Source organism: Prionailurus viverrinus, chromosome D3, assembly GCF_022837055.1.
Source record: "Prionailurus viverrinus isolate Anna chromosome D3, UM_Priviv_1.0, whole genome shotgun sequence".
Classification (NCBI taxonomy): Eukaryota; Metazoa; Chordata; class Mammalia; order Carnivora; family Felidae; genus Prionailurus; species Prionailurus viverrinus.
The window spans coordinates 19,854,958-19,957,420 of NC_062572.1; the positions used below are offsets into that span (position 1 = coordinate 19,854,958).

General features: G+C 54.3%; 3 protein-coding genes and 1 long non-coding RNA gene across 9 annotated transcripts; 1 reads left to right on the plus strand and 3 right to left on the minus strand.

The window, feature by feature from the left end:
• Positions 1-336: 336 nt before the first annotated feature.
• RAB36 (RAB36, member RAS oncogene family) lies at positions 337-17,093 on the minus strand. Of its 6 annotated transcripts, none has more exons than XM_047828778.1 (11): positions 16,908-17,093; positions 16,047-16,129; positions 12,930-13,021; positions 10,989-11,054; positions 10,458-10,559; positions 7,987-8,051; positions 6,336-6,387; positions 5,206-5,287; positions 4,788-4,878; positions 3,127-3,224; positions 337-2,602 (listed from the first exon to the last, which is right to left on the minus strand). In XM_047828778.1, exons 2-11 carry the CDS (start codon positions 16,113-16,115, stop codon positions 2,465-2,467), a joined length of 855 nt encoding a protein of 284 aa, XP_047684734.1. In that variant the 5' UTR covers positions 16,116-16,129; positions 16,908-17,093; the 3' UTR covers positions 337-2,464. The 6 variants fall into 6 exon arrangements, with proteins under 6 accessions (XP_047684734.1, XP_047684731.1, XP_047684732.1 ...); XM_047828775.1 differs by having other exon boundaries at positions 7,747-8,051; XM_047828776.1 differs by having other exon boundaries at positions 3,105-3,224; positions 7,747-8,051.
• A 3,233-nt stretch (positions 17,094-20,326) lies between these two features.
• On the minus strand, positions 20,327-21,121 carry LOC125148626 (uncharacterized). The gene is made up of 2 exons (XR_007145670.1): positions 20,850-21,121; positions 20,327-20,440 (listed from the first exon to the last, which is right to left on the minus strand). It is a non-coding gene; the product is annotated as an uncharacterized LOC125148626 (long non-coding RNA).
• Positions 21,122-21,188: 67 nt separating this feature from the next.
• On the plus strand, positions 21,189-101,095 carry RSPH14 (radial spoke head 14 homolog). The gene is made up of 7 exons (XM_047828836.1): positions 21,189-21,237; positions 23,163-23,420; positions 24,490-24,592; positions 28,050-28,168; positions 96,326-96,551; positions 98,408-98,544; positions 100,832-101,095. The coding sequence occupies exons 2-7, from the start codon at positions 23,222-23,224 to the stop codon at positions 101,068-101,070; spliced, it is 1,023 nt and encodes a 340-aa protein (XP_047684792.1). The 5' UTR covers positions 21,189-21,237; positions 23,163-23,221; the 3' UTR covers positions 101,071-101,095.
• On the minus strand, positions 36,023-89,458 carry GNAZ (G protein subunit alpha z). Its single transcript, XM_047828834.1, has 3 exons — positions 89,298-89,458; positions 65,307-66,485; positions 36,023-37,940 (listed from the first exon to the last, which is right to left on the minus strand). The coding sequence occupies exons 2-3, from the start codon at positions 66,027-66,029 to the stop codon at positions 37,596-37,598; spliced, it is 1,068 nt and encodes a 355-aa protein (XP_047684790.1). The 5' UTR covers positions 66,030-66,485; positions 89,298-89,458; the 3' UTR covers positions 36,023-37,595.
• Positions 101,096-102,463: the final 1,368 nt, after the last annotated feature.

The window sequence follows — 102,463 nt, forward strand, 5'->3', positions numbered from 1 at the left end:
TCCTGGCTCTGCTGGGGACCCTGAGGAGGGCTGGGTGCAGTTGAGGACATGCGAATAAACCCCTTTTAGGGGTCACAACCCTGGGCAACAGGGCACTGGGACCACCTGACTGGGGGACCCATGTAAGGGACACAGCATCCCAAAGCTGAGGCTGCTTGGCAGGGAAATGGGGCTGAGGGACAAGCGATTTCTGAACCACTTGTGTATGGTCCTGTTTCTGCCCCAGAAATTACAGCCAAGTCTTGAGGTGTTTGAAGAGAATGTCTTTGTCAGCTTGTCAAGTGATTCTGACAGAGGAGACTCTGAATCAACCAGTGGGAAACAACCAAGCACACAGTGGGCAGCATGGGGAACGTTTAATAAAGGGCCACTTACAGAGAGTGGGCACACACAACATACTGTGGTTGGTTCTAGCTCAGGAGCTAGCAACAGGACACTATTATTGTCGCCGCCCCCCCCCCCCAACCCTGGGGCCTGAAGGGGTGAGGGGAGGGAGCCATTGGAGAGCGCCAGCCACTGTGACCAGGCTCCTCCGTCTTGTGACGCTTTCTGTTGTGTGTCACAGCCCTGGTCCTAATGTGACCTGCCTGCCCCCCAAGATTGTGTCTAGGTGGACTAAGCTGGGGACCCACGCCACAGAAGGGCCAGCAAGTCCTCTTTGGGAATCCTGAGTGTGCGAAGCTACATCTATAAGATGGTCACTGAAGCACCTTCGGTAAAAGCTAAAACATGGACACAAACCAAATGTCTCCCTCAGGGGGCAGGGCACTTGGGACTCTGGTCCATCACGGGAAGGAAAACGGCAGCTGCTAAAGAACAAGTAGGTTCGGGGTGTGGAGAGGGCTCCTGCAGGTTGACAAGAATGCAGGCTGCCAGGCAGCATGTGTGGTGGAAGCTCATTCTGGTTAAACAAACAAGCCCACAACCATGGTTGTGCTGCCCAGGAATAGTCTGAGAGGATTCCCACAGCCATTAACAATGCTTACTTCCAGGGACAGGAGGGGGAGTTTCAGTCTATATACAAAGCTTTGTAGTGTCTTGTTTTGGCTTATCACAAGTGTGTACATAATTCCTTTGTGTGATTTATATAAAGAAGTATTTTATAGCTATAAAAAAAAGACAGCTAAAATGTGAAGGGAGAATGAACAGAAAAAAGATGCCAGGTTCTTCCCCAACCAGCATTTGGCAGTCACTATCAGCCGATGAATGCCACTGGGCACTTGCAGTGTGCCAGGCACTGTATGGGGTACTGTTCAGGGCACTAACCAGAACAGCTGTTTGCAAAATGCTCACCTGAGAAGCAGGTGGGAAGTGCCCAGATGTGCCCACCTGCTTGTGGCATGGGGTGGGCATGGATGAGCAGGCACCCACCCAGGGCCACGGAGTGTGGGGTGGGTGGGGGTAGTCAATAGCTCCCACAGAAGAGTAAGATGAGGGTATAGAGAGAGCGGGCACTCCGGGAAGGAGCTGGGGAAGGGGTGCCTGGGTTGTTCCTTCTGGTTCTGGATGTGCAGGACGGGGTGGTGTAGGTGAGGAGCTTGCTAGACTCTGGAGGGCCTCTGATATCCTCGAAAGATACGTGGATGCCACCACAAAGGTCCTGAGAGGCACACACCCAGCATTTTCTTGTTTTCCAGGCCCTTCCTGTATAGGCCGGAGGGAGAGAGGGATGGCAGGGCAACCGTGGACACCAGCTCAGCAGTGTCTGGGTGACCATTGCTGGTAACAGCAGGGCAGTGCCATGCACATTGGATGTAGTAGGAATTTACCTCAGGGGCAGCTGGGAAGCCTTCTTCCCATAGCACAGCTAGGGAAACTCATTGTCCAGGTGGGCCGGAGGGGCACGAATAGCCTATTCTGCATATTCTCACCCACTGACCAATAGGACAGGATCCCAGGGATCAAAGGCGAGCCAAAGATGACCCCTTGGCCAAAAGGGGCCTGAGAGACCATCTTGTCCATCCTCCTTCAGAGGGGCAAGGCTGCTGAGGGATCCCATAAGTCTGTGGCAGAGGGACAGTGGACGATGAAGCCTGGGGCTCCGAGGCCCAGAACTTCAAGTCCTGTTGAGAACAGAAAAGTCCCAAGCAGGGATGACAGGTGGATTTTCCCTCATATGCTGACTTTGACAAGTCCTGCGTGCCTGGATCACTTAGATGAGAAGGATTCTGAGGCCAACCCAGGAAAGCTGGGAGAGTGCCTACATGGGCAGCTGATGTGTGCCGAGGGTAAGAGATAGTGGGGCACAAGTGTCTCATATCTGTAGTCCTGAGGCCTCTCAAGCCCAGGTGAATCTATAGGAGGGACTGGCCTTCCAGATGATCACCACAGTATACCCACAGCTGGGCAGTGAGAGGCTCCTGGGCAGCCAGAGCAGGTCTTTCCTGGCTCCTGACCTGCTAACGACAAGTGGCTGAGCTCTGGGGCTCAGCATGGTGCGTGGGCAGACACGGATGGCTTCCTATCACCCCTCCACGGTCATGGAAGGCACTGTCCATGCATGTGCAGGGAGTAGAGGCTTCGGATGCAGGCCCCAGCTAACAGCAACCCAGGCTGGAGGATGTCTTGCTCTCCTGGGTCTCGGGTGGACTCTCCTCCATTCCTGTAAGGTTGGAAAAAGTCACATGGCCTCAACTAAGCACCTGTAGCTGACACTGGGCAGCCTCCCTCCCCTGCCGCTGGTACCCTCTGGTGACTCCACTGGTCCCAGCTGAGCTTGACCTCCTGGGCCTCTCAATCAAGGCCCTGATTACCTGGCACAGGCTGAGAGGCCTAGGATGTATTCTAGGTGGCGGAACAGCACGGGCAGAGACACAGACTAGAAGAGCCAAAGCCCGGACACATCCATGCAGCCAGGGATGCCCAGCCTGGCTCATGAGGAAGCTGCTGGAAGGGCAAGGAGAGCCAGGGAGGGAGTCTGAGCTGGCAGGCAGGGTCAGGGAGGCTGTGGGCCTGAGGTCCGAGTAATAGCAAAAAGGATAGCCCAGAGAGGACAGCACAGGGGGACGAGTTAAGGGAATGGGCTCTTGGGACAGGGGGATGGTGGACATAGATTTTAGGCTGCAAGCCTGCTCCCCAGTCCCCACCCTGCTGTCTGTACGCACGGATGAGGTCTCCGTCGCCGACCTGGAGCTGGGCACTGCTCCTCCTCTCCAAGTCCTGCAGAACCGACTGCTCGAATGCCAGGGCAGCTACGCGGCTGAAGAATGCCTTCACATTCTCCCCTGTGGGCCCAAGAGACAGCCCTGACCCTGTCACCTCTCCCCTCACCCACAGATGAATTTGTGAGCCAACAGGTGCGGGAGCCAGGGTGGCCCGCCTGTGGGGCTTCCTGAGGCGGCACAGTGCAAGGGATGGGGCGGGCTGGCCCGGCCTCCCACCTCAGGGGGTTCTGGGGCCCCCTGCCCTGGCAGCTCCCTCAAATCTGAGGCTTGGTTTCCCAGCATCTACTCTTCCAATTATTCGCCACTGAACATCTCCTGTGGGCCAGGCACTGGGATGTGTGGAGATCAGAGGGTGTCTGCTCTCTTGTCACTTTTGAGCACCTGTCCAGTGAGCAGTTGTAAAGATTAATGTTCTGTCAACTTCCACACGGAGCCTTTGTGCATCCTCCTCCAGGTGGAGGAGGCCACCCACCTGGGCACAGGGCTAGATTCCAACTCCTGACATGCACATGACCCTTGTGCAGCTAACAACCTATACAACTGCTCAGGGCAATCCTGCTTGGCCCATAGGAGAATTCTCAACGAATGTGCTATTACTCTAAGAGGGTGGGTTCTCATACGCACGGTGGATGTTGTCAGGAAGGGGCAGAGGGAACTGGGCATGGCCATTGCCACACTCATCTGTGTCAGGCTGGAAGTTGTGCTTCCACCCGTGGTGCCTATCCCACCATTACCTCACCAAGTCCCTGGCCAGATGTTTACCGCAGCCCCTCACCCAGGGCAAGGACTACAAGGCATAATGCCTGAGTCCCCAGAGCCGCTGGGGCCTTCTATGAGCCATGCAATAACTGCATGTTATTTCATTTCATCCCTGGCAACAACCTGTGTTTTTAAAGTGTGTCCTTTGCTTCTCTGCATTTTCTAACTTTTCCACCATGAATACACATGGCTTTTATAATTTAAGACAACATGTTTTTACAGTAAAAATAAGATGAGATAGAAAGCATCACCCATTTCTCAGATGAGGACACTGAGGCTGAGAGATGTTAGGCATCTTGCCAGGGCCAAAGTAAACAGTGGCTCATGGGTGAAGGTGGCACAGGGACCGAGGGCTCACTGTGGCTGGGGCCCAGTGTGGCTGGAGGACAGATGGGTGGGATGTGGATGAGGGCCAGGGGGCCATGAGCAATGTTGCAGTGTCTTTCACGATGACACCCGGGGAAGGGGTGGGAGCCCCCAGTTACTGGACCCTTCTATGTGCCAGGAGGTACCTCTTACCCGGCTACCTCAGGTGAGGGGTGAGCAGAATGGTACAGTGGTTACAGGTGAGGGCTATATTCCAATCCCAGCCCTGCTACTTCCTCCCTATGGCCCTGGACATGACCCACAGAGATAAAATGGATCTGACTCAAGGAGGGAGGGGGTTGCATTACAGAACACAAGCATAGGGCCAGGTGTCGCTATTCCTGTTGCCCATGGGGGAGGGCTCCTAGTCTGCCTTTAGGGATGGGAGACTCCTCTCAAGCAATGGAAGGCCCTGCATCATCACCAGCACAGCTGGCTGTGACTCAAGCATTCCATAGAGACACAGAAGGAAGCTCTGCACGCATTGTGGCAACTCACCTGTCTTAGCTGACACCGACCAGTACTCCGCCCGCATCTCGCTGGCCAGGCGCACAGCCTCCACTTCTGCCTGCTCACATGCAGCCCCTGACTGGGAGAAGCAGCCCTCCTGACCCAGCTTTCCAGGCCCTCCCTGTGGGGAGGCACTTCCTACTGGGCCTCCTCCCTCCCCATGTCACCCTGGGATGGGCAGCCTCAGTGCACGGGTGGGGGTACACATCCCCAGGGGTGAGACCCCAGTGATCCCTCAGACAAGACAAAACAGGAACAGGGAACTCAGGTGCCCCTAACTTTCAGCTCCTGGCCTCCAAATCCCCATCTAGGCATGTCAGCACCACCCTCCATTCTCCGAGCTTAGGCTGAAAGTGGATGCATTTTCCCGGGCGCCATCCTAAGCCTCTAGCTCTGGCGTGCTCACCAGAAGGTCCTTCTTGGTTCCCACGAGGAACACGAAGCAGGAGCCCGGCTCGTTCTCCCTTAGCGCATCCTCCAGCCACTGCCTGGAATGCACAGAAGGAAGACAGGCTGAGGAGGGCATCCGTCTCCCTAGAGACGTCTGAAGAAGACCAGGGAATGGAGGGTGCAGACCTGGGTCCACCCCAGAGCTGGGAGCATTGAGCCTCCAGTTGCAGGGAGGGCACCTAGACCCAGCTGGTTGAGTGGGGCGCTGGTCCTGCCACCAGCTGGACTGAAGGTGGGTGGGGATGCAAAAGCACTTGTCAGGGGAGGTGAAGACCCTGGCAGCGCCCTCACCCTGTGTCAGCTTGGGTGAGTGCTGTCCTTTCATCAACTTAAACAATCACCCCAGCCTCCCTCACGGGGTTTGGGAGAAGCTGGATATGAATGCCCCAAGCCCAAGTGAGGTGAAAGGACTTTGGTCAATTCCCAATTCCCAGCAGAAGCAGATGGCCTCCCAGAATTGGTCATGTTACCAGGTCTCCTGACTGATCTCTACCCAAGACAGCAAATACTATCCCTTCAGACAGGACTGGATATACGTCATTTGTAGGACCCAGGGCAAAGTGAAAATGTGAGGCCCCTCCTCCAGGAATTATTAAAGCTTTCAAGATGGTGACAGCAGAGCATTAAAGCAAATGCAGGCTCAGGGCGCCTGGTGGGGCTCAGTCAATTAAACGTCCGACTTCAGCTCAGGTCATGCTTTCATGGTTCGTGAGTTCGAGCCCGCATCAGTCTCCCTGCTGTCAGTGCAGAGCCCCCTCCAGAAACTCTGTCTCCCTCTCTCTCTGCCCTTCCTCCATGCACACAAAATAAATAAGCATTAAAAAAAAAAAAAAAGAAAAGCAAAGGCAGGACCTTGTGAGTGTTGGCCCCAGTATGACTGGGCTGCCCGTGTATCCTGAACTGGCCCTGCCTTCAGCAGATGGATGCAAATTTTAAAGGATAATTTGGCAAATTGGACAGTAAGTGGCCTGTGGGCAGTCAGTTCTGACAAGTGAGCCTGGTCATGTGCACCCACCAATGGGGGCCCAGCTCGTGGGTGTTCCCAAACCCAAGAGGACCACAGGGGCCACAGAGTCCCAGACTTGCCTGGTGTGCTCCAGAGTCTGCACATCAGTGAGGTCAAAGGCTGTGATGATCACTGTACACACAGGGAGAAGCCAAGAGCAGGTCAGCAACAGGTGAGGCCAACATGGTGTGACCAGGAAGGGCTCCCCTCATGCAGCAACCTGCTCCCCAGGAGAAACCCAGAGAGGAGCCTGGCTCCCACACAACTGCCAGAGTGGTCCCCCAGGCAGTCGGCTCTGGTCCCCACTATGGGGGCTGGGGAAGAGACACTTCCTAGCGGCCCCTTGGGACCTACCTACCCACCACCCTTTCCAACCCATATCCAGAGGTCCAGCCCCAGGGGTTATCCAGGGAGGCAAGATGAGCTCATAGGCTCCTGTGTTCAAAATTCTCTTCTGCCACTTACAGCTGAGGGAGCTCAGATGAGGGTTTTAACAGCTGAGAGCCTCAGTTTCCCCATCTGTGAAGCAGTGAGAATGATATCTCAGGCTATCAGGGTTGCCATGAGGATTAAACAAGAACAGCTATTTTACAAGCTCTTGATCTAGGGCCTGATGCAGGGATTTTGACCAATGGCAGCTATGGCTATGAGGATAATTAGCAACAACCAGCTTTAGGAAAACAATTTCTGAGGAGCAAGGTAGACAGAAAATTGGGAGATGCAGCCGCTGCCCCCTAGGTGCCTCTCCTCAATGGCTCCGCCCTGGACCTGTTTTGTCCAGGGTGTCCAGGAGCCCGTTGGGAGTCCTGAGGGAAGCCCCATGTGGAGGACATTCCAGAGTGGCCCTGGGGAAGTGAGCGGGGCTGGGCAGAACCTTCCTCTGCACCTTGGCTGAAGGTTGTAGGAGGCTGCCTGAGGCAGAAAAGAATGGAAATGAAGGAGGATACTTAGGACCTTGATGGTGGTGGGCCAGGGTGCAGTTCCCAGAGGTGTCCCGGTGCCTCACACCTCATCCTCAGGGTGTGTCATGCCCTGAGAAGACGTGCCAGTGCAGGAACTCCAACCCACAGCCAAAGTGCTCATGGTTTGTTTCCTGTTTCTGCTTTTCTCAAATTGCAAATGGAAACTTATAATTTCTTTACACCAGTACTGAGTAGACATAATTGTGCCTCAAAACTTGAGCCTGGTTCTGGAGCCTGTGAGCGGTTCTCATGTCTCCCATTGAAACCCCTTCTTCCTGGGAAGCTGGGGTTGGAGTGGGGAGCTTATGCTGCTGCCTGCTGCCTGGGAGGCCTGCCCAGTGCCCGGGCCACCCCCACTGCCCCCCATCCGCAGGTGCAGTCCTCCTGTGGCCCTGCCACTCCTCCCCTCCAGCCTAGCCTCCCTGCACCTCCTCCAGGAGTCGACTATGCTCTTTTCTTTTTAGGGGGTTTCTAGACATGCATCTCCCTCTCTGAGCATCCTTCTGAGCTGAAACTGGCTAAGACTCACAGGGAGCAGCCACCAGCACAGGGTCCCTGAAGGATGTGACTGCGGAGGCCAACCACAGGCCGGGCTGGCTGGAAGGCAGTTTCTTCATCCCAGAGGACTGGCCAGGAATTTTCTCAGTGGTTCTCAGAGGACAGATTTGGTGTCTGCGTGGAGGACCTGGACTTCTTGTTATAAGCCCAGTGGGAGCCTCCTGCTGTACGTGGTTGAGGGCCCCACCATTGCCATCACCCATATGCTCACCCTGGGCACCCCGGTAGTAGGCAGATGCAATGCACTTGAACTTCTCCTGCCCTGCTGTGTCCCAGCTGTGTGGTGGCAGAGACAGAAAGGGAAACAGAGAGGTGGCAGATTAAGCAATTGCAGTGGTCTGAGCCAGCAGATTAAGCAATTGTGGGTGGGCAGGCCTGAGGGCCCGTCCCAGCTACCAGTCAGTAGTCCCCGCCCACCAATTACTCATGATCTCTTCCTAAGGTGCCCCATGGGGGAGCTTCCTGGCTGGATTCACCATGCCAATGGAGGAGGGGGCATGGCCCAAGTAGTTCTACTGCCTGGATAAATGGAGTTGTAGCTTAGTCCCTTTGGACGATGCCATTAAAAAAGAGTATGTTCCCTGATATGCTTGCTCTGAAGATGTGGAAATCCACCTGCAGGGGAGGCCCTGTGAATGGGAATGGGGCTCCAGGCTAGGCTGCCAGCTATGGATCTGCCCTTGCTCATGTGTGGCTGGGCCATGGCTTCAACATTCTGTACTGCAGCAGAGGGTATGCTCAGGTTTCTGGGTTGGGGGGGGTGGGAGTATATAACAGGGACATGGTTTGCATCTCCTGGGTGACTCTGAGCTCTGGCTCTCTGGAGGGGCACAGCCCTGACTTTATGGAAAAGAATGCAACAATCGATTAATGATGTCTGCCATGAGCACACTACAGGAGAGGGGGACACCCATGCTGAGATCTACTTGCTCTGGTTTAGAACCAGGCAGGTAATCAATATGCAGGCCTAAACCTGAAAATCCATTCCCTTTTAAAAATAATAGATTGGGGTGCCTGGGTGGCTCAGTCGGTTGAGCATCCGACTTCGGCTCGGGTCATGATCTCACAGTTCATGGGTTCAAGCCCTGCACTAGGCTCTGTGCTGACAGCTCAGAGCCTGAAGCCTGCTTCGGATTCTGTGTGTGTGTGTCCCTGTCTGCCCCTCTCCTGCTCATGCTCTGTCTCACTCTGTCTCTCAAAAATAAATAAATGTTAAAAAAAAAAATAAATAGATCAGAATTTAACTCTTCAGCAAATGGAAAAGTAGACAAGCCATGAATATGACCTCAAAAGTCTGAAATGTTTTCATGTGATTCAGCATGACGCAGAACATTTTGACTCTATTCTTTCATTAATTCATTCATATTGTCTTTCATTTCTGAAGATGACTCTGGATGGGAAGCTGGAGGGTGGCCTGGAGGTGGGGCCAGATGGATAGCTAGCAGTGGCTTCAATGTAGGACAATAAGAAGCCAAGCCAGGACAGTATCTGTTCTAGTTAGATGTGGCCAGTGGCCACAACGGGGAGCCCAGCACAGGCCATTCTCTGCACGGCTCCACCTAGGCTGCCCCATCAGCTCTGTGCTCCTCAGCTCTCCTGGCTCCAGAGCCCCTTGATCCCACAGCCCTGCATTTTCACAGCCTCTTCTGCTCTGGTCTGGCCCTGTACTCTCCCTTGTGCAAGATTCAGCAGTGCCACCTGTATCACTAGGACTGCACTGGGGCTGTCCTCAGGGAAGCAGACATTATCATGACAGTTAGGAGCTGAGGTCTATGAGAGGGTGACCTCCATCTTGATGACCATAGATTCCCCGGCTAAGCCCAAGCAGGACATAGAGGATGGAGAAATGAAACCAGAGGAGCAGGGGTGAACCCCAGGGAGAGAGAAAAGAGAAGGGGACCAGGACAGAGGCAGTAGGCAAGAGGAGGTATAGGAGCAGCTGGGCAGAGAGCATAGAATGTGCCATGCAGGGCAGCCTGGAAGGGGGGAGGAAGCCACACATGAGAGGGTAGGGCTGGTGACACAGAGAGGCCTGCAGTATCCTCCAGGTGCCAGAGGAGAAGGAAGGTAAGGTCCAGAGCTCTAGTGGGAAAGTGTGAGGCTGGGGAAAAGACTCTGGGCTGTTCTGAGGGAAACTGGAGGGAGAGGCTGAAGCCAGTGGGTCACTGAGAGGCAGAGACATGGGGTCTGGCAGGGAAGCAGACAGACAGAAGGAGATGGAGCAGAGCGAGGGCAGAGGGTGGGGGTGGGGGTGGTACATCAGGCCTGAGGAAGGCACATGGACTAGGTGCCTTTTGGCTCCATTTTCCAGATGAGAACAGATGCTCACAGGCCTGAGATGACTGGGATCACCAGGGGCCAGGCAGACCTGGACCCAGAGCCAGAACCTGAGGGGTGGGCATTAAGAGAGAATGAGGGTGAGTAGGCTCATTGGTCTGTGAGGCCTTTCCCAGGTCTGATGACCAATGTGAGACACCCATGGGGACTGAGGGAGTATACAGGGCCTTGGGGAACTGGAGAAGTCCAGTTTCACATAACTGTTCCTGTTTGTCCAGACAGGTCCTCACTGGGCACCACAGGACACAGTCAACAAGGAGCTTACCAAGGCTTTCCCCAAGGGTCTCCTCCGCAGAGCCCACCCATGAGCCACACAGGAAATGCTGTGACATGATGGCGACTTACATTTGGAGGCTATAGGGAATCCCAGCAATCTCAAAGCGCTCGATTTCAAAGTCTACCCCGATGGTGGCCTTGTAGTCACGGTCAAAAACATTCTTGCAAAACCTGCGGGAGTTGAGGGAGTCATCAGAGAGGCTGTGTGTGGAAGCTTTGCTCACGACAGCCAAAGTCTGCAGGCAACGAAAAATTAACCCTGTAGGGAATATAAGGAAATGATGGTCCACAGGGATAGACCCTAGATGGATGGAGCTGTCAACAAGAGCTTTGTGGGGGTGGAGCAGCAGCCTGGAAGGCAAACACTGCAGGTCAGGGCCAATGAGGTATGAGCCCGTGGTCCCAGGGTATGGTGTCATGAATGCCAGGCTCCTGGGATGCTGCGCCCTCCTCCTCCTGACCTGCCACTCCCTGGTTCCCTGTACCCCCTCTGGAGACATGGTTCCCATCAGCCAAGCAGTTTTGACTACGACAAAGTTATATGGGCCTCCCAGGCAAAAGTGTGACAACCGGTGCTGGGAGGTGTGGCGGCAGGCATACCTGTGGATGAGGCTGGTCTTGCCCACGTAGAGATCGCCAACGACAACCACCTTGGAGAGTCTGAGCCTGTGAGGGATATGGGTGTGTTGCTCTCAAGCTTGGCCACAGAGCATCTTCATACATATGGGCCCTTCCTTCCCTGAGCTCCCCACTCATGAACCACCCCTCAATCCTTGACAGGGGACAGGCCACCTTCTGAGACACTCTGGGATGTCTAGCCCCATCCCTGGTATTCAAAGGGGAGGGCAGGAGGGCCTGCATTTGTTCTGGGGACTCTGCCGTTTCTGGGGCCATACCCTTGTGCCACTAGGCGAGGCTCTGTCATGAGGATAAGAATTGGGCATGATGAGAGGCTGAGTCTTGGGCTGACGGGGTGGAGGGAGGAGTCCTAGGTGGTGTGATTTACAAGCTGGGGGTGCAGTAAGGAACCGGGAGCCACTGATGCAGACATAACACCCATGTGCAGGGAATAAAGGCATGGGGGAAGAGAGCCCCTGCATGCTCATACCCACCCCTGGGGCTGCATGGGCTCTTGCTCTTTGCAAGCAGGTGCTCCCTGACCAGGACACCATGGCCACCAACTGCCTTGGAGGTATCTGCAAGGTCCAGGTAGGCCCCAAGAGGTGAGGAGTGGACAGGAGTCAGACCAGGACACGGCACCAGGCTGTGGCTTGAGGCCAACCGGCTCTGAAGTTCTTGGGCTCCCCAGGGACCCTGCTCACTGAGAATAGCCACAGCATCACCCTGTGCGTGTCCTGCACTCCCTGCGGCAGCATGCCTGGGACTCCTGGTGATACTTTTAAGTTTCTGCAGCTCGAGCCACAGGAGCTCAATGGGCAAACATCTGACCAGGCACTCCCTCTGCCGGCAGACTGCGAGAAGGCACTTGTGTCACCTGGTGACCCGGTGCAGCTCCCCTGGTCATGTCCGAGAGTGCAGTGGCTGTGTCTTCTCTGCTCCCAGCTGGCTTCTAGTTCTGGAGCAGGCCGGCCCTGACTCCACTTCCCAGATGAAGGAGTAAAGGTACTGCTGAGGTACTGTGGGGGTACCCACCGTGCCTCAGTTTCTGCACGTCCCAGAGCTGTTGTTAAGGGTCAGAGAGGTCATCTGCGTGAAGCACCTTATAAGGTACCAGTACGTCCTAACTGGTGGCCAATGCTCTCAGCCCATGACCATGGCTGCTTTGGCTATTCTGACCTGAGTGAAGCCTCACCTTGTGCCACCTTGGGAACCTCAGTGCTGGGTGTCCGCTGCCACCTCACTACACCGTGCGACACCTGTGAGCTCAGCGGACTGCCTGAGCAGACTGTGAGCTCCTCAGGAGGAGAGGCAGAAGCAGGCCCTGGTCCTTGTGTGTCAAGAAGAGTAACTGCTAACTCCCTGTGCTGGCAGAGCTGGCTGCTGCCAAGGCAGGAACGAGGCGGTGCCAGGCGCTACAGGAATGAGGTGGTACCAGGTGCTGCCGAGGAGGGAACAGGACAGACATGGCCCATGCCCTCACAGGCTAGGTCTCGTGAGGAATCCAGATAGACAAACTCGGAATTCTGTGAGCTAAGTCCTTGGGACCCAGAAGCACACAGGCAGGGCACCCCACCCAGCCCAGGCTGGGGAGCAGGGGTGATGGGGGACTCCCCTGACACTAGACTGTGAGCTGAAAGAGTAGGAAAGAAATTCCAGACAGAGCAAGCAGACATACACGGAGAGAGACCTCAGGCTGAAAAGTCATGGCGCAACTTACTGAGAAAAGGCAAAGCTGTTCTCTATGGCAGAGGTGGGTCAAGCAAAGCCAGATCAAAATCCCCATCAGCTCCAGGCCTGTACTGGGCTGCACAGGTGTCATCTCTGTGTTTCATTTGTTCGTTCATACATTTATCCATGTATTCATTCCTTCTTGCCACCTCCTCACACATCCTGCACCCCCTGGCATGTGGGGTCACTCACCCGACGGTCCCCGTGTTCCTGCTCTGGCAGGTGCTGCTGACCTGCCCGTGAAAGTGCTCCTTGAGCTGCAGGCAGGCGTCAGGGGTGTACCACTGGAGAAAGACAGACAAACAGGTGGGCACTGTACCCTGTGAAGCCACGGCTCCATCACCAAGCAGGGCAGCGAGGTGGTGACTTGTTTCCCAGCATTCTCTCCTGCCCCAGCCTCGAAGCTCCAGCTTCATTAGCTTTCTCTGATCCCTCTGTCACATCTGTCTTCTATCCCATCAGTGGCCCTGAGGCTCCAGGGTCTTGTGAGTCCTGAGGAGCAACAGCAGAGGCCAGGCCAGACCAAAGGACCCGGGTGGTGACTTGGAGAGCTGGGTCTAGCCTGGGGCAGGTGTGCCTTTGCTGTGGGCATTTGGCAGATCTCTGTCCTCTCAGGGCCCCTCAGGATGAGATGAGGGGTGGGCTGTGAGGGCCCTTTTAGCCTCCAAGGTCCTTCCATACTTTCTACAGATCTTGGGTGCCATTTTTCTTTAAAAATATGCATATGTGCACATGGGAAATGTCCTGGAGGGCTCTTTTTATCTTCCACATTTCTTGGAAGGCAAAACTGGGCTATGGTTTAAGAGTACAATCTCTCTTAAACAGGAAGAAGAGGACCTGTGTCCACTCTTAGCTGCTGTGTGATCCCAGACAGCTGTCTAATGTCTCTGAACTTTAATTTCCCCATCTGTTAAGACCTCAGAAGCCTGGAGCCATAGAATAAAATAATGTTGTAGCCATCAGGGCAGACCCAGCCTGGCACATATTAAGCGCTCAGCAAATGTTCACAGCTATCAAGAGGTCATGACACATGTTGAGTGCACTTTTGTTTTATAATTGGAAAAGACGATATTAAACAAGCTGAAGGTGACTGTTATGTTTTACTCTCAGATTGGCGGAGGCTAAGGATGGAGCGTGGTAAGGACACGGGGAGAAGGGCATCGTTGGAAGCTGTTGGTGTTCTCTGCCATGATATGGCAGTAGTCCCCTGGGCCGCCCTCTGTGTCCTTCAGAGGGGCACTGCTTGGACCCACAGCTCCCCTATGGCAAGAGTTCCACCTCCTCCCTTAGCCCTAGTATTTCTTCTGCATTCCCAGGCACTGAGATGGGCTCTTCCCTGGCCCATGTGCCCCCACAGCTCCATGTGGGACAGAGGAAGCAGGGACAGTGGAAGGAGCTTTACAAAAGGGTAAGTCACAACATCTCAGTAGGCCCATTTCCTCATCTGTAAAGTGGGAATACTCATAACAGCAGCTCTTCATATGGTTGTTGAAGGATCAAAGGGGTAATGCAGGTGAACAGCTTAGCCCTGTGGCCCACACTCATGTGGAACAGTGTCAGCTACTTTAGGACAAAGCTGGCTGCTTTTTCTTGTCGACTTCCATGTCGCCTTCAAAACAGGGGCCAGCCTGGCCAAAGTGGTCATTAGAGGAATCCCACCATTTTGGATGCACTGAAGAAATGTAATAAGGAAGACTGGGCAGGAAGCGTGGGCTGATTTTGGATACAGGGAAACTGAGGCACAGAGTAACAGGAGTTACTGACCATGAATTTCTCAGGTGTGAAATGGTGTGGCCCTGGGATACAAGATGAAATGCCACAGATGGGAGTGGGGAGAATATTACCCTCTGTGAAAACACGATGGATGCCCCAGGGTAGGGGAAGGTTGGAGCTCTGGAGTCAGACCCACATCAAGTCCTGGCTCTGCCACACCCAGCTGTGTGATGCCAGGCAGCTCTCCCTACCTCTCTGAACCTTGTTGGTCTTCTCTGTAAATGGGGTCCTCTGTCCCTGAACTGTTTTGTGCCCATCACACTTCCCTTCCTTTTGCCTCATGAAACATCTGTGTCCATCATCCCTGGTTACCACTGTCAAGCTTTCTAGGGAAGCAATTGCCTGGGCTTCTGTTGAGATGGAAAATTCTGGGGGAATTGTCCACAGATCTGAGGCACCACAGCTTTCTCTGTGGGTGTGTAGAGGAAGAAAAGGTGAGAAGATATGGTTGCAGACCCAAATTACCCAAAGTCCTACAGCCATCTCCTTCTTCCTTCCCAGTCTGGGCACAGAAGTCAAGAAAAGAGGTCACTCTACAGGGAGGATTTTTCCCTCCATGCCTGTCCCAAGTCACATGGAGGCAACCACTGACAGCAGCATCTCATGTGTCCTTCCAGAGGTATTTTTGGCATGTACAAACACATACATTTGTTTTCTCCCCTCTCCTTTTTTCCACCCATGGAAGTACACTACACACTGTTCCCTTCCTTGCATTTTACTTAATTGACTTTAGCCATTACTGCACATCAGCTCCTGAAGGGAAGGAAGCCTCATTCTTCCTCACGTCTGTTAGGAAGTAGCATTTTGCTGTTGAAGCAGCCCCCTCTGGAGGACATTTACATTGTGTCTGACCTGTTTTACAAATTGCTTCAATGCCTGGCCTTGAATGGCTGGATCAGAAGGCAGGGGCAGCACAAAGGTGGGAAATACTGTCTCACTGCCCCCTATAGGGGTTGTACTGATTTGCATCCCCTGATGCAATTAATACTGGATTTTAATACACATGGCAGAGAGCTGTGGGTTTTCAGCAGGAACCAAGCCGAATGGTAAAGAGGGACACCCCCGGATTTGGTTTCAGGAAACTAGAATACTATTTTGATAACAGTAGTAATAATGAGAAAGGCAGAAATACCCACAACGTGGGTAAGGGAGCTCCCATTTACCAAGAGCCAGGCACCCAGTGTGAGAGGAGTTATCCTTATGTATCAGCAGCTGAGAGGTTGAGTGACGTGCCTACAGTCACACAGTCAAATGACAGAGTCAGGATTCACACCCAGGACTGTCTGACAGCAAAGTCTGTGCCTTTAACCTCCATGCCACCCTGTCTCCTGGTGTCACCCTTAACTTGCTGGTCCACTTTGGGAGAGTCAACATCAAATCTCCCTGCTTCTCTAAACTCTGGTAAGTTCCCAGGGTCTGTTAGTGAGGGACTGACCTCCTAGGCTCCTGAGCTTTGTTTCCAGTGATGAATGCAGGTGGGGAAATGTGGATTTGGACATGAAACACACATAAAGGGCTGGCCTAACGACTCTCTACCTTAGGGAAGCTGGTGATGATGCGGTCCCGGCTCACAGGTGGCCCCAAAGGCGTCAGGGAGGACCTCATCCTTCCAGAATGTCCTGTGGACCCAACCAGGGGAGAGTTAGGGAGCTGTGCAAAACCCTGGGGACTCAGCCTCAAGTTTATGTTTAACTTCTCAGCCGCTTTAAACATTGATCCTGGCCTTCTCAGTCAGGGATACTGGCCAGAGGTCATCTCTTTCCATCTGCAGAAGTATGGTTGGGGTGGGGGTGGAGGGGACCAGGCTTTCCTAATCCTGCCTGGGAGTCAGGAAGACCTGGGTCTCCTTCTGCCAGGTATCCAACCAGGAGAGGAGAGGCTGCTCTCTGAACTTATCACTGGGGTGCGAGTGAGGCATTGCACAAACGCTGAGCTGTGCATCATAGCCCAGGTGGAGGAAGTGGAATTGGGGTGAGGAGGGGTGGTCCCTTGCTCCTAGTCTCTAAGGGATTAAGGTTTGGGTCGGGGGGGGGGTGCTTAGGTTTCAGCCCACAGGCGTTTCCCTGTACCCCCTCACCATGCCCAGCACCTGGCCCCTCAGGCCTATTCAACAGTCCTGCATCTTCTGTCTTCCCCCTTTCCCCACGAGGGTGGCCTTGGCCAAGGCCTTAACCAGGCCTATCGTCCTCCCGGATCTGATCTGACTCTCCTTCAGGACCAACACGGGCCTGGCCCGAGGTGGGCGCTCAGGGAATGAGGCCCCGGGGGCTGCAGGCCTCGGCTTTAAGGTTACCTCGGTGAGAGGTGGGCGGAGACGCGGAGCCCTCCCAAATAGGGCCTCCGGGACAAGCCCATACGGGGGCGAACGAGGTTGGGGCAAGGGTATGGCGGACTCACCCACGGAGGTTGCGAAGGCTCCAGAAGCTTGGTGACCTGGTCAGGCTGGGCCCCGGGCAGCGATCACCATGGCAACGAGCACCACGCGAGGCCCGCCGGTTTCTGACGAATCCAGGGCGTCGGGGACGGGGTCTGGGCGGGGCTCACAGCGGAAAGAGTCCCACACGCAGATAGCGCAGTCGGTCACCGTAGCAACCGCAGCCTCTTGGGGAACGGCGGAACCCTCCAGGACACCGCAAAGGCGCCCACGATCACCTTGGTAACAAGGGCCGGAACTGGCAGGCAGGCTGTGGGAGGGCGGCAGGGCGGGTTCAGGGGCGGGGCCGAGGCCCTAGGGGTGGGGCTGAGCGTGGAGAGACTCGCGCACCCGCCTCCGTGGGATAGGTGGTGGCTCAAAGGAACGGATAGAGATTATGTGAAGTATTTAAATATTTATTTTCAGAATATTAAATATGATTTTTTATGGTTATCTAATTTTTTTGTTTTTCTTTATATATTGGTATGAAGGGATCTCCAAGATCCCTTGACTTCTTGTTCTCACAACCCATATCTGACATCGGTACATCCAGTAGGTTCTACCCTGAAAATTTGTCCAGTATCCTCTTAACTCTCTTCCACTTCCACTAGTATTGCCCATGTCCCAGCCATCAACTTCTCTCCCTGCAGCTGGTCGCCTTGCCTTCACCCTTGCCTCTGACCTATTCCCAGTTCAGCAACCCCAGGGATCCTCCTGTTAAAACAGATCAGATCATGGCAATCTTCCAATGCCTCCTCATCTCTTCAGAGTAATAAAGTCTTTACAATGGTCCAAGAGGCTTCACGTAATTTGCTCTGGCCTTATTTCCTCTCTTTTCTTCTTCTTCTTCTTCTTCTTCTTCTTCTTCTTTAATTTATTTTATTTTAGGCACACCTGGGTGGCTCAGTCAGTTAAGCCACCAACTTCAGTTCAGGTCATGATCTCATGGTTCATGAATTGGAGCCCCATGTGGAGCTCTGTGCTGACAGCTCAGAGCCTGGAGCCTACTTGGGATTCTGTGCCTCCCTCTCTCTATGCCCCTCACCTGCTCATACTTTGTCTCTCTCTGTCTCTCAAAAATGAATAGATATTAAAAATTTTTTTAATAAAATAATTTTTTATTAATTTTTTTTTAATTTTAGAGAGAGAGAGAGCACATCGGGGAGAGAGGCAGAGGGAGAGAGAGAGAGAATTTTAAGCAGGTGCCACTCGGAGCCCAATGTGAGGCTTGATCCCATGACCCTGGGATCATGACCTGGGCTGAAATCAAGAGTCAGATGCTCAACCAACTGAGTCACCCAGGAGACCCTCCTCTTTTATCTTCTACTGTTTACTCCCCAACCCCCCATCCCACACAGGCTCCACTGGCCTTGTTGCTGTTCCTGCAGTGCACCAGGCACTGGGGTATTTGCACACTGGCTGTTCCCTAGGTCTGGAATGCTCTTTCCCCAGATATTCACATTGCTCCCCTTCTTCAGCTTCTTCAAGTTTGCTCAGATAACACCTCTAGATGAGGCCTCCCCAAAGCAGCCTATTTACAATGGCAGTATTCTCCCAACCCCTTAATTCTGCTCTGTTTCCCCCAAGCACTTACCATTTTCTAACATATTATATAATTTATTGTTTATGTTGATTGCCTATCTCCCTCCACTGGCAGCAGTGAGAGCAGGGGTGTTTGTTTATTTCATCCATGTATTGCATTGGCTAAACAGTGTGCCTGGACAGAGCAGACATGAGTGTTAAGTGAGTAAATGAATATTAAATTAAAAAAAAAAAAAAGAAGGTGGAGAACACTGTTTGAATCATATTTACTTGTATAAGTTTAGCTGAGCTCTGGAAAGCTACCAGTGGTTGTTACAAGTGAAGACAACCAGTTGGCTGGGGGTTGAGAAAGGAGGGAGACATTTTACTTTCATACTTTCTAGATTTTCCTCTATGTGCATATATTGCCTATTCAATAAATAACTCAAATGAAAATAAACAATTTGGGACACAGAGAACAAATAAGATCCCCCATCTCTGGCCCTGAAAAGTCAGCCTTGATTATTTTGGTGTGCTTCCCTCCTTCAAGTCTTTCCCCCAGACACCTCCTCTCTGCAATCAGGGCATAAGAACTCTTGCTGTAGCATTGGCATTTAATTGGAGTCCAGCCCCCTGCAGTGGCCTACCATTTATTGACCTTAATCTGCATAGTTCTGAATCTAATGATGCCTGAATATCATATGGCTGGCTTCTGGAGCTCATTTTATAATTAATTTCTGTAATTAATGGCTGTTTATAAGCTGACCTGAGTCACTGAGCTCCTGTAAGCTAATTTCTGTTTGAAGAGTGAGGCATGTGGGCTAGATGGCCTCCAGAGGCACTTGTAAGACTGTGTAATCACAAAATGAGAGAGTAGTTAGCTTTGGAGAGGAGGATGGGGTATGTGATAGGGAAGGATGCAGGCATTGATAATGTCTGGTGGTGAATTCATAGATCGTTGTTACATTTTTATGCCTCATAAATTAACATATATATAGCATAATGTTATGTGTATCTTTAAGAACATAACAAAAAGAGATTGAAAAATGATAAAATACAAGGATAATTAAAAAAAAAAGCAAAAAAGACTCCAGGGGCGCCTGGGTGGCTCAGTCGGTTGAGTGTCCAACTTGGGCTCAGGTCATGATCTCATAGTTCGTGAGTTCGAGCCCCATGTGGGGCTCTGTGCTGACAGCTCAGAGCCTGGAGCCTACTTCAGATTCTGTGTGTGTGTGTGTGTCTCTCTCTCTCTGCCCCTCCCCTGCTCACACTCTGTCTCTCTCTCTCTCTCAAAAATAAATGAACATTAGCAAAAAAACTCTTAAAAAAAAAAGACTCTGTAACCAGATTCTGAGAGGCCTAGGGTACCCAGTTTTGAGAATCTACTTGATTTAGCTTCCTGATTTCACAGATAAGGAATCTTAAGCTCAAAAAATCAAAATAATTTGCCTAGTGAGTTAGAACTATAATTGGAACCCAGATTTTCTGAACTCCTAGCCCAGTGCTCTCTACACCACCTTCCTAAAAAAGCTAAGAGGCTCTGGCTTAGAGAGATCTTTTATGATTAGGTCCTTGGAAGGACAGCAGTAGGGGGCAGATCTCCACATCACCATATGGGATCCTTGGCCACAACAGATTAGGTCGTGGTTAGTTATCTTCATTTCAAAGCTAAATGTGCTGGAGGCTGATGCTTGGTGCCTTTGTTAAATTTCAGTGCTGAAGACTCAGGCTTAGTGGGTGGACTTATGTGAGTTGCTCTACCTCCTCCTATGCCTCAGTTTACCCAGCTATAAAATGGACCTGACCCTGTACTTCAAGGGTTTGTGGTGAGGATCACACAAGATGGTGAAGGTGCTTTGTAGATTATAAATCTTGATTCAAGCCCATTAACCATTCATTTATTCTACATTTACTGAAAGCCTTCTAGTATATTCCTGGCACTGGAAAGACAAGTAAACAGGATTGACATGGTCTCCACCCTCAGGGAAGTTGGAGTCTGCAGGAGGAAACAGAAATAAGTAGAGAATTAGAGGAGAAAGTTTGCCAATGGGATAATTAAGCTGTGGGAACATTTACTAATTTGGAATTGGGGAGAGGATAGGCTTCATCGAGGAAGTGTATACCAAGCTGTGTCCCGAAGGACAAAGAGGTGGTCAGTGTTACAAGTAGCTCAGGCTGCAGAAAAGAGTTGACCATTTGGGAAATTAGAATCCAGCATGACTGAAGGAGGCCCATGACCCCGGGCCTTAAGTGGCAGGCTAGGAGTTTGGAATCTATCCTGAGACCAGTGGGGAGCCACAGGAGGGTTTTATGCAGGTGATGGCTGGGTCTGGCTTGCTTTCAAGAACAATTACTCCAGCCAGCAATGTGTTGCATCCACTTCAGGAGCCTATCTGTGTCATTACCAGGTAGTCGGCAAGTAGATAGGGAACATGGGCCAGGGCTAGACGGTCCCGGGATCAGGCCTGTGTGGTTTGAAGGAAGGTACTAAACCTCCCCGAAGTTTCTGTCTGTGAACTGGAGTTTGCTCTGAGGATTAAAGGCATGCAATGCTCAATTCAGAGCGTACAATCGCTTCCTTTCCCTTCGCCTCCTTTTTGTACCATGAACAAAATTGAGCTGCCTTTGTTCTTCACAGTAACCCTGTAAAGTATCTTTATCCCCATTTCACAGCTTGTCCCAGCCCGGGGCCGTTCGCGCCTGCGCGTTGGGCACTGAGGACGCCACGGGGGTAGCTTGGCAACCTGGTCGCCTGGCAACGGCGTGCGCTTCCGGGACCACGCGCTGAGGCAGGTGAGCCAGCGGCCGCCAAAGGGAACAGGGGGTCCCCAGACCCATCCAGTAGGGTTCACATTGGGCTCATGTCCTCTTATTCCAAGGTTCTCTCACCTGGCTGGACTCCCTAACCCATGCTCCTTAGAGGAGGGCAGGCCCCTGTCCCCAGCACCCATTGTTCCTTGCCGGGGGAGTCCAGAAATGGCCACGTTCCTTCCATCTATGCCCCTTCCCCTCTTTCCCTGTGGTTTGGTACCCAGAATCAGAGTCTGGCTCATCTCTTTTACGGGAGTTGACCATTCCTACTGGACTAATCGCAGTAACCACCACCACTATAATAGTAACCCCAGAGGACATATCCCGAGCCTGGTGTGCCAGGCCCACGAGTAGCAGTTCATATGACAACTCCAGTAGGGAGGGAGGGAGGTGCTATTATCACCTCTCTTCTGCAGCTGTAGAAAGACACAGACAGAAGTAACTTGTCAAGGGCCACCTATGGCCTAAGTCTGGAGTCTGTTCTTAACTACAGTTGAACCTTTGAACTACCTAGGGGTTAGGAGTGCCAACGCTACCCTTTCCTCACAGTCAAAAACCCATGTATAACTTCTGACTCCCTCCTTAACTACTAGTATGCCCACTGTTGACCAGAAGCCTTAGCAATAACATAAACAGTCAATTAACATGTATGTTATATTTATTATATATTATATTCTTACAATAAAGGAAGCTGGAGGAAAGGAAATGTTATTAAGAAAAGCGTAAGGGGGGGTGCCTGGGTGGCTAATTCGGTTAAGCATCCGACTCTTGATTTCTGCTCAGGTCATGATCTCATAGTTCATGAGATTGAGCCTCATGTTGGGCTCTGCAGTGCAAAGCCTGCATGGGATTCTCTCTCTCCCCCTCTCTCTCGCTCTCAAAGTAAATAAACATTTTTTAAAAAAGAAAAACATAGGGGCACCTGGATAGCTCAGTCGGATGCTTTACCAATCTCAGCTCCGGTCATAATCTCACGGTTGGTGAGTTCCTGACCCGTTTTGGGCTCCACACTGACAATGAGGAGCCTGCTTGGAATTCTCTCTCTCTTCCCCTCTCTCTGCCTCTCCCCAACTTGTGTGCGCAGGTGTGTGCTCACTCTCTTTCAAAATAAATGAACTAAAAAAAAAAAAAAAAAGAAAGAAAGCATAAGGGAGGGAAAATACATTATTTATATAAAAAAGTATTTATGCAAAAGTGTATTATGTAAAAAAGTACTATATTATAAAAAATCCACGTGTAAGTGGACCCGTGAAGTTCAAACCTGTGTTGTTCAGGGGTCAGCTGTACTAGCCACACTGCTTATAGTCGCTCAAATTATGTATGTGTGTAATAAAAATAAATCACACTTTAACCTTAATTCCTTTTTTGTGGATGTGTCAGGAGCATCTGGATATGGGTCCCTGATGGATGAATGAGGTAGACCTGGATTTGAACATTGGCTACTGGCCTTATCAGTTCTGTGACCTGAAGCAAACTCCCAACCTTAAGCCTCAACTACTTCCTTTGTAAAATTGGGATAACGCAAGTCCCCTCCTTCTGGAGTAGTTGAGTTAGATACTAGATATTGCTGGCTGAAGATAACTACTACACGTGGTGACCATATTAATGTTCGCTTTTTTGGTTTGTTTTGTGTCTTTGGTGCCTTTACAGGCCCCAGCCTATAAAGTACTGGTGGTTTCCTCTGTCATTATGGGTGGGAAAACCCTGGAGTTTGCAATGTGGGCTACTATTTACCTTTACTGTGACCTTGAGCAGATTCCTTCATTGTTCTCAGCCTCAGTTTGCTCATCTGTAAAATGGAAGCAAAAATATCCCCCTGGCTGCCCTTACAGTTTTGAGAATCAAATGAGAAGTAGCTTCTAAATCACAGTAGCAGTAACAACAACTTTTTGGATTCTCTTAATCAGTGGTTTCTGCAGAGCTTTGTTTTGGAAGCTAGAGAGTTGCCCTCTGCAGGCGTGGAAAGATGGCCCATGCCCGGATCTCCATGTACCTGCCCCCCGACATCAACCCCACCCAGGCTGCCATTGCCTATGGCTGTCGGGCCCTGCCCAAGCTGAACGAGGAGCTGCAGTCAGAGGACCTGCTGACGAGGCAGAAAGCCCTCATGGCTCTGTGCGACCTTATGCACGACCCTGAGCATGTCTACGTGGCCATTGACACAGGTGAGAGTGTCACAGCCCAGGTAACCACGACTAGGATGGACGGACAGTGGCTCAAGGTGGGAGGTGCTGCGGCGACCTGGCCCCTTTACCGCATCCGTCCTGGCTGGTCAGTCAGTCCTTGCCCAGACACCACTGGTGTCCCACCCAGAGCCACAAATCAGCCCTCTCTGGTGTGGCTCAACCAGGTGGCCACAAATCCACCAAACGGTTCTGTTTATGTATCTAATTCACAAAGCTGTCACAAAAGATAGGCACACACCTTATGAAAACCACACGTATATCTGGGAGCTCTATGTCCCTTGTGTCCCACTCTTTTAATTCTCAAAATAAGACTTGAGGTGACTTTCATGGCATGGTCACACCTTTCCCAGATCAGGCACATGATGGATGAACTGCTTCTTCTCCCTCCAGCCTTAGTGGAAGGGCTAGTTAATTCCAGCTTTGCCTGAGGTTCCTAGAACCAGGGGCCAGGACACTGGGTGGAGCTTCAGTAATAAGGGTTGCTATTTAATAAGCCTGACCCTGGGCCGGCATCACCCCAGTGCAGAGCCTGTGTTATCTTAATCCTAATAGCACCTGCCTTGGGAGGGAAGATTAGAAAACTGACAAATAAAAATCAGAGACTCAGAGGAGGGGAATGAGGCTAGGGTTGCCAGATAAATAAATAAAGCAGGATTTTTATTTGTTCAACCTGGCATCTCTAGGTGTAACCTATTCACAGGTAGGACTACTTTGGGCCTGGAATGAGAATTTGACCCCTCAGTCTCTCTAAAGGCAAAGGCCATTTTCTTAATCCTGCAGTAGACTGTGAGAGGAGGCATTGGTGGGAAGCCTGCAGGGCTTTAGATAAAACGCCCCCCCCCCCCCCCCCGCACCATGTGAGCCTTTGTAGCACACAGAGACCCCTTTGGTGAATCTGAAATATTTTGTAACTGACATGATTCCCTGAGGCCCGAAAGCAGCAGAGCCTCTGGTAGTCTCTTGCTGCCCAACGTTGGCTCACCTGTTGACTTCTAGGTTCATTGATTTCTGAGAATGGTAAATGTTCAAAGGTTTTTGTGCCTTGCAGGCTGCCTGGAGAGCCTGAAAGCTTTGCTGAAGGATAACAATGACATGGTGCGGATAAAGACCACTGAGGTGCTCTACATCATGGCGACCCATAATGTGGGCAGGTGGGCAGCTGTCTCTGGAAACCAATGTCATGCTTTGGAGCCACATCACTCCCCTTGGGTGGCATGCCCTTGGATGACCTTGAGCACTCTGAATTTTGGTTTATCAGTTTGTGTGTATCCGGGGGAGGGAGGGGGTGCTTTCCCATATCAGTTCAGTTCACCCTCTTGACCTGGGATCACTAGGTTTACCTGGTATTGAAAACAGAACCAAGGGGGTGGCTCAGTCAGTTAAGCATCTGACTCTTAATTTCGGCTCAGGTCATGATCTTGTGGTTGTGAGATTGAGCCCCACATCAGGCTCTCTGTGCTGGGTGTGAAGCCTGCTTAAGATTCTCTCTCCCTCTGCTGCTCCCCTGCTCGCTTGTGCGCTCTCTCAGAAAGAAAGAAAGAAAGAAAGAAAGAAAGAAAGAAAGAAAGAAAGAAAGAAAACAGACCTGAGAATCACAAGCAGCTCTCAAGCCCTGCCCAGGCACTGATGCCCAGTGTGCACATGTCCAAAAAGAAGGAATAGAAGGGCAGGGTGCTCAGTGTCTCCCGGCTTGTTTGATGTAAACAACAGATGGTCCTTTACAGAAGCTTGAAATCTTTTCAGCGGTGTCAGGGCATCTTACAAAACTCAAGGTTGCTCAGTCCTGCCTCTTCCCAAGCTCTCTGTGCCTCAGTGTCCTCATCTGCAACTGCTCATTGGGGCAAGGAGTCAAATGAGGTAGTGCACATAAATTTTTCCGTGCAGCGACATCTGCCTCACATTGGCCTAGGTGGCCACCCTGTGCTCCTCTCTTTAGGGACTGCTGCCTCCTTCTCCCTGCAGATAGTCTCTGTGAACTCACGTACCCACTTGCTCAGGGCCATCCCCAGATGATGGTGGCCTCAGTCTCTCAGTTTCCCTGACCTCTGGGTTCTAATTTCAGGTCCCCAGAAAGAGATGTGATTAGCACGATCCATGAGCAGCCCTGGCCTGACAGGTCACCAAGAACAAATGGGGTGCATATGGGGAAGTGGTACCACAGTGAGAGCCCCAATTCATATGCTTTGCACTGAGAAGAGTGGATAGATAAGGGGGACAGAGGAGTGTATGTAGGAGGCAGGAGCCCTGGTTATCTGGGGACCCCAACCTTTCCTGTCATGACCTTGGAGTCTCACTGTGCTTATCTGAGATAGATCCAGGGAAAGTGCTTTAACACTTAGAGGCAAGGGGGGTGAAGCACCTCTCATTCTTCCTGCTCCTTTGTTCTGTTTCTGGACTGCCATGGACATTGGGTAGTAACCCCCAAAAAGGGCTGACAGATGCTGTGAGGACAGGTGCTTGGAACCTGGGCAAGTACAAGGAAACTGTGAGCATAGCGAGGGTGCCTATAGGTTTGTTTAGTGGCAGTGGGAGATTGGGGAGGTTGTGTGGGATTCCTGGATATGGCCACATTAGTAGGGGTGGGGAAAGGGGACACACAGTGAAGAAACTGTCACTGATCAAGGACCTGCTATGGGCTGGCCCACATACTCCTTCAGCGTCCACTATCCCTCACACTGCCACCTCCAGGCATGGGGAGGAGAACCGAGTGACCAGGGTACAGGATTCTAACACACTGGCTCGCTCCACCACACCACAATGGACAGAGAATGCAAAGGGCCAAAGATAACCTAGGCCAGCTTGGGAAGTTTGCCTGAGTTCGGTGGTGATCTTATAACTTACAGCCAGTAGCTTGTGGAGCCCGTCAAGCTCTAAGTACCTGCTCATATTGAAACCCTTGTGCCTCTTGCACCCACACAAATAGCAACAGGAAGAGGAGATAAGGGTGGAAGTCCAAGGCTCGACATCTTGTCACCCTGAGGAGTTCATGTGACAGCCCACAAATGGGAGTGCCTGGCGGGAGGACTAGCTCCCCCTGCCTGCCTCTTCCTTGCTTGCTGGTGAATGGGGCAGCTGCCCTCAGGGCAGACACAGCAGACTTGCAGAGCAGGAGTGATGTGGAGGGGTGACCAGGCACTGACTGAGGAGGGCAGCACACCTCATGATGGGTGGTCAGAAAAGGTCCCTGCAACCTGGGTATCCCGCTATGATTTTCTTGTCCCAGAACAACTCAGAACTCGCCACATGGTTAAGTCCTGGCCATCACAGCAGGAGCACAATCGGTTGGGCACTTCCTGCATGCCAGGCACTGGACACAGGCCTCACACTGAGTTCTCACTTATTTCTGATCCCAGGCCTGAGAGAGGTGACCTCAGAAGCCCTCACCATATGCAGTTGGTTAATGAGAAGAAATCGTTACAAAGCCAGGAATTGAAGAAATTGTACATTCCCTTTAAACTGTTCATTAAAAATTTTTTTTTAATGTTTATTTATTTATTTTGAGAGAGAGCAAGTGGGGGAAGGGCAGAGGGAGAGAGAGAGAGAGAGAGAGAGAGAGAGAGAGAAAGAGAGAGAGAGAATCCCAAGCAGAGATTCTCAATGTGGGGCTCAAGCCCACAAACTGTGACATCATGACCTGAGCCAAAATCAAGAGTCACACACTTAACTGACTGAGCCACCCAGGCACCCCTAAACTGTTCGTTTTAACTCCAAACACAAATAATTAGGCATTCACCAACCTGTGTGTCACCCAGGCCTCTTCTTGGGTGTGGGCCCACTGGTTGGTGTTTCCCGTCATCTCTTTTGCTTAAACCACACCTGTAACATCATCTAATTTGCAGCTTTGGTTTCTTTAAGATAGAGTGGAGAACTCAGACATTAATGGAGTAATCTGCATGTAAAAACCTTCTAGAATCTTTTATGATCATCTCACTTTTTTTTTTTTTGAGACTCACTTTTGAGTCTTCCTGAAGCAATCAACTTTGTTTTCATAAGGAATTAAAAAAAAAACCCCACAAAACTCTTCTCACATCTAATTGGCTTACCTAATAGCTAATTAACTTACATAATTATAACAACAAACATAACAGGCACACATAGGTTTGGAGGCCAGCATCTGGCTGTTGGCAAGCTCACAATTCAGCTGGGAGAAAAGGAAGAGGCTTTGAGGGGCGGGGCTTGTGGAGCCTGGAGCTTCAGGGGGTGTGTGCCCTGGTGGGTGCAGCCCCGATTCAGGGTGGGTCAGTTGTGAGGCTCTGCTGCCTCATCATCCTCATTTTACAGGCTCACAAGAGTGAAACGAAGGATCCAGGCACACAAAGAGCAGTTGGAGTCCTAGCTAAGGAAGGGGCAGAGCTGCATGATTCCAGTGCGTGGTTCTTTCCACTGCCACCCAAGCCACACTCCTGGCCTCTAGGGATTCTGTAATATATGGTCCACCTCTGGCCTTTTTCTTCTTTCAGGAAGCCAGAGGGACGTGGTCTGCACCAACCAGCACAGGCTCAGTCAGGCTCCAGGTGGGGTTGCGGGTGGGCAACTTCCCCCTGGTTCTTACTGGATCCTCTCTGGGCATGGTCTTAATTATGTCTAAATCTGACTTCTCTTCACCAGAGAGGGCTTTTTAGAGCACGATGTCATCCTTGCCTTGTCCTACCTGCTGAACGACCCTCAGTCAGCCTGTCGGAAGAACCTGCACCTGGCGTTCAAGCATGTGGCTCAGCTACCTTCAGGTAGGCTCTCAGTGGGCACTCAGGTGGCCCCTTGGTCTCCACTCTAGGTCACTCATGTGCCCTGCTGCAGATCATGGTCTAAAGCACGTTTTTAAAAAAAAGTTACAATTTTATTAAGATACATCATACATATCAAAAAGGCACAAATCATACATGAAGGTTTTATTACATTGTACCAAGTGGACATGCCATGGAATCGCTACCCAGATTAAGAAATTTGTACATATCGCCACCACTCTGAAAACTTCCCATATGCCCCATACCAGTTTCTACCCCTCATCCAAAGGTGAACAGTATCTTCTATTCATAAGACCATAGATTAGTTTATGCCTTTTCTTAAACTTTACATCAGTGGAAACATATAGGCTGAAATATTTTGTTTCTAGCTTTCTTTTTGCTCAACGTTTTATCTCTGAGATCCACGTATGGTTTTTGCTGATTTGCACTGGAGTATGGTATTCATGTTATATGAGTATACGATTCCAGTTTATTTATCCACTCTGTTGCTGACGGACATTTGAATCATGTCAAGTGTATGGATACCAAGAATAGAGTGTCTGTAAACATCCTCGTGTCTTTTGATGGATGTGTAGAGGCATTTCTTTTGAGACATACCTAAGAGTGGAATTGCTGGGGATAGGATAAGTTTATGTTCAGCTTTAGAAGGTACCACCAATGGTTTTCTAAAATAGTTACACCAATTTACACTCCCACTAGCAGTGTCTTAGAGTTCCACACGCTCTCTATCCTCACCCACACTTGATCTTTCCTGGCTCTTTATTTTAGCTATTTTTGTGGGTGGGTGTGTGGTAGTATCTCATTTTGGTTTTAATTTGTGTTTCCCTGATGATTATAGCCCTGTAAATGTCTTCCTTTGTGAAGTGCCATAGCATGTTTAAGGATTAAAGAAGGTCTGCCCCAAAGGCCACTCTACCCTCAGGCTCAAGGTCCCCTTCACCTGACTGTTTCTGCTAATTAGATGCAGAGTCCAGGGTGATGGCCACCCACCTGCTGCAGCTCGAGAGTTGAGATCTTGTGTCAGAACGACATTGCCTTGTCACATGGTGCAATGAACATTTTTAAATGGGGGGCTTATTCCAAGAGGCATGATATCAAGGTCTTCAAGGGGGTGCTTTAAAATTAAAGTTGGGCAAAAAGGCATTGCAGCCCAGGAGTGAGACAGCCCTAGGTTCCCTCTGCCCTCCCCCTCGTTCCTTGCATGTCCCTGGATGGATTATTTCCTCATCTCTAAAGTGAGGCTGATACTACCTGCCTCGGAGTCCTGAAGTGAAGGCAAGTGAGAAGATGCTTGCCAAGCATGTAGTGTATCACCCTGCACAAAACACGCCATAAACATCAAGTCCACATGTGAGCGCTCTCTGAGTTGAGGGTCCCAGAGAGAGATGATTATGGGATCAGGTGCGGAGAGGTGGACAAAACAGAGCGAGCCCTTGGGGGCCTGGGATTGCTGCTCATCCGGGAGGCACGCCTTCTTCCAGCTGGGCTGGGCATGTGAGACCAGATGACAGAAGCTTCTGGTAGTTTTTTTGTTTTTTTAAAAGACCTGCTTATCCCTGGCCATATCCCAAGCCAACAGAATCTGTTTCTGGGAATGGGCACACATATCTTCTCAAATGCACCTTGGCTGATTCTCCCTTGAGGCCATGGTTGAGGGCCACTGGAATACTGGGATGTCTATGAAGCTCCAGTGCTCAGAGCGGAACTAAGTAAATGCCCTGTGCTCACCATGGAGGAACTCTCCTTGAGGTGTGGAGCTCCCAGCCAGCCCTCTTAAATGATTGTGACCTGTTTAAGCATTCGGAGAAATACAGAGACAATAATAAGAAACAATTGAGTACCATCATGGCTTTGCTAAGTCTTAACCTTCTGCCATATTTCATATTTGCTTGATATTTTTGTTTTTAAAAAAAGTAATGACAGTCAAAGCACCCTGTGAAGCTCCCCACCTCCCCACCAGCACCCTTTCTCCTGCCCTCCCTGGAGCCACCAATAATTTCTGAGTATATTCCTAACGCATGGCTTTATAATTTACCATGAATGTAGTTATTTGGTGATCTTGCCTTGCATGTTTTAAAACTATGTAAATGGATCTTACTGAATGTATACCCTTGCTACTTAGAGAACCTAATGTTATAATTTTGAGATTTATCCATGTTCTGTCATGGGCTCCGTTTTCGTATTTTATCTGTGGCGTGCCCTTCTGGTGTTTGAACAGATGCTTACTCCTGCTCGGCTGATGCGGCGTGCTGGTTGTCTCTGATCCTGAGCATTCCCGCTCAGATTTTCCTGGAGTCCCTCCAAGGCCTCTGCTGGAGGAGAGCATCCTTGTGGGGGTGGGAGAATGCATGGCCTTCAGCTTGGCCAGATGCTGCAATTGCTTCCCAGCCCACCCTCCTCCAGCCGGAAGAGAGCCTGGTGCACATCCTCACCAGCAACCTGATGGTGTGCTGTGCTGTTTCACTGTTGTGTGGCTTTGCCATCCCCTGTGACTGGGAGAGGCGGCATCTTTCCTCTGCCTGGCGCCACTTGTGTCTCCTCTCCTGCCCAGTGCCTCCCCGGAGCCTGAGCACATTCTGTTGAGTTGTTTTTCCATTTCTTATTGATTTGAGGGAGTGTTTCATATATCCTGGATTCCAACCCTTTGTTGGCTACATACACTGCAAATACCATTTCCTGGGTTGTTTGCATGGCTTTTCACTGTTTATTTGCTTATTCATTGGCCCAGAAGTTTTTCGTGTGTGTGCATGTGTGTGTGCATATTTGTGTTTGGTGCTGCTTAAGAACTCATGAAGATAGTCTGTCCTATTTTGTTCTAAAAGTGTAAGGGTTTTGCTTTTTACATTTAGCTGGTGAAGGTATGTGAATTGGATTTTTGTTTGTTTCTAGGTCTTCTTGTATAGCCCTTGCCGGTCCTACACTGTCTTGATTACAAAAGCTCTATGGTGATCTGTGTTCTGGTGGGAAGGGCCCCGCCCCATCTCCTTCCTGCAAAGTTGTTCTGGAATCCACAATCACTGGGCCCACCACGAGGAGTAGGGGGGCTGTGGTTCTGACAAGTCTGACTGGGGGCCCCAGCAGTGAGCCTCGGCCTTCTGTCACAGGATCTCTTGGCTGCTACTCCTTGTCTCTGGCGTGTCTGGAAGGGAGGCCTGGGACACTCTGGTGAGGAATGTGCAGTCGTGGTGGGTGGGGGTAGCTGGAGGGAGAAAGGGAGACACACAGTGTGCCAGACACCGCAAGAGGTGTGCCTGGGGGAACTCAGCACGATGGCTTCTGGGTTAGACAGTATGGCTGTGTCCTAGGTGGTATCCTCACTGGGCCACTGGGTGGGGTGAGTGGATCCACTTCAGTGGTCCCACTCTTAACCAGGGTGTGGCCTTGGGCAGTAACATAGCCTGTCAGAGCCTCAGCTTCATTACCGAGCACAGGAATATGTGTGCCTCTGTGGTCTGCTGGGATAGTCGGAACTCAGACGGCTCTCCTACTGGTGGTCATTGGTATGGGTTTTCTATCCACTGCCACACCAGAAGGCACCCTCAGCACCTGGCAGAGTGCCTGGCACTCAACAAATGTTGGCATTTAAGTTTTATGCCGTATTTTAAAGGATCATTTGTCAGTTATTCGCCCCAATTCACTTCCTCCCTTCCTTCATTAATTACATAGTTATGTGTTGGGCCCTTGCTCTGTTCCAGCCACTGTGTCTCACTTGCTTCGTCTGTAGTGTTGGGTATCTGTGGGGGGGAAGTAGGTCTTCCCTGAGTCCTTGGTGTCTGGCCAGATCTGGCCTAGTGTGTGGTTTCCCAGAGTAACCAGCAGGGGGTACCACAGGATCGATGACTGCCTGACAGAGCCTGGCTGTCAGGCCCCAGGGTGGTGCAAGTCAGGCACGGGAGAAACCAGGATTGGAGAGGCAAATACCACGCAGAAGCTTCCAGGCCAAGTTCCCTGTCAGCCGGGCCCTAAGTGACCGCTGGGGATTCTGGGGGAATCTCTGTTCCCTTGTTTCTGCTAACTGCACACAGAAACAGGTCTCGTTTTGTGGCCAGGCGTTCTGTAGGAGAGAACTCTAATGCCGAAATTGAGGATTCTTCTGTAACTGGACTTTGGGATGCAGCTGAATAGTACTGCGGACCTGGAAGTGTCTCCCTACCAGCCCCACTGGCCATGACCCAGGCCCCTTGGGCCCTATGACAGTGGCCTGGAACCAGGGTGACTGGGTGTACCTGTGAGACTGGACTGAACTCTGAGCTGCTGCCCAGCTGTGGCAGGACCACGGGGTGGGGACTGCTGTGTCTCCTACACACTGTGTGCAGCCTGGCTTGGGTGAAGCTGTGAGGGTTAAAACAGGTGTCCCTCCCTACCCAGAGGAGAGCACCATCTGGGGAGGGAGCTAGGGATGTGAGTCCTCTCCTATGGACACTGGCTCTTCAGCTTCAGAAAGGAGCAGGATGGGCCTGGGGAGGGACAGGGCATGCCAGGCATGAAGTTGGATGCTGTTTTGATCTTGGCAGTTTTGAGGTGCAGGGGAACATCAGAGCTGAAGCCGTGGGAATAGCAGAAGCCTAGGGATAGGGGGTGCTGGAGAAGCAAAACAGGATGTTCTCACCCTTCCACGGTGTGCCTCAGCCAGGCAGCCTTAGCCAGGCAAGCTGCTGCACCCCTTTCTCTCCTTGAAGGCTGCCTCGGGAGGTGGCCCAGAGTAGCCTCCTGCTCCTCCTAGCCCTGACACCACAGAGTACAGGGATGGGGCTGGCTGCCTCAGGGGGGTGGGTCTTTCCTTTCTCACCTGCCTTTAGGATGGGATGCACCCGGCCCCAGGCACATCCTCAGCCTGACAGTCCTTGGTGGGCAGTTGCCTCCTTCCCAGACTTAGCAAAGGACGATGCCCACCAGTGGGGACACTGCCCACCTGGTTCCCAGCCTGGTGCACTTTCATGATGCCTCCCCTCCTCACCCTCTGCACACATTTGCCTGCTCCAGCCGGAAGAGTCTTTCCCTGTCTGGCCTAGTCAAGGCTGGCCACTGTCCCAGCAGCTATCCTTGTGGTCTCTCTGGGGGTGGGCCATCTTTCTCAGCCTTCTCTATGAGGTTTTTGTAATATACCCAGGCGGTTTGGGACAGCTTGTTACACAAAGAGGGTCAAGGCTTTCCGGTACATGCGCTGGGCAGTACCAGCTGGCCCCTGGCCTTGGACCTACCTCAGCACTGAAGCCCCTCGCCCAGCTCATCTCTTAGTGAGGTGAGCCCCCAGGGTGCCATCCAGCCTTGGTGGGGCCCCCTTGTCCTCATGGTGTACTGCACCCCTCCCTAGCACCTGCCCCTGAGTCAGCAGACCTATAGCCCATGCCTATTTGTCCTAGGTGGCCAGGGCCTTGCATGGGCTCCAGGGAAGATGGACAGATGGAGCACTGCCCCTGGGGTCCCAGGCCTGGTTGGGTCACTTGCTACACAGTGTGATGCCAGGAAGTCATTCCCCCTCCTGGTCTCTGCTTTCTCCTCTATAAAATCAAATCAGTAATCTCAGTGTCCTGAGAGTGGAGGAGGCTGGGATCAGACGAGTGGGTATGGGGCTCAGCGCAGGGCCATGTGGTGTGCAGTCACTGAGGGGAGCTGGGGTTATTGTCACTGACCCATCACACTATCTTGGACGACAGAGAGAACTACAGGGGAGGATGGCAATACCCCCATGAGCCCACAGGGCACTGTGCCCTGTAAGAGAGCGTCTTTGGCCACATGGTGGGAACTGGGTTGTGCTTAGTCACCTGTAGAAGGCAGGACTGGGCCAGGCCTTCCTGCACAGGTAGAGCCTCTCCCCTTAGGATTGTCTTCCTGTCAACCCTGGCCTCCTCTCACTGGTCCCTCTGCTGCTGGTCCTAGAGCTCATTTCCCTCTGGCCAATGCCACCATTGGTGGACCTTTCCTGGGCCTTTCTTTGGCTTAGCATGTGCCTTCTCCATACTGGGAACTGTTTGGGCACAGTAGAGAAAGGAGGTGGGTCAGAATGTGCCAGGTACCCTTCCCACCTGGAAGTGAGCACTTTATGCAGTAGAGTGTGGGAAGGAGGGGACATGCAACACCCAGAAGGCTGAGCCCCGAAGGATAGACAGTTCTTGGACTTCAAGGGTGGGGAAAGGCACATGAGCATGATTAGCAGAACAAGAGGCGGACATAGCATGCCCACGAGAGGAAGAACCAGCACAGACAGAGGGTGACTAGACTTATCGTGGGGATCATTTCATAACACATATAAAAATACTGAATTATTGGGGCACCTGAGTGGCTCAGTTGATTGAGCATCCGACTTCGGCTCTGGTCATGATCTCGTGGATTGTGAGTTCGAGCCCTACATCGGGCTCTCTGCTGTCCGCGCAGAGCCCGCTTCAGATCCTCTTTCCCTCTCTCTCTCTGCACCTCCCCTGCCCCTACTCTCAAAAATAAACATTAAAAAAAACCTCTCAATCCCTATGATGTATACTTGAAACTAAGAGGATTGTATGTCAATTATACTTCAATAAAAACAGTCAGCCTATGAAATGAAAAAAAAACCTCACTGAATGCATGGTCTCCAAAATGTGGAAGAGAAGAATATAGAACACATACTTATCAGAATTGATGAAAGGAGGCAGGGAGGGGTAGTTCATGTAAGTTTAAAAAAAAAAAAAAGCAATGCAGATAGATTGCAGCAGAGGGCGGGACACTGAAGAGTCTGCCCACTGGGCTCTGGGGACCAGGCTCTGGGAACTGGGAGCACTGTCCCAGGGAAGCCACCTCCCATCCCTGAGCACATCAGGAGAGAAGGCAGAATCCTTCTATTTTCCTTCTATCTGTGTATTTTTAGGTGAAGGATGCTCATGGTGAAATTACTGCTCTTTTCACAGTTGGCATTAAAAGCGTAAAATAAGTCTCAAAGATTTTAAGTCACACGCTATTTCTTCTTATACAAAAGTCCCCTTGGGTTTTTGCTGTTTGGTGATGTGGGAAGGCGTGAAGGGAATCCCCACGAGGCTCGTGGTGGGGGAGGGAGAAAGCCCAATCTGTATGTGTCTGCACGCTGTGTGTCTGCGTGTGTGCGTGCGTGTGCATCTCCACTTGCTGGTCCTCAGGGCTTTGTGTGGGTCCTGCATTTGAGGAGGAGGTGCAGAGTGGCTCTGGGCTCCCCATGGGATGCTGTCTGGTGCAGAATGATCAGGGGCAGAGCCAGACAAGAACCCCAGGCTTGGGAAGCCCTTGCCTCTCTGTTCCGCCAATCCCTGACCTTGACCTTGGACACCTTTTCTCATCTGTAAAATGGGGCACAGCTAACAACCTGCTACCGTAGAGATGTTAAAATAATCTGTAAGGAGCCTAGTGCAGGCTGAACAAAGTTGCTTGACTACTAACTAGTGCTTTCCACCACATGGAGATGCCTCTAACCACACAAGCCAGAGTCGGCAAACGGTGGGATAGTGGGGGGGACCCCTCCTCCCCACACCTTGCAGGACCCACCCTATACTGTTGGGCATTGTCAGCACCCTCCAGGCTCTCTACCTCTTCCACTCTGTGGGGATGAGTCTGACTCTGGCAGAGGTGTCTTTAGGGTATGATGGGTCTGGGTGTTGGTGCAGCCTGGGCCATTGCTGGGCAGGGGTCTTGGAGCCACCATCACCCCTGAACCTCAGCTCCTCCAGACACAGGGGCCTGGCAGGCCTCCCCCTGTCTTGATTTCCAAATGATTCTGCCTAAATGTGTGGGTTAGGGGAGAGAAAAAGCACCCTGGGCACGGAAGGTGTCTCTGGGCACCCTCCCAGATGTCAGCCACACACATACAGCACATCAGGACAAGGCTCAGCTCATTCAGGGTATTTTATTTTCTTAAAGTAGACAATCTTTAACTTTCATACAATCACCAGCTCCTCTTTCCCTCTGTACATCTCTTAAAGTCCTTGGCTGTGATTCCACACACTGACCTTGGACATATAGGTACCGAACAGAGGCTAAGAGAAAAGGAGATTTGGCAAGGGCTCTGGCGGTGCCTTCCCTCTCAACAGCGGGGGTTCATATTTACATGCGGCCCTTGGCCAAGGTCCTTCCATGATGGTGGGTGCCACAGGCCCTGGGACATGAAGGGCCAGAGTGCGAGGTCCCAGCAGGGCCTCCCTCAGGCTACAACGCTCGCTGAGCCTTCACAGGACTTGTAGCTGCTCTCAGCCCATCTCAGGTGTAAGGTGTGCAGGGGCCAGGGCCCCATCTCTTGCTTCCCCTTCCTCCACTTGCAAAGCCAATGGATAATTTACTCTTTAAATACCAAAGACATTTAGCTATTGTTCATTCGCTCCTAGGTGAAGAACCTTCTTTAAATACATCACATTTATTTTCTGAAATAAAAACGAAGCAGAAATCGCACCAGTAACAAGAGGACGCTGCACAGGCTTATGTACAACGCGGCCCCGCGAGGCTGCCACAGGGCGGCCGTCCGCCCCAGTGTCGCTCGGGAGCAGAGGGACAGACTCATCCAGATAACAACTTTTACACTCAGCAAGCCAGACACAAAAAGGACCACCTGAAAAAAAAATATGTTTTGAAAATCTGCATTTTAAAAAAGAATACTCAACTGCATTTGAAATTTTCCATATTTCTGCGAAACACCACGAGATTTGGCCAAAAAAAAGGATGTCAGAGAAGAAAAACCAGGTTTTGATTTATAAAACATCAGACTAGTAGAAGAAAAGCTGGAACCCAGCTGGCCTAGTTTGAAACAAATCGTGCCACTCATGTTATTGTGTGGATTTTTGCTGCATATTTTGAAGCTGTTTAAAAAGAGCTGTGAGTGGCTAGAGGTCTGGTTAGTGCTGTTATCTGGCCTTGCACCCTGGTTCCAGAACGAACGTGGTACAGAGTAGGCCAGCAGTAGGTGTGGCCAGCAGGGAAGGCGCATGGACCCTGCTCTGGTCCTCCCTCCTGGTCAGCAGCAAGGTCCCCAGTCCCAAGCTTGGGCAGAGCTGGCTTCCTCCAGATGACCCAGCCGCCTCTCCTCATAGTCCCACGAGGACCCCCATGCAGAGCGGGGCCGGCTCGGGAAGGCAAAGTGAAGGGGGCAGAAAGGGCTCATAGTGAACGTGGTGACAACTGCTTAAGTCTTCAAGAGGCCTCAACGCTTTGGGGAACTTTGCCATCTCCAGACTGTGTGTGTGCATATGTGTGTGTGTGTGTGTGTGTGTGTGTGTGTGCATGTGTGTGTCTACCTACCTAGCAATCTATCCATATATATTTATGTTTGCGGAAATGTGGGGGCCAAGGAGGTGGAGGGCCGGGGGGGGGACATTTTTCAGGTCCCCCGTTTTCTGCCCCTAGGCTGGGTCTCCCTAGCACGAGTGGGGGTGTGACACCCCAGGGGTTTCGCCACAGGCAAACTGGCCTGCCCAGCTCCTCAGCAAAGGCCTATGTACTTGAGATTGTTCTGTATGATGACGTCTGTCACCGCATCAAAAACAAACTGGATGTTACTGGTGTCGGTGGCGCAGGTGAAGTGGGAGTAGATCTCCTTGGTCTCCTTGTTGCGGTTCAGGTCCTCGAACTGCCGCTGGATGTAGACAGCGGCCTCCTCGTAGGTGTTCTGGCCCTTGTACTCAGGGAAGCAGATGGTGAGCGGGATGCGCCGGATCTTCTCCGCCAGCAGGTCCTTCTTGTTCAGGAAGAGGATGAGTGAGGTGTTGATGAACCAGTTGTTGTTACAGATGGAATCAAAAAGGCGCAGGCTCTCTGCCATTCGACTCTGCAGGCAGGAAAATGCTGGTGTTAATCAGGGGATGCAGCAAGGAAAGGCCCTAGACCCACAGCTCTTCAGAGAGAAAGGCCCCTTGGGAAGGTCTCCCAGCCCAGCACTGGCCCTGCAAAATTCACCCTTTTATTGGGAAGTCTTCCTCTGCGAGGCCAAGTCTGTCTTCACCTGCCTCCCACGGGCTCTGGAGCCCCTACAGTGGCTGGCACCGCCCTCCGCACCCTGACACTTGTTAGTAATGGGCGCTTCTGCTTCATTGGTGCTTCCTCTGTGGCTCGGGGCTGCTGCATGGCCTCCCTTAGCGGCAGCGACCTGGGCAACTCCAAGCTCATAGCTAAGGGCCCCATCCCCTGCCATCCCAGGCTGGCTCAAGTCCCTCATGCTGCCATTGCATCTCCCTCAATGTGAGCGTGGCCGACTTCCTGCCCAGCCAGCAGCTCCAGCCCGTTAGGGCTTGGGCCAGTCCTCTAAGCCTCGATCCTGCCACGTGGTGCTGTCAGTCCTCAGCCAGATCTGTGAACTAACAGCCTGTGCTTCCAAAACCGAAGGCTCCAGTCTAGAGAGCTGGGGAAGGCTCAGGCCCCTCTGCCCCGCCCAGGTCATGGCACTCATGTGAGGACAGAGGCCTACCAGGCTCAGTGACCAGAGTGTGGCAATGGCCCTTATTTACCCCCTTCTTTCTGAGGACCTTAAATGGGTTGTAGTAACTGAGTTTTTAGGGAACATAATGTATTTGTCTGACTCCCAAACTCACCACTCACCATTTCCACAGAGAACTGACAATTCTAGCTTCTAAAAAGAACTGCTGGTGAGTTACTATGGTGAAAGCTGCCCCTCATTTTAAAATAAAACAAACAAGCCAAATGTCCGAACAAAGCCCGGAACTAGTTTAGTTTAGATCCAGGGTGTCGGAATTAAGGACTTTCTGACTAGATTATATCACCGGTGACATGGTAACAACAAAGGAAGCTGCAGCTGGTGCTGATGGTGTGGCCATGGCATGCCAGTTTGTTCAGTCCTTACACCTTCTGATTCTCATTTTACAGATGAAGAAACTGAGGCTTGGAGAGGCAGGAAATGTGCTCCATGTTCCACAACCAGGAGCTCAGGCTCACTTGGAGGGTGGATGGGCAGCACTGTTGGACCCAAGTGAGATCACCCCAGGTGGGGCTGTCCAGGAGGATGCCACAGTGAAACCTTGCTCTCCCAGAGATCCTGAATTGTCTGAGATACATGGTCTAATAGCATCAGCGCTAGGAAGGAACCAGGTTGAGTGGGGAGAGGATGCCCAGAGGTACTTGTCATTACTCTCCAACCTCAGAGAAGTGGTCTTCAGATCCCATATTCCACCTTGGAGAAGAGGTTTTACAAAACCAATCTTGTGCCTTCTTTAGAATGAGCTAAGAAATACCAGAAACCCTGGAAAGTGGGTGGTTTCAGGTCTTGGGGAAGCAGGGGCGGGGGGGACCCTTCTCCAGAGAGAAATAAGATGCAGGATTCCCATCCCCAGCAGTGCCTGGAGGAGCCACATGATGTTCCCAAAAGTGAATAAGTGGTGGTCTAGGAATGTCACATTCTGCTGGAGACTAATTAGCTCTAATGGATTTCTGGAAGCCACACTGTAAAGCCTAACAGAGCTATCAATTCTGACAGGAACGATGTCATAATCAGGGGCTGTGCTTCTGACCCCAAACTTCACATCAGATAAATAACAGAAACAGTCATTAGCACATATGCATGAATTCAATGAGCAAACACTTGCTGAGCATGCCCTAAGGGCCAGTGACAGGCCCCAGCTCTCATGTCAGGTGATGGAGCCATGACAGGTGCCCAGGACTCAGAGGGGGACAGGCTGGCCACCAGCAGGTAGGACCCAGCAGGCCAGTTCCCAGGGTATGGAGCTGGTGTTCATGGAGTGGGGGCCAGGCAGAGAAGCCAGGACACAGCCAGGCTCCTAGAATGGGTATCTGCTGGGTCACCTGGGGTGAGAGCCAAGGTAGCCCTCATACCTGGTCCAAGCCCAGCAGCTCTGGGCAGGCTGTAGAGTCTGGGAAGTGGAGGGGCAGGAGGGTGTTCTCAGCATGCTGAAACAGCACGTATGTGCTGGCCGGTGCTCATGCAGAGGCCTCTGCTGGTCGGTCCTTTGAGGGCAGGCCCTGTGTGGCACTGAAGGGGTCAACGGGCCACATGGCCCCTCCCACCCCATGGCCATCTCAGTTGCTCTTCCTGTTCAATATCCACCCCAGGTTCCTGACTTCAGCCCCAACTGACCAGTCCTTCCTGTCCCATGTGAACCTCTGCCCCACAGACAGCTCTTGGCAGACTTTTTGGTCCTTAGACATCTCCCTGAGCCTCATGTTCCTCTGTACTTGAAAATCTGGGAACTCAGGCACTTTCCTCACAGGGCAGCCATGCCCTTGGCAGTGCCTCACAAACGCTCATAGGATCACTACTGCCTAGGACCACAGAACAGGAGTCTCCTTCTTACTTTTGTGTTTTTTGGGGGCTCAGGTTTCCTGCTTATCTCTCTTCCTTGGGATAAATCATGGGTAATCACGCTGGCCATCATTTACACACCTGCGAGGTGATAGGCATCAAAGAATAACCACAAAACCTCTATCTGTGTAGATGCCCTGCCTGCATGGGCCCTGCCAGGCAGGATTCAGCACAGCCTGCAGAAGGCACTGACTGGGTACTGGCTTGTAGAAATGCACATGACCTTCAGAGCTTGTGAAGCACCAGGCTAGATGCTGCACTCCACCTGTCATCCCCTACTGCTCTCTGGGTGCTCATGGCCCACAAGGGGTGCCACTTGGCCAGGGCCCCCTGTAACTGCAAATGAGGCCCCTTGGCTGAGGAGAGCTGGTGACGGTGGGCAGAGTGGAGCTGGAGTCCCCTGGCCTTTTGACTCGGTGCCCTCAGTGCTACTGTCACTGTGGTGTGCTCACTCCTTCATTCCAATTGCTCCCAGGTGGGCAGAGCAGTGTCCTGACACCTCAAAGCATAAATCATTGAAAAAGGAACGTGCTATTTTGGGCTGTAACTCTGGAAACTGTGTGAAGCTTGCATGAGTGTGAGTATGGGAGGAATGCCACTGGTGTACTTCCCCGCCCAGCTTCCAGGGCCTCCCTTCCCCTCCTCTCCACGTTCTGCTCGCTATGGCCTCACCTAAGACCCCTTCTTCCTGGAAGCTCCTCTACTTCCGCCCCCATATCTCTGTTCACCTCGCAGCAGCACATGTCTGGCTATGCATCCTGCACCAGGGTAAAGTCCCAGCCCCTCAGTCTGGCCTTTAGGGCTTCCCCTGGTACCTCTCGCTACAGCCCTCGGTAGGTATGCACAGCCTGGACACCAGCTGTGGCCCCATTCTTCTGCTCCTCGGCCTGGGTGGGGCTCCCCCATGTCGCTTAGTTCCCCTGTGCCTCTGCCCACTTGGTATCATGGGTCAGAGCTGCTGCTGAGGGCCCCAAAGGTGGTAAGAGAAAACTGGGCACCATCCTTTTGAGGTCCAACTGGGCCGCTGGGACCCTATGGCAAATGAAGGCAGGGGCAACTTTGGGATCATCGCTAGTATATCACCCCCTTGTCCTGTGAAATTTCCATTAGCCTGACACAAACATCCTCTTGGACCCAGAACCTGAGAGGCCACCTCTGCAGCCCATGGCTGTGCTGTGAACAGGAGGCTACAGATTTCACACATGGGGAGATGGGGGCCCAGACAGGCTGACTCCCAGGGCTCAGTTAAGAGCCCTGTATCTCCAACAACCGCTTGCTCTTCCAGGAAGAAGCCCTTCTTGCCTTTACCGCTCCAGCTGCCAGTGGAGCAGTCATGGTTGTTTCACCCAGGAGGAAACGCACCCACTAGCAGCTGCCTGCAATGCCAGCCAGGGGCTCTGAGGCCCACCCAGCTCTCCCCAGGGCCTGCTCACCAGCAAAATGGCACTTTCTAGGAGTCTGGGATTTGTCTGCGCATTCATTTATATAAATAACATGGAGCAGATGATTCCCATCAGAAGCTTATGCAGTGGCGGGAATCTTACTGCCCAATGGTGAGAAATCAGTGATTTGCAACAAAGCATGTCAGACAGCAAGAGGCAGTTGGGTGGCTGGATGTAATCCCTGGGGTTTGGTAAAGAAGTAATTTCTTGGCCATTTGAAAAAAGAAAGCTCCTGCTTGGACAGGTCCAAATATACTCAGTGTCACTGAATGAACTTTCCCCTAGGGTGGCCTGTGGATGTCACCAGGCTGGACCTAATGGCCTGTTGCTAAGGAGCTAGCTGGCCTGTGAGTCTGGAGTCTTTGTTCAGTGCTGAACTTGGCAGCAGAGGCCCTCACCAGGCACATGGCTACCATGTGATAGCACCCATGGTCGCCTGGATGGGACCAGCTACATTTTGAGGCCAACAGCCAGGGTGAGCTGGGATGCAAAGGAGAGCCTGCATGTGGTGGTGGTGGTGGTGGTGGGGGGGGGGAGTTGGTACGTTGCCCCTTGGTTCTGATTCTCTATGATGGCTTTCCTCGTGTCACAAAAGGGCTGTCCCCTATCCCCGGTTACAAGTACAGGGTCTGGAGCCAGGTGCCTGGTGTTCACTGTCACCACCGGTGTTTGATGTGCCTTGGACAAGTCATTTCTTCTCTCTGGGCCTCAGTTTCCTCATCTGTAAAATGGGATGGTCACGGCATTCAATGCCAAGATAACTGTGAGGAGGAATAAAGGTGCTGATATGAGAAGAGCCCAGATCTACTGAGCCTTTTCCCATGGCTGCTGCTGCTGCCCACTGGGCACTCTCCCAGGCCACTCACTGCCCCTTGCCCCGGCACAGGGCTGTCTGTTGTCTCCTCTCACCTCTCAGTGGAAGACCCACCTCCCTCAAGGAGGCCTGCGTCTTTGCAGTAGGTTCCCTTAGCTTTTTAGTGGGGCACAGGACAGCCCCAAGTGCTAGGCTGAGCACCTCCAGTTACCATCGTTTCTCTGATTTAACAGGTCAGGCCCATGAGCTTTGTCATGACAAGGCAGACTTTGGTTTCCTTGCGTGCTGGCTGGGTGGGAGAGGGTTGTCCCAGAAATCCAGCCTAGAACCCAATCATGGACACTCAGGTACAGCTGCTGCACTTTGCACGTGAGGATAATGAGCCCTGCTACAGGCAAAAGGGTCTGTCCAAACGTTTCCCACACAGCCTCTTCCAGAACATCTGCCTCCTACTGACTTGAGAGCTCACTGGCCTGCCTGAGGCAGAGGGGACAGCGGGTGTCCTCCAGCCGTGGTCCTGGGTCCCTCTCTGAGTGAATTCTGGTTCTTTGCATGGCTGGGGCAGGGAGCACTGCTCAGCCCCCTAAGGCACTGTAGTTTCTAGAGGGAGGTAGGGGAACAGGGTAAGGGAGCTGGCTAAGGACTACCAGGTTACCAGCCCAGCCTGCCTTGGGTCTTTCTAACTTGTCTCTCTAGGGGGCTCATTTCAGTCTCCTGCCCTCTTGGGCCATCCTCCCTGCCTCCCGAAGCCTGAGCCAGTTTCTGGTCTCGTGCAGTTTGCCTCCACAGTCTGTGATAGAGAGTGTGGGGTCCTGTGTGTGCAGCATCTCTGCAACTCAACAGGCCTCTGGGGCGGACGAGGGGTGGGGCCTGTTTTTGGAGCTGGGTACCTTACAACATAGCCTGACCAACCCACACAGCAACATACATGTCACTTTCCAGCAGCACCAAACGGTGGGCAGGCAGGCAAGAGAAAGAGGCCCAGGGCCTCAGAGACTCAAGGTCTGACCTGTATCCACTGCACCTCTCCTGATGGCCACCCAGACCTCCGGGTGCCCACAGGGTGGTGCCCTTCCTGTTCTCTCCTCACAGGCCACCACAGGTGTTCTGTTAGGACCCAGGTCCTGTATGTGGTGACTCACTGACCACCACTGGGACTGAGGACTAAGCTGTGGGGAAGGGGCATGGGCATGCTCTGAAACCCTCTCAATTCCCAGATTTATTGACTGAGCTCCTGGGGCAAAAGCTGGACTCCTCAGAGGGGCATGCCGGCCTTTCATGATGTGGGTGCTCTCATCTTTCTCCCAGCCCCCACCTCCACGTCACTCCTTGTTCCTGGTCCTCACCCGCTCCGCAGTACCTTACACAGGCTGTCTCTAGTCTGTGTCACTCTGGGCAAAATGCTTGTCTCTCAGTGCCTCAGCCCCTCATCTGTGAGAAGGTAGTAAGAGCAGCCTCATCAAAAGGTGTGGCTTTTAATGGAGAAAATGCACACAAAGACTCATACGGTTTCCATCATTGGTTGTGGGGCCCTGGGTCCTCCACCTGTCTCTTGGGCCTTGAGGCCCCATCTAGCTGTCGGGTGGGCGGAGCCATAGGCATGCTGCATGGCCCCTGTCTAGATACAGGCGCTTAGCCAACCTTGCTGCCTTGTTATTATCACACAGGTCCCCCACTATTCTGTTCCAAGAAGGGGTAGAATGTATGGATGCTGCTCCTTGCTCCCTCTGGGGTCCCGAGAAAGTGGGGTCCCCACACTACAGGTGGCCTTGGTTTCCATACCAGCTCCCAGCTCTGTAGTCCTCCTGGGATACTGGTCCAGTCCACCCTGTTCCCAATGCCCTCTTCTCTTATGTGGACACACATTCTAGTGGGGGGGGGGTGGGACCAGCACCTCCTGACCCTCCAGGGTCACACTGGTTTTGGGCAGCCATATGCAAATGCTGACTCATGCTAGACATGCCATCAACTAGACCCTTGGAACATGGGGAAGGCCAAATGGGGGCCTGCCTGTATTGATGGGTAAATCTGAGTGGGGGATATGCTAGGAGGTGGTAGCATGTGTTATGTTGTGTGGCTGGGGAAGGCTCTGTGCTGACCCGTCCTGTCTCCTTGTCTGCTCACTCTTCACCAGGTTCCCACTCTCCAGGGTCCGGCACAGGGCTCACTGTGGTCACAGCACAGGGCACAGCCAGCTGGTATCCACAGAGGTCTCCAGCTTTAGATCTCACACAAAATGCAGGGGATGTCAAGGTTTCAACTCTTCCCAGCACTAGCCTGAACCCTAGGGTCAAGTTGACCTGGAAACTTCGGCCTGTCAACACTTCAACACCCCTTCACTGCTGAGTCCCTGCAATCCTCACTCCTTCCTTATCTCCCTGGTAGATCCTCTCCAGGTGCCCTTTTGCATGAGATGCTGTTCTAAGCATAAGGGAGACGAGGGGAGAGCCAATGGTTCTGTCGTCAATGAGCTTGTCCCGGGCAGGATGGAATGAATGAAGTGGTGTGGCTGTGGAGCGGTCAACAAGGGTCAGGATCCTTGATATGTGAGTCACCAGCTCTCAGCTGTTCTGAGCCTCAGTTTCTCCACCTGTAAAACGAGGTTGAGTAGCGTGCCTCCTCACAAGGTGGCTGAGGACTGAAATGTGACATTCAGGGAAAGCTAAGTCCCCATGCCCAGACACTGTGGCTGCTAGCGGCCATCAGGGGTATGACTGAGCCAAAAGAGGAGGCTTCCTGGAGCAGGAGGTATCTCTACCGGGCCTTATAGGGGGTAGGGCTCCGAAAGGAAAAAGGAAGGGCAGGGAAAGGCCCTGGAGTAAAGACCAGCCAAGGCATAGAGCTGCAGTGTGGGTAAGCTGGGAGGGGTGGTAGAAGGGATGCAGCAGGGGGCCAAGGCCTTGGCACTGGCTCAGCTGGGGCCTCAGAGCCCAGGGAGGCTCTGTCCTGCCCTGGGACTCAGTTTCCTCATCTCTAATATGAGGTCTCAGTTTTGCTATAACCTGGAAAGCTCAAGTCTGCCTGTTGTAGAAAAGCCTGGAGTGTTTGTTCATGGGAACTGTGAATTCGGCTTTTCACACTGGAAGTAAGGCTGGAGGCTGGGCTATGCACATGAATGAATTCCATTCACCATGGATGGAGCCAGCCCCATAGCTGCCCACCCTGCAGCTGAGCCACCGGGCCTAGCCCCGGGCAGCAGAGTGCCAGGTGCCAAGGGCACCAAGGGTGGGACCTGGGCACTGAGGCTGCCTGGCAGCACCATGGCCGGATGGGCCAAGGGGGAGGTTTCATATGGGGCTGGACATCAAATTGGCACTCTTCACAAAGTAACAGCCAAGCCTCTGGCCCCTCTGGGCTCCCTCTGTGGTGGAAGCTTGGGGGCACCAAAGACGGGGGCTCCCCGTCAGCTGGCAGGGCGTGGTCTGAAGGGTGGGGCATTGCTGACCCGGTGAGTGGCATGTCCCAGTGGGCAGTCTGGTGCCCACCCTCAGTGCAGTGCCAACTGCCTCTTCCCGCTGCATCGCCAGCAGAAGCAGGTGAGGCCCGGAATCCTGTGCTCTGGGACTGGTGGGCGGGAGGAGCCTCCGAGACTTCCCTGGCCCATTCTGAACCCTACCAAGGTGAAGTTGGCTTTGCTGTCTCCAGACTTTTCCAGCAGGAATAGGGGGAGTGGGCCCCACCCTCAGACCTATGCCCCAAGGTACTGGCTGGAAGGAGCAAGGGGTGGGTAGGGCCTGTGTTAGGTGTGTTTGCAGCTGTGGACTGGTGTAAAGACAGGGTTCTGCCTCCAGAGTAAAACCACTCCAAGGATGGCGTCAGTCACTCAGGGAAACAGCTTATTCTTTGTCTCCAAAGAAGTGGGGCGGCAGGTCTTTGGCGCTAAGACAAACATATGTGTATGTTTCTCTTCCTGTAAAGCTGCAGAGAAGTCTAGAGTGGCCAGGGGATGCTCAGATGGCCCTGCCAGGTGGCTATGAAAACGAGGCTGATCTAGGGATGAGGAAGAGGCCAGCCTGGGCCCAGACTGCAGGCTGCCCATTGGCTCAAAACCCTTTGCTTCCGTAGCCAGTTCATAAGTCCACTGAGGGTCCTCATTCTTCCAGGGTTCAATTCCCTTTTAGGCTCTAGCTTGTCCAAGAGGAGCTCACCCTGGCCTGGATCTACCCTCAGTTTGAGGGGTACAGGCAGAAGGTCTCCCCCGGGGACAGGGTGGTGGTGGCAAGAAACAGAGCAAGAGCCCCATCCTCAGCTGGAGGCCTCCTCACACTGTACCTTGGGGGCTGTCCCTAAAGGAAGCAGTGGAAGAGGGACAGGTACTGTTAGGAGCAGGAGACAGGGTGGGGTCTGGGGGCAAGAAGGATGCTAGACCAGCAGAACCTCATCTGGGCACAAGGCCCTGTGCTGTTTTCATAAAGATGCTGTTTGGTCAACGTTCGGATACTCTGCTCTCCTTTCAGAGGAGTTACGGACTCAGTGAGGAACTGGGGTCAAACAGCATACCTGGGCTTCAAGACATCCTTTGCCATTCACCTCTGCTGAGAAGCATCTCCAGCCAACATCCTGCCTGTCTCTACACCCCACCACACCCCACACCGAAATCAGGCAGTGCCCGAGACTTTCTGAGGTGTCCCTCTGCGGCTGGGCTGAGTTCACCTCCCTTGCCTGGTGGGAGCCTAGGGATTTGTGGCTGTGCTCCTGACCGGCGGACAGACGGCTATGCTGCAGGGAAGTCTCTCTTGGTCTTTGCCACTCTCCTTTTGAGCTGGAGGGGGAGGCCACTGTACACACTCCCCTGAACTCAAGGAGCTTGGGATGCAGTTGTGAGGTAATGGTAGGAGGAAGGGATGGGCAGACAGACAAAAACCACTCAGTGAGGCAGCACGACTGCTCCTTCTTGGCAGAGGCCCAGTGCGGGAGCAGGGGGAGGAGGCCTGAGTCATTTCGGCTCATGCCTGCAGGGATGGGGACAGGATGCTTGGATCTCCCCAGGCAGCCCCAGCTCAAGGTTGTTGCCTGCTGGAATCCATGTTTCTTTACCTTCTTCCCCTGCCGCATGGTATGTGTCCCCTCATTGGAACTGTCTCCCGGAAGGCAGGGCCTGTGTGTTCGGCTCACCCAGGCCTGGATGGAAATCACCATAACTGTGCAGACAAGAGGGCAGATGTGGTTACGGTCCAGCTGCCAACAGGGAGACAGTGGGTAAGGAGGCCTCTGAGTTGCCCTCTGTGCTCACCAAGCTGAGAGCATGTCAGCCCCTGGGGTCCTTCCAAATGCTGAGCTGCTGAGAGTCTGTCATAGCAGCTGCCACCCAGGGTGGCTGCTCCCCTCCCTCTGTTGAGCCGAGTACTCAGATGCTCAGCAGACTCACTGCTGTTTCCATGACAACTGAGGAGAAAGACTCCACCCTCAGAGCCTCACACAGCAACACAGACCGATGGCAGGAGGCTGCCAATCCTTGAGCTGGGCCAGGAGTCCCTTCCCAGGGGCACACGGGCCTGGCCCTGGCTGGCTGGAATGACCAATATTGTCCATCACTATCTACTTGTTGGGGGGTAGGGGAGGGTCTTTGGGAGCTGAGTGGATCCCACGCTTCCTGAGGGACAGGGTAGTGGACAGAGAAGAGGGGAGGTCCTTCTGTGACCTACTCCTGGCTGGAGCACCCCTGGGTGGAGGGGGCCTCCCGATGGAAGAGGAGGTGAGGTGCTGGTAGTGTCACTGAAGGTCGTGTCACTGATAGTTTCTGGCCCTTGGCAGAGTTAGCCTGTGGCAGTGTTAACCTCAACAATTGCCCCTGATGGCTCTGGGCCTTGCTTCTTCCTTTGTGTGGAGGCTACCCTGATGCCTAGATGTCCAGTTCTGTTCATCTCAGAGAAGAGGCTTGTAAGGGGCTCCCAGACATGCCACGGAGGGAAGCCACAGCGGGGTTCTTCCTGATATTTCCATTTTACATAGAAACTGGGGCTCATAGGGTTAACCTGGCCTGCCCAGGCCCCGCTGCCAGGCCTACCACCCCCATCGCCCAAGGAGAGCCCCCCCGTACAACGACAGCCACCCAGGCCTAGTCATCCCCCACTGCTATTGGCCTCAGGAAAGGGGGACATGTCTGGGGACAGAGCTGGGTGACCAGGGTCACTTCCAAACCAATCTGGTTAGCATTTCCTACTTCTTCCTCCCACAAACCTAAATGCTGCCTTGCCAGACTAGAGAACTGGATTAATGAGGTTAATGAATCAATGAGCCCCTGACTGCCTCTGGAGCCAATATGCAGGGACAGCACAGAGAGGAGAGCCACCAGGGCAATGTGGGCAAGCCAGGAAGCACTGTTGCTCACCCTCCTCCCCTCCTCCAAGGCACTCAGGACCCCTGGGGTGAGCAGCACTCCCCTTCAGGACAGCCCTGCTTCCCACTGCTGCCAGGCCCGGGTCGGTTGCACCCACCCCCCAAACTTAGGCCCTCAAGGCCCTGGAGATGCGCTGCCCCCATAGCTGTGTGTAAACCCTCAAGATGCCCAGGCTGAGACAGACGGACACAGCCCTGTCCACACATAGGGACAGCAGCTCATGCCCCTCCTTCCCCTCTATCTGTCGCAGCAACTGGGGGCTTCCTCTCCTCAGCACCCCCACACCCTCCCACTTGATGTCTTCCTATCCCATCCTGTTCTCATGTCCCTGGGCCCAGCCACAGGCCTCCCCAGTGTAGGCCATGGTTACCCCTGCTCTCTGACCCTTGGTCAGATGTCCACTCAGATCAGCACCCACCCCTCTTCCATCTGACCCCTTTATCTCTCTGACTTACCAGCTTTAGGGCTCCCTGGGTGGCATGGGTGGATAGGCTGAAAGGGTCAGCAGCTGAACCCGTAGCAAGTCAGGAAGCAACCCTACAGGGTGAGGGCCTGAGTGAGGAGCCCTCAGACTGTCTGCTCCAACAGGGCTACCCACCCACTCTGCGGCCAGATCCATGGAGGGCTGCCTTGGTTCTCCTTGAGCTTTACCTTACCCGAGAGCCTTGGGTCCTGCGAGCCATCAGACAGCAGTTACTATGGGCTATCATGCAATGAGTCACAACAGAAATGTGGTCAATAGGCAATAATGAGAGAAGGCTGGAGGCCCAGTGTCCCACCCACTGAGCACCACTGTTTGGGTGCAGCAGCACTGAGATGCAAGCCCAACCTCCCCTGGCTGCTTCAGCTGCCCTTTTCTCCGGACCTCAGTCAGTCCCTTGGATACACCTTAAGCTCCTACTGAATGTAGTGCGCACTCCTGCCTCGAGGGACAAACAGAGAAGAGCAAGGAGCAGTCCTGGCTTATGAAAACCGAGTCTCCCTAGGGGAAGGACACACATGCCACCAGCTGTCCGGCACCACCCCACGCAAGCTTGAGGGCAGGTGGCACGGAGGGGGGTGTGCCGGCTGGGCTGGGCACTGATGAATGAGCTGATTTCTGCCACTAGAGGAGAAAGCACCCCAGGCCATGGGCACAACCCTAGCAGAGGCCAGGTGTGTGTGTGTGGGGCTACGGTGTGCAGAGGGCCCAGTGTCAGGCTGTGGGCTCTGCTTGCATCCTGTCCCATCGATGATACTTCCAGACACACCTGGAAGCTGTCCACACCTCTCCTTCCCAGTGCTACCATCTCTTGCCAGACTGTCTCCCTGCTTCTGCTCCATGACTCTGTCATGGCCCTACCACTGCAGAGCCTAACCCTTCCAGTCGCTTCTATCACAGAGGATGATACCATGCTTTCCGCCAGCTCCCTGACTCATCCTGCCCCTCCCCGCCTGAGGGCCTCCACCACTGCTATGCTTTTCCTTCCCTTGGGTTCCCACAGAGAGGACCAGCTCCCCAAGGCCTTCTGTGAGCCCCCTATCTGAAGCACCCCCCCTAGTCACCACCTTAATTTGCTACACAGCTTCAGGCCCAATTGGATCCTGCTCTTGGTATTGCTCATCATCTGCCATGAACACAGTGCCCGGTCCGTCAGGGGCACTGGTCTCTCCAGTGCCCAGCCAGGGCGGTCTGCTGGACGCAGGGTGATGGCAGCAGGGCCAGATGGTGCACGCTGTCGGCAATCCTATTGGCATCACAGCCGCGTGCGGGGCTGGGGTGGGGTGGGAGGAGCCGTGGGTGCAGAGTGCCCCTGCTCCACAAATGGCCTGCAGGCCTCATACTGCCCCTGGCCTCCTCCCCTGCCCAGGACCCCAAATGTGTGGCAGGGACCACTGAGGACAGCAGGGCTGGGCCTCCCTCCCTGAGACAGGCCTTGTGCTGCCCTGGTCTTTCACAGACAGTTGGCCTGTGTTCTTTCTCACTTCAGCTCAGTTGTCCAGTGGCTCAGTCTGGCAAAACTAGCCAAAAAGGTGTTTGCTAAGTAGGCACTCTTCCGGCTTTAAAATGATCAGGAACTGCCTGATCCTGTGTCTTGGTGGATGTGGTCTCAGGTTTTATTTTCCTACTTCAGCCCCTTGTGGCCAACCCCAGGGGGTTCTGTGTAGAGGCCCCAGGCCCTGACTCCACTGGTGTGTTCCCATCCACACCTTGTGAGGTGGGTCTGCCTGGCACCTGCTCCCATCACCCCCAGCCTCTGCTGCCACCTGGGGACGGACAGTCCTGGGGCCACACAACTCCCTGGCTAGAGTGGAGATTAGCATGTGACACAAAAAGATTAGCAACTCAGGGTGGCACACCTCATGCCCTCGGACAGTCCCGGGTTTTCATGGGGCCCCTGACCTTCCCATCACCTTGTCCTCTCCTTCTCTTCCCCAGATCCCTCCTGCCCCAGGGCCCAGCTTGCTGCATGTCCAGGCAGGGAGGGAGGGGGACAGGAGGCTCAGAAGTGGCCCATTTTAAAGTGCTCAGCCCTGCAGGCCTCAGGCCAGCAACGGATGGGGCTTCTCTGGGTTGGGGGTGTGTTCCAACCAGTCCAGAAGTCAGAGTCATTGCTTGCCTGTCCCTTTGCCCCCCAATCCAGTGACAATTGCAACGCTCATAGTAACAGCACTGGCCAGGCCTGCTACTCAAACAGCAAAGCCTGTTTAAACAAGATAACAGGCTGCCAGTAAAGCTGAAATTCGGGTCCTAATAGCCTAAAACCCTCCGAACCTGCCAGAAACGGGAGACAGCTACTTCCTGCCTCCCACAGCAGTTCAGCTTTGGACCACCCGCCGCTAATGCTTCTCACCCAGCTCGGCACCCACCCTCTACCCCCCTTCTGTGGGCCATTTTGTCTGCTGGCCCCTGTTTTCCCCATGTATACATGGAGGGGACTAGGGAGACCCAAAGTAATAGCAAGGGTGGCAGCCTCCCAGTCCCTGAACTCTCATGCCCTGGGAAGGGGCGAGCCATGGGTCCTCCTTATAAGGTGGTAGAGAGAGGGACCAGCTGAGCAGCCTGAAGTTTCCTCATCCGTGTGGTGGGGGCCACACCCTGCCAGGGTGAGGGTCTTAGAGGTTTGTGTGCAGGGCCCCATGGCTGCATCTGGGGGTCTAGCCTCTGTCCTCTGACCTGCCTTCGTCTTCCCACCTGGATGTCAGCCCCTGGAGAGAAAGGGCTGGGGCCTGGGTGCCACCGACTCTCCCAGGGTGCCTGCCTGGCACAGGGCTGAGAACCAATGTGCCTGAATACAATTGTGGGCAGCCCAGCTTGCCCCCTTCCATTTCTTCTGTGGCCAACCACAACCCACAGAGCCATCCAAGCTCTGAGTGCATGCTGTGCCCCAGCCCCATGGACTGCCCAAACTCCCCAGGAGGTGCGCAAGGGACAAGGGGCCGGGAGCTATGCCACTGGGCCAGCCTGGACCTGGGCAATCTAAGCCACACAAAGCCCCAGGGCTCCCAATTGCCGAGCTGTCCCCCTGGGAGTCTGAGCGGGTGTCACCAGCACCCCAGACACACACACATCACTTGGTTTTGCTTTCTGCTCTCACTGAACCTCGGAATCGACTTACAGGATCTTAAAGCCAGAAAGGACCAGAAAGGACCATCCCTCTCCCACAAGTATCTGCAGAGCCCTGGGGTGACAGGACCCTGGGGCTAGTGTGACATGGGTGGTGAACAGCCTGTCACTTGAGGGGACAGATTAGGTATGAGAAACAACTCCCAGTTTGGGGTCGCAAATTCCCAGGGCAACACTGGAAACATCTTCTCTGAAAGGTTCCTGGAGTTCCCATATTCTGCTCCCTCACTTCACACCCAGCCCCAGACAGGGGAGGGGCCCCTGGGCCACCCAGCAGATTATTGGCAGTACTGGATGAAGTCTAGGCTGTGGCCCCACCTGCCCTCACCTTAACCCCCTGCCCCCCCCCCCCCCCACCGCCTCAGGCAGGAGCACGTCTTTTAAAGCCCCAATGCATTTTTGCTTTAGCTGAAATGAGAACTGTTTCCTATTTGTTTTTGTGTTAAATCTTGCCAGCTTGATCTAAGTCCCCCTGCTGTCAGTCACCGATGGGAAATTAGCAAACAGCAGGATGCAGGTTCGTGAAGACTGGAAACTGGCAACACAGATTACAGGCCTGGCCCAGGGCTTGCAGACCATCACTGTCACTGAGGGAGGAAACAGAGCGCAGAAAACTCTCCCAGCTTTAGCTCCAGAGGACTCCTCTGGAACCTACTAGCCTAACACCCTTGCCTAACTCTGTTCAACAAGGAGCATGCTTCCGTACTCTTGGGCATACTCCTGTATTTCTGGGCCATACCTCCAGGAGCAAAGGCTGCTGAAACCACTGGCAGCCAGTTCCTGCAGAGACATGGGAAATTGGGGACAGGGTCGGTGGGGTGGGGGGCGGGGGGAGATGTCCCCATTAAGACACCTTAAGGGGGAACCTCTGGCTGTGGGTCATTACTGCCCTAACCCTGGCTTCTCCATTTGCAGGGGATGAGGGAGGCTAGTGCAATCTTCTGGGTCTTCTGGGGTCTCAGCTCCGTTGAGAATCTGATCAGTGGCAGAGGCTCTCCAAGGGAGGATTGCCCATGCATGTGTGTTGGTGCAGCCACACAATGGGAGTGTGATTTAGGGAATTCTGCAGTCCCCTGGGACCCTCCATGGATCCCAGGCACTGCCAAAACAGGGGCCTCCCCCTGGGAATGGCTGTTGCTGGCCCAGTGCCTGACACTGCATTTGCCCGAGGTGGTGGCTGCTGGCTTTATCCTGCCCAGGAGGGTGTTCCTGTCATTGACAGGAACCTGTACCTGTCATTGGTTCATTAACACACCCTGTACCCTGCTAGGTTCTCAGCAGCAGACAGTGCTCTCTTGGTGCTCACTCTGGCCAGCTCTGTCCAACCCTCTCAGGTCGTTTACAGGTGAGGTAGGGAAGTGAGACAAAGTGGGTGGTGTTCCATTTTTGGCCTCCAGTCCTCATCTTCAATCGGGAGACAGTCTTGGTCTTCAGGATGTGCAGCTCATGTGTCATTGCCCCCTGGGCGGCCCCCAAACACCTCACCCCACCTCCACCTGTGCCTACCTGCTTCTCCAGGGCTGTGCCAGCCCATCCTCCCAGGCAGGCAGTGTTGGGGGAGAGAATGGGGTGGCCCAGGGTGACGCCCAGGTAAGGCCACAGGTGGGTAGGACAGTCTGGGCCTAGTTACAGAGCCAGAGCAGTTCTGCCTTGCAGACAGAGCACTAGGTGGAAACAGGGACAAGATTTGAGGGAAGGGTGAGCCAGGGGCCAGCTAGTCAGTGGTCACGGTCACAGTCTCACTGACTGTAGGCTAGACTCACACACTGTGAGAGCTCTGGGGGAAGTCAGGCCTCCAACTTCCACAGGTTCCTTGCTGACCAGATGAGACCTCCTGCCCCGCCCCCCCCCCCCCCCACCCCCGCAATACCACTGTAGCCAGGGGACTGGGATGCCCCTAGGAGGAACCTGTCCTGTCCCAGACCTGGCAGTGCCCCAGTGCCCTTGCTCTGAGAGCTCTGTGCCAGGTTCCCTGGTCAGGAGGGGTACAAAAAGCCAAAGTGTCTGAGTGTCAGAGCAGAGAATGATAGGCATGTCCAGCACTGCCCTCATCCTGATTCAGTGGGGTCTGTAGCCTCTGTGATATGATGTGATGTCATGTCTTAAGAGGCACTTGAAGCCTGGCCCTGGGAGGGGTGTGTGGGATTGAGGGGGGAGGTGGGCAGGATGGCTACCGATAGGCTCCCTGGGGAGCAGACTACCCTGGGGAACCAGTCTCAGCTCAGGCCACACATGGCCCCAGCCTGCTATATGGTGTGTCGGCCTTAGCTTTGGTGGAAGCGGGGGGTGGGGGGGGGTTGCTCAGCTATATGCAGGCTCAGCCCACTTGCTTGTCCAGGGGGAGGTCATGGCAATTTCTCATGAGAGGAAAATGAAATGGCAGGATGGTACTGTGTTCCCCATGGGCCTGTGCTGATTCCCATACCACCTTCCCTGTCACTCAAACCAGGGTCTAAACTCCAATGCTTGTACTGTCCAACAGAGCACCAGCCCCACAGCTCCAGGCGCTGAGGCACCAAAAACAGGCACAGGTAATGGCAAATATCATCAAGACTATGTCTTGTCCTTGAGCTGAGGGGCTGTCTCACTTTACAGATGAGGAAGTCAAGACTGGATCAGATCATCCAAGCTGAGAATGGGCAGGACCAGGGGCCACATCTGGCCAGGTACTGCTCCCTTTTGCCTCCTGGGATCCTGCCCTTGGGCAGACAAGGCTAAAAAAGGAGCCAAAGGGGATGTACCTGGGAGCCCAGTGGGCACTGAACAAAGCACCATGGAGTAGAAGTCTCCACTTAGTGCCTTTCCTGCTGGCCCAAGGGTGGGAAGCCACCCAAGAACCAAAGGTTGCCTCAGTCAGCCCAGGGCCTTTGGCTGAATGGGTTTATTAATGAAATTAGAGAAAGTGCATGAGCCAGGGATATGCCAACTGGAGGTGAGGAAGGCAGGATTAGAGTGAGCTGTGGCCCGGGCTCCTGGGCCAGCCTGAGCGTTTGTTCTCTGGATCTGAGGACATGTGTCCAGTCGGGAGCCATGTGCAAGGGGAGTAGGAGTGCCTTTTGCTCCACTGTCAGATACCCAGGGCCCCTCCCCTTCCCTCAGCTGACTGCTACTCTAATCTCCCCAGAAACTCTAGACTGTCAGAGCCAGTGGGGCCTCAGGGGCCCTACAGATGGGTAAAAAGGGGTTCTGCAGGTAACCTGTTAGCACAGAAGCATTTCTGGTGTTGTTCAGGGCAGTTGAGGGACTCCCCTGGGTTGCAGACGTCCTATGTCCCCATCTCTGCTGGTTACTGAGGGTCCCCAGCTCAGCTTGGCCCCCACTGCTCTCAGCCTCCTTCCTTCAGTCTGTTTTTCCTTTTTTTATAATCTTTTTAAATTTTTTTTTATTTTTTAGAGGGAGAGAGACAATGCGAGCAGGGGAAGGGCAGAGAGAGAGGGAGATAAAGAATCTGAATCAGGCTCCAGGCTCTGAGCTCCGGGCTCTGAGCACAGAGCCCGATGTGGTGCTCCAACCCACAAACCGCGAGATCAAAACCTGAGTGCAAGTCGGTCAACCAAATGACTGAGCCACCCAGGCAACCCTGCAGTCTGTTCTTGATAAGTGGACAAGTTGTTTTTCAGTTCTCGGATTATAGAAATCCCTTAAAACAATAATAATCTGTGTCTTAAAACCCAGAGCTGTTCTGATGTGTGCGTAAGGAGCAGAGCTAATGCGCTGGGGAAATTAATTACCCCACTGGTCTGGGTAGCCAAGTCGGATGCGGGCTGGGAAGTGTTACCATGAAGCACAGAATGGAGACATTCTGTGGTCAGCTGAAGGGGCGTCCTCTAGAGCAGATCATGTGGCAGAGGGGGAAATGCACAGATTGTGGGAGATGCAATGGCCCCAGCAGACCCCGGCTCCACCATCCCAGGGTATGCAGGCACCAATGCCCATCCCAGACTGCTGGGGATTGTTTGCAGCACCTGGGACCTTGGCTCTCCTGCAGGGTAGTCAGTGCCCTAGCTCTCCATGCCCCCTTCAAACAGCCCCTGGGTCTTGCCTTTACTGGCTGCTCCCACAGCCCCCACAGCCAGGCTGGATTCTGCAAGGTCCACATTGAATACAGATTATCACCCCTACCTTTATCCCAATCCACCCAGGCCCTGATCCTGATGCCTTGGCCCCCCTTCTCTCCTGCAAGTTGGTCTCTGGGGCAGAGGAGGCCCTTCTGGCTTCTCTAAACCCAGACAGCTGCTTCACAGGGGTGCCTTGAGGCCAGTGACAGCGAGCATGGGGCCAGTGGAAATGGGTGCTGGCTGAGCCACCCCAGCCCTTCAGGGGCTGCGTGATATCATTCTCATCTGACCTCAGAGGAGGAAGGGACACAATCATTTCTGTCCCTAGATGGTGAGATTCTTGCACATAAGAGGTGTGTAAGAAACGCTTCCTGAATGAGTATCACAGGGCTTGTCCTCTCAGATGGAGAAGAATACTGGACAGGCCCTGTCTCGAGCAGATGGTCTCACGTTAGTCTGCTAACGTGCTGACAGAGAGAAAGCAGAACTACCCAGCTCGGAGTCTGCTTCTCTGCGCAGAAAGGATTCTCGTAAATCTGCCTGGGGAGAGTGGGAGGGGGAGCCCAGGACGAGCGTGGAGTCACTCTGGCAAATTACTGTTCTCAAGCGGGATGAACGTGAACAGAAATAACACCTGCGGTCACAGGGCCGGAGTAGGGAAATGCTGAGGAGGCTGAAAAAGGGGGACACTGCCTAGCTTTTCAAAAAGACACAGACGGTGAATCCTGTAATTCACCTATCAATGAGGCTGCCTGGAAGGGGCCCTTCTGGCTAGGCTTTGGGGTCACTGGCTGCAGTAGGCTGGTGAGTGTTTAACAGCAGGTTGGGAGGACGCGGATTTGTAGCGTCCGCCAATTTCTGTGGTGTGAATACGTTCTCCTGGATGATTTTAAGCTACCAACATGATGTCTAACAGCTCATCAACTTCCTAAAAATTGAAAATTTGGCACTTATGAGCTGGTATTGGGCAGCTCTGGCCCTCCGGTGGGCTGGTGTGCAGAGAGGGAGGCTCTGTTGCCGCCACCTTGGCTTTCAGTGTCCTCTGAGGCAACTGGTGGGCCAACTCTGCCGGCACAGTGCTGACAGTGCCTGCTTGCCCCCCTCCCTCTTGGTTCGTCAGCACTAGGGCAAGAGGCCGACCCAAACTCGCCTATGAGGGAGGCCCACGATGGAGCCCAAGCTAGTCGACTTCCTGTTTGGGGAGGGCCACCAGGCTCAGAGATCCGAGGAACGCTGTGGAGGTCCCTATTGCAGATTCTGCCAAAGCGTGTGGCAGTCTGTCACAGTGGAAGAGGGGGAGGGATGGGGATCGCATTCCAGCTATACTTAGTGACAGCCTGTGCCTGGGGGGAAAGGGGCCTCCAGTGACACAGCAGGAGGTGACCACCATGGAGGTGTGGCTGATATGCTCAATGGCAGAGCTGGGTCCCAAGGATGAGGAGGTAGGGATAAATGAAAGGCTGTATTAGGATCCCAAAGTTCCACTATACAGAACGGAGCAGGGATGGAAGAGCTGGCCATGCTGAGCAGCAGGTGGGCCTGAGCCCTGGGCTGAGGTTCATCCTTCTGTTTGGCTGGTATGGGACTGCAGACTTACTCCGGGCAAGGAGCCAAGCACAAAGGTAGACAGAAAATGGGAGCCCGTGGAAGTTCTCAGTGCAACAGGGATGAAGGAACATAGGAAAGAGCTATTGACAATGGCCTCAGTGGCTGCATGTCTCCCTGGGAACACAGGAAAGGAAGTCTCAGCCCAAGGAACTGACATATCAGTTGGCAAGTTCTGTGGATCACATATAGGCATCAGGCTGTGCTGCAGGGGAGTGACAGCTGATGGCTGCTGCCTTCTCTACGCTCCCTCCACTTCACCTCTGCCCATCACGGGCTGGAGCCAACACTCTGTGGGGACTCATTTGATGCTCAGGGTGGCCACACACTGAGTGGGGGCCATGGGCTCACTCCCAGGGTTCACTGAGGTGAGAATCAGATGGCCTTAGCCCTGTAAGTACTATGACAAGGGCTGGGCAACAGAGCAAGGACCTTGGATGGGCCCAGAGTCTGAGGAGCCCACATGGAGGCAGAGGGACTGTTCACAGGTACTGACAGCACCTCTGGGCCACCAGAAATCCAGTTGTGAATGCATGTGTGCCTGTCCCCCTTGCAGCCAGCCACAGAGAGAGAGCTGGTCTAATCTGTGGGAGGGATGCCGCTGGGGAGAGTGTGTGGCCAGCTGAGCCCTGTGCCCACCTGTACCTGCCATGGGAGGCACTGTCATGGCCCAGCTCTCTTACTGCCTTTGCCTCTTCAGAGCAGCTCAGATCTGTGCCTGGGGTTGTCCACTCCAAGGAACCCAGGCCCCTCTGCCAGCCAGGCCCTGCCTCCTGGCTCTGGTCCAAGAGGTTTCTGATGTCCCAGGGTCATCCACAATTTGTGGAGGTTGCAACAAATTGGATGTGGCCCTGGAACATCATGAGACTGGAAGGAGCTGCTCAGGGAGACCAGTGCCTGGGGGGCAGAAGGAAGGCCAGTGGCCTCCATGCAGGTCAATGGCATGTCTCCCTGGAATTGTCCCAAGTCCCCATGGCACAATTCCTGGATCTATGTCCTCGACCAGTCAGGAGCATGAGGCAGAGTGGGGATGTACTCTGCTCAGGCTGCCTGTGGTCCTGGCACTGATGGCGTGGGGGCAGGGACAACTCTGACAGCCACTCAACTGTCCTCAGCCCAAGGGTGGAAACCAGTCCCGCCCCAAGGCCTTCCGTGGAGCACCCCTGTACCTACAGGATGTGGGGATTCTGGAGTCCCCTGGAATCTCTGAGGGAGCACTGCAACTCCCCATCCTCTGAGAGCCCAGGGACACATGATGCATGATCTCTAGGCCTCAGTTTCCTTACTTGCAAAACTGGCTGGTTAAGGACACTAAAGGATATATGAAGTCCCTTCTAAATCTAAGCAGAAGTAGCATCCACATCTGGCTATTTCTCATTCTAATCACCTCCTTTGGACCAGCTCTGTGATCACCAGCTCTGTTAATAATAGGTAGAAGCCTGTCTTCCTGCAATACAGTGCATCACCTTTAACATGCATTTTGTGACACAACACAACGTTGCCATTTCATGACACAACACAACGTTTTAAAGTGCCAAAACCAGTTCCCTTTAGGGCTGAATGATAAAGCAGTCCTAGGGTGTGGGTACACAGTTTGTAAGACAGCCTTGAGCAGCCCCCTCCTCTGGGGCACACTGCACAGGCCACCCCTTAGGGCCCGGCACTTTCAGGGGCTCCCCAGAAGGGCTGAGTGTCCCAGTGGCTGTGCACCCAGAAGATGGGACTCTGAACTCTGGCTCTTCCCCAGCCTGCGTGCTTCCTGCCCAGTCCAGTCTGCTGAGCACCACTGTGTGCCAACCCTGTGCCCATAGCACATGACATCTAGGGTGGGTGGGTGACAGGGCTGTGGGCCTGTGACCTGTCTGGAGTTCAGCTCCCCTGGAAACTGAGGGCCCCAGGATGAGGAGGAGGCCCCAGCTGAGGGCCAGAGCTAGGCAGAGGTAACATCGATAGTCTAGAGTCTGGTTATGTAGCCTCCGCCACCTGCTGAACCTGACCCCCTAAAGGGCATGTTCCTGTGTTCTACCCATCGCCCTAGGGACCCTCCTCAATACACATCAACCAGCTGTCTGTTGGATAAGCAGTGGGGATGCCAGGGCTCCCACACTGAGCCTTGCCATGGCCCAGAGCACCTGTGGTCACAGTTGGTCCTAGATGAAAGCAAATCAAGGGACACCCCTGGGAACTGCTACCTGCCAGGTTCTGAAGGAGGGGCAGGTATCCCAAGGCAACATGAGGGTTTGTAGAAATGATGCTGCAACTATGCTGGATGTGTGCCCCTCTCCCCACCAGCCACCCCCCTCCCTACCCCCCCAACAGCTCCTTGTGCTGCTTGGATGGTTGGGCTCACCTTGGCGTCTGGCCTCGAGTCTAGGCCTTACATCTGCACAGCAGGTACACAGCAGGTGCACAACACGTGCACAACAGACCCTCTACAGGGCTGGGAACACTAACAGCTCCACCAGAAAATGGGTAACTAGTGAGCTCCCTGTGGGTTTTCACATGAGAACACTTTGACACTTCCTAGGCAGGCCTTTTAATCTGCCCCTTCTGAAGAATCCCCATACCATTAAGCAGCCGCAGAGTCCATTAGCAGATCCACAGGGGCAGAGATTCAGTAGCAAATGCCCACCCCCTGTGCCTTCCCACGGTTCCCAGCAGGGTGTTGGGGCCCTACCTGGTGGGATGTGTGATGAGAAGTTGGGTGAGACGCCCACAGGGGGCCTTGGGCACATAGCCTCTTGGGGCTATCACAGTGGGATAGGTGCTTAGTCAGCACACCTCTGCGCCTGAGGGGGGCCATGGCTGAGTCTCTGAGTTTAAAGCTCTGTCTTTCTTTACTCCTGGAAGAGGCCAAGGGACAGGCCCAGAAGGAAGGCGGAGCTGCCAGGAAATGGCTTTCCCAGAAAAGGCAGGCCAGAGGCAGGGAGACCTGGTGTGGCCCCAGGCTGTAGGTGTGGCTCAGGGAGGGATCATGACCTGTCCTAAGCCTGGGCACTCCCATCTATTCCCCCACCAGTGACTGGGACAATAGGCACAGCCACCCCACAGGATCAATCAGGTGACACATCCCTGTGCTCTCTGAGGGGGCCCCATGTGGCGATAGTAGAGGCCCACGTGACTCTGGAGGCCCCAGGTGCCTGCTGGTACTGTATAGGGGCATGGGGCCCCAGGTAGGCCCGAGGACCCATTAAATCCTTCCAGGATGAGGGTGGGGAATCACAATCAAGGCTGGGCCTGGCTTCTTGCATCTGCTCGTTGCCATGGTCCACGGACACCCGGAATCTGCCTCCTCCTGCCCAGGTGCTGCCCTGCGCTTGCTGTAGCCCTCCACAGCCCTCCACGCCCAGGAGCCTAGAGATCCTGACGTTACCCTTGGCAACGTGCTGACGCAGATGCCAGCGGGCGGTGGGTGGGGGGAGGTGGTGGTGGTGGCTGTGGCTCGTTTGCCAGGCATGGGGGCGGGGGGCTCTGCCAGCCCGCTGTCAGAGGGAAGACGAGACCTTGAGAGCCGAGCGGGGGAGAAGAGCTCTGGGGAGCCATGTCCAGAGCCTGGCACCGGGCCCCCAGGTTCCCTAGGTTTCTGCAAAAATCACCATGGCTGGTTCTTGGCTGCCTTGCCTTTGCTGCGGCCCAGGGAAGACAGTTCAGGGCCCTTGAAAAGAAGGCATGGGTGGCAGTCCTGTCCCATCCCCTATGGCGGCACTTGCCTTGGCCGGGCAGGAGGAGGACAGGGGCACAGAAGAGGTGGGCCAGCGGTGGTGACGGGAGCTGCCTGTAGGCGCCGGCAGAGGCAGGCTCTGCTTTCTGCCTGGCCCGGCTCTCCCCTGGGCTGTCAGCCTGCCACAGCGGCCAGCCGGCTGGAGGAATCACGGAGGGTATTGTCTTTCCTCGGCAGCCTGTTTGTTTTCCATCCCGAGATATTGCTGGTAGAGCATGAAAGGTCACAACTATTTGGAATCCAGTGAATTTCCAGCCCCGCTTGAGTTTCTCATGAGGAATTTCCTTTTCTGGGGAACAACTACCTCCCCAGGCCTGCTGAGACCAGGGTGGCAGCAGTGGTGGGGTGCAGGCCTGGCTGCTAGTCCCTCCCTTCAGAAAATGCCCTGAGCAGCTCCAGAGCCTGGCAAATGCAGGCTTCCCAGAAACACCCCTCCCCCCGCAAGCCAGGCCGGCAGCTGCCAACACTGCCCAGGGCTGCCCGCTGTGCCGCCACAGGGACAGGGCTGGGAGTAGGCTAGTGATGCGAGGGCCTGTGTGGGGCTGCCTGTCCAGTCCTTCGTCCACCCAGCCCAACTGGGCAGCCGTTCACTTGCCCACGAGAGGGGACCCACCTGTACTGACAGGCTGCAATAGAGGGGTGTGCTGGTGTTGGGGTCAGGGAAGGCCTTTGAAGAAGGTAACACCTGAGATGAGACCTGAAGAACTGGGGCAGGCAGAGACAGGGTGGTCACACACTTAAGGCTGGAGACAGCAGAGCGTGTGAGTGAAACAAGCCCACGAAGGTCAGAGGAGAGAGGGGAGGGGCAGCAAGGAGGCAGGCATGGGCCAGGTGGAGCCGGTGGGGCCTCAGGCAGGAGAAGGCCTGGGCTTGGGCCCATCTTTAAGGACACTTGGGTGGCCTCCTGGCTGATAGGTTCAGAGAGCAGAGATAATAACCAAATCCCTCCATGAAGCACGTGACCAGCTCAGGCCCCAGGCATCCTGCCTCCCACATCCTGCCACACCTGTGGGCACTGGCTTGGTTGACAGAACCTGCCAACAGACGATCTGGGAGCCTGGCCCATTGCTGGAGGAATTTGCCATGCTTGCTCTGGAGATGACAAATGAGGCAGCCCCAAGATCCAAGGAAGATCTGGGAAGGTCCCAGAGCACAGGCTACCACCAGCCTCAGGACACAGCAGACACAGGCAGAAGCCTGGAGAGCTGACCACAGGAGTACCGTGTTCTGGGGCCTCACCTGAGCAACTTGCTTTGCATCGTGGCCCGGTCAGCCCCAAGTCCTCTGCTCACAGCAATGCCTCATCAAAGAGCCTGACCTCACCCGTCGGCTGGGATGTTCCTTCTGCCCAGAACCACACATGGCACTGAAGTGGGTGCAGGCAGAAGAATAAGAGGAACTAGAACCCCTAGGGACCACATAGTACTGGGAGCAAGGCAGGCCCTGCCCCGTGGATGCGGTGTCCTCAGCCCAGACACCCTCATACCATCACTGCCTGGCACGGCCCTGGAGAGACCCCTGGATGCATACAGGAGAGATGAGGGGAGCCCTGCCTCTGTCTCCGTAACTACCTGCAGCTGTTTCTTTCCTCTTCTCCAAGAGGCCGGGCTTCCTTGAAAACCTGACGAAAGCTGAAGACCTTCTCTCTATCCAGAAAAATGCTCAGGCACCTGGCAGGATGGCCACAGCCCGTAGCCATCCACAGACTTTCTTGGGGCCACAGGGCCAACTAAGACTCCCAGCTAAACCCAAAGAATAAAGCCACCACCTGCCTTAAAAAAAGACCGAGTGAAGGACTAAGCTCCTTCCTTGCCATTGCCCTGGTTTCCTGAACTCTGTAGGGTCAGCCCCCCATCCCTGCCATTTCTCAGCATGGTGGGTCCCCCTGATGACTATTGTCACCCTTTCCCCTGCCAGCCCACCGACTCCCTGAGCTGCTGGCACGCACAGTCCCATACCACCTACAGCTACTTGCAGACTTCTGTTTGCCCCCATGCCCCCCACCTCCAGGATCAAAGATCTCTTAAGAGCAGATTCCAGGTCTTTGCTCAGTGCTTCTGCCGGGCACAACACCTCCTCTGCAGGACAGCCGGGTGGGGCAGCCTTGGCCAATCCCATCCCATCTGGCTGCTCAGCCTCCACCACCACCCCTGGGCGCCCAAGGAGACTGTGTTGCTTGTGCACTGGGCCTTTTGCCTTGGTTGAGCTGCATCGGTTGCCCACCCTCTCCTTGCCAGTGGCCTGGCTCCCTTCTTTGCCCAGGCTCCCCATTGAGCCCCTCACTGGCTCAGCACCAACCCTGATTGTACCTCCCTACGCTACATACAGTCTCTGGGGCCTCCACCCACCACATGCCTTTGAGCCTCCTGCCCCAAACAGTGGTTCTCAGCCTGGGCTGAGGGCCTGAAAGAATCCCCATACCCACCCAAATCCTGGGGATTAAACCTCAGAAATAGTTCTTAACCCTGTTACTGCCAGACTCCCAGGATCCAGATGGGGTTATGGGGCCATGGCTGCAGTTCCCAGGACCCACAGTGCCAGGGATTGGCAGGAGTTTTGTGTACTTACTGAATTGCCACATGGACCAACAACTGGATACCTAGCTTGGGCCTTGTCTCCACTCTCATCCTGCAGATCTGTTAACCTCCCTCCCAGCCTCCAGCGTTACCCTCCCCTACACCTGAATGCCCCCCAACATCACCTGAAGTGAAGCCCCTCACAGGGCCGAGCTTCCCCAGTGACCTCCAGGTGTCCTCTGGGCTCCAAGCAACATGCTCTTGGGGCTGTGGAGCAGACCCCACTCAGCAAAGGGATGGCTCTCCATGCCTAGAGTATTTCAGGCATGGGGTGTGGGCTGCTCGTGGCACTCAGGCAGGGGCTACCTGGGCACCTAGGGTCTATGAGCACCTAGAGGGCAGTGCTGTCAGCAGCTGGATGAGGGCATCCATACCCAGTGAAGCCGAGGGTATGGTGGTTACTCAGAGGGTATTCAGAGCCCTGAGGGCCTGTCAGGGTACTGAGGTCAGAACGGGACCTGCCCATGCTGGGGCAGCCACTGAGAAAGGTGACAGCAGACACTACTCCAAGGTCCTGTAGTGGCCGTGATACCCAGCACATTGCACACTGTGCTCCCAAAGACAGCATGTCGCTGGAACCACCCTGGCTCCCCTTCTGACTGCAGCCTCTCCTGTCCTGCCCTGCCCATACCTCAAGCCCACCCCCTTCCCAGGAGCCAGCGGTGGTAGGAACAAGCAGAGGAAAAGCCTGGCACACTCACCGTCTGGTTGTCCTCATAGAGTTTCAGGTCGTAGCCACTAAGCTCCACACAGAAGATGATGGCTGTGACGCCTTCAAAACAGTGGATCCATTTTTTGCGCTCTGATCTCTGCCCGCCCACGTCCACCATCTTGAAGGTGAGCTCCTTGAAGGTGAATTTGTTTTCCACTATGCCCGTGGTCATGTCCCGGGAGCGCAGAATGTCCTCGACAGTGGGGATATAGTCGGGCGCGGCAATGCGCTCCAGGTCGTTCAGGTAGTAGGCGGCGTTGTCCTCCAGGTGGTACTCGCTGGAGCGGCCGAAGCAGGCCTGTGCCCCGGGGTCGGCCCACAGCCGCCTCATGACCCCCAGCAGCTCGGGTGTGATTTCACCCTTGCTCTCGGCAGGGCCCGTCAGCGCGAAGAGCTGGACTGCGTCGTAGGCGCGGTCCGGGTTATGGAAGTCGATCTTGAGGGCGGCCAGGGCACGGATGATGCGGGTCAGCGAGTCGATGGCGTTGTAGATGATGAGGGGCTTGTACTCCTTGCAGGCCTCCAGGTTGAAGCCACCACTGTGGATGATCTTCATCTGCTTCACGATGGTGCTCTTGCCCGAGTTGCTGGTGCCCAGCAGGAGCAGCTTGATCTCACGGCGCTGCCGCTGGCTCTCTGAGCGCAGGTGGCGGTCAATTCTCCGGGACCGCCGCGCCGCCTCTTTCTCCTCTGAGCTTTGCCGACATCCCATGGTCCGGCAGCGGCGGGCCCAGATGCAGAGCAGGGGACGGGGCACCTCTCCCTGTTGCCACCAAGCAGGGGACGCTGAGATGCAGGCCGGGTATGCCCGGCAGACAGAGCCCGCGCCCTGGAAGCGCTCAGTGCGGGTGGGGGGGCGAGGCTGTGCCACGCTGCAGCCCCTGCCCCAGCACCTCTTCTCCGGCTGGCATGGCGATCTTCTGTTGTGAGGAGGTGGCCGAGCCCTCCCTCTAGTGACACTCCACCTGCCCAGGCCAATGTGGGGCCTGATACGCCGTAGTCATTCCCTGTTCTCCGACGGTGGGAAGCTGTACTGTAGCGGCTGCCTAGGCTGCTGCCGTCTGGTTGCTGGTTGCTGTGGCGATGCTGCTAAGTGCGGCTGGAAGGCCAGCCACTGGTGCCGCGGGTGCTCCCTGCGGCCCCCCTGCCTTGGGCATCCGCCCTTCACCTGCCAACACAGAGAAGAGGGTGAGCCTCCTCCCACTGCAGGCTGGGTGGGAAAGGGTCAGACCTCAGACGTCGTCAGGAAGCAGCCTGGGGAAGAGTGAATCAAACCCCCTCCCTTCCTCAGAACTCTGCTGAGTCGTGCCCAAACCACAGCAAAACAAACGTGCCTGGGAGCCACGCCCCACACCCCTCCTGGTGAGCCAGTTTGCCTGAAGTCTGGTGCTTGAGGAAAGGGTACCCAGAGCCATACCAGCGTTTTCAGAGTGAGGGAGTGAGTACGGAGCCCTGCCACCCCTCCCTGCCCACCGGACCCAGGCAACCTCCCCCTCCCAGAGCCTCAGTCTCTGGGTCTGGTGGTCATTAGGATTCAATATGGCAATCCTGCTGTGATGTCCCTCCCACGGCCTCCCTCACCCTCTACTACACTTGCTGGGACTGTACCCACATGTGCCACAGCATCAATGGGTCTTGGCCCCTCCTTGGTTTATGGTGAGGTCCCATGCCAGAGTAACTGGATGACTCCCACTCACCACCAGCTCTCAGGAGCTAAGTCACTCCTGCTCTCCCAGGGCAGGACATTCACCAGAAGGAGGCTGGCCAGGCCTGGCAGCAAGCAGACAGGCAGGGAACAGAGCAAAGTGGAGACCCCAGGCTGGGAGCACCACGGGGTAGATAGCAGCCTGGCTCCTGGTGGGTGAGGGGGAGGGAGGCTCAGGCTAGGTGGGCCCAGTTAGGGGAGCAGGGACTGGGGGGTGGGATGCAGGGCAGCAGCAATATGTGGGAAGCAAGACAGGCCAGAGTATGTCTGAGGGCATTAGGAAATGCTGAGTTCAGGGCAAGGCAAGGGGGCAGCCCACCGGCTTCCTGGTTTCAGGCCAAGTCTATCATGTCCCTGCCTCCCACCTTGATGGTCAGTAAGGAACAGTTGTGCTCATGCCCTAGGCAGGGCCTCAGCACCTCAGTGCCCGGCCCTAGCCAGCCACCTGCTGACCTAGGATGCCCAGATGCTCTTCCTGGGCCTCCCCCATTGACCTATGAGCAGCTGAGCCAGAACCCTCCCCTCCAGGGCAGTCCCAAAGCTCAGGCTCTGCTCTCCCCACCTGGGAGCCTGCCCCACACAACTCTTGCCTCCTTCTTCCAACCTCTGTCCCAGCCTGGCTGCCCCCTGCAGCCTCCTCATTCTGCCATGGCCAGTGTCCTCCCCTCTAATGTCCCCATTCCCCTCATGGTAGGTCCTGGTTGGGAAGGACCCAAGGTGCCTGACAGATCCCAAGACCCAAGGGCCTCATCTCGTTTCTCCACCGGTCCATTCTCCCAGCTGGCCTCTGTGCCTGCTAGACCTGGCAATTCTGCTCCAAAGCAGGCCCTGAGTGCCGGATCTTTCCCTGGCCCACCTGCCTCTGTGGCCAGGGGCCCTATAAGCACCTCTCACACCACCTCTCCCTCTCAGTAGAAACTTCATGTGCCCCCAGTGCTTCCAGGATGATGAGTTTCATCCCAGCTGTGTGGCCTGGGCACTTGACTCCACATTACAGAGCCTGTCTCTCACCGGTCACAAGCATCTGTTAGAGATGAAGTGTTCAGTGCAGAGCCTAGTCCCCAGCCAGTGGCAGCCAGTGCCCCAGTGTCCTCATCACTTGTGGGTGCCTGTCCCCTGAGGCCTGGAGCAGCACAGTACCCTGCATACCACGGGAACTCAGTAAGCACTGGTGGGAGAGAGGAAGGGAAAGACTCAGGCTTGAAGAGACTGAGGAACTTTGCTGCTTTTCCACAGTCCCATCAGACTGAGGATGGGGGACATGCTGGGTATGTATCCCGTGTAAGCAGAGGTCAAGGAAGGGATCTGAGCAGCAGTGAGTTCCACATTGTGGAATTACATGGGATTTTTTTCTTCTTTGCATTTTACCATATTTCTTGTATCTTCTTGATGAACTTTTGTTGTAAGAAAGGTTTTATAAACAAGAGTCAGGGCTTTAACAAGGCCCTGTCTCTCATGCTACCCAGGACTTGCCTCTCTCCACCCTGGACTCTGAGTGTGTGGAGCAGGGACCCAGTGGCTGTTCCTTGGTCCCTACTGATGACCCAGAAGCCCCCTGGGTGTAGAAAGGAGTCCAAAGTCCCCAGCAGCTGCCGCCCAGGGCACCACTCCTGCAGGAGTGCTGATGCCCTCCTTCCTGAAGGCAATGCCAGACAGGCCGGGGGTGCCCCATGTTGTCATTACTGTTTTCCTCAATTTGTGCTTGAAAATCTAAGGTACACCCAGGCCCCAAGTGACCAATTCTCTCTCAGTTGGTTAATGACAGGGACAAAGATCATCCAGAAGGGCAGGTTCCTTCCACCGTTTACTGTCACCTAGACTAGCAGCAACAAGGCACCAGGTCTCCATGCCTTGGGGCACCCTGCAGTGACCCCAATCTTGGGACATGGTCTAGCTCAGACAGGTGACATGGCCTGAGGTCGTGCAGACCAGTCCTCTGCCTCCATGCAGAGCTGCACCCAAACAGACCAAGACATTGGCCGCTTCCTTGCAGTGCTGCACATGATCGCCCCGCCTCCAGATCCTTCTCAAACCCAAATCCTTCCCCTTGCAGCTTCGGCCCGCGGACCTCTCCAGGCCCGGCACAGGCTGTGCTCTGGAGGGCTGGCTCAGTCACCCCAGCCTGCTCATCAGTGGCCCCCTCGCCTTGCTCCTATACCAGAACTCCGCCTATTCTTCACAGGCCAGCTCACGCGTGGCTGCCACCCCGCCAGCAGGGCACCTTGTCCCTGCCTGTGGCCTGAGTCTCTTTCTACTGTGTCCTTTCTTTCTCTGGTCTCTCCTGCCAGGCTGGGGTTTCCTTAAAAAATGGTGATGCCCTTACCAAACACCATATACAAAAATTAACTTAAAGCAGATCAAAGACTTAAATGTAAGACCTAAAACGACAGAATTCATAGAAGAAAGCATAGGTCAAGAGCTGCATGAACTTGAATTTAACAATGATCTCTTGGATATGACACCAAAGGCACAGGCAACAAAAGAAAAAAATAGCAGGGGTACCTGGGTGGCTCAGTTGGTTAAGTGTTTAACTTCGGCTCAGGTCATGATCTCATAGTTTATGGGTTCAAGCCCCACATCAGGCTCTGTGCTGATAGCTTAGGGCCTGGAGTTTGCTTTGGATTCTGTGTGTGTTTCTCTCTCTCTGCCCCTCCCCCACTCATGCTCTGTCTCTCTCTCTCAAAAATAATAAACATTAAAAAAATTTAAGAAAAGAAAAATTAGAAAAACAGGACTCCATCAAAAATAAATTTTGTGCGTAAAAAGGCACTATCAACAGGTAAAAGGGCAACCTACAGGATGGAAGAGACTACATGCAATTCCTATATCTGATAAAGGATTAATATCTAGAATATACAGAGAACTAAAACTTGGCCACAAAACAACCTGATTCAAAATTGGGTAAAGGACTTGAATGGACGTTTCTCTGAAGAAAATAAATGGCCAAGAAGTACATGAAAAGAAGCTCAACATCACGGACCATTAGGGCAATGCAAATCAAAACCACAGTAAGATATTACCTCATACCTATACAAATGACTACTATATTGAAAAAAAAAAACAACAAGAAAAGAATAAGCAGAAATTAGATCCCTTGTTCAGTGTTGGTAGAAATATAAAATGGTGCAGCTGCTATGGAAAACAGTATGGCGGTTCCTCCTCAAAAAATTAAAAATAGAAGGGCGCCTGAGTGGCTCAGTCAGTTAAGCGTCTGACTCTTGATTTCAGCTCAGGTCAGGATCTCATGGTTCATGAGTTCGAGCCCCATGTCAGGCTCTGCACTGATGGTGTGGAGCCTGCTTGGGGTTCTCTCTCTCCCTCTTTCTCTGCCCCTCCTCCACTTGCTCCCTCTCTCAAAATAAATAAATAAACTTAAAAAAAAAAAGTAAAAATGGGGCGCCGGGGTGGCTCAGTCATTTAAGCATCGGACTTCAGCTCAGGTCATGATCTCACACTCCGTGAGTTCAAGCCCCGCATCGGGCTCTGTGCTGACAGCTCAGAGCCTGGAGCCTGCTTCACATTCTGTGTCTCCCCCTCTCTCTGCCCCTCCCCTGCTCATGCTCTGTCTCCCTCTGTCTCAAAAATAAATAAAAACATTAAAAAAATTTTTTTTTAAGTAAAAATAGGATTACCAGCAATTCCACTCCTGGGTATTTACACAAAAGAATGGAAATCAAGGTCTTGAGGACGTTTTTGTACACCTGTGCTCATAACCACATTATTCACAATAGCTAAGAAGTAGAAACAATCCAAGTGTCCATTGGCAGATAAATGGATAAGTAAAATGTGATGCACCCATACAAGGGAATATTATTCAGCTTTTAAAATGAAAGACACGTGCTTCAACATGGATGAACTTTGAGGACTTTATGCTCAGTGAAATAAGCCCGTCACAAAAGGACACTGTATGATTCCACGTATATGAGATCCTTAGAGCCATCAAATTCAGAGATAGATGGTTGCACAACATTAGTAATGTATTAAATACCACTGAACTGTACACTTAAAAATGGCTAAAATGGTAAGTTTTACATTACATCTATTTTAACACCCAAAAAAACCCCCAAACAATAACTAAACAAAACAAAACAAAAAAACACACAAGTCTTACGGGTAAGTCACTCCAAAAATAAAAATAGTGAGGAGGCCAACTTGTGCAAGAGAAAGAGGCAGGCTCCTGCCTGGTCCTGGCTTCACCCACCAGTGGAAGGTCACTTAGGGCCCACATCATCCGTCCTGTGGACTGGAACACCTGACCTAGTGGCCCTCAGCTGGTACCAAGATTCATGAGAGGGTGAATCTCGCAAACCCAGCCTTCAGTCCAAAGCTGCCTTATCCAGGGAGGTGTGACTTGTGTTTTGGAATGACCCCAAGGCTAAGGGCCGAGCTTCTGAGAATCAGGAGAGCAGTTTGGGGGTAGTGGGCGGGGAGCCTGGGGCTGGCCACGTGGTCCTTGACCAGGGCAGCCACAAGGGAACATGGGAGTAGAGGGGAAAGAAACACAGCCAGGTGGCGACTGTGTGCACTGGGCCAAGTCTGGGAGCTTCTGCCATCTGCATGGGGCAGCCCCCAACAGTCACATCCGAGGTGGGTCCCTCTATTAGAGGTACCCTCTTCCTTCAGATCACCAGAATCAAACAAGCAGAAGGCCCACTCGGAATTCTCCCTGCGGCTCTGCAGGGCTCAGCCACATTCCAGGGTGTATAGAACTGGTGGTGGGGAACAGGGATGTGCACTGACATAGGGAGGGAGGCCTGTGAACAGGAGCTTTGGCCAAGGTCCAAATGGGACCTCAAGACAATCCCATTCTGAGGGTCAGCTTCTTTGCCTTTATGTGAGGCTCCTGCCAGTCCTATCTCTTTTAGTCTATTCTGGGCTTTAGTGGGCTTCTTTAGGACTCCCCGTCAACCTAAAGACAAAGGGCCAAGGGCAGGACGACCACATTGTTCCCTGGTTCAGTAAGTGCTCACGGTTCCCCAGGGCCTGACACCCACAATCCCCCACCACAGCACTGCTGGGTCTGGCTGGAAACTGAGCAAATGGGTGAGGGAAAGAGTGCCAGGCAGAGGAAAGGCATGTGCAAAGGCCCTGTGGGCGAGGGGAGAGATGAATCACGGTGTGACTGGGGAGATGAAGGAAGGTCAGAGTGGCTGGACAGAGAGAGGAGTCACAGGTGAGAGGACGAGGCAGGGTTGATCAGAGGTGCCCACTGTGTAGGTGCATATTTGTGACCATGTGGGTTGAGTGTGTGTGTGTGTGGGGGGGTTTGCACACTTGCAGATGTGTGTATGTGCCTGTTTGCAGGACTGTGTATGTGTGTGTGTAAGCACTGGTCTAGGTATGTGCCTGTGTGCAGGTCCGTGTATGTGTGTGGGAAAATGTAAGTGCGTGCCCAGGTCTGTGTGTGGCTAGCTGTGGTGTGCCTGCAGCAGAGTGTACAGGGAGAGAAGGTATGGGTTACAGTGTGGAGCTGGGCTGAGGTGAGTGAGAGGGGCTGAGGGGAGGAGTCAGGGGTTACTTACCACTTACTGGGGCTGGGGCTTTGAGCCTGGCATTGGGGTGGGGTTAGGGGGCACTGTTGAACGAAGCCAAGACCCATGCCTGAGTTTTCACAGATGGAGGGAAGTCAGAATCAGGCCAAAGGCAGCAAATTGATGGAGAAGGGTGCCAAGCTGCAGAGTCGGGTCGGGGGCGCTGGGGTGAAGGCTGCAGGTCTGTGAAGGTGGGCAGAGCCTGCTTCCTGACAAGTGACAGGTGACCATGAGCAGATGGTGAGGGGAGTGTAACTGCTGGGTCAAAGGCCCTGAGGTGAGAATGCGCCTGGCCAGTCTGAGAGACAGGAAAGAAGGTGGGTAGCTGGCATTGAATGTGAGGGGCTGACAGTAGGAGGTCACTGTAAGGGGTTCTGCTGTTTCTCTGAGCAAGTTGGAAGCCAACCAGAGTGTGAGTGAGGAGTGCCCTATCTGAATAGAACAGGGTGGGCTCCTACATGTAGTTATCCAGGTGACAGGGCAGCAGCATGGGCAAGGGCTAGGGGAGGGGGAGGCAGGGCTGTATGGTGGACAGTGCCTGGTGACGGAGTGGGGTTGGTAACACTTACGTCCACTACTGTCCTTGCTCACGGCTGAGTTAAGGGCCAGGACAGAGCAGGGCAGAGCAAGGCTGTGCAGCACCTTGCTTTTCTTGTGTGCATTTGTGCATGCTCCCCTACAGAGGAAGAGAGCCTAGGGCCAAGGTCACCAAGGTGTCGCCCAAGCCAGGCTAAGCCAGGGGTCTCCAAGGAGAGAAGACAGCTTATCAGCTTACAGGCCTGGAGAAGGCCTGGCCTTGGCGGGTGGGACTCGCTCATCACCAGGAGGGAGGTGGAAACAAGAAGCCAAGCCCCTCACTCTGCGGACTCCCTCCCTACCCAAGGAAAGCCCACTCCAAGCTGAGATGCTGAGTCCTGGGCTATCAGAAAGGGGTAAATCGGGGGTGGGGGGCAGAATTTGGTCCCATTGAGGAGGTAGGCCCACATCTAGACTGAATAAATGGAGAAGCATGGTTGTGTTTGATGCCCAAGCAGAAGCCACTCAGATGGCCAGCTGTGGGCGAACAGGGGTAGAACCCCAGAGGCAGAGGGCAGCCCAAGTCTCAGGGCCAGCAGGCAGGGTGAGACCACATACCCAGGGTACCAGCAGGCCCCCGGTTTTCTTGCAGACATGACACACGTGCCCCTTGGAGAGTGCTCAGCCCCAGTGTGGGGATCAGCAAGCAGTCTGAGGTCCTGGGCCTTTCCATTCCCCCAGAGCTGCCCACTTGTCGCCCCCCATGGAGGCCAAGCATCAGCCTGCCTGGGCAGGGCTATGACTCAGCACTACTGTCCCCTGGCCCCGCACCCCACCCCAGCTTGCTCAGACACCTTCTGCTCTGGCAGCAGCGGCTCTCCCACCTGCCAGCTCCACCTTGGCACCTGGCAGCTGCTCTATGGTGACCTGGAGTGGGAGGAGGGTGGAGGCCCAGCCTGGGTGTCTGTGACTTCAGGCCCTTCCTTGCGTAAGGGCATCTGGGCAAAGCAGGGAAGGCTCTGCCCCAAGTCCCAGTAGGCTCATGTCTTAGGGTTTGCAGGCACTGTCAGGAGAGGCATGTTGGGGTACCCTGACATATTGGGGTCCACATGCCTCTCCTGCTTACTGGCCTTGGCTTGCAGGTCAGAGAGGCTCCCATCACCTTCTAGGGGCAAACCCGCCCATGTTGTTTCCATCCCATGTTGTTTCCATCTCCTTCTAAAGAGCGGGTCTCCCTCCCCGCCCTCCGGAACCGTCATCCCTGCGTCAGCTCCCACCGTGGCTTTATTTTAGAAACACAGGGTCCGGAAAAGCCTCTGCCTGTACAGTCACTGATTATCGGTTTTCCTCCCCTCTTAGTAAGGAAATGTTTCCCACTGCCCTTTCATGCCTGGCGCACTAGAATCCAGTGTTCTACTTTTGGTCAACATTTGTGCACACTCCTTCCTGCCTGAGTGTCATGCGCTGGGGTTCCTTGTCTGCACCCCGATTTAGGTCTTCTAGAACCCAACCTGGACCTGCAGGGGTCTTCTTAGTGGCTCTTCTGTGGTCTCGCATAAGCTGATGTACTTTCACTGCCCCGTTCTTGTGCTGGTTTGGACTTCCCTCCCTTTCAATTCCCCACTTCTCCCCTGTCTGAACACGGTGAGGCCCAAGCTGGTATGTCACCCTCTCTAGCACTGCTGTGCCCACCAGCCAGCACCCTACGGGTGTGTTACTGGCCCCGTCTGCATGCATCACCCTAATGGTCTGGTTGCCAGAGCCTGGCAGAATCTTCACGGTGCCGTATCCTTGTGTCCTTGGACCGTCAGGGATAACTATGGGCTGGGCCTGGGGAGGGTCTGTCCCAAGGAAGCTGCGCATCGTGGTGTCAAGGCCAGGCTTGGCTTCACTTTCCAAGCCCACACTCTGCCTCCTTAGGCTGCTGAGGCCAGCCATGGTGGGGGACACAACCAGCATCTCTCTCATGTGTGGGTCAGCCCTTCCCCTTCCATATGTGGGACAGGTGGTGCCCACCTGTCCTCATACACACGTCCTGTCGAATCGACCTTATAGCGTCCCAGGGACATGGGTATGACCATACACATGTAGGAACTAGGGTTTGAGGAGCAGGGGGTGCTTCCTCAGGGCTGCCTGGCTGGCAGCCTGTGGGGCTCAGCCTCCACTGGGGCCTCCGACTTCTGTCCCCACGACACAACCCACTTACCTGCTGTGACTTACTCAAAGTTTCTCTTTAAATTGACTTGCATTTTTAAGTACTTTAAAAATGACTTCATATTCATACTTAAATGGAAGCTGAGGTTGCTGTAGGCAGAAGGAACCTAAACTGTAAGCTGGTGTCGCTGCTGCCTGCAGGGACGCTGGCCATGGAAGGGCCAGCGGGGCGCTGGCTGTTTGTTAAACAACTGGGATTAGCGCGCTGGAGGGTGTGAGAGCCACACTGGCACCAAACTGAGATTTTCTCCTTGAAGGAAAGGGATTGAGAGAGAAATGAGAAAGGATTACCCTCCTCACGGGGAGGGCAGCTGCTGCTCACAGCTGTGGCCTCAGGCCACCTTGTATGTTCTGGAGGTGCAGATGGATACACAGGGAACCCAGGCCCAGAGGTCCTCTAGCTGGGACCCCTGGGCTGAGACAGTGGGGTAGGAGTGCCAGCCCCACATCCCTTGTCTTCACTTAGGCCAGAGACCATCTCTCATCTCAGGAAAGAATACCACTCTGACCTCAGGAAGTCACCCCCTCTTCTGCTCAGTTCCATCTGCCTGTTCATCAGGGCACCCTCTGCTGCTTCTCTCATCACTAAATGACCTAGCACGAGGTGCAGTGGGCATCTGTAACCAGGCCTGAGGCCTTCTACACTCAGATCCAAATGGGCAATCAATCAATCAATCAACCAACCACTAGGCCCCAGACGATCATCACTGCACCCTCTGGGAATCAAGCCTAGTGTGTGGCAGCTCAGCTCTGGACTCGGGGACATGGCAGGGGAGGCGTGGAACAAGCTGAGTCTGTGCCTGGAGGAGCTCATATCCTGGCTGGGGAGACCATGAGCAAATAAGTGTGAGAGGCCATTTTTGATAAATGGCAGCGCCGTGGAGAAGAGGGAGCAGAGGCATGTGGCGGGAAGATCCAGGGAGGTGACAAGACACGATTGTAAGAAGCCACTGTCATGTAAGGGTGGGAGAGGGGGCCAGAGCAGGAGGCAGGCAGGGTGAGGACACCTGAGGGGGACACTGCCACAACTGCTCAGTTGGGCAGCAAAGACCTGCCTGGCCTGGGCCCAGCTCACAGCAGGCCCACCTGAGCAACATCCTTCCCATGGTTCCCTAGGGAGTGGCTCAGTGACGGCTGCCATGGCAGAGACCAACTCCTCCCAGGGGCCAGAGGGCAGAAACTGTGCCCACTGAGACCTTATTTCTCCCATGAAAGTGCCTTTGGTGGTGGTGATGGCGGGTGCATCAACCTGCACCCAAGAACTGTGGGCAGTCTGCTGCCAGTCCCTAGGTGGGACCCTGGACATGTGGGCTCCCCAGAAAGGCCAGCAAGGCAAGGCCCAGGAGTACGGCTGAATGCAACATGTCTCCCCCACTTTAGAGCTTGTGGGCCTGACCAGCATCACGTATAGCAGAATCTGGGTCGGCCCATTCCAAATGCTCCAATGGTTTTGGACACAACAACACATATTTCTGGACTAAAAAATCTTATCTTCCTGAGGAGATAAAAGCCCCTGCTTGCCTTGGTGCCAGTAACACTGGATGGAGGACAGGGATAGGCCACCCTCCTAGGAGCTGCCCTCTGGGGAAAGCTGGCCACCACACCCCACCCCTTCCTTCCTGGGATCCCCCACCCCCCACCAGAAGCCTGGTCCCTGTCTCCCTGGCTGCGTTCCCCACTCCCCTGTCACAGTGCCCTGTCCCAGCCCACCCCACTGAAAACATCCCCCTCTGGGGCCAAGCAAGAGCTTCCCCCACTGTGAGAGCCCCCTCACTGTCGCAACACCAGGCAGCCCCCTTGGAGCCTGAGGGACTCGGTGGAGACTTGCCGCCTGGCCTTGTGTGACCTTGAGCTAAGTATCATGTGCTACTGGCTCGGCACTGGGACTGGACTTCACCCCGGGAGAGTCCAGCAGGGATGCCCAGGACTGGCCCTTCATAGGCCTCTGGGCCGCTGGCTGCCTTGCAGGTGCCTGCCCTGAGCATACCCACCATGCCCTCAGGTCGGTCTGACCTCCTATTCGAGGCCCACCTTACCCTCCCTCTCCTTCTCTGTTGCCAGCTCTGTAAAGATGTGTAGAACAGATGGATGGGTAGATGGACGAACACCAAAAATTACTGGTTCACAGCTCCAAAGCTTCCCAGCACTCCCTTCTGAGTGGGTTACCTCACATGACCTTGCCTGGGGTCCTGTGTGGTCTACTGCCGTCCACGCGGGGCCTCTGAGACCCCAGCAGGGGACTCTGACCCCTCTGCCGGTGCCTACCCTCCCCCAAATGTCCCAGGGCATTTCACCCACCCCTCCCCAAACTGCAGGCAAGAGTCCTCCTGAGCCTTCCTGCCTCCCCCTCCTACCACCCCTGGGAGTTCACCCTGCCCTTTCCCGCCTCAGCTGGTTTGTAATCCCACCAAAAACTCTATCCTGACCGTTTCTCATCCTGCTGAAAATAAGAGAGGAGCCCGGGGAAGGCATGGGGGGAGAGAGCACACCCGTGCACCCCACCCCTCCCACCCTGTGCACCAGCATCTCCTGGTCTCTCTCACACTGAGAAACCCCACACTTCCCTTTAAGTTGCTCCTGGACTCTCCCCTGGAGTGGTCCTGAGGAAGGGGCTTCCAGGTTGGCTTGCCCAGGAGAGAACTCTACAGTGTGGGCAAGCAGACCTTCCCCTGCCCTTGTCTGTTACTGACCCATCATTTACAAGCTTTTCAGGTAAACAGACCTACCCCTCCTTGTTCTAAGGTTAAAAAAAACAACAAAAAACCAACCCTGTAGATCCCACCAGGGGTGTGTGCGTGCATGCGTGTGTGTGTGTGTGTGTGTGTGTGTGTGTGTGTGTATGTATTTATTATAGGTATATTTTCAAGATCGGTTAATGACCAAAAGTTGCCATCAAAGTTGGGACTTCTGGCTGGTTGGCATATTGAAATATGACTTAACACAGGGAGTCATAAGAAATGATAATACGAACTTTAAACATTTTAATTTAACTTAAGACAGATAATCATACATTCCTTTGCCAATTTTGGGGGCGGGCCATCTTTTCTCAGAGCACAGTCTCACTTATTGGAGTCACTGTCACTGTTCCTTCTCAAACCAGAGCACATTATGTGTGAGGTCCAGTTGGCTTTCTCCGGGCAGTGTGAGGTTGCAAAGTACCCAGGACCTGAATCCTAGGTTGTCATGGCTCTCTGTCTCCAGTCTCACAGTTTGGTCTTGCCCAAACCAAACCTAATCACAGCTTGTACTGAGGCTTTCCAAAGCATCCACTGAATTTCCACAGAATTCCTCTTTACGTTCATATTTCATCAGTGTGTATGGTGTTCAAGGATGTAGTCACAATGACAAGTACAACTGGCACACACAGGTTTGGGCCAAACACCAGTGACTCAAAGGGATGGCTGCCAAAGTGCAGGACACTGGCTGCCTGCTGTTCTGGAGCATTCGGCCGGCACGCTTTATCGTGAGAACAGAGCACGCCCATTCATCCAGTGAGCATTGGTGACGGGGGTAAAAGGGTTAGAGCTTGCTTAGAGGACCAAGATTTCTACAAGTTCGTAAATGACTCTGCATTTCATTGATCACAACAGCTTCTTTGAAAAAATGGTAGCATGTGCACACGTGAGACACTTCTGTGCTGGGGAAACAGGACTCTGTGTTGGGTTCTTTGCAGCCACTCCACAGCTACCGGGCCTCAGGCCATTGGATTAGCTTATCCATGTCCCCCCAGCCTGCCCGACCGGCCTGGCACAGGCAGACCCACAGCGAGTCTCCTCTTAAAAGCAGCCCCCCTTTCTTTGCCTCTTCCTAGCTCCCTGCTTATTTCGGAGCCAGAGTCTGAGCAGATGGGGGAAGGACCAAGGTTGGGTGCACAGTGTCCCCAGCTGCAGAGAGGCCCCAACAAATGGCTCTACCCCAGCTAGGCAGCCTCTCAGCCTTAGGGCACTGAAGACGGCCAGGGAGGCCCTTCCCTATGGCCCTGTACTGTCCTGTGGCTCTAGATGCCCTCAGCCTTCTAGCCCACAGCTGCTAAGGCTGACGAGATGAGATGTGATAGCATCGCCTGAGGAACACTGACTCAGGAGGAAATCAGGCCAGAGATTTCTGAGCCAAGAGTAAATAAATAAATAAAAATGAAAAGGTTCCACATACAAGGAGGAGGGAGGCACAGATGTGCAGGGAAGACATGTGGCCTTTACTAAAAGCCGAGTGGAAGGGGTTGCTGCCTGGGGTGGAGCCTGGCTCCCGGTTTCCATAGGGAAGGTAACTGCTGACTTTTAGTCAGGCCCGTGGGCTGGGTAAAGACTCTGATTTAACCACTCTGGGTCTCTTGCCCTGCAATTTCCTGCCTCTGAGTGTGGAATCCCAAGATCCTACCCCCCACTCCAGCCACCACCCCCCCAGGCCAGACCCTCTCTGCTGAGGGCTCTATGGACCAGGCAAGTGCATAGCTCCTTCCCCGAGCCCCTTCTGCCTCCGTGCAGCTTTTTTTTTTTTTTTTTTTAATCTTTCTCACCTGAAAGGTGAGCACCACCCTTTTTCTTCCTTGCCCTTCCCCACAGCCTGCTTCCCAAGCCTTCTGAACTCACGTAGGCCTGCAGGCTGTGAGTCTGGGGCCCCTGCAGGTCACTCTCAGTGGCTGGCACTGGTCCTCCCATCTATGCCGGGCGAGCCCTAGGAGTCTCTAAGTCTGCGGTAGCCTCTGACCCTGTTGATGAAGTTCTCAAAAAGCAGAGCCTGAGATGGCGATTCTTGGGCATGTGACTGGTCCAGGGAGCAGGTTCCGGAGACAGGGAGACAGGACAGGGCCAGGCAGGGAACCAGGCAAAGGTGTGGTTTCAGCCACCTTCTTGGTGTGGCCTGATCCCAGGGAGCTGTGGAGCCTAAATGAAATCAAGGCTGTCCCACCTTGAGGGACAGGACAGGGCCTCCCAGGGCCCAAGGCTCTTTTCCAGCAAGGGGTGCAGCTGTGAGCAGGCAACACTGATGTGGTAGGGGACAGTGTGCCGGCAGGAAAGGGGACCTGGGGGCATATGTGGCATGTGTCTACTGCATGCTCTGCTCTGCATCCCTCTGTCCCCTGCCCCCACTCCTTCTGACAGAACCCAGTGCCTCAGGTCAGGGCTAGGCCTGGCTGGCCTCAGAGGAGCCCTCTGTCTGAAATCCAGCCACCAGCCTCCAACCCCCCAGCCCCTCACTGGGACTGCCACAGTGACCTCTCAGGCACCCTTGCTCTCTACTGGCCCCTGCACTCTGTGCTCCCCCAGCAGCCAGGGGGATCCTTGTCAGACTGTAAGACAGAGCATCTCTCCTGTGCTCAAAACCTTCCCACAGCTGGCCATCTTAGTTCTGAGCCAGAGTCTGAGTCCTCCCAGGGCCCCAGGGCTCTGTGACCCTGCATCTCCCCCCGCCCTGCCGTGCCCCCTCCACTTTCCACACTGGGTGCACTGGCCCTCCTGCTGTCCCTTGAGTATCATCCACAATCTCAACTCCGGGCCTCTGCACTGGCTGTTCCCTCCACCTGGAACACTCTTTGTCCAGAAAGCCAATCCATTCTTTCCCCAAATGGCTCAGATGTCCCCAACTCAAGAAGCCTCCCTTGCCCATTCTATTTATGACTCCCCAAACATCCCACAACACTGTGTTTTCTACCAGGGCACACAGCTTCCTTACCGTGTTTACTGCCCCCCTTTGCCCCCATCACACTTACCCCGCTCCCCATTCACACTTGTGAATGCTGGCTTCGCAGGGCAGGGATGTTGGTCTGTGTGCCAATGATGTGTCCTACAGGCCCAGGAGTACCCAGCAGGAAGCAGGTGCTAATAAATCCACCCCAGCCCTTTGTACTGAATGAGGGAGGGGCCAACTCATCACAGGGAGGGGACAGCCAGGGACTTCTGGGAAGTCTTCTGGAAAGGCCCTGGGCTTCCCCCAGATGGACACGGTAGATGTGTGGCCACCTCCCACCTAGTCTTGGCCAACCCTGATACTGCTCTGCCTCTGAGCCCTCAGCCCAGATGTCCCTTCATCTGGTAAGCCCATCAGAACTGGGCTTCTGTTGCTGCCACCGGAAACTTGCCCCCACCCCAACTCCATCCCTCCCTCAAGGCCCTGAGGCCCCTTCACAAACCCTGGTCCTCACCCTTGGCCTCCCCACCCAGCTCCAGCCTTTCCGTGCCAGTGACAGAACACAGCCTGGGGTTGCAGCTCTTCCTCTGCCCCAGTCCTCAACAGCCACAGTGGCCATACCCCCACACCCCCTCCACACCGGTCCTCCACCCCTCGCCCGCCCCAGGAGAGCCCCAGAACAGCCAGCAAGACAAGACGAACACACCCAGAAACTCAGGCCACGTAGGAACTGAGCCCAGTTGAGGAGCTGGAGGAGCTAGGGCAGGGATGGTGGGTGCAGTGTGGCTGTGGGGCTTCCTGGAGGAGGCGGGTGGGGTTGGGGCCTCAGACAGCACTGTCAGTGTTTTTGCGCCCTCTTCCCTGCCATGAGGTGCGGCAGGGCTGGGGATGTGCGTGCATACGTGCATGGCGTTATCATAGAGGAAATCAATGCCTGGCACTGGCCCAGTGTTTAAGGGAAATGAATAGATTTTGGCCGAGGACAAAGAGAGTTTGATTAATCAAAAATTGGATAATGGAGGCAACACTCTAATTATTTTTCTTCCCAGCATTTTATCGAGAAATATGTTTGCACAGCATATCAGAGGTAACAGAGTGGGTGGGGGGGGGGGGTGACCATGCTGGAGGAAAGCCCAGCCTGGGGACAGGGCCACCGCACCCCACATGTGCTGATGTGGAGGCTGGCTGGCTGGTCCTGGTGGTTACTCCATGGGGCCACAGGAAGCAAGAGGGGACACGTGGTGCAGGCCTGAGGCTGCACACAGCTGGGGCAGCTTGGGTCACAGCAAAAGGGGTGGGCAGGGTTGCTTGCTGACATGGTGGCCAGGGGGAGTGGAGGTGTGGCACCACCAGCTCAGGTCACCGGGACCTCCTGCAGGGTGAAGGCTGCAGGTGTCAAGTACTCCAACCCATGGTCAAGGAGGGTCTTTGGAAGTCCCTTTGGGCAGTTTGGAGCAGTTTCCCATGTTCACCTTGGTGAGCTGCCCTGTGGCTGAGGTCAGACAGGACAACCGGGCCCCACAGGACCTTCTCATAGCCCTCCCTTGTCACTCACCTCTTCCTCCTGCACTGTCCCCACCACTACAACACCGTTTCTGTGGTCACCCAGTCTCCTAATTCCAGGCAGCCTTCTTGGAGCTCAGCATGAGGCTCACTAAATTGCTCATTCATTCATTCAGGGTACAGAAAGAGGCTGCCATGGGAAGAGACATGCGTAGGGTCCTGGGTTGCCTGTTAGACTCAGGAGGCTGGTGGAGGAAGCACTGAAGAGGAGACGAGTCCTCACCTCATCTGGGGGGTCAGAGTCGGTGTCCGGGAGAAGGGAGAGATGAAGGAGAGATGAAGGATGAGCTGAAGCTTCTAGGCAAGAGTGAGGGTGTAGTGGGCGGGGTCAGCCAGTCCTTGGCAAACACATCTGAGTCTAAATCCTCCCTCCAATACCCACCGTGGACATCACTTGTCAACCATGACCACTTTCCCTCTGAGTCATAACATAGCCCCAGAATCCTTCTCAACACTCTGTGCTTTGGACAGTCACTCCAGAGTTGGTACAAGAAATGAAAACTATCTATACCCTTGACCAAGGCCAATTTAAAGGTGAGGACACTAGACCCAGACAGTGAAGAGGCTTCACCAGCGTCAGCATTACAGGCAGAGCTGGGACTAGAACCCAGGTCTCCTGATTTCCTCTCCAGTGCTTTCCCCCCTGCACCAAGCGGCTCTGCTGAGCTGGTCTTGGGGCACAGGCCATAGAAAGGCCATTCAGCCATCACATGGTCACTGCAGACACTGTGTTCCTTTCCTACCACCAGGATCTAGTCTTGCTCTCTTACAACAGTTTCCTATGGACATGCCCCTATTTGTCATGACCATATGAAACCTCTACGTCTGACCAAGGACTTACCAGGTCATACCATGTCACTGAGGGGCCAGGTGTCAAACTGAGGCATCTGATTTCCAGTGGCAGGGACCCATGCCTATAATGGCAGCATGAGAAGTGAGGCACTCACCTGCCTTGGCTTGTGAGCAAACCACAGTCGGGCCTCACTGGTGCACAGCCAGTGGTGTCCACCTATAGGTGATTTAAGTTTGTTGGCCAAACCTTAAGGCCAAAGACACACCTCTTGGGATCCAAAGGCACAACCTCTTGGGATCAGAGGGTTGAGCTGGAGCACTGGTTCTCCAGTGTGAGGACTATAGCCACTAGGAAGCCCAGCCCTCTGCATGAACGTGGCTCAAAAGATCATGTTAGCCCTGACCACTTGCCAGTATTCATTTCCCCCTTGAACAGCCGTTTCTTGAGGCCCTACTATGGCCAGGCCAGGCTCTGGGGCTGGATTCTCAGTGGCAAACAGCCGATGAAGGTCTTGACCTTACAGAGCTTACATTCAGATCCAGGAGAGAGATAGTATATAAAATAAATAAAACAGGTAATAGGTTATATTGTGATGAGTGCTAAGGGGAGAAATAGAGGCAATTACCCACTTGGGAAAGCCACCCCATCTTCCCACGTCTCAGTCTCCTTGACTATGAGGACAAAACTGAGGTAAAAATCAGCCCCTTCTTGGAGGAGTTGGCAGTGGAAAGATAAAGTGAGCCTCTGCCCTTCGAAGGCACTAGCTCACTGTAATCCACAGCAGGTTCTGCTGCTGTCCTCGTGAATGCCTGTGTCTGGGCTCTGGGGGAAATGTGCATAACTGAGCCTACTGTCCTCTGCTCCATCACCACAACCTTGACCTCCCTGGCTCACAGGGGCATAGAGCCTTGCTGAGGGTGTCAGGGCTCAGATCCTGGAACCCTGCCTGCAAAGCTCTCCATTCCAGAGGTTGGGGAGGGCTATTCAGTTGGGGCAGGGTCTCTTTCTGAAATGTTTGCTCTGACCACTGTCTGCACAGCCAGGAGAGGCACAGCCGGCCTGGACAAACCCTCGGGGAAGGGTGTGTTTCTGGCTAGAGGCTGCTGGAAGGAATGCCGGGCTTGACACTGTTTGTAAGGCCTCTCCCTGTACCGTGGTTTTTAACAGTCTCGCTTCTTAGCACTTTTTGATGGATTCTCCAGGGATGTCTCTAAAAGAGAGTTATACCTTAATTTAGAAGCAAATAACTCAAAACTCTGTGATATACCAGGTTCCTTTGGAAAAGGGATGAACTCAAGGAAGCCATTGTTGTATGAAGCCAAGTGCGTGCCAACAGGACTGCCCAGCCCTCAGCCCTTGAACCGTGCCTCCCTCCCGAGGTTAAGGGACAGAGGGGGAGGAAGCAACACTCACAGGAGGCCAGAGTGAGGCTTACAGGCTGGCTCCGACTGACCCTAGTGGCCCCAAGTGCCAAACACAGCCCGTGTGCCCAACTGCCCAAGGGAGAAGGGGGAACATGGTGGCAGGCCCGTGGAACTGCCCTCCCAGTGCCATAACCAGGCTTCATGGGCAAGCACTTGGGCAGTCAGTCAGGGCCCCATGCCTCGTGTAATGCTCTACTGTCTTGAAATGTTTAATAACTTTTACCAAGGGCCCACAAATCATATAGCTGGTCCTACCCCTGTTGCTCAGTCCCCATACACTCCACGCATACCTCAGGGTTTGCCTCAGAGGCCCCGCTCTCCTGAGAACACCCTCTTCCACAGTCTTCCTCCACTCCACGTGGCCACTCCACTCCACTCCACGTGGCCATCATGATTGTGCTCCCACCTCACTTGCTGGTCGATCCTTCTCAATCTCTTTTCTGGAAGCTCCTTCTCGGCTCATGCTCTGAGAGGTGAAGGCCCTGAGGCCTGACCCAGCCCCTCTGGTCCCACCTACCCTTGATCCTCAAGTGACCTTGGCCAGTCCCTGGCTTCCCATACACCTGGTGCCAAGGACTCCAGGTTTCTACCCCCAGCCTCGTTCGCCCCTCTGACCGCCACATGTGTCCATGTCTACCAGGTCTAACCTAATTTCCAATTTCCTACCTCTCATGAAGGAGTCCGCATCTTCCTTCTCTGCCAATGCCACTGCCATCCCTCCAGCTGTCCATGCTTCCCGTCCATCATTAGGTCCTCTTTAAAATAAACCCCATCCAACCACTTCTCATGACCCCTACTGCTCCCACTGCACTGGGTCAGCAGCCTCCTGCCCCTGACTGCTGTAACAGCCCCTCACGCCCCCCTCCCCCCCCCCCCCCCCCCCCGTCTTGCCCCCATGTCCATCAACCACACAGGTCTTTTAACAGCAGAATTAGTTTGAGTATCTCCTCTTCTCCAAGCTTTCTCTCCTCTTCCTGCCTCACTGGGGCCTGCCTGACCTCCTCCGTAAACCACCCTACCCTACTGGGCTCTGGCTACCTGGCTTTCTGGTGAGGCCTCCAGCAGCAGAAGTGGGTCAGCCTCAGTGCCTATGCACCTGCCACCCTCTTTCCTGGTGCTCTTCCTTGTCAGTCATGACTCACCCGTCACTCTCCATGGCACTGTACCAATGGCCCCTCCATGCAAAGGGACCCCCTGACCCTCTCCCATCCCCCTCCCATTTAATTTGTTTCTCTTCACAGCACCTACCTTACCTGGCATTCAGTTACCCAGGTGTTGTGTCAGCCTCTCTGAGACTACTGTGAGCACCATGAGAGCAGACGCTGCATCTGTCCTGCTCCTTGCCATATCCCTGTGCCTGGCACAGTGCCTAGTACTCGGCAGGTTCTGGTAAATATTAGCCAAAGGAATGAATGAATGTGCGAACCATTTCTGTTTCCTCGGGCTCTGTACGGAGGGCTGACATCTCCCATGTGCTCCAGGAGCCATCAGATAGTCCCTGTGGTTAGTCCCTGTCAGTTCACTACCGCGAGCATCTTCCCTGCCAGTGTGGATGCGTGTAAGGGGCCAGACACACGGGGAGGTCCCATGCAGGGATAGGTGCAGGGACAGGGCAGGGAACTCTTGGCTCTGTTCATGGATGAAGACAAAGAAGCTCAGTCAGCACAGGGTTGGGCCAGGGGTGATAGGGCCAGGGCCTGACCCAGGTCTTTGGAGGCCTCAACTGGAGGGCCCCCCGAACCTGCTTTGGGGCATCTAGGCCTTTCCACGTCAATCCCCGGTCTGCCTAAGCTGTCCGGCCACTGCTCTGGGGCTGATCCTCAGCATTTGCCATGATGCCCCTATCCATTTCCTTTTGCCCTCTTTCCTGCCAACCACAGCGCCTGCAGGCCTGTGTCTGGAGGCTCAGTTACCCCAGGTTTCCTTCCTGGGGTTGTGGGAGAGCAGTATGCTAATCTTCTTCCAGAGTTCTTGCAAGCCCAGCCATGGTCAGCAGCAGTGAGAACATCCTATACCCACACAGCATTTTAGGTCTTCCGAGTGCTAGCAAGAGACAGGATAGGGCTGCCTCATCCTCACATCCAGGGACGGAAGGCACGGCACACACTGCCATCACATGTATGTACGCATGAGAAAAACACACAGAAAAACACGCTGTTCAGGCCACACCCCGAGTCTCAGGCCAGCCCTCCCACCATTCAGTCGTCCATCCCACTGGCCTCTTACAGGGGCTCTAGGCAGGGGCCTCTTACAGGGGCTCTTGCCAAGTCCACCTGATTACCCAGAAGTTCCTGAAATCATCCTAGAAGCTTCTGAGATCTGGACCAAGGAATTCCTGAGACTCCACAAAACAAAAGAGCTGAGAGGTTGGGCACAGAGAGAAGAATCCATTCCATATTCCAAATCTAGCATCCCATAGACTCCTGCCAGAGTCAGAATGTGGCCTGGCAACAGGCACAAAAGTGAACTGGTTCTATCCCTCTTGGCATAATTTGCATCCCTATGAGGGCAGGCAGGCCCTGCTCTCACTGCAGCAACATGGGCTTCAGCCAAAAGCTGAAAGTGAGTGTGTGTTAGGAGTTTGGGGGGGGAATGCCACATACATGAGTAACAAACAGCCCCTTCAGAGGGAGAGCGAAAGCATCCCCGGGTATGAGCAAGTGAGCAGATCTAGGGCAGAAAGTGACACTGGCCTTCCAAGGAGGAGGGACTATGTCTTATTTGCCTCCTGTCTCAGAAAATCAACGTCTGTTAGAGGGACACACAAGAGTTTTAAACCAAATGCCAGTGTCTTGTCCCTGGAGCACGAGGAACGTTGAAGGCACACCACTTCATCTGAACATGGCCAGGTCTTCCCATTCAATCAGCCCCTAAATGGAGACTCCCAAGCCTCCCTGTTACAGTTCACAAACATCCACGCCCCAAAGGGGCAGAGTCTCCAACTAAATATCATTCTCCATCCTGGCTAGGAAGGGGGCCAGGCTGTTGGTGACCCAGTACCCTGGCCTTGCCCATGAGACAAGGTGCCTGGAAGGGCAGTCTAGGCTGCAAGGAGACCCCAGAGTCTTTCAAGCTCTTCCCCAAGCCCACCCCAGCTCCTAGGTCACAGAGCTACTCCCTTTTACAGATAAAGAAACTGTGGCCTACCTGGAATAGCCACAACTAACAAGCAGTGGGATGTTCCATTTCCCCAGCTCCTTTAGCTCCTGTGCACCTCTCATCCACCTTTCCCGCCACACCACCTATGTCTTCCCAAGCACATCCTGTGCTCCTTCCAGACCCAACTGCCTGAGTGCCCTCTCTGTGGTTTGTTCCACTTTCTTCCCTCTGCCCACAATGCCCACCCCATATGTGCTCATGTCCTTCAAGCTCCAGTTCAAATGTCACTTTGCCCACAGGCCCATCTGACCCCAGCCCAGACCTCATCTCTAAGGTCCCTCCAGAGGCCCTGGCACCCACACTCAGGGTTGGGAGACATTTCTCCCCTGTGGGGTGGTGCGTCGGTCTCAGGAGGGCAGGCCTAGTCCACTCCTACCTCACCGCCAGGCTCTGGGGGAGCAAATGCTCAGTAAATATTTGTTTAATCGAATTTGGCCAAGGAGCCGCCTCTAGACAGAGCCCAAGGCAGCAGGACTCACTCCCCAGAGCAGGGAAATCACTTGGGCAGAAGGGAGTCCATCGGGGGCTGGGATGCCTCACCAAAACAGGCAGACCTCGCCTACCAGGCGGGTCCCTCCATCCTGAGACAGGGACTCTAGGGAACCCTGGTCTCCGAACTGCCTTCTTCTCTCTTGTAACAGAGATCCTCAATTCTCGGCCTAGGCGGAGTCCTGCCATCATCACCAAGGCAGGCTCAGCACCGCCCTGCAGGCAGAGCCCCGGTGGATCTCCCGCAGGATACGGAGCCCCAGCCCCGAGGCCCTCACACCCCTCCCCCCCAAACACCCCAACACCCCCACCACCTTTTAAGGGAAAAAAAATATTGAGCCAGGAACATATCACAATCGCAGCAGGTCGATACTCATCTCTTGCTCTAAATGCTTCCAAAAGAACCTGCTCTCTGCAAGACCGGTGACGGAAAACTGCGAGCCACTCGGCCCCGGGCCCAGGCCTCCGGGGCCCTCTCCTTCGTTTCAGCCAAGGCCACAGGTCGGCGCTCCTGCGGCCCGGGGTCGCCTCCTCCCCGCTTCCCTGGGAGGGAGACCCCGCCTCAGCGCCTCTCCGGCAGGTCTCCTGTCCCCGGCTCCGCGCGGGCGGCTTTTTTTTTTGAGGGGGGGGGGGGGCGACGCGGCATCCCTGGCAGCCCTTGCCCACCTCCCGGGCCCGCGGCCACCCCCTCCTGCCGGCTCCTCGGCCCAGTGGCGCCCCTTCCCAGCACCTGCCCGGCCCGTGGTCTCCCCCTGTCCACCTCGCAGGCATCCCCACCCTGGTCCCCCCCACCCCGGCCGGGCATCCCTTTCGCTGCTCCCCGGCGCCCCCCGCCCAGGCGGATCCCTAGCACAAAGGCCCGGGTGGGGCCCCGGGTGGGGGTGGGGTGGACGCCCCAGTCGCGTCCCCGGCCCCCCGAGGTTCAGCGTGTGCCCCGGCCGCGGGTCCGCTCACTCACCTCCGGGCCGCCGCACGGTGCATCGGCCGAGCTGCTCCGGGTGGGGCGGGGCGGGGCGGCGAGCGCGGGCCGCGGCGCCCTCGTTCCGCACTACGCGGGCGGCGGCACCCGCGCGGGGACGTGACCGGACCGCGGGCGGCGCACACCCTCCGGCCGGGTAGGCTCCCTCCGCCCGCTCTCCCGCGCCGCCCGCCGCCCGCCCGCGGGTCCGCCCGCCCCGCGCAGCGCTGCCGCCGGCAGGGGGCGGAGCCGCGAGCGCAGCGCGTTGCCAGGCCAACCGCGGGCGGGGGTGCCGCGCGCCCGCCGGTGACCACGCGCTGGGCGCCACCGCCCCGCCACGAGCGCCGGCTCTCTTCCCATTGGGCAAGAGCGGCTGACCGATGCATATGAGGCCCAATGGCAACGGGCAGGGGTGGAGCCACGGCTCTGCGCGCGCCGCAGTCCCGCACGAGCTGGCGCTGCCCGCACAGGCGTCCCCGGGACCTGGTTGCGCGAAGGCACGGCTCCGAGCTAGCAGGACTGCTTCTCAAAGAGCCAGAGACAGAGCTTAAGAGTGGCGGAAGGCCCGGGCCCCCGCTCGCCTCCCCCAGTTTGTATTCGAACCTAGCTTGGCACTAAACTCCGCCACCTTGGGCAACCAACTGACCTCTCTGAGTCTGTTTTGCAAAGTGGGGCTAGTGGCACCTGCTTCCCTGAATTGTCGCGACCAACCGCTGGAACGTGTGCAAGGCTATGAGGCTATTCAAACCCTAAAGGTTTACACCAATGAGGTTAGTGCAGCGATGGGAGGGACATTAGTCATCTTTGCTGCTTGCTACCCCAGCGTGAAGGGGCTTTTTAAAGGGTCCCTGGCAATCCTGGCCATAGAAGGTTGCCTGGAAAAGGAGGAGAGGAGGAAGGGTCCAGGATGTGTCCCTTAGATCAGAGAGGCAGGAGGGAGCCAGCCAGCTCAGTTAAGGCCAGGACCCCCGCCGCCTTTTAGAAGCTTGTGGAAGGTAGAAGGCATCCAACCGGCAGCAAAATGTACCTGAGCCAGTCTGCCAAATTCTTTCAATTTCCGGGGAGGCCCATCTGTGGGCCTCAACGCCAGGAGTCCCTCACTCCTGTGCTTAAAAGACTTGGGCCAGAGAACCAAGATATTAATGCCACTCCTTGTCTTTTCCATCATTGTAACTTGAAGCTTAGTGTATTCTAGAGCATCCCTGGTGAAATGCAGATTGTCCTAGGAACACCTTCCTTATCAATTTACACCCTCATGGTCACATTGCAAGGATCACCCAACACCTGGCAGGAGCACTGGAATTGATCATTGGCAAGGGCGGATTGGGTGGTCATCCCAGTCCAGGTTTGTGGTTTGAAGGCAGGGGCGGGGGTCCCATTCTGCAGGCTGGATGCTGTAGCATTGCAACATTATCCCATAACCTTTCTGGGAATGTTTCCTCTGCTTTTTGAGATGGAGACTGTTGGACTACATATCCTGTGACATGACATGCCCACCTGTGATGAATTTGCCCAGACTCTCAGGGACAGGACAGATGTTGGTGATGGGCATCCCGAGGTGAACCTAGACCTGGCACAGCGCTGGCTGGAGGTGGTCAGTGAGAACTAAAGGTGGCCACAATTGTGGGGCTCCTCTGGGTGCATGCCCTCAAACCCCCAGCCTGGATCAGGCTGGGCCCCTGCCCACAGGACCACTCAGAGGCCAATGGATGTGATACCAGGAAGACGATTGGCACAGGCCCTGCCCTGATGTGGATCAGAGGTGAGAGGAGGTGAGGGTGAAGCACAGACCCAGCTCTGTTGCCTGTACACCCTTGGGTGAGTTATTTCACCTGGATGAGCCTCAGTTTCCTTTTCTATCAAAGGGGACACTAATAGACTGTCCTTAGTGATTCTGAGGGGAAGTGCATGTAGGCACATGTTTAGAGATGGGTGAGGGCAGTTTCTGTTGTAGGACTGGGGTCAGAATTGAGCTGTTTGCAGAGGCAAACTAGATGTTAGTGTAGATGACCCTCTACAGCAGTCCGGACATGAGATCGGAGCTAGCCCATGAAGCAGCCCAGTGGAGCTGGCTGCTACCTCCCTCACCTGACCCTAGGGGCCACTAATGATTGTAATCCTTCATACAGCAATTATTTGTTGATGACCTCCTCTGCACAGACACAGTTCTAGGATTTAGACAGGCCCGACCCTGCCTGTGGACCTTCCTGTCTGTGGGGCAGTAATCCACCATTCCTCTTGCCTCACGGAGGAGAGCCCTCCCCAGAACCCTGGGCACACATGCAGGGGGAGAACTGGGCACTGGGACAGCAGAATGGAGGTGGCCTGTGACCTGGGACAGGAGAGAAGCATGTTCCAAGGTGGGGGATGTGCTGGATGTGAAGGAGCTATGATGATTGGAGGAACCCATGGGAGACCAGCATGGCTGGAGCCAGCAAGCAGGTGTGGGTGCCAGAATACAAAGCTGGAGTGGAGCTGGGGACAGTCGAACCGGGCCAGTGGCCCTTATGCAAGATTGGGGATGTTGACCTAAGAACAACCGGAGAGTTTTAAGATTAGCTTTTTATTTTATTTTAATTTTTAATTTTTGTTTATTCATTTATTTTATTTTAGAAAGAGCATGAGTTGGGGAGAGGGGCAGAGAGAGGGGGGGAATCTTAAGTAGGCTCCATGCTCAGCATAAAGCCCAATGCAGGGCTCGATCCCATGACCCTGGGATCATGACTGAACTGAAATTAAGAGTCGGACCCTCAATTGTGCCACCCAGGTGCCTCTAGCTTTTAATGTCTTTATTTTTTTTTTAAATTGTTTTAAGTGTATTTATTTATTTTGAGAGAGAAAGAGAGAGCATGAGCAGGGGAAGGGCTGAGAGAGAGGGAGAGAAAGAATCCCAATCAGGCTCCTCACTGTCAGTGCAGGGCCAGGTGTGGGGCTTGAACCCACAAACCGCGACATCATGACCTGAGCTGAAGCCAAGAGCCAGATGCTCAACCTACTGAGCCACCCAGGTGCCCCCATTTTTTTTTTGAGAGAGAGAGAGAGAGAGAGAGAGAGAGAGAGAGAGAGAGAGAACAAGCAGTAGAGGGAGAGAGAGAAAAATCTCAAGCAGGCTCCACACCCAGCGTGGAGCCTGATGTGAGGCTCAATCCTATGACCCTGAGATCATGATCTGAACCGAAACCAAGAGACGCTTAACTGACTGAGCCACCCTGGCACCTGAGATGGTGTCGGTTGTCTTAATATGCAGAATCAAATAACAAAAATGTCAACTATTCATCCCAGAGAAAATAAGAAAGCAGAGATTCTGCATGAAGCTGAGTTCAGCATAGGGCTGCAGGATCACTGAGCGACAGAGTGTGTCAGGAGAGGGCCATGTGCTGGCTGCAGCCATGACAAAGAGCTGGCCCTGGCAGGGGGGGCAGAGTGGGGAGGGTGGGGGCCAAGGAAGAGGCCCCCATGAGAAGAGGTGCTGGAGGAAGGGTGGTGCTTGCTAAGCACATGAAGGACCAGTGGGAGAGGTAGCCGGGAAACCAGCAAGTAGAGGGTCCTGGAGCCTCAGGAAGAGTGTCTTGAGAGGTAAGATGGGGTCAGCCACATCATATGCTATTGAGAGGCCCAGTAAGCTAAGGACAGGGATGTGTCCTCATGAACAAAGGTGGGCACAGTTGGGGGTCAGTGTGCCAGCAGTTCAAGGCATGGGGGCCACATGAGGCTAACACTGGACAGGTGGGTCCCCCTGAGGTGCAGATGCCCTGGGGGCTGGGGCTGGTACCCCATCCTCAGTCCTTCCTAGCCAGGAAAACAGGACCAAGAGTTAACAGCTTGGGGCTCTGTGGTGAAAAGAGGAAGGGGGCCCTAGTGATTAAGCCTTGGACTTCACCAATCCTGCAGGGACAGATGGCTGAGGAGTGGCCTCTCCAAGTGGTATCAACCTATCTCCAGAAAATGACCAAAACTCAGTCACAGAGCATTCCGTGCCTGGGCATCATGTCCCTTCAGTTCCAGAGCAACTGGTGGAGCTTTCTGGCTCATCAGTCACTGAATCCGTCCTGGCACACCAGCCATGCCAGACCGGGGGCCCTCCCCAAATACACCCATGCCTCGTGCCTTTGCCCTTCTGCCCCATGAGGCCCAGCTCCCCTGGGCCTACCTTCCTGCATGCCCAGAGTGCCTAGGACGCTGGAACTCCTCATCTATGCGAGTATGAACCTGTCTCGTCATGACTGGTCCCGGGCAGATTGTGCCATTGGTCTCCCCACTACCCGAAGATGGGGGTGGTGGCATCTTGCTTGTCTCTGGATGCAGGCAACAGCACCCTCCTGTCTGACTCTTCTCCCGGCTTGACCTGCTCTCCCAAGCTCCTCTGGCTGACTCTCAGGCTGTGGCGGGGCTGAGTGGGTTTCTCCAGTTTATTTCCTTGGGGTCTGTGCAACCCCCCAGCCCCAACTTGAACAAGCCGTTGCAGATCTGGGTTAGTTATAAATAGCCAGGCCTGCAACTCTCCTTTTAGCTGAAAAGCAAAGTGAACGAGCAGAGAGAGACACACCCGGCACGCGTTTTATTTTTAATCTTCTCCCTCTGTCTCAGAATGAACTGGGGTCCCAGTGCTCAGCATTTCTAGGAGCAGAAGCCCAAAACAAATGCCTGGGGCCCTGGCTTTGCCCCTGTCTGCTGTGTGATCTTGGGCACTTGAGTTGCCACTCTGGGCCTTGGTTTCCTCACCAAGGGAGGGAGCAGTGGAGGTGATCACCTCCAACAGTTGGACTTGGACTGTCTTCCTCTGCCCTTCCCCCTCCCCCCCGGCCCCCGCCTGTGCCCAACAACACCTTTGGGAGGAGAGGGTCCCTGGAAAGCCTAGGTGCAAGTGAGGCCCCAGTCAGGCCCGAAATTGGGACGATGCACAAATTCCTCATCCCCAGCCCTTTGCTTGGGTGTCCCCCAGCTAGGAACTTTCTTCCTCTATGCAAAATCTTTCCAGCCAGCCAAATCCTTGAAATATCGAATGTTACCTCCCCATGGTGAGCTAGGAAGGGGCTGTCTAGGTCGCGTTGTGTCTGAGTTGGACCCAGGGCTGGAGCAGGTAGAGAGCCTGTGGGCAGGTGCCTGGGAAATGGCAGGTGGGAAATGGACCTGGAGCAGGCCAGGTGTGTGGTCTGGCAGTGCCCTGATGGGGAGGGTGAGGCTGAAGGGGAGAGACAGAGGCTGTGTTCCTGCAGGGCAGGGACTGTGCAGCTTTTGTTTTTGTATCACACTCCTCTAGTGGATCTCAGTGATGGTGGAGTCCCTTATTATGCTAGGCCCAGATGTTTTGGGCTTATGATGATAGTCCCTTACAGAGAGCATGTTCCCACCCACTACCCATTGGCATTGCACAACTCCTTGCCAGCTAGGCTGGTTTCAATAATGAGGAAACCAGGCTCAGAGAAGTTAAGTAACTTGTCTAAAGTCACACAGCTGGACATATTTAGGAGTCCAAGCTAGGCACTTTTGGAAATCCGTGTGTATTAAATCTTAAAAAGCCTAGTACTCTTTAAAAAAAAAAGTGTATTTATTTTGAGAGAGAGCATACATGCAAGTGGGGGAGGGGTCGAGAGAGAATCTCAAGCAGACTCCGTACTGTCAGCACAGAGCCCGACGCGGGGCTCCATCTCACGAACTGTGAGATCATGACCTGAGCTGAAATCAAGAGTTGGAAAGTTAACCAACTGAGCCACCCAGGCACCCCAAAAAGCCTAGTCCTCTTAAAGCAATGGGAAACTGCTTTTCCTGTGTCATGAATGCCCTGAGAACAAATAGGGCAGACCTACTTCTTCCACCATGACACCCCAGTGAGAACCTGGCCGGGGAACTGGGAGCCACTGGACACGCATCTGTGCCTCTCCGCCCCCTCACCCTGGGGGCACCTGCCATTTGACATCCTCAGGAAGTGAGGGAGGAAGGCTGGGGTGATGTCTTCAAAGAGGAAATCCCTGGTGCTAATTGGCACTTAGAGACCTTTCGGCTAATTAACCTGTTTATTTGTCTCTCTAGAGCAAATTAGAGGGTTTAGCCGGGGAGGCGGAAGAGAGAGGTGTTGCTGGTGGCCACCTCCATGGGGGCTATATATGGCTTCTTGGTGGGTGGTGTGGGCCACTGGGGAGGCCAGGAAGAGGGCTGGGAGGTGGGCTGGGAAGAGTGTGGGCTGCCCTTCCGTCAGTGCCCTGCTCACTTCCCAGTAATGGCTGCTATGGGAGCAATTCTGGGCACATGGGAGTTAGGCCCCTTGGGGGTGCCGCCCGGGCTGGTTCCAGGTTCCCCTCCAGACATCTGCCGGAGGGAGGAGGAGCTAGCTGGAAGGAGGGAAGTGGAGTCCATCCTTGGGGAGGCTCACCACACCACTTCTTCCAGCCCCAGCGCCCCAGCCATGCTGCCATGTGGAGTTCCCCTTTCTGAGGGGGCTTTTTTAGACATCCTTGGCCAGAGTCCATGGACTTCCTGTCATCTTGGGTTGGAGGCACAGCTCTTTTTGTATATAAGATGCCAGCCTGTTAGCTTCTACCTCAGACTTGATTGCAAGCTCTTTTCCCTTTCCCCAAGGGCTGGCCAGACTGGTCTGGGGTTTCTAGCAGCTTAGAGAGGTTTCAACTGGGAAGGAGGGGTTTGGGTGGTCCCCCCTCCTTCCTTCTGGTGCAGGGTGGGGAAGGGAGGGAAGCTTCTATGCCTGGCCATGCAGGGATGGCCGTTGTGCTCACACAGGATGGCTGCTGCTTCTCAGGCTACTGAACACCTGTTGAACGCCTGTAACTGATGTCCCCCCAGTTACAGGTGACAACAAGGCTGGCACCTTTGGGGGTTCTCCAGGGCTGTGTGGTTCCCACTCTGGCTTGTCATCCATAGCCTCCTGCTAGCTGCTCAGGGGCCCAGGAGCCAGAGGCATTTGCAAACCTCCCCTGCCCCACCAGCTCTGCAGAACTTTCCTGGCTCCTGCTTGCTGCCCAGAACGGGTAAGGGGGGCTGGCCCACATTCAGTGCCCTTTCCTGTTCTGCAGGAGCCCAGGGCATTGTCAACAGTGGCCTGATCCCCTCACTCGTGTGGAAGCTGCAGAGGGAGGAGGAAGAGATCCAGGGGCTCCTCTTGGACACACTAGCGGCCTGCCTGATGGAGGATGCCACCGAGGCGCTGGGTAGCCACGTGGTGCCCTTCCTGAAGCAGAAGCTCCTTAGCACCAATGATGACATTCGCAGCAAAGCTGCCCGCACACTCATTGCGGTCAGGTGAGCCTGGCCCGAGTGGATGGAGCAGGGAGGGTGGGAGTGGCCGGCCCTGGGGCTTCTGCTGAGGCTCAGAAAAGGCAACTGAGCTGCCCCCAGCCCTGCAGCAAGCCAGCCTGCCCTGGAGGTCCAGGGAGCCCACCTCAGGGCCTGCTTCCCCTGGCCTGCTTGTGCCCTGGGGGAGAAGGACCCTCTCCCCTGGGGTGGCCACAGCCCTGTTGGCCTGAGGGTGTCCTAGGTTTAGCACTCACAGTCCTGCATCCCAGGAAGCCCCCAGTCCTGGGGAGCATGAGATGGTTGTTTACCCCCTCCCTGTGAGTAGGGCAAGCACAGGAGAACTGGTGGTGACAGGGGTCACTGAGTGTTCCCTATGTGCCCGGCATTACCTACAGACTGCACATTTAGACATTCCTCCAAGGAAGGTGAGTATCTCCGTTTATAGGTAAGGAAATGAAGGCACAGGGGACCCAGGGTTACACAGAATCATAGTCTAAATCCTGGCCTGGAGCCTGAGGGAGCACAAAGCCTCAGAGCTGGGAGGAAGGGCGGTAGGGAGGCAGCATGTGAGCCTGGACAGAGATGTTCCCCAAGGATGGATGGTCCCTCGTCCCCCCCCAAGTCTATGCCTTAGATATGGCCACCTGCCTTCATCCTGACACCTCTTGCCTCCCTGAGGCCTGGCTTTCCCTCCATCTGGGATTCTCTCTAGAAACCCAGGCCATCGTTTCTACAAGTGTGGCCCTTGATCCAGACCCCTGGGAGCTTATGAACATGGAGATTCTGGGGCCCCACCCCAGGCCCATCACCATCTGCTCTTTGCTCAGAGGTCCCCTTCCAGGGAAGCCTCTAAGGACCATACCTGCTCTGGAAACTGGCAGCCTCCACCAGCCTGCATGTGCTTTGCACTATTCCCTCCTGTTTTGTGTGTCACCCCCAAGGGGAGTTCCTGAGGACAGGGCTTTGCTCTGTTTGCCGCTTGGGACTAGGGGTTCAAAACAGGGGGAGCTTTGGTCCCCTAGGAGACAGGCAGCACTGTCTGGAGACATTTTTAGTTGTTCCAATGTTGGGGAGAAGGGGCACTCCTGGCATCGAGGGGGTAGAAGCCAAGGATGCTGTTGAGCATCCCACAATGCAAGGGACACAAGAACCATCCAGCCCCAACATCAGTGGTGCTGAGCTGGAGCAACCCTGCTCTGGCCTCAGCATCTGGCCCCAGGGCCTGCAAGGTGCTTGGGCAGCCCTGGCTGTGGGAATGAACAAACACATGGGACCCCTGCAGGTGGGCCTCAGGACTCTGCATCTTTGATCAAGCTCCCAAGGGGAGCTCATGGGGAGTCCATCATGTACATTTTCACAGCTTTGTACAGTGCCAGGATTAGAAGTGACTTACAGCATCTTCTCTCCTGAGGGTGGCTCTCTACTGGTGTCTCCCTGGCAGCTTGCTGCTATTTGTGTGGCTGAGCCCATCCCTGGTAGCTCTGGCTCTTACATGGAGTCAAAATGAGTGTCACTGTGGTTTGCACCCCTGGGTCCTGCTGCTCCCCATTTTGGAGCTGGGGGGGACATGTCTGGTTTTTTTTTCCATGTGATACCTTAGGACAAGTCTCCATCACCCACCCCACCCTGGCTCCTCTGGGGTTTTGCCTTCAGTGGCCACAGGCCATGCTCCCAGGTTGTCTGAGTGTGGGGGGTGAGACCCAAATCTGTGCTCCCTGGTGCCTTGGTACCCATTGGCTAAGCCTGGACCACCAGGGATAGTCCCAACACAAGTCTTTCTGGTGTCCCCTGGGGTGGTCCTGGGCCCTGCTCACCTCCTCTTGCAAAAGCGAAGCCACATAGTTGTTCCCTCTCTGGTCTAGCATCCCTCTGGAGGGCAAGAACCAGGTGTGGCAGCATGATGTCATCCCCATCCTGGTGCACCTGCTGAAGGACAGGGTGGAGGAGGTGCAGGCCAATGCCGCCGGGGCCCTCATGTATGCCACGGTGACAACTCAAGGTGAGGCAGCTTGCTGGCCAGGTGCATCCCCTGTGTAGGTGGTGGAGCTTACTGGGCAGTGGGGGGGTCACTGCAGCCTCCAGCATGCTGGCTGTCCCTGCAGGCTTTCCAGAACTCTCGTTTTGTGCTCAGCATCCTACTGTCCCCTCCCTGCCCCACCAAAATACTTTCCTGGCCTGTTGTTGAAGTCCTTTCAAGTTTGGGCCCGAGGCTCCACCCTCCTTCTTCCTCCTGGCCACAGTGGGCCACCTACCTGTGGTCCCTCCTGGTCACTCCCATTAGGACCTCTGTCCCCTCCTGCCAGGCTGTTCCCTGGGACTGGAATTCCCACCTCCAACCCAGGACGCTTGTAAGCCTGGATTCTGGGATTAATTATGTTGTTTGCCGTCCTTGATTTGGTTATCCTGAGCCCTAGGCAAACAACTGGAGCCTTGCTTTCATGGGGTTTTTAAAAAATTTTTTTAAATCTTTATTTATTTTTGAGAGAGAGAGAGAGACAGAAACAGAGAGTGAGTGGGGCAGGGGCAGAGAGAGAGGGAGACACAGAATCTGAAGCAGGCTCCAGGTTCTGTCAGAGAAGAGTACAGAACCCAATGCGGGGCTCGAACTCACAAACTGTGAGATCATGACTTGAGCCGAAGTCGACGCTTAACTGACTGAGCCACCCAGGCACCCCTTCATGGTGTTTGTTTGTTTTTTTTACCAAAATTACTTTTTTCAATGGGTGGGGTAGGCAGCAAATAAGAGTATGAGATTACCTCTCCCACCTGGGGAACCCCAGCCAGTCAGGCTTCCATGTTAAGTTATCCAACCCTGGGCTAACAGGAGCTACTGGGCTGGTTTCCCCACCTGGAGGCCAGGGTGGGTAATCCCACTTGACCTCTGAAAGATGTCTGTCCTTCCCCATGCTCACAATTGCCTGTACCAGCCCTATGCCCTGTGCTTTCTTGGTATTCCACAGAGGACTTGACTGGGTCTAACTCTCAATCAGCATGCTGTAAAGCCCCCCAGAATTGGCCTCTCAGCCATTCCCCACTAGACCCTAATGGTGGAATTTGAGACATACCAGAGGAGGAGAGGTTGGGGCCTTCTTGGAGCCATAGCCTCCTTTCGATTATGCAGTGAGGATGCTGACTACCAGGGCAGAGGCTCCCCCCAGCACATTTATTTCTTGGGCGTCCTCAGTGCTGTGTCTCATTTGGGCTTCCTGTGGGAGTTCTTGGAGGGCCGGAGGGCTCATGGTGGGCCCAGGTAACAGCTATAACCTAGGGATGTGAGGCCACTTTTCACAAAGCTGGCACTCCAGCCAAGGGTCCCCAAGCCCCTGCCATGTGCCAGGCCCTGTGCTTGGTGGTGGGGACCTGGACATCTCAGCCTCTGGTGAACATTGGTGGGAGTGGCAGAGGGTTGATGATATAGAAGAGAAGCATGGCATGTGGTGGCACAGGGCAGGGGCTGAGCCTCCTCTGGGAGGGGCATGGGTGTTGATCCAAGGGACAGTGGGAGTCAGCACAGCGGAGGGTAGCTGGACAGGTCCCAGCATTAAGAGAAGAGTACATCGGGGTGCCTGGGTGGCTCAGTTGGTTGAGCATCCGGCTTCGGCTCAGGTCACGATCTCATGGTTTGTGAGTTTGAACCCCGCGTCGGGCTCTGTGCTGCCAGCTCAGAGCCTGGAGCCTGTTTCAGATTCTGTGTCTCCCTCTCTCTCCGCTCCTCCCCTGCTCGTGCTCTGTCTCTCTCTCTCTGTCTCTCTCTCTCAAAAATAAATAAACATTAAAAAATTAAAAAAAAAAAAAAAGAGAAGAGTACATTAAGCACAGCAGGAAGGATGGGAGGCAGGGGGCAACCATCTGGCCTTTTAGCAGGCCAGGACAGCGGGGAGGTGGTGAAGGTTAAGGAGCAATGTCTTCTTTACACATTAATGTCTGTGCCCTCCGCTAGACTGTAAGCACCAAGAGGGAGAGAACTATGTGAGTTTTTGTGCCTGACACAGAGTAGGTGTTCAAGAAGCATTTGCCACATAAATTAACAATTGGGTTTTACTTTTTGTGTTTCCTTGTGAAAACTGGATTGCCGGAGAGGCATCAGGGTGGTTGGGGAGAAGCCAGTTGAGGGGCTGGAGGGGCAGGAGATGAAGAGGGCAAGGTGGGAGGCAAAGGAAGATGCTAGGCCTTTGAGGGAGTGAGGAATGGCACCTCCCCTGAGGCCAGATGCCAGGATTGGGCTGGGGTGAGAGGAGGTAGAACAGGAGGCCCCCTGAGGAATGCGTGGTGTTGGTGGCCCACAGGAAAGTATGCCGCCCTGGACACAGAAGCCATCCACCCGCTCCTGAGCCTGCTTGGCTCATCCTTGAGCAAGGCACGGTTGAATGCCACCAAGGCCCTCACCATGCTGGCTGAGGCCCCCGAGGGCCGCAAGTTTCTGCAATCTCATGTGCCCGTCTTCCGTGTCCTGGAGGATGACACCAGTGAAGCCGTGCGGCGGGCAGCACAGATTGCCGTCAAAGTCATTGAGTGGAAACCCTGAGCCTTTTACTAGGCCAGATCTGATAAGCTGCATGCCTGAATAAATGGGCTGAATCTCTTTATCTTGCGTCTGAATGGCACTTTATATTCCTGGAGTGTGGTCACATCTTCCATTTCCTGCAAAGGGGAAACACCCGGCCTCAAAGGACTGGGTCATGGTGGCCAGGCAAGGAGGCATGGGCTAAGTCCAATGCCCAGGGATGGGAGGGTGGCATTCTGGCTCTCTGCTGGGGCCAAGAGTCCCCACAGAAGGTAGACAGCAGGGCTAGGCCCTCCAGAGACAAGGAGGGGCAGGAGTTGGATTGGGAGAAGAAAGACAGTTGGATCTGGCACAACCCAAGTTTCAGACATTTGAGTGACCAGGCCCTTAGGTGTGGCTGGATACTGCCCTGTTCAGCCAGTTCTTCCCCCTTCTCACAATGGGTGTCAGGAGGGAAGGTCACAGTGCCAGCCTATGTGGGCTCTTTCAGGGGGAATGTGAGTTGTATGAGGCCCCCTAGAGATGCACGCCCAGGACAGATATCTTCCCCCAGAAACAAGAAGTCTTAAGAGTAAACTCCCAGCTGGCCTATGCCAACCATACCCCAGCCCCACAGCAGCCCTCTGTCCAGCCTTCCACCTGGGCCTCCAACTGTCTCCACTTGCCTCTCTTCTCCCCCAAGTGAAACTGGCAAATGAAGCTGGAGAGCTTGAAGGGGTTGGAGAAGCCAGGCTGTGGAGAGTATGAGGCTTGGGAACACTTTAATCTCCTCCAGCCTTCCCTGCCTGGTCTGGCAGGATGATGGTTCTCAAGCCAGTTCTGACCTCTGTTCTAGAAGCTTCAGGAGGGGAGCTTAGCTTCAGGGGAGCTTTTTGAGGCTCCCTGACTCAAATGAGGCTTTCCTCATTATAGCGCCAACCTGCAACCATATTTCCTATGGGACAGAACTTCCCAGGCTCATGGAATGCCCACTTCTCCCAGAACAAACGTTATCAGCAGAACCAGAGTCCTCAAGTGAGCACCTTCTTATAGTTCTTTCAGTGACTGGGGCTTTTACTTTCCTAGAAGCAACAGAGAAGTTTGTGTCCCTGGAATTAGAGGATTAGCCCAAGTAGGTCCTCTTGTTCTAAAAGGGACTGGCTGCTGAGCCCATCTGGGGTTTAAGGTAAGTCTCATTCTCAAAACCGGCCCCATAGGAGGAAACCTTTTCTCCTTCAGCAAAACAGGTGCTTGAGGACCCCCACTTCTTCATGTCCCCTTCCCACCTCAACCCATGGCAAGCTGGCTTCACATCTACTACCTCACCAAAGAGCTCTGGCCAGGGTCACTGACTGCCTTGCTGCCAACACCCTGTGCTCTTTGTGTTTGATCCACGCTGTGGCCCAGGTGTGGATACTCCCTTCCTGTAGCAGCT

Bases quoted from the DNA above. Each gene is read 5' to 3' on its own strand.
- RAB36 (XM_047828775.1), bottom strand. From the start codon at position 16,115: ATGAGGTCCTCCCTGACGCCTTTGGGGCCACCTGTGAGCCGGGACCGC. The intron at 8,052-10,457 runs GTAAGTCGCCAT...GCCACCACACAG, and splicing joins ATTCCCTATAGCCTCCAAAT to CTGGGACACAGCAGGGCAGG. The intron at 6,388-7,746 runs GTGAGTCTTAGC...CTGTGTGTACAG, and splicing joins TGTGCTGGTGGCTGCTCCCT to TGATCATCACAGCCTTTGAC.
- RSPH14 (XM_047828836.1), top strand. From the start codon at position 23,222: ATGGCCCATGCCCGGATCTCCATGTACCTGCCCCCCGACATCAACCCC. The intron at 96,552-98,407 runs GTGAGCCTGGCC...TCTCTGGTCTAG, and splicing joins CGCACACTCATTGCGGTCAG to CATCCCTCTGGAGGGCAAGA. The intron at 98,545-100,831 runs GTGAGGCAGCTT...GGTGGCCCACAG, and splicing joins TGCCACGGTGACAACTCAAG to GAAAGTATGCCGCCCTGGAC.
- GNAZ (XM_047828834.1), bottom strand. From the start codon at position 66,029: ATGGGATGTCGGCAAAGCTCAGAGGAGAAAGAGGCGGCGCGGCGGTCC. The intron at 37,941-65,306 runs GTGAGTGTGCCA...TCCTGCCTGCAG, and splicing joins TCTATGAGGACAACCAGACG to AGTCGAATGGCAGAGAGCCT.